The sequence below is a fragment of the Scyliorhinus torazame genome, chromosome 5 (genome assembly GCF_047496885.1).
Source record: "Scyliorhinus torazame isolate Kashiwa2021f chromosome 5, sScyTor2.1, whole genome shotgun sequence".
Taxonomy (NCBI): Eukaryota; Metazoa; Chordata; class Chondrichthyes; order Carcharhiniformes; family Scyliorhinidae; genus Scyliorhinus; species Scyliorhinus torazame.
Window position 1 is genome coordinate 160,959,096 of NC_092711.1, and position 143,489 is coordinate 161,102,584.

At 48.6% G+C, this 143,489-nt stretch overlaps 5 protein-coding genes, 4 long non-coding RNA genes and 1 pseudogene across 10 annotated transcripts; 6 read left to right on the forward strand and 4 right to left on the reverse strand.

The window, feature by feature from the left end:
• The first annotated feature begins 3,645 nt into the window (after positions 1 to 3,645).
• LOC140420322 (uncharacterized) lies at positions 3,646 to 9,408 on the forward strand. The gene is made up of 2 exons (XM_072504346.1): positions 3,646 to 4,018; positions 4,423 to 9,408. Exon 2 carries the CDS (start codon positions 4,779 to 4,781, stop codon positions 5,622 to 5,624), a length of 846 nt encoding a protein of 281 aa, XP_072360447.1. The 5' UTR covers positions 3,646 to 4,018; positions 4,423 to 4,778; the 3' UTR covers positions 5,625 to 9,408.
• Positions 9,409 to 17,541: 8,133 nt separating this feature from the next.
• LOC140418012 (uncharacterized) lies at positions 17,542 to 113,560 on the reverse strand. Its single transcript, XM_072501443.1, has 3 exons — positions 113,550 to 113,560; positions 112,591 to 113,485; positions 17,542 to 18,424 (listed from the first exon to the last, which is right to left on the reverse strand). The coding sequence occupies exons 1-3, from the start codon at positions 113,558 to 113,560 to the stop codon at positions 17,789 to 17,791; spliced, it is 1,542 nt and encodes a 513-aa protein (XP_072357544.1). The 3' UTR covers positions 17,542 to 17,788.
• LOC140422268 (uncharacterized) lies at positions 23,504 to 30,884 on the forward strand. Of its 2 annotated transcripts, none has more exons than XR_011947342.1 (3): positions 23,504 to 23,645; positions 27,239 to 27,625; positions 30,402 to 30,884. It is a non-coding gene; the product is annotated as an uncharacterized lncRNA (long non-coding RNA). The 2 variants fall into 2 exon arrangements; XR_011947341.1 differs by having other exon boundaries at positions 23,508 to 23,645; positions 27,239 to 27,568.
• LOC140422159 (uncharacterized) lies at positions 58,149 to 60,357 on the reverse strand (the record flags this gene model as incomplete). The annotated part of the gene is made up of 1 exon (XM_072507147.1): positions 58,149 to 60,357. A coding segment is annotated over one exon (828 nt), but the record flags the coding sequence as incomplete, so codon positions are not given.
• On the forward strand, positions 64,685 to 74,007 carry LOC140422283 (uncharacterized). The gene is made up of 2 exons (XR_011947357.1): positions 64,685 to 65,055; positions 70,030 to 74,007. It is a non-coding gene; the product is annotated as an uncharacterized lncRNA (long non-coding RNA).
• On the reverse strand, positions 86,224 to 89,422 carry LOC140422233 (putative nuclease HARBI1). Its single transcript, XM_072507238.1, has 2 exons — positions 89,166 to 89,422; positions 86,224 to 87,807 (listed from the first exon to the last, which is right to left on the reverse strand). The coding sequence occupies exon 2, from the start codon at positions 87,799 to 87,801 to the stop codon at positions 86,347 to 86,349; it is 1,455 nt and encodes a 484-aa protein (XP_072363339.1). The 5' UTR covers positions 87,802 to 87,807; positions 89,166 to 89,422; the 3' UTR covers positions 86,224 to 86,346.
• Positions 89,466 to 101,654, forward strand: LOC140422265 (josephin-2 pseudogene; annotated as a pseudogene).
• Positions 113,561 to 114,311: 751 nt separating the features above from the next.
• LOC140422272 (uncharacterized) lies at positions 114,312 to 120,239 on the forward strand. Its single transcript, XR_011947346.1, has 2 exons — positions 114,312 to 115,155; positions 117,391 to 120,239. It is a non-coding gene; the product is annotated as an uncharacterized lncRNA (long non-coding RNA).
• A 1,463-nt stretch (positions 120,240 to 121,702) lies between these two features.
• On the reverse strand, positions 121,703 to 130,132 carry LOC140422235 (uncharacterized). Its single transcript, XM_072507241.1, has 2 exons — positions 130,012 to 130,132; positions 121,703 to 127,790 (listed from the first exon to the last, which is right to left on the reverse strand). Exon 2 carries the CDS (start codon positions 127,429 to 127,431, stop codon positions 126,085 to 126,087), a length of 1,347 nt encoding a protein of 448 aa, XP_072363342.1. The 5' UTR covers positions 127,432 to 127,790; positions 130,012 to 130,132; the 3' UTR covers positions 121,703 to 126,084.
• Positions 130,133 to 130,231: 99 nt separating this feature from the next.
• LOC140422269 (uncharacterized) lies at positions 130,232 to 131,842 on the forward strand. Its single transcript, XR_011947343.1, has 2 exons — positions 130,232 to 130,356; positions 131,476 to 131,842. It is a non-coding gene; the product is annotated as an uncharacterized lncRNA (long non-coding RNA).
• Positions 131,843 to 143,489: the final 11,647 nt, after the last annotated feature.

Consider the following 143,489-nt stretch of genomic DNA (forward strand, 5'->3'; position numbering starts at 1 on the left):
AGTTGTATCTGTGCCTTTTCCATGTAAGGTTTACTGAACAGTAAGGATATCTCCTCAGATCAGTGATGGCAGACTCGGCTAGTGAGTGGATCGCATGAGTGACCCTCATTCATCTCTGTGTCGGCAAGATTGAAATCCACTAACTGTGACCTATCTATCAGATTAAATACATTTAATACATACCAAATATTTCATAATGAGTTATAGAAAATGCTTAGTTCAATTCATTTATATTTTAATTGAACTATCAACTTCAAATGTTAAAAATAAAATATTTACACTTTGGATGCAGAGGGAGTGCACGGCTCACAGTCAATGTTGTGCAATCAGAATGCTCCTCACTTCACTTCCCCTCGCTTCACATGTGTCAAGTCAAGTCGCCATAGTGCCAGTTGACCACAGGCTGCCTTCCCCTTTGACAGGGAGAGCTGAGATATGGTGATTTAACTGGAGGATCACCATACCTCAGGTGAAGGCCAAGGTTGAGAAGGCAAAGCCTTCATGAATAACCTCAGCCAGTACGGGATTTGAACACGTGCTGGTGGCCTCGCTCTGCATCATAAACAAGCTGTCCAGTGGATCACTTCAGTAATACCGGTAGAAAAAAACTATGTGGACGGGAATCGGTGGAATATGGCAACCCTGCCTGTGGGCAACAGTCAGCAAAATGCCTTGTGGGCCGCGCTCAGAACCCAGATGGGCTGCATGTGGCCCCCAGGCCGCTGGTTTCCCACAACTGCTCTGTGTGTGGGAAGGGATTCACTCAGTCATCCCACATGCTGAGACACAAATGAGCTCACAGTGTGGACAAACCGTTCATGTGCTCTGACTGTGGGAAGGGATTCAAACATTCATCCACCCTTCTGACACATTAGAGAGTTCACACAGGGGAGAGACCATTCACCTGCCCGAAGTGTGGGAAGGGATTCAGTGAGTCATTCAATTTTCTGACTCGCCAGCGGGTTCACACCGGGGAGAGGCCTTTCACCTGCACTGTGTGGGGGAAGCGATTCACTCGTTCTTCTAACCTGCGAATACACCAAGTCACTCACACCAATGAGAGTCCCTTTAAATGCTCTGCCTGTGGGAGTGGCTTCAAAAGTTCTCAAGAACTGATGTCCCACCAGCGCACTCACACTGAGGAGAGACCGTTCAGCTGCTCTGACCTTGGGAAGAGGTTTAGGTCATCCAACATGCTGGAACACCAGAGAGTTCACACAAGGAGAGGCCATTCACCTGCTCTGAGTGTGAGAAAGGATTTATCCAGTTATCCAAACTGCAGATGCACCAATGAATCCACATCGGACAGAGGCCATTCACTTGCTCTGATTGTGGGAATGGATTCTGTGATTCATCCACCCTGAAGCCACACCAGTAGAGAGAAGTCGTTCATCTGATCTATTTGTGGAAAAGGATTCACTCTGCTATGCATCCTGTTGAGACAGCAGTGTTCAGAAGTGATGACAGGGATTGGCTTCTGCTGTTATTGCTGCTGTTAATCACATCCAGGACTGAACCATCTTCATTCTGACACTTAGTGAGGTTGGACGGTTAGAGGGTTTCTTTCTGCTGGACTGGCCGGTCTCACGACTTTGCTTCCAGTGGGCTGATGCGCTTCGAGTCTGGGAGAGTACATCTCCTTTGAATTAATCCACAAAAGGTCACTTCCCACAACCGAGTGAATCCCTTCCCGCAGTCAGACAGGTGAACGGTCTCTCCCCGGTGTGAACTCATTGGAGTGTCAGCAGGCTGGATAATTGAGTGAATCCGATCCCACAAATGGAGCAGGTGAATGGCCTCTCCCTGTTATGAACTCGCTGATGAGTCGGAAGGCTATATGAATCACGGAATCCTTTTCAGCAAGTAGAGCAGGTGAACACCACATCCTGGTGAACACTTTCTCCCCAGTGTGAATGCACTGGTCGATCATCTGGCTGAATGACTCAGTGAATCCCTGTCCACATGCAGAGCATTTGAAAGGCCTCTCCAGAGTGTGAATTTACTGCTGTGTCTGCAAGGTGGATAAATTACTGAATCCTTTCCCACATTCAGAGCAGGTGAATGGCTTCTCCCCAGTGTGAGCTCTTTGATGTGGCAGCAGGTGGGATGACTGAGTGAATCCCTTCCCACACACAGAGCAGGTGAGTGGCCTCTCCCCAGTGTGACGACATTGATGAGTTTCCAGCACAGATGGGGATCTGAATCCTTTCCCACAGTGCCCACATTTTCAGGTGCAGGCGTCCTTGAGACTCTCCAGGTTTCATAATCAGTTGAAGCCTCGTCCACAGCAAAAACGTGCAGGATTTCTCTCCGCTCTGAATGGTGCGATGTTTTATCAGGCTGTGTAATTGGTTAACACCAGAGCGGCACGGTGGTGCAGTGGTTAGCACTGCTGCCTAGGGTGCGGAGGACCCGGGTTCGATGCCGGCTCCTTGTCTGTGTGGAGTTGCACATTGCCTCCATGTCTGCGTGGGTCTCATCCCCCCCAACCCAAAGTTGTGCAGGTTAGGTCGATTGGTCGCACTAAATTGCCCCTTAATTGGACAGAATAATTGAGTATTCTAAATTTATAAAACAAAGTAATTGGTTGATGCTTTTTCCAGTCAGTTCCTTGGAACGCATTTACCCAGGTGTCTGTGTGTCTTGGTGCTTTAAAATCTCTTGAGACAGACAAACATTTCTACTTCTAGGTTCAAAGTCCGATGATATTCAGGTCCCAAGGAATCGAGTGACTTTGTCAGACCCAGATGCGAGATTTACTTTCAGATTTCTGTCTGTAAATCCTCACTTTCTAATGTACTGTAAAAGGAGATTATAAATATCATCACTGTCAAATAAAATAGAAATTCAGAAGACAATTCTAGTTTCAATGGAATATTTTTCCTCCCTCGTTCCCCTAAAGCTGTAAATTTCCATCCCACATACTCCCTCCATTCTCACTCTGCTGTATCTAATATTAACCCATGATTAGATATATGGGGTAGTGGGGGGGAAGTTTATTTCGGCAGTGAGTGCTGATGACTTGGAACTCACTACCTAGTGGTGCAAGTTGAGACGATAAGATTATTTGAAACTGAACGTAGAAGGGCACATGAAGGAAATAAACTTGCAGAGGTATGGTGATATCGAGGAGAAATGGGACAGCCTGAATTGTTCTGCAGAGAGTCGGCATGGACTCAAGTGACTGAATGGATTCCTTCTGTGCTGAAATAAAACTGTGAAATTATTCACAGACCTATATCAGAAGACAAGAAATAATAATAAATGGCTTAACCCCTTTAATGTGAACATTATGAAAGAGACCATTCTTTTAGCCAGACAAATAAATATGTCAAGCTGAGGGAGCAAAGGATGTCAATGTCTTTCAGAGAGAGAGACAGAGAGACCTGGGCCAAGCTTTTCAGAGTCTGCACCCTCCCTGGATTCGCTTCCTTTCCCTTCAGTTGCTGCAAGTCACCAATGTCCCCACAGAATGAGAAAGGAAATGGAAAGGGGGAAACACTGAGCTCCCAGATGAGGAGGAAGTTTTAGTCTGAAACTCATTGTCCAACCTCCGAATTGTGACGTCACAATGAAGCCCTGCCTGAATCAACCAATACCAAATCACACAGCTCCACGGTGACGTCTGAGGGTTCCAGTGCGCAGTCCCGTCCCCATTGTTCCCCCTCCCCCGACACCTCCTCCAGACACGGATTCCAGGCAACCGGCTGACGGCTCCCGCCAGAGCGAGAAGCCTCTCGGTGATCTCCGCCCAGGTCCGGGACTGCGCATGTTCAAGGGGCGGGTTGGTACGCATGTGCGGGGAGGCCCCGTCCCTTGACCCTCATGCAGAAATATTGACCAATGGCAAACTGGGAGGACCGGAAGGCCTCTTCACCGCCTGCCAATCAGAGTTCCTTCATTGTCTACCTGCAGACTTTGGAAATTGAGCTTGTTAACCTGCTCATTCCTGCCCAGCAAAGCTGCTGCTCCTCACTCTGAATGAGCTTGAGCTTCACACCTCCCGTCTCCAACATCTGTGAGTAAAACATTTTATTTTCTCCCCCTTTCCATTTCTTTTCTCATTCTCACCTTCAATTGGTGACTTGCAGCAACTGAAGGGAAAGGAAGTGAATCCAGGGAGGGTGCAGACTCTGGAAAGCTTGACCCAGGTCTCTCTCTCTCAAAGACATTGACATCCTTTGCTCTCTCAGCTTGACACATTTATTTGTCTGGCGAAAAGGATGGTATCTTTCCCAATGCTCACAGCTCAGTCACTCCGCCCCTCCGAATCCGCTCCCTGAAGACGACGTATGGGGTAGTTTTTGGCGACTAGGTATTGGGGAATGAGAGAGGAAAAAATGTTCCATAGAAACAAGAGTTGTCGGTTATGAATTTCTATCCTTCACTTTTGTAAACTCATTTTGTAAACTCCTTTTATAGGATATTAGAAGAGGAGGAATTACAGACAGAAATCTCAAACGTAACCTCTCGATGTGACGGAGTCACTCTGTTCCTTGGGACCTGAATATCATCAGCCTTTGAATCTAGAAGGAGAAATGTTTGTCTGTTCTGTCGGCTTCAAAATATTTTAGCCATCAGTGTGACTGGAAAAGCACCGAGACACACACACCCGAGTGAGAGTGTTCCAGAGCACTGACTGTGGAAAGAGCTTTAACCGGTTACACAGCCTGAAAAAAAAATCACACCATTCACAGCGGGGAGAGACCGTACACGTGTTCTGTGCAGGAGGCGTCAACTGATTGTCTGACCTGGAGAGACACGAGGAGACCCAAAACATGGAGAAACCGTGGAAATGTGGGAACTGTGGGAAGGGATTCAGATCCCCATCTGTACTGGAAGCTCATCGACGCATTCACACTGGGGAGAGGCCCTTTACCTGCTCTGTGTGTGGGAAGAGATTTGCTGTGTTATCCAACCTGCGGGCACACCAGCGAATTCACACCGGCGAGAAGCCATTCAGCTGCTCTCAATGTGGGAAGCGATTCAGTGATTCATCCAACCTGCGGAATCATCAGCTAATTCACACTGGGGAGCGACTGTTCACCTGCTCTCAGTGTGGGAAGAGATTCACTCAGTTATCCCAGCTGAAGAGTCACCAACGGGTTCACACTGGCGAGAAGCCATTCACCTGCTCTCTGTGTGGGAAGGGATTCACTGAGTTATCCAGCCTGAAGAAACATCAGCGAGTTCACACTGGGGAGAGGCCATTCACCTGCTCTCAGTGTGGGAAGGGATTCCGTGTTTCATCCGTACTAGTGAAACACCAGCGAGTTCACACTGGAGAGAGGCCATTCACCTGCTCTGCTTGTGGGAAGGGATTTACTGAGCTATCCATATTGAAGAAACACCAGCGAGTTCACACAGGGGAGAGGCCATACACCTGCTCTCAGTGTGGGAAGAGATTCACTCGGTCAGACACCCTGCAGTCACATGAGCGAATACACACTGGGGAGAGGGCATGCAAATGCCCTCAGTGTGGGAAGGCATTCTATGTTTCAACCAGCCTGTGGTCACATCAGCGAGTTCACACTGGGGAGAGGCCGTTCACCTGCTCTCAGTGTGGGAAAGGATTTATTCACTCATCCAGCCTGCGGTCACAACAACGACTTCACACCGGATAAAGGCCACTCGTGCCCACAGCCTGGGAAGGAAATCTGTGATTCATCGCAGCTGCTGATTCGCCAAGTTCACAATTGATTACAGTGGTTGGATTCTGTTATTGTTTCTGCTTCAATTACATCCAGGACTGCATTTTGTTCATTCTGACAGTTGGCCAATGGGGATGGTCAGACGGTTTCTTTCTGCTGGACTGCCGGTCTCACGAGGTTGCCTCCAGTGGGCTGATGCTCTTTGAGACTTGTTGCAATTGCCTGGTTCTAAATTTCACGAGGATCACAGACTGAAAGAGTGTTTGTAAGTTTGAAGATATTTAGTTCCCATTTCTGTTTGGAACCCCCAAAGCTTGCCACCTTGCCATGGAGATGGGCTGTGGTGGTTATATGTTTTTTTCTGTTTAATTTATTTGGGTGTTCTTCACAGAAGAAAACTATGAGGGTATGAAATAAATGAAAGAAAATTGCTTATTGTCACAAGTAGGCTTCAAATGAAGTTACTGTGAAAAGCCCCTAGTCGCCACATTCCGGTGCCTGTTCGGGGAGGCTGGTAGGGGAGTTGAACTGTGCTGCTGGCCTGCCTTGGCCTGCTTTCAAAGCCAGCGATTTAGCCCTGTGCTAAACAGCCCCCTCGGAGGGGCAAGTTGTTTGAGGTGGATTGGGAAACCGGGATTAGCTAAGATTAAAGGAAATATGACATATTTACCAGCTGGTCAGTTAGCTCAGTTGGCTGGTTCATGATGCGGAGCGACGCCAACAGCATGGGTTCAATTCCCCTACAGAGGTTATTGATGAAGGCCCTGCCTTCTCAACATTGCCCCTCACCTGAAGTGTGGTGACCCTCCAGTAAGTAATCACCAGTAAGCTCTCTCTCTCTCAAAGGGGAGAGCAGCCCATGGTCCTTTGGTGACTTTCATTTTACAGAATACAACAAGATTCCTTTAAGGATCACAAATCAAAGTTAAAGATCCCATTAGATCAAAGGAAGCGGCTCTTGAAGTGGCCAAAACAGTAGTAAGCCTGAGGATTGGGAACTTGTTTCGAATTCAGCAAAGGAGGACAAAGAAACTGATAAAGAAAAAATAGAATATGAGAGCAAACTGGGGAGAAACATAAAAACCCACTGGAAAAGCTCCGATAGGAATGTGAAAAGGAAAAGATTAGCAAAGACCAACATGGGTCCATTCCAGGCAGAGACAGGAGAGTTTATAATGGAGAATAAGAAAATGGCAGAGAAACTAAACAATGTGTGTCTGTCTTCATGGAGGAACATACAGAAAATTGTTCAAAAACTCAAGGGAACCAAGGAACTGGTATTCAAGAGGGACTGAAAGAGATTAGTATTAGTGACAAAGTAGTATTGGAGAAATTAATGTGGGTTGAAAGTTAATAAATCCCACAAAGTTGATGCTCTACATCCCAGAGTGCTGAAAGATGTGGCTGTAGAGATAGTGGATACATTGGTGATCATCTTTCAAAGATTCTACAGATTCTGGAATGGTTCCTGCAGGTTGGAAGGTGGTAAATGTAACCCCAATATTTAAGGAGGGAGAGAGTAAACAGGGAACCACAGACGCATTAGCCTGACATCAGTAGGAGGGAAAATGCTGCAATCTATTATAAAGGATGTGATAACAGACAAATTAGGAGCAGGAGTAGGCCACTCGGCCCCTCGAGCCTGCTCCACCATTCAATAAGTTCACGGCTGCTCTGATTGTAACTTCCAATCCACATTCCCGCTACCCTCCCGATAACCTTTCACCCTCTTGCTTACCAAGAATCTATCCAGCTCTGCCTTCAAAATATTCACAGACTCTGCTTCCACCGCCCTTTGAGGAAGAGTGCTCCAAAGACTCACGACCCTCAGAGAGAAAAAAGTTCTCCTCTGCCTTAAATGGGCAAGTTATTACTTTTAAAGTGACTCCAATTTCTAGATTCTTCCACAAGAGGAAACATCCTTTCCACATCCACCCTGTCAAGGCCCCTCAGGATCTTTTACGGTTCAATCAAGTCACCTAAACTCCATCGGACACAAGCCCAGCCCGTCCAATCATTCCTCATAAGACCAGCCTCCAATTCCAGGTACGAGTCCAGTAAACCTTCTCTGAACTGCTTCCAACACATTGACATCATTCCTTAAATGAGAGCAATACTGTAGACAGTGCTCCAGATGTGGTCTCACCAATGTCCTTTGTAACTGAAGCATAACCTCCCTACTTTTGTATTCAATTCCCCTCACAATAAACAATAACATTCTATTAGCTTTCCTAATTACTTGCTGTACCTGTATACTCGCCTTTTGTGATTCATGCTCTTGGACACCCAGATCCCTCTGAATCTCAGAGCTCTGCAATCTCTCACCGTTTAGATTATAAGCTTTTTTTATTCTTTCTACCAAGATGGACAATTTCACATTTTTCCCTCATTATGCTCCATTTGGCAGATTTTTTCCCACTCACTTAACCTACCTATATCACTTTAGTCTCCTTATGTCCCATTCACAATTTACTTTCCTTCCTATCTTTGTTACAATTGGAACATAGGAGCAGGACTTGGCTATTCAGCCCGTCGACCTGCTCCACCATTCAATACGATCATGGCTGATCATCCACTTCAATGCCTTTCCCCCCACACTATCCCCATATCCCTTTGTGTAGGGGCTGGTTTAGCACAGTGGGCTAAAACAGCTGGCTCATAAAGCAGGATAAGGCCAGCAGCGAGGGTTCCATCCCCGTACCAGCCTCCCCGAACAGGCGCCAGAATGTGGCGATTAGGGGCTTTTCACAGTAACTTCATTTGAAGCCTACTTGTGACAATAAGCGATTTTTGTTTCATTTCATGTTATTGGGATTTAGAAATCTGTGTCTCTGCTTTAAACACACTCAATGACTGAGCTTCCACAGCCCTCTGGGGTAGAGAATTCCAAAGATTCACAACCCTCTGAGTAAAGAAATGTCTCCTCTGAGACTGGTCCTAAATGGCTTCCCCCTTATTTTGAAATTCTGTCCCCTGGTTCTAGACTCTCCAAACGGGGGAAACATCTCACCTGCACCTGTTACCAATTATTTTTGGCTATCCTCAACAGACACAGAATACAAAGCAGCTGATAAATGTGAAGAACAGATGATGAATGCTGCAGCATCGATAGCAACCTGTCTGACCATCAAGAGAAGAATTCTGCTGTCAGAGCCAGGCAACTACAGATCACTGAATTGTTGAAGCTTTTCTTGTGTAATCTTGGAGGCCGCCCCGGTCTTTGGAAATCTAGGAATGGGTAAATTTATGCTCGCGACTGTGACATGTGAGACTAAAATGGACTACGCTCGTGTGTATGTTTGCCTGTTGAAAAATGTAAAATGTTATTATAGAGTACAAGTTGCATGTAATCATAAGAAATGTTTAAAATTTTAAAAGTTTTTAGAAAAATAAAGCCATCTGCGTACATCGCTGGTTCATTTTTTTTGAAGGGGGAGGTGTGACGATTGGAAGATTTTTGGAAAATTTGATTATAAATGTATTGGGCAATTTAAGGGTTAAAAGCGTGGGGTTAGAGTGTGATTCACTGCAAAATTATAGAGAGCAGTTTTTGGAGAAAGGTTTGGAGAGAGAAGTTCAATTTTGGGCCCACAATTCTCCCACAGTGAGATAGATTGAGATCTGTATCTTTCTTTTCCTGTTGTTTAATGGGAGATTGAGTAGTAATGTTTAAATGGGTAATTGTAAGCTGTTGTTTTGGGTGTGAAGTTAAAAAGTTTAATATTGTAGCCACAATAAAGTTTTATTTTAAAAATAACCAAGCCCTATTTCTTCATGCGATCATTCCTGGAGTGAATCATTCCTTCCGCACAGTCACACAAATAGACTGAAATATTGGGGTTTTGGTCCAGTATCCTAGCCACTGTTGGGGTCTGGTCTGGGATCGGAATAGTGAACGATGTAACAATTGGTTGGTGGCCCATTTTCCAGTCAGTCCTCCAGCACCTTCCTGTCTCTCTATTACTGCGACGCCCATGGCAGTTTCCCAACTGGGACACAGGCCCCGTTATTCTCAGCGAAATTCATCCCTCAGCTCTGTCGCCCGGCTGTCATTGATATGAGCAACAGAGACAGAAAGGTGCAGAGGAGCAAGTGGGAAGTTAAAACTTGTGGCTCAAAATCAATACTTCAACATTTGTCAGTGAAATCCATGTTATTTATACTGGGTTTTTAATTATTAGATTTAGGCATCGGAGGCAAAGGGTGGAGGGTTTTAAAGTATAACTTTTCCTTTCTAACTAGAGTCCGCCATGGCTCAGGGGGCAGCACTATCACCTCTGGGTCAGAAGGTTAAGACCCAGTTAGGGACCTGTGGACAAAAACCAGTTCCAACATTCCTGGTCCCAGCACTGAGTGAATGCTGCACTGTCAGAACAGCTTTCTTTCAAATAAGATATTAAACTGAGGCCCTGTCTCCCCCCCCCCCCGCCCCGCCCGCCCCCCCCCCCCCCCACCCCCCCACCCCCCACCTCCCACACCCCACCTCCCACGCGCCCCCCCCCCCCACTTTGAAGAAGAGCAGAGGAGTTATCCCCGGTGTCCCGGTCAATATTTATCCCTCAATCAACATCACTAAAACCAGATCATCTGCTCATTATCATTTGGTGTGTGGGATCTTGCTGTGTGGAAATTGGCCGCTGCGCTTCCTACATTACAACAGTGACTACACTTCAAAAGAACTTCATTGGCTGTAAAGCACTTTGGGACGTTCTGTGGTTGTGAAAGGCGCTATAGACATGTAAGTTTTTTAATTGAAGGTTTATGTTATCTGATCTTGTTATCTGGAACTTAATTGATTTGAGCCACACCCAACTTGCGATTTAATAAATTCACTTTGGTTCAGACAAGACTTTAACCAATTAAGACAAAATCAAAATTCTCTGGATAGTAAATTTAAAAATAAGTTTATTAAATGAAAAAATTTTACTGAATAACTTTAACACATTGACTTTTCCAACTTCATGTGGGTGATCAGTCTGTAGAAGCGTAACCCTCTCTGGCTCCTTTGACAGTAATTCTTGTAGAATTCAGCCTCGGGAGTCTGGCTCCTTCTTTGACAGTAATTTCTTTGGAACTCAACCTCGGGAGTCTTCAGTACTTGGCCAGCAAGGAAGATCTTCCGAACCTCTACTTTTATCCCCAAAGTGACCATTATCTCACGTCAGAGTTGGGTCTGTTGTAACATGATAATTGGTCAATTTGGTCACTCGATTAATTTAATTGGATCCCCAATTACTGACACCTTCTCATTATCTCAGACAGGAATACAATAGAACTGTTTCATACTATCCCTTTATCTGATTCTCTACAATCCCTTATTCATACAGTTTCAAATGTTGAGGCTAATCAGAGCTTGAAGGTCTCTCTTGTCAGTACATTTGTCCTTATTGCACTTTCTTTATACACAGCAATTAACCTTTGACATTTTTACAGCAAATGAGAATCAGGGCACGACCTAATGGCCACGATGCGCAAGGCGCGAATCCAAGTGTGCCAGTTAGATCACAGGAGAGTCTGAAATTGGGCACCAAGAGGCAAACGGTTTCCGATCTAACCGGCCTATTCCCACTGGCAGGATTAAGGCCAATCTCCATCCCGTTAACGGGAAGGACCCCCTATCTAAAGGCAAAGCTTGATTTAAGCGACTCCATAGCCGGTCACATGGACGCCGATGAGTATTGGCCCCACACAGACATGGGCCAGGCATCACGGTACCGGAGGGGATCCCGGGCCATGGAGGCCCCCGACTGGTCAGGTATAGGGCAGGGTGCCCCCCCCGGCACAGCCCTGGGACGTGTGCATCTTGGCACCGCAAACCTGGACATTTCACACTCTGCCCACTCACTAAGATCATTCATAAAGACTGAGTCTTGATTTTGTGCAACAACCATGTCTTTCTCTCCATTTCAAATCCCCTGTGAAAATCCAAACACAGTGTATCGTGAAATTATTAGATTTAAAAAAGAACGAGTTGTTGGGATTCACTGCCTCACAATGGTGCAGGAAGGAAATTCAACTGTAACTTTCACAAGGGAACTGGACAGATTCTGGAGGAAAAGAAACTTGCCGGGCGATGGGACTAATTAGTTAATTCAAAGAGCTAGCATGGGAACAATGGGCGGGATGGCCTCTTTCTGTGCTCACTGAGACTCGTTTGCATTTGAAGAAAGTGGGAAATACCTGGAAGCCACTTCCTACGATGCGGGTAGAAGCAGAGATAATGGAAAGTCTCCCAAAGGAAATTAGATGGGCTTTTCAGGGAAATAAACTGACGGATACGGGAATAGGACGGGGCAATGGTTTGATCTACAGAGATCTACAAGTTGTGAATGTTTGGAATTCTCTACCCCAGAGGGCTGTGGGAACTCAGTCATTGAGTGTGTTTAAAGCAGAGACTGACAGATTTCTAAATACCAATAACACAAAGAGATATGGGGATAGTGTGGGGGAAAAGGCATTGAAGTGGATGATCAGCCATGATCGTATTGAACGGTGGAGCAGGCTCGACGGGCTGAATGGCCAATTCCTGCTCCTATGTTTCAATGATACAAAAGTAAGCAGGAAAGTAAATTATGAAGAGGACATAAGGAGGTTAAAAAGGTAGATGTTAAATGAGTGAAACAAGATCTGCCAAATGGAGAATAATGTAGGAAAATGTGTAATTGTCCATGTTGGGCAGAAGAATAAAAAAGTTTATTATCTAAATGGTGAGAGATTGCAGATATCCGAGACTCAGAGGGATCTGGATGTCCACGAGCATGAATCACAAAAGGCGAGTATACAGGTGCAGCAAGTAATTAGGAAAGCTATTAGAATGTTATTGTTCATTGTGAGGGGAATTGAAGACAAGAGTAGGGAGGTTATGCTTCAGTTGTACACAGTAGCACAAGTGGATACCACTGTGGCTTCACAGCTCCAGGGTCCGAGAATCGATTGCCCACTGGATCACTGTCTGTGGAGTCTGCACGTTCTCCCCGTGTCTGCGTGGGTTTCCTCCAGGTGCTCCGGGTTCCTCTCAGTCCAAAGGTGTGCAGGTCAGGTGGTTGGCCACGATAAATTGACCTTAGTGATCAAAAAGTTTAGGAGGGCTTATTGGGTTACGGGGATAGCGCTTAAGTGGGTCGGTGCAGACTCGATGGGCTGAATGGCCCCCTTCTGCACTGTATGTTGTATGTACTATATTGGTGAGACCATATCTGGAGCACTGTGTACAGTATTACTCTAATTTAAGGAATGATGTAAATGTGTTGGAAGCAGTTCAGAGAAGGTTTACTGGACTCATACCCGGAATTGGAGGCTGGTCTTGTGAGGAATGATTGGACAGGCTGGGCTTGTGTCCGATGGAGGTTTGGTGACTTGATTGAACCGTATAAGATGCTGAGGGACCTTGACAGGGTGGCTGTGGAAAGGATGTTTCCTCTTGTGGGAGAATCTAGAAATTGGAGTCACTTCAAAAGTAATAACTTGTCCATTTAAGGCAGAGGAGAACTTTATCTCTCAGAGGGTTGGGAGACTTTGGAACTCTCTTCCTCAAAGGGCAGTGGAAGCAGAGTCTTTGAATATTTTTGAGGCAAAGATGGATAGATTCTTGAAAATCAAGGGGGTGAAAGTTTATCAGGGGTAGGTGGGAATAAGACCACACTAAAACCATAAGGAATAGGAGTAGGCCATTCGGCCCTTCCAGCCTGCACCACATTTCAACAGGATCATGGCTGAAACCAACATTCCTCACATTCACTTTCCGGCCCTTTCCCCATAATCCTCGGTTCCCTGACTGAGCAAGAATCTAGCTCAGCCGGGCAGCACGGTGGCACAGTGGTTAGCACTGCTGCCTCACGGCGTCAAGGTTCCAGGTTCGATCCCGGCTCTGGGTCACGGTCCATGTGGTGTTTGCACATTCTCCCAGTGTTTGCATGGGTTTCGCCCCCACAACCCAAGGATGTGCAGGGTAGACGGATTGGCCATGCTAAATTGTCCCTTAATTGGAAAAAAATGAATTGGGCACTCTAAATTTACATTTAAAAAAACAAATTGAGATAAAAAATCTATCTCAGCCTTAAATATACACAAGGACTCTGTCCCCACAACTCTCTCAGTTCCAAAGTCTCTCAGAAGAAATTCCTCCTCATCTCAGTCTTCAATTGACATCTCTTTATTCTGAGACTATGCCCTCTGGTCAACTCTCCCATGAGGGAAACATCCTCTCAGCATTTACCCTGTCAAACCCCTTAAGAATCCTGGATGTTTCAATGAGATCACCTCTCATTCTTCTAAATTCCAATGAGTAGAGTCCAAACCTGTTAAACCTTTGCCCCGAAGACAATCCCCCCATAATGGGGATCATCCTAGTGAACCTTCTCTAAACAGCCTCCAATGAAATAATATCTTTCCTTAAATAAGGGGACCAAAACTGCTCTCAGTTCTCCAGATGTGGTGTCACCAGCACCTTGTACAGCTGCAGCAAGACTTCCCGACTCTTATACTCCAACCCCCTTGGAATCAGGGCCAACATTCCATTAGCCTTCCTGATTACCTGCTGCACCTGTCTGCTAGCTTTCTGTGTTTCGTGCACAAGTTCCCCCAAGTCCCTTTGTGCTGCAGCTTTCTGTAGTTTTTCGCCATTTAAATAATACTGTTCTTTTGTTCTCCCTTCCAAAATGAACTTCACATTTTCCCACATTATGCTCCATGTGGCAACCTTTTGTCCACTTGCTTAACCTCTCAATATCTCTTTGCAAACTGATTGTATCCCCCTCACAACTTGCCTTTCCATCTATTTTTGTGTTGTCTGTAAATTTGGGCACAGTACGTTCGCTTCCTTCCTCCAAGTCATTAATATAAATTGTACACAGTTGCGGTCCCAGCACTGATCCCTGTGGAACCCCACTGGTTACAGGTCACCAACCTTAAAAAGAACCCCTTATCCCCAATCGCTGTTTCCTGCTCATTAGCCAATTCTCTATCCACGCCAACCCCATGTGTTCTTATCTCATGACTTAATGTTTTGTGAGGTACCTTGTCAAAGGCCTTCTGGAAGGTTAAATACAACACATCTACTGGTCCCCCTCTATCCACTCTGGTTGAAACTTCCTCGAAACACTCTGATAAATTAGTCAGACACAGTTTCCCTTTCACAAAGCTATGCTGACTCTGCTTGATTAGATTATGATTTTCTCAATGTGCTGCTATTACTTCCTAATAATTGATTCCAACATTTTTTTCAACAATAAATGTTAGGCTGATCGTCGTATAGTGTCTCGTTTTTGCCTCCCTCCCATTCTGAATCGGCGGGTTGTCACATTGGCAGTTTTCCAATCCTCTGGTACTTCTCCAGAATCCAAGGATGTTTGGAACATTACAATCAATGCATCCACTATCTCTGTAGACATTTCTTTTAGGATCCGAGGATGCAGCCATCCAGGGGACATATCTTATCCCCATCGGTTTGTCCAATACAACTTCTCCAGTGATGGCATTTAATTGCTCCCTCCGTATTCTTTCGTATTAATGGAATATTCGATTTATCTTCCACCATAAAGGCTCATGCAAAATATCTGTTTAACTCCTCTGCCATTTCCTTGTTCCCCATAACTGACACAGTGGCGTGGAGGCACAGTGGTTAGTACTGTTGCTTCACAGCTCCAGGGACCCGGGTTCAATTCTCGGTTTGGGTCACTGTCTGTGCGGAGTCTGCACGTTCTCCCCAAAACTGCGTGGGTTTCCTCCGGGTGCTCCGGTTTCCTCCCACAAGTCCCAAAAGACGTGCTTGTTAGGTGAATTGGACATTCTGAATTCTCCCTCTGTGTACCTGAACAGGTGCCGGAGTGTGGCGACTAGGGGCTTTTCACAGTAACTTCATTGCAGTGTTAATGTAAGCCTACTTGTGAAAATAATAAAGATTATTTTTATAATAAAAAATATTATTAGGCTCTCCCAAGATTTATTTTCAAAGGAGCCTCTGTGGAGTTGAGGTTTCAATTAGATCAGCCGTGAACTTATTGAATTGTGGAGCAGGCTCGAGGGGCCGAGTGGCCTGCTCCTGCTCCTAATTTGTCTGTTATCACATCCTTTATAATAGATTGTAGCATTTTCTCTCCTCCTGATGTCAGGCTAATGGGTCTGTGGTTCCCGTTTTCTCTCTCTCCTTAAATAGTGGGGTTACATTTACCACCTTCCAACTTGCAGGAACCATTCCAGGATCTATAGAATTTTGAAAGATGATCACTAATGTATCCACTATTTCTACAGCCACCTCTTTCAACACTCTGGGATGGAGAGGTCAGCTTTTGGGGATTTATTAACTTTCAATACCATTAATTTCTCCAGTGCTACTTTTTCACTAATACTAATCTCTTTCAGTTCGTCGTGCTCACTGGTCCCTTGGTTCTCTCGTGTTTTGGGGATGATTTCTGTCTCTTCCTCTGTGAAGACAGACACACATTGTTTAGTTTCTCTGTCATTTTCTTATTCCCCATTATAAACTCTCCTGTCTGTCTGGAATGGACCCACATTGGTCTTTGCTAATCTTTTTCTTTTCACATTCCTACAGAAGCTTTTCCAGTCGTTTTTTATGTTTTCCCCAGTTTGCTCTCATATTCTATTTTCTCTTTATCAGTTTCTTGGTCCTTTGCTGAATTCTAAAACAAATTCCCAATCCTCAGGCTCACTACTATTTGGGCCACTTTATGAGTCTCCTCCATTGATCTAATGGAATCTTTAACTTTTCTTGGTAGCCACGATAGCTTCATTTTGCTGTTTAATTTTTGCTTCTTAAAGGAATCAATATTTTATGTAAATAAAATGCGAGTGGTTGCCTGTCTATTGTCTATCGTCATACAAAGAACAAAGGACAGTACAGCACATGAACAGGCCCTTCGGCCCACCAAGCCTGCCCGGATCATGATGTCTGTCTAAACTAAAACCTTCTGTGCTTCCAGGGTCTGTATCCGTCTATTCCTATCCTATTCATGTATTCGTCAAGATGCCTCTTAAACGTCACTATCGTACCTGCTTCCACGACCTCCTCCGGCAGCGAGTTCCAGGCACTCACCACCCTCGGTGTAAAAAACGTCCCTCGCACATCTCGGCTAAACTTTGCCCATATGTCACCTGGTAATTGACTTTTGCCCCTTGCACCTTAAACCTCTGTCATCTGGGAAAAAGCTTCTATCAACTCTGTCCATGCCACTCATCATTTTGTAAACTTTTATCAGGTCGTCCCTCAACCTCGTCGCTCTAGTTAAAACAATCCGAGTTTATCCAACCTCTCCTGACAGCTAATCCCCTCCAGGCCATGCAACATCCTGGTAAACCTCCTCTGTACTCTCTCCAAAGCCTCCACATCCTTTTGGTAATGTGGTGACCAGAATTGTTGGCAATATTCCACGTGTGGCCTAACTAAGGTTCTGTTCAGCTGCAGCATGATTTGCCAATTTCTATACTCAATGCCCCGACCAATGAAGACAAGCATGCCGTCTGTCTTCTTAGCTCCTTATCCACCTGCATTGCCACTTTCAGTGATATGTTTATTGTCATTTCCCAATCTACCACAGACAACTTGCCCCTCATACCATGACAGTCTCCTTCTGCGACAACCACCCAGATAAATTAGACAAATGAAGTATGTAACCACCATAGCCCATCTTCATGGCAACATGGTTGCTTTGGGAACTAAATATCTTCCAACGTGCAAACACCTTTTCATTCTGTGCTCCTCGTCACACATGGAACCAGGTAATCGCAACGAGGCTCAAAAATGGTCAGCCCACCGGAGGCAGAGGTGTTAGACCGGCCAGTCCAGCAGAAAGAAACCCTCCAATCATCACCATTCACCAGATGTCAGAATGAACAAAATGCAGTCCTGGATGTCAGTGAGAGCAGAACCAATAACAACGGAGCCAACATCTGTAATTTATTGTGAACTTGTTGGAGTCACAACAGATGTGATGAATCAGAAAACCCCTCCCCACATTGAGAGCAGATGAATGGTCTCTCCCCAGAATTAACTCGCTAGTGTCTCCATCGTTGGGACGGATCATTGAATGTCTCCCCTGCTCAGAGCAGGGGAATGGCCTCTTCCAGGTGTGAACTCTCTAGTGTTCCCGCAGGGTGTATGGATATCTGAATCCCTTCTCTCACTAAGAACAGGTTAACGCCTTCTCCCCTGTATGAACTCGCTGGTGGCTCTGCAGGTTGGATAACTGAGTGAATCCCTTCCCACACTGAGAGCAGATGAACGGCCTCTCCCCAGTGTGAACTCGCTGGTGTCTCTGCAGGTCGGATGAGTGAGGGAATCCCTTCTCACACTGAGAGCAGGTGAATGGCCTCTCCCCAGTATGAACTCGCTGGTGTCTCTGCAGGTCGGATGATTGAGTGAATCGCTTCTCACACTGAGAGCAAATGAACGGCCTCTCCCCAGTGTGAACTCGCTGGTGTGTCCGCAGGCCGGATAACTGAGTGAAACATTTCTCACATTGAGAGCAGGTGATCGGTCTCTCCCCAGTGTGAACTCGCTGGTGTCTCCGCAGGCTCAATGAAGTAGTGAATCCCTTCTCACACTGAGAGCAGGTGAACGGCCTCTCCCCAGTGTGAACTCGCTGGTGTGTCTGCAGGACGGATAACTGAGTGAAACACTTCTCACATTGAGAGCAGGTGAACGGCCTCTCCCCAGTGTGAACTCGCTGGTGTCTCCGCAGGCTCGATGAAGTAGTGAATCCCTTCTCACACTGAGAGCATGTGAACGGCCTCTCCCCAGTGTGAACTCGCTGGTGTGTCTGCAGGACGGATAACTGAGTGAAACACTTCTCACACTGAGAGCAGGTGAACGGCCTCTCCCCAGTGTGAACTCGCTGGTGTAATTGCAGGGTGGATAACTGAATGAATCCCTTCCCACACACAGAGCAGATGAACGGCCTCTCCCCAGTGTGAATGCGCCGATGAGCTTCCAGTGCAGATGGAACCCAGAATCCCTTCCCACAGTCCCCACATTTCCATTGTTTCTCCAGGGTGGGGGTGTCCTCGTGTCTCTCCAGGTTTGTCGATCAGTTGAAGCCTCGTCCACACACAGAACACGTGTAACGTCTCTCCCACTGTGAATGGTGTGATGTTTTTTCAGGCTGCGTAACTGGTTAAAGCTCTTTCCACAGTCAGTGCTCTGGAACTCTCTCACTCGGGTGTGTGTGTGTCTCGGGGCTTTTCCAGCCACACTGATGTTTTGAAGCGGACAGAAAAGACAAACATTTCTCCTTCTCAATTCAAAGTCCGGTGATATTCAGTTCCAAGGAATTGAGAGACTCAGTCAGATTGAGACGTGACGTTTGCGATTTCTGTCTGTAATTCCTCCTCCTCTAATATTCTGTAAAAACAATTTACAAAAGTTACTTTTCCTCTCCTCATTTTGGAGAAGGTATCCTGAGGGTAACGGCAGTCTGGCCGTGGGATTAATCCTCCGGGTCCTCAGTCTTATTGAGGAATGTCCCCTCGGATCTATTGTGGTGGTGATTCTTTTGTATTTTTGTTATTATGGGAGGGTTTATGTGTTGTTGACTTTATCCTACTCTGGTACAGACGGGGCTTTTATCTGTGAAAGGAGCAGTTTGGGGAGACTTTGGTGCCTCTGGTGTAAAGTGAGTTGGAGGAGGGGGTAATGGCGCACGCCCGATTGTGGTGTGAAAATCTGTTCCTGTTCTCTCTGTCGCCTAACTAATTGCGGCAGTTAATCTGCAAATTTTCTCAGGGAATGTACGGGGCATCCATCACCCTATCAGAAGGAAAAAGATCCTCTCTTTTCGAAAGGAGAACGTCGACATCGCTTTATTACAGGAAACGCATCTGGATTATGAGGAACACTTTAAATTGAGGCGGGATTGGATTGAGCAGTTTTTTTCACCTCTTTTTCATCGAGTCGCAGACTTGTGACAATGCTTATTATACACTATCCAAGCAGTCAGGGTAACTGTGCCGATTACAATGTGCATGTCAATTTCCTTTGTGTCGGTCCCTCCATCTCCTGTCCCTCCCCTCCGCCCCCTTCACTCGTCGTTTCTGGGTTCTTTCCTGGGCCCTTCACTGTACAATGGGAGTTATCTGTTATTTACAAGTGGACGGTGCCCTCCCTCCACCCCCCCCCCCCCCCATTGATGGGCCTCCCCCCTTCCACCCCGCGCACTCCCTGTCCTGTTTTTCACCTTCCCTTGGGGGTTCCTCTTCTTGTTTTTTGTTCTGGGCTCTCTGGTCTCTGTGTCAGTTGGTTTCTGTTTCTTCCTCCTTGTCCCAGTAGCCCCCTTCCCCCCGTCCCGTTTTCCTGCCTGTTCCCTGTGATCCCGTTGGCTCCCGTACGCCCACCTCCCTCCCCAGTGTTCCATTGGCCGCTGGCTTCAAACAGGTCCTGGAACAAGTTGGTGAATAGCCTCCACACTTTGTGGGAACCATCCTCTGACCCTCGGACGGTGAACTTGATCTTCTCCAGGTGGAGAAATCCAGATAGGTCTGCCAGCTCGTCTGAGCTGTGGGTGGTGCTGCTAATCGCCAGCCGAGCAGGATTCTCCAGCGGCCGATTAGAGAAGCAAAGGCAAGGGCGTCCACCCTTTTCCCCATGAATAGTTCTGGCTGGTCTGATACCCCGAAGACTGCCATTTGTGGGCACGGCTCCACCCTCATAACCATGGACATTGTCTCTAAATAGGCTGTCCAGAATTCAACTGTAAATATGCTGTCCAGAATTTGACAATTCTGGGACATACCCAGAACAGGTGGGCATGGTTTGCCGGGCCCCCCTGGCACCATTCACATTTGTCCTCCATCTCCGGGAAGAACCTGCTCATTTGGGTTCTTGTCGGGTGTGCTCTGTGCACAACATTCAGCTGCATGAAGCTTCGCCTTGCGTAGGAGAAGGTGGAGTTGGTCCCGTTCAGTGCTTCGCTCCAGAGTCCCCACCCTATTTCCGTCCCTCGCTCTTCCTCCCATTTTTCCTGGGTTTCGTCAAGTAAGGAGCGCATCCTTATTAAGAGTTGTCAGTACAGGTCCCCACAGTTTCCCTTCCCCAGACTGTCTGCGTCCAGTAACTCCTCTTGCATTGTGCTTCTCAGGGTTTCTGGGTATGCTGGTGTCTCCTTGCGGAGAAAGTTTTTGACCTGGAGCTCATCCCTGTTTGGTAGGTCCAGTCTATCCGTCAGCTCCTCTAAGGTCGCTAGTCTATTTCCCGTGTAAAAGTCCCTAACCATCAGTGTTCCCCCTTCTTGTCTCTACCTCTTGAAGGTGATGTTGAGAATGGCTGGTGCAAACCTATGGTTGCCGCAGATGGGGGCCATAAGGGACACATCGGTCATACTGAAATGCTGCCACATCTGGTTCCAGGTTCTCAGGGTAGCTGCCACCACTGGACTGGTGCTGACGGGGATGGGAGTGTTGCCGTAGCGAGGGCCGGGAGGGTCATTCCTGTACACGAGGACTCGGCCATCATCAACCATTCCATGTCTGGGTCCTTTACCCATCTCCTCACTCTTTCGGCCGTGGCTGCCCAGTGATAGTATTGCAAGTTCGGGAGGGCCAGGCCTCCCATGTTTCTTCTCCATTGTAGTACTGTTTTAGGGATTTTTGAATTCTTGCCCCTCCGCACAAACGATGTTAGGTTAGGTGGGTTGACCATGATCAATGGACCGGATTATGGGACTAGGATGGGGAGTCTGCCTCTGTGAGTGCTTTTTCTGAGGGTCAGTGCAGACTTGAAGAAGCAAATGGCCTCCTTCTGCACTATAGAGATTCTACGTCATCTATGTTATTTTAATTCGACTCTGCTGTTAGTGTGTTTTGTAATATTTTGGGGTATGCGCCCTGCATTGTTATTCTTCTGTTTTTATATAATTTTACCCTCTTTCCCCGCTCACTATGTTAACCTGTTAACTGATCTGGCATTTCATCTAGAGGCTCTGGTCGCTCAAATATCCTGCTCTGAATTAATTCTGCAATGTATTGCTTGTATTTATGCGGAAGTATCAGTTGTTCTACACTGTACCCATTTTCCAGCAATATTTCTGTTATTCTGTTGCATTCATTATTTTAAAAATGGTAAAAAAACATGACAAAGGAAATATTAAAAATCTGTCCAACTCATCCTTGAATATATTCAGTGACCCAAAGACTCCACTGATCCCTGTGGAAGAGAATGCCATAGACTAATAGCCTTTTGAGGGAAGAGATGACTGGAAATATATAAAGCCGATCATAGAATTTACAGTGCAGAAGGAGGCCATTCGGCCCATCGAGTCTGTACCGGCTCTTGGGAAGAGCACCCCACCCAAGGTCAACACCTCCACCCTATCCCCATAACCCATTAACCCCACCCAACACTAAGGGCAATTTTGGACACAAAGGGCATTTATCATGGCCAATCCACCTAACCTGCACATCTTTGGACTGTGGGAGGAAACCGGAGCACCCGGAGGAAACCCACGCACACACGGGGAGGATGTGCAGACTCCGCAGAGACAGTGACCCAAGCCGGAATCGAACCTGGGACCCTGGAGCTGTGAAGCAATTGTGCTATCCACAATGCTACCGTGCTGCCCACTTTTTTTTAAGAAATAAGAATAGCGACAGTACAATATTATACAACCAGAAATAATAGTAAATGTACTTTATTACAGACCATAAATAATATATCTAATTTAAAACTACTAGACATATCTCTAACTGATATTAATTTACTGTCCCATTAAATAGCAGCCATCTCCTGGAGAAACCAGCCCTTTAATCGTGATAAAAGAAAATTACTGTGGGTGCTGGCATCTGAAACGAAAGAGAAAATGCTGGAAAATCTCAGCAGGTCTGGCAGCATCTGTAGGGTGAGAAAAGAGCTGACGTTTCGAGTTCGATGACTCTTTGTCCAAAGCTTTGTCAAAGAGTCATCGGACTCGAAACGTCAGCTTTTTTCTCCCTACAGATGCTGCCAGACCTGCTGAGATTTTCCAGCATTTTCTCTTCCTTTAATTGTGAACATCAGGAAAGAGACCATCCTTTTATTTATTAATTATTTTTTTTTTAAAATGCATTTTATTCAAACTTGTATCAAAGTAGGTTACAGCAAATAAACACCCCGGGAAACATTCTTCCCAACAATCAACTATACGGTTTGTACAGATTTTTCTCCTTTTTCATTCCTCCCACACGACGAACGGCTCCTCAAACATGGTCACAAACATCCCCCACCTTTTCTCAAACTCCCCTGCTGCAACCTTAACTCAGACTTTCTCTTCTCTAACCGCAGGAAGTCGTGCAGGTCACCCAACCGCGCTGCTACCCCCGGTGGCGAGAGACCACCCTTTTAGCCAGACAAATAAATGTGTCAAGCTGAGGGAGCAAAGGATGTCAATGTCTTTAAGAGAGAGAGAGACCTGGGCCAAGCTTTCCAGAGTCTGCACCCTCCCTGGATTCACTTCCTTTCCCTTCAGTTGCTGCAAGTGATCAATTGAAGGTAAGAATGAGAAAAGAAATGGAAAGGGGGAGAAAAGAAAGTGTTTCACTCACAGATGTTGGAGAAAGGAGTTTTTTTCCTTCACTTCCGCTGTGACATCACAATGGGGCACTGCCCGAATCAGCCAATAGGAATTACTCTTCCGCGCTGTCGTCACCGGGTTCCAGTGCGCAGGCGCGGCGCTCCCCGCCCCCACCCGTTGTTTCGTCCGCCCCTTGAATAAGGGGGGAAATAAACCGGCAACAGAACCTCCTCGAGACAAGGTTTCCAGGCAACCGGCTGACGGCCAGAGCGAGAAGCCAATCGGTGATCTCCCCCTGCCCACGACTGCGCATGTCCAAGGGAGAGGGGAGGCTGTGCATGTGCAACGGGTAGCCCGCCTTCTGACCTTTTACCTGAGGTATTAACCAATGGCAAGAGTTGGAGGACCAGAAGGATGGTCCTCCTGCTAATCAGCTCGGGCTTTGTGTGACTGCTCGATTGAACTTCACAAGGATGCAAACCTCCTCCCGTCTCCAACAACTGTGAGTAAAACATTTTCTTTTCTCCCCCTTTCCATTTCGTTTCTCATTCTGACCTTCAATTGGTCACTTGCAGCAACTGAAGGGAAAGGAAGTGAATCCAGGGAGGGTGCAGACTCTGCAAAGCTTGGCCCAGGTCTCTCTCTCTTAAAGACATTGACATCCTTTGCTCCCTCAGCTTGACACATTTATTTGTCGAGATCTTCTCAGAAGCCCAAATACGACATTCATGAACCCTGCCGCTGCCCAGCTTGTAATGTAATTAGGAGCCAATTTAGCTCAGCTGGTTAGTGATGCAGAGCGAGGTCAGACTGGTCCTCCCTCATGATTGTCAGAAGGAGGGCAGCACGGTAGTGCAGTGATTAGCACTGCTGCCTCACGGCGCCGAGGTCCCAGGTTTCATCGTGGCTCTGGGTCACTGTCCGTGTGGAGTTTGCACATTCTCCCCATGTTTGTGTGGGTTTCACCCCCACAACCCAAAGATATGCAGGGGAGGTGGATTGTCCAAGCTAAATTGTCCCTAAATTAGAAAAAATGAAATAGGTACTCAAAACTTAAAAAAGAAATTGATTGTTGGAAGGATGCCCTCCAGCTTTCTCACCAAAACTTTAGACAGCAGTTTCAAGTCAACAGATTGACTGATAAGAGACACGCTCCCTCGATCCTTGTCCGCTTCAGAATCAAACAGACATAAGCCTCAGAAAGAGTCAATGGCAGCATACTTGAGTCAAAGTGATAATACATACCCACAAATAGTTCCAACAGTAAACCTCAAATCCCATGTAAACCCCACACCCACAGCCATGTGGTCCCAGCGCTTTACCTGGCTGAAGCTCCTTCATGGTCTTTGACATCGCTTCCCTAGAAAGAGTAGCATTAAGAGCCTCACACTGGTTTTCTGAGGCCTCCGGAAGATTCAAGGAAAATAAATAATGCTCCACACTGCCAATACATCACCAGACTGCTCAGACTTGTATAATCCTGCATAGAATTCCCGAAATTCCTGTTTATTTCCTCCGTCTTCGTGACCCTTTTCCCTTTGCCAAGCCGCACAGAGAAATCCGCTCCAAAGTTGGCCTTTGTATTCGCTCGGGTTACTCCCAAACTCGTACAACTTATGCCTCGCAAACTTTCAACTGTTCTCAACCTGCTGAGTAAATAGGGAGTCTTGCTGCGTTAACCTCCTTCAGCAATAGCTTACTCGGGCCTCCTTATAATTCTCCTCGGCCTTCACCAAACAAACCTCCAGACGGCGCTGGTTCTCCAACACCTGCACCTCTTATTTGCAGTGTAAGAAGTATTCATCCCCCCCCCCCCCCCCGGCGATGAGTGAAAACATCGCTCAGTGTCTTATTAACCCATGTCCACAAAATCCTCAGTTCGGCACCAGCCCTTCTCTCTTGGCGAAGTCCATCGCATCCTCGGGCTCCTCAAAGCAATGGTGCCGTCCCTCGTGTGTGATCCACAGGCGAGCCGGATACAGCAGCCGAAACTTCACCTGCTTCTTAAACAGAATCTCTTTGACTTGCCTGTAGCCTGCCCTTCTTCTGGCCACCTCCACGCTCAGGTCCTGGTAGATGCGCATGACACTGTTATTCCAATGGCAGCTCCGCGTGCGCTTAGCCCACTGTAGCACCCGCTCCTTGTCCAGGAACCTGTGAAACCGGGCCACCATCACTCGGGGGAGGGGGGGGCACCTCTCGCGGCTGCCTCGCCAGCGCCCTGTCCACCTCCACCGGGCGCGGGAAGACATCATCTCCCAACAGCTTCTGGAACATGCCCGCCACCGTCTCCCTCAGCCCCCTCCGGGAGACCAACGATTCTCAAACTCTGCTGATGGGACCTATTTTCCAGGACCTCTACCTTCTCCAGAAGCCTTTTTTGTTGGTCCTTCAGCCTCTCCATCTCCGCTTCCACCACCGTTTTGGTTATCCGCCTGCTCCTCCAGCGCCTTTTCCAACTTCTGGATCGTACGATCCTGGGCATCCAGCCTATGCTCAAGCCCTCGATGTCCTTCTGAATCAGGTCTAAACTGTTGCGCTGCAAAACAGTAAAGCCCTCTTGAATGACCTTCAACAAATGCTCCGTTGTTGGCTGGGCTGTCTGCACCGCGGTCCGGACGTCGGCCATATTGTCCTCAGCAGCAGCTTCTACACTGCCCTTGTTTGCCCACTTCTTCAACTGTTTGCGATTCTTTCTGCTTCTTAATTCCATACACCTGTGTCTGGAGTCAGTGCCTGAGTGCCTATGCCTTCCAAACTAGCACTCAAAAGTACAAAAAAGTCAGGGAAAAAGTCCGACTGGATTGAGAGCCACCAAGTGTGCGACTTACTCCTCCTTAGCCGCCACCGGAACCTCCACCTAACCTTTTTGAACACTAAGGGCAATTTATCATGGTCAATCCACCTAACCTGCACATCTTTGCACTGTGGGAGGAAACCGGAGCACCCGTACGAAACCTACGGTGACGCGGGGAGAACATGCAGATTTCCACAGACAGTGACCGAAGCCGGAATCGAACCTGGGACCCTGGAGATGTGAAACAACGGTGCTAACCACTGGGCTACCAGGCTGCCCATCTAGAATGCCTGAAAGACGTGCGTTTGGTGAATTGAACATTCTGAATTCTCCTTCTGTGTACCCTAACAGGCGCCGGATGTGGTGACTAGGGGAGTTTCACAGTAACTTCATTGCAGTGGTTTTTTAAAAATATAGATTACCCAATTCATCTTTTAAAATTAAGGGGCAATATAGCGTGTTCAATCCACCTACCCTGCACAACTGTGGGTTGTGTGGACAAAACCCAGGCAAACCAGAGAGAATGTGCAAACTCCACACAGACAGTGACCCAGATCCGGGATCTAACCTGGGACCTCGGCGCCGTGAGGCGGCAGAGCTAACCACTGCATCACCGTACCGCCCCATTGCAGTGTTAATGTAAGCCGACTTGTGACAATAATAAAGATTATTTTAAAATTTTAGGGTACCCAATTCATTTTTTTCCCCAATTAAGGGGCAATTTTGCGTGGCCAATCCACCTAGTTTGCACATCTTTTTGGTTGTGGGGACAAAACCATCACAAACACGGGGAGAATGTGCAAACTCCACACAGTGTCCCAGAGCCGGAATCGAACCTGGGACCTCGGTGCTGTGAGGCCGCAGTGCTAACCCACTGCGCCACTGTGCTGCCCCCGATTATTATTAAGAGGGAGTAGCCTCTCCAACTCTACTTTACCTTTCCATTTCTTTTCTCATTCTGAGGGGACTTTGGTGACTTGCAGCAACTGAAGCGAAAGGAAGTTTGTATGTTGCACACATTTGGAGTTTGGTATTATAGACATATTCCTGTCTGGCAGCCTGCATGGAGATTTTCAGGCCTCTGTCCAGGACAGGAAGCAGTGAGCATGGATCTGTGAATCAGCCTGAAGCAGCACCTTTCGAGATTTGGGAGGATTAGAGAAGATAAATATTACATACTGTCGAGTGAGAATGGAGGGAGAGTGTGTTGGGTGGAAATTTACAGCTTTTGGAGAATGAGAAAGGAAAGAATGTTTTATTGAAACTAGAATTGTCTGTTCTCAACTTGCATCTTACAGGATAATAGATGAAGATTTGCAGAAAAAAACAAACATCACTTCAGGATTTGGAAGAGTCACTTGGTTTATCGGGACCTGAATACGGTACACGTGACAATAAACAAATCCAATCCAATCCGGAGAACCATCACAGCAAGACACCTCTGGGGTTAAGGGTTGCCAGTCAGGCAAAGGAACACAATGGCAGTAAACACAGGAATGAAGAATCACATTGGGCTGGTTCCAGGAGAATTGAGTGACAATTTCTGCAACGTAACCATGGAGTGTGATTATTGGTCGTGTTAAAGTAAAAGTAAGAAGTCTCACAACACCACGTTAAAAGTCCAACAGGTTTGTTTCGAATCACTAACTTTCAGAGCACAGCTCCTTCCTCAGGTGAATGAAGAGGTGGGTTCCAGAAACATATAGATAGATAAAGTCAATGATGCAAGACGATACTGTTGAATGAGAGTCTTTGCAGGTAATTAAGTCTTTACAGGTCCAGACAGAGCAACTGGAGAGAGGGATAATCACAGGTTAAAGAGGTGTGAATTGTCTCAAGCCAGGAGAGTCGATAGGATTTTGCAACCCAACAATGCAGAATCGCCAAGCAGAAACTTATAGCTAGGTTCCGCACACATGAGTACAGCCTCAACCAAGACCTTGGATTCATGTCGCATTACATTCACCCCCCACCATCTGGCCTGGGCTTGCGAAATCCTACCAACTGTCCTGGCTTGAGACAATTCACACCTCTTTAACCTGCTCCATCTGGACCTGTAAAGTACATTTATTATTATTTCTAGTCTTTTAATATTGTACTGCAACCATGTTATATATTTTCAGTAATCTCTTATCTCAGAGGGTTGTTAATCTCTGGAATTTGTTTCCCCCAGGGTCCAGTGGAGTCTGGGAGTCATTGAATATATTCAAGAATAAGCTAGACAGAATTAATTGTTTTATTATACGTGCCCAGTCTTTTTTTCAATTAAGGGTCCCTCTCCCTTGGACATGTGCAGTTCCAGACCACCCACCCATCTGGGATAAAGCAGTTTCTCCAGCATGGGAGGATTGTGGGAGCTGCGTCCGCCATTACTTGTCCGGAGCAGTCTCCAACCTCCTGAGACTCGGATGAAAAGTGAGGGGGTGGACATTGACACCAACCTGACACAAAGTATATGTGGGTAGTCACTGGATTTGATTGTGACACCCCCCCCCCTCCCTCCCTCGCCAAAACATAATTTTTTCATTTAAGGTACCCAATTCATGTTTTTTCCAATTAAGGGCCAATTTAGAATGGCCAATCCACCAACCCTGCACATCTTTGGGTTGTGGGGATGAGACCCACACAGACACGGAGAGACTGTGCAAACTCCAAACGCAGTGTCCTGGGGCCGGGATTGAACCTGGGTCCTTGGCGCCGTGAAGTTAGACAGAATTCTGATTGACGAGGGAGTTGAGGGGCACGGGGAACAGGTAGGAAAATGGACTGAAAGTTAAGATGAGGAGCGAATTCTTCACTCCAGGATGTGGTGAAGCTTTGGAATTCTCTGCTCCAGAGGACTGTGGAGCCTCAAGTCATCAAGTATTTTCCAGATCGAGTTGATAGGTTTCGAGATGTTGAAGTCACTAAGGGAAATGGTGCTGAGCTAGATCGGCCATTGAGCTTATTACAGGGTTGAGCAAATTCAATGGGCCAAATGGTCAACTGCAGTGCCTATTTGTACTGGAAGCTCATTGGCGCATTCACACTTGGCTGAGACCATTCAGCTGCTCTCTTTGTGGGAAAGGATTCAGTCAGTCATTCACCCTGCAGACACACCAGTGAGTTCACACTGGGGAGAGACCGTTCACCTGCTTTCGGTGTGGGAATGGATTCACTCAATTATCCAGCCTGCAGAGGCACCAGTGGGTTCACACTGGGGAGAGGCCATTCATCTGCTCTCACTGTGGGAAGGGATTCTGTGAATCATCCACACTGCGGAGGCACCAGCGAGTTCACGCTGGGGAGAAGCCGTTCACCTGCTCTCAGTGTGAGAAGGGATTCTGTGCTTCCTCGAACTTGCTGAGACACCAACATGGTCACAATTGATTACAGGGGTTGGATTCTGTTGTTATTGTTTCTGCTCTCAATTACATCCAGGACTGCATTGTGTTCATTCTGTCAGTTGGTCAATGGGGAGGGTCGGAGGGTTTCTTTCTGCTGGACTGGCCTTCTCATGACTGATGCTCTTGAGCCTTGTGGCAAATTTCATAAGGATCACAGAGTGAAAGGGTGTTTGGAAGGTAGATGACAGATAGTTCCTGTTTCTGTTTGAAACCCCTAAAGAATGCAGGTATAGGCTTTGGTGGTTACATGGTTCTGTCTCAGAAGGAAACTGTCAAGCTATGAGGGGCAAGTTGATTGGGAACTTCCAATAAAATGTGTAATGATACACAGGCAGTCGCATTTAAGGAATTATCACATATTTACATAAAATATAGATTCCTTTAAGAAACAAAAATCCAACAGGAAAAGTGACGCAACCGTGACGATCAAGAAACATTAAAGATTCCATTAGGTCAAAGGAAGAGGCTCATTGATAGATTACAGATTTATTGCTTCACTGATTTATTGGTACCTTGAAGAATCAATGCAGTATAATTCTTAAATTCAGTATACATACAGGCAGAAATTGTTTCAGATAAAAATATGAGAATTGCTGTACAGCAACTTAATATGTGTCAGAATCTAACACAGTTTCAAGAAAAGTTGCATAAAAGCCCTCGTAATGAATAAAACATTGTTCTACAAATACATCTAGCAATGAAAACGTATCGCAGCCTCAGCAACAGAAACATTTACAAAATGTAGCAAAGCCTTAGCAACAAGCAAGGTTAATGCAGAACCCTTATCTTCAGAGGATTGGTACACATGGCGGGAGCATGTAGACATTTAATTAACTTGATAGACATTAATGAATATTAAGTAAAGACCAATGCCTGGATAACAAATCATGCTCCAAGTGACAGAGTTTTCTGATTAAATCAGGAAGCCTCAGCTGAGAATTTGAAACCAATAAGGGGTTAGACCATTGATAAGAATTTCTTTAAGAATAGTTTCATGACTAAAGTTTGTTCTATATTCATGCTTTAAGAAATTCTGAACCATCTATTGATTTCCTAATATTTTCTTATTTCATAGAATTTCATTTCATAGAATTTACAGTGCAGAAGGAGTCCATTCGGCCCATCGAGTCTGCACCGGCTCTTGGAAAGAGCACCCTACCCAAGGTCAACACCTTCACCCTATCCCCATAATCCAGTAACCCCACCCAACACTAAGGGCAATTTTGGACACTAAGGGCAATTTATCCTGGCCAATCCACCTAACCTGCACATCTTTGGACTGTAGGAGGAAACCGGAGCACCCGAAGGAAACCCACGCAGACACGGGGAGGATGTGCAGACTCCGCACAGACAGTGACCCAAGCCGGAATCGAACCTGGGACCCTGGAGCGGTGAAGCAATTGTGCTATCCACAATGCTACCGTGTTTCCCCAATGTTTTTGTTTAACTCTCTTTGTTATGTTTTGATGTATTATTTGATCTGAATTTGGAATTATTTTTATGTAAGAGAATTGAGGTGGATAATTAGCAATAAAGTTGTATTTTTGGACACCTCCAATCAACCAGATTTTGGGCTCATTTTTGAAGATAAAATAAGAGATCAGGGGCGAAATTCTCCGTTATCGGCGGAAACTCCGCCGATCGGCGCAAAAAACGGCGCAAATCCCACTTGCGTCACGTCATAAAAATGGGCCGATAGTCTGCGGCCCGAAATGGGCTAGCAGCGACGTAACGGGATCCGCGCTTGCGCAGTGGTTCACGCCGTGCAGCGTCATACGCGCTGCACGGCGTGACGGCTCATAAGGCCGCGCAGCTCCCCCCCCACCCGACCGGAACAGCCGACCGCAACACCCGACTTGATGGCTGGCCGTCGCTCAGCCCCGAGGTTCGAGTCACGCGATGTGGAGGCGCTCCTGGATGCGGTGGAGCAGAGGAGGGACGCCCTGTATCCCGGGCACGGCCGCAGAGTTGCCCCACGCCACAGCCGGCGTCTGTGGAGGGAGGTGGCAGAGGCCGTCACCGCTGTGGCCCTAACACCACGGACAGGCACCCAGTGCCACAAGAAGGTGAACGACCTCGTCAGAGCAGGCAGGGTGAGCGTCCCCCATATCCCCTCTCCCCCAAATCCCCCCCTCCCCCATATCCCCCCCTCCCCCATATCCCCCCTCCCCCATATTCCCCCCTCCCCCATATTCCCCCCTCCCCCATATTCCCCCCTCCCCCATATTCCCCCCTCCCCCATATTCCCCCCTCCCCCATATTCCCCCCTCCCCCATATTCCCCCCTCCCCCATATCCCCCTTCCCACATATCCCCCTCCCCATATCCCCCCTCCCCCATATTCCCCCCTCCCCCATATTCCCCCCTCCCCCATATTCCCCCCTCCCCATATCCCCCCCTCCCCATATCCCCCCTCCCCATATCCCCCCTCCCCCATATCCCCCCTCCCCCATATCCCCCCTCCACCATATCCCCCATATTCCCCCCTCCCTCATATCCCCCCTCCCCCATATCCCCCCCTCCCCCATATCCCCAAGTGAATCCAGCCCTAACCTTAACCTCTGCAATGCACGCGCAACCGATGGCGTGCATTCATATACCTGCCTAACACTGTTGCCTTTTACCCCAGCCACCCCCCCCCCCCCCCCCAGGAGAAGCGCGCACACAACAATAGGGAGCATGTGAGGACTGGAGGAGGGCCCGCTGATGAGAGGCCACTGACCGTACACGAGGAAAGGGCCCTGGAACTGGCTGGCGGACCTGAGGACCGGGAGGTTGCTGATGCAGAGGTCGGGGCCCCACGAGCAAGTGAGCCACCAACAGCCCGTCCCCATATCCCCCTCTCCCGTATCACCTGATCACTGCCTGATGTCTAACCATGCATGCTTCATTGTGTATCGCAGGACCAAACGTCCAGGCATCCATCCCCGCAGATGCAGACCGCCCGCAGGATGCCCCTCGGAGACCACGGGAGACGGAGAGACCCGAACCCTCCAGCATGCGACGCCCGCAGGATGCCCCTCGGAGACCACGGGAGACGGAGAGACCCGAACCCTCCAGCATGCGACGCCCGCAGGATGCCCCTCGGAGACCACGGGAGACGGAGAGACCCGAACCCTCCAGCATGCGACGCCCGCAGGATGCCCCTCGGAGACCACGGGAGACGGAGAGACCCGAACCCTCCAGCATGCGACGCCCGCAGGATGCCCCTCGGAGACCACGGGAGACGGAGAGACCTGGAGCAACAGGGAGACGACACCCCCGTCACGTGCGGGAGCGACCACCCAGCGATGAGGGGGGCAGCCACAGGCCCCCGTCACATCCGAGCCAGGACACCACTACCCAGGACACCACTATCCAGGACACCCCTACCCGGGACACCACTACCCAGGACACCCCTACCCGGGACACCACTACCCGGGACAGCACTACCCGGGACAGCACTACCCGGGACAGCACTACCCGGGACAGCACTACCCGGGACGGCACTACCCAGGACACCCCTACCCGGGAAGACGAAATACCGGAGTGACTCAGAGTGGATGGGTGGAGACGAACCCCCACCCCAAAGTGCCATGGACTCAGAGTGGGACGAAGAGCACGACACAACGCCACTGCTGTCACCAACACCCTCCACCATCGCAGAAACACTCACCACGGTTGGGCACTTTAGTGATGAGGCGTCTGGTACACTCACTGGTGCGCACAACACAGCCGTCCCGGTACAGCAGGTGGAGGTAGGAGCAGCAGAGGGACCGGGCGGTCGGAGGGCAGCCCAGGCCAAGTGAACATCTGCCGCCCAGATGGATCCCGGGTTCCTGCAGTTACCACACCCACACATAGATCCGATGCAACCACCGACACGGAGACGAGCGAATAGGGTGACGGGTGGCTTGCGGCGGCTGCGGTCGCAGGTGGAGGAGTCCACCCGCGTCCAGGAGCTGGGAGTGGTCCCGGTCATGCGTGCCACCCAGGCTGACACCGCACGGGTGGCGTCCGCGGTGGAGGCAATGGGTGCGACGGTGTCAGACATGGGGAACGGTTTGCGAGGCCTGGGGCCTTCCGTGCAGGCGGCGTCTGTGGCCCAGGAAATGGCTGCCCTCTCACAGGAGGCCATGAGCCAGTGCCAGCGCCAGATGGCAGAGGCGCTCAATGCCATAGCCCAGTCTCAGCAGGCCATGGCCCAGTCTCAGCAGGCCATAGCCCAGTCTCTGCAGGCCATGGCCCAGTCTCTGCAGGCCATGGCCCAGTCTCAGCAGGCCATCGCTGAGGGCATCGGCGCCAGTGGCCATGTGCGAGCTGGCGTCGCACTGTCGCAGACAGGGTTCGACAACCCCCTGGGCTCCATGGCTGCAAACCTGCAGACCCCTGTCGATACCAGCACGGGCCTCCAGGACTGGCAGCGCCAGATGTCGGGGGCGCGTCGGATGGCCAGTCCGTTCGCATCCCCCACCCATGTAGAGGCCTGGGGGCCATCGGGCACCCCGAGGGAGGAGGAGGTGGTGTGGTCCGTCCCGGCTCCCTCTGTAGGGGAGGTCCCGGTACACCGCGACACCTCGGACTCCCCCCCTTCCGTCCCAGGTGCATCGGGTGGGCAACGGGCAGGACAGGCTGGCAGCTCGCCATCCCAGTCGCCCGGGCCGCAGCCTGGCCCATCTAGGCCAGGACGCCCCAGGAAACGGCCGCCAAAGGGATCCAGTGTCAGAGGGCAGGAATCACAGGAGTCCACCTCCAGTTCTGCTGTACCGTCTGGGGAACCACGTAGACGTAGTCAAAGGGCCCGTAAGGCCAAACAATTAGACACTGAGTAAGTTGGCACGGGTGCAGGGCACAGATGAGTTTTAGGCGCTAGGGCACGTGCATGAACTCCTTTGGTTATTAAAGTCAATGTTACACCTACCGAAGCTGCCTTTGTGCTCTGTCCAAAGTGTGCGGGGGTGTCATGTACGTTGAGCGCAAGTGTGTGTGTGAGGGGTGGTCTTACCTCAGTCCCAGGTGAGTCTGCCCCCTTCCCCCTGGGCCGCCATCAACATCCCCCGGGCAGAGGACGGGACCGTGCGCTGCAGTGTCACAGCCGCATGCAGGGATGGTCCGGGTGGATGGTGGTACTGTGGCCATGGGTCAGACATAGTCCAACGATGTAGAGCCAGGAGCTCATCGGAGGCGGGTTGTCATCATTCTCCATGGCCTGCGATAGACACGCGTCCACCCGCAACTGGGTGAGCCCGGCCCGTTGTGCCGCCGGTGAATCGGCAATTGGGAGTGGGGGGGTGGTGTGCATGCGGGTGGGGTGTGTGGGGTTGGGGAGGGGGGTGAGGGTGCTGGGTGTGTGGATGGGTGGGGGGTGTGGGTGGTCGGCTGTTGTCATGGTGTGCGGTCTGTGGCCATACTACCCGATTCCCACGCCCATCTAGTCAGTGAAGCGGGCGTCTATCAGTCTGTCCCGTGCCCGCTGGGCCAGCCGGTAACGGTGGACAGCCACCCGTCTGTGTCTACCCCGTCTGCCCTGACCATTGCCCCTATCCCCCTCATCTGGGGAGGACTGGGCCTCTTCCTGCTGCTCCTCCACTCCGCCCTCCTCTGCCTGCGGCACATCGCCCCTCTGCTGGGCTATGTTGTGCAGGACGCAGCACACCACAATGATGCGGCCGACCCTATCTGACCGATACTGGAGGGCGCCCCCAGAGAGGTCCAGGCACCTGAAACGCATCTTCAGCACGCCAAAGCACCTCTCGATTACTCCCCTTGTCGCTACATGGGCATCATTGTAGCGGTTCTCCGCCTCATTGCGTAGCCTCCGTATAGGCGTCATCAGCCACGATCGCAATGGGTAGCCCCTGTCGCCCAGCAACCAGCCCCTCAGCCGGGGATGGCGTCCCTCGTACATGCCGGGGATGGATGACCGCGACAACACGAATGAGTCGTGTACACTGCCTGGGTGACGGGCGCAGACGTGCAGGATCATCATGCGGTGGTCGCAGACCACCTGTACGTTCATCGAATAGGTCCCCTTCCTATTAGTGAACACGGCCCTGTTATCTGCAGGTGGCCGCACGGCGACGTGCATCCCATCGATCGCGCCCTGGACCATGGGGAACCCGGCAACGGCAGAGAAGCCCACGGCCCGGGCATCTTGGCTGGCCCGGTCCACGGGGAAGCGGATGTAGCGGTGCGCCATGGCATAAAGGGCATCTGTCACTGCCCGGATGCACCGATGTCTGCGATATGCCGGACAGGTCCCCACTCGGTGCCTGGAATGACCCCGTTGCATAAATGTTCAGGGCCACCGTAACCTTGACGGACACGGGGAGAGGGTGTCCCCCGCCAGTGCCACGCGGTGACAGGTGTGCCAGCAGGTGGCAGATGTGTGCCACGGTTTCCCGGCTCATCCGGAGTCTCCTCCTGCATTCCCGGTCCGTGAGGTCCTGGTATGACTGCCGGGGCCGGTACACACGGGGCGCCCTCGGGTGCCTCCGTTGCCGTGGGGCCGCGACGTCCTCCTCCCCCTCCTCGTCCTGTCGGTCAGGTGTCCCTCCAGCCTGGGCGGCTGCCGCCTGCCCCTCTGCGGCAGCCTGCGCCGCCTCTCTGGCACGCTCCTCCTCCTCCTCCTCCTCCTCATCCAGGGCAACATAGACATGAGCGGCTGCCACCACGGCGGCCAACATCGCTGGATGGTCTGAAAACATGACGGCCTGGTGGGGGGGAGGGGAACGACGACATGTCATCATTGCCCATATCCCCTCCTCCCCCCAGCCAGGTGGCATGGACCGCATGGGTCCAACTGTTGGAGGCTGGCACCTGGCCAGGTGGACCAACTCATTTGCCCTCCCATCACCCACCCCGGCACGGACCCCCCCCCCCCCCCCCCCAACCTCCACCCCGGCACGGACCCCCTCCCCAACACCCACCCCAGCATGGACCCCCCCCCAACCTCCACCCCGGCACGGACCCCCTCCCCAACCCCCAACCTCCACCCCGGCACGGACCCCCCCCCAACCTCCACCCCGGCACGGACCCCCTCCCCAACCCCCAACCTCCACCCCGGCACGGACCCCCCCCCAACCTCCACCCCAGCACGGACCCCCCCCCCAACCTCCACCCCGGCACGGACCCCCTCCCCAACCCCCAACCTCCACCCCGGCACGGACCCCCTCCCCAACACCCACCCCAGCACGGACCCCCCCCCAACCTCCACCCCGGCACGGACCCCCTCCCCAACCCCCAACCTCCACCCCGGCACGGACCCCCTCCCAACCCCCAACCTCCACCCCGGCACGGATCCCCTCCCCAACCCCCAACCTCCACCCCAGCACGGACCCCCCCCCAACCTCCACCCCGGCACGGCCCCCTCCACAACCCCCAACCTCCACCCCAGCACGGACCCCCCCCCCAACCTCCACCCCGGCACGGACCCCCTCCACAACCCCCAACCTCCACCCCAGCACGGACCCCCCCCCCAACCTCCACCCCGGCACGGACCCCCCCCAACCCCCAACCTCCACCCCGGCACGGACCCCCCCCCCCAACCTCCACCCCAGCACGGACCCCCCCCCAACCTCCACCCCGGCACGGACCCCCTCCCCAACCCCCAACCTCCACCCCGGCACGGACCCCCTCCCCAACCCCCAACCTCCACCCCAGCACGGACCCCCCCCAACCTCCACCCCGGCACGGACCCCCTCCCCAACCCCCAACCTCCACCCCGGCACGGACCCCCTCCCCAACCCCCAACCTCCACCCCAGCACGGACCCCCCCCAACCTCCACCCCGGCACGGACCCCCTCCACAACCCCCAACCTCCACCCCGGCACGGACCCCCTCCCGGCACTCCCCCGGAGCCCAGCCTACTCTAACCACCCCCCCCCCCCCCCCCGCCGCACACACACACAAGCCGAGACACACCTCTCCTCAGGCAATCAGTCTGCGGCCACGCCATTTCCTGCCCAGAGCCAACCCCCCAGGCCGTCACTCACCTCCTCGCTGGTCGGCGTGAGCCTGGAGCACCGGGTCACGCCGATGAAAAGGAGGTTTGATTCACGTCGACGTGAACGGTCATCACGTCGACGGGACTTCGGCCCATCCGGAAGGGAGAATATCGGCAGGCCGAAAATCGGCTGCCTTGCGCAGACCCGTGACATTCTCCGCGGCAGCGGCGCCATTAACGCCCCGCCGACTTTTCTCCCTTCGGAGACTTCGGCGGGGGCGGGATTCACGGCGGCCAACGGCCATTCTCCGACCCGGCGGGGGGTCGGAGAATGACGCCCCTTATCACTCATATAGTTGCCAAAATAAGTGTAACCCTGAGGATTGGAAACTTGTTTTAGTATTTACAAAGGAGGATCAAGAAACTCAAAGAGAAAATAGAATACGAGAGCAAACTGGCTAGAAACATAAAAAAACGATTGAAAAAGTTCCTATAAAATGTGAAAAGGAAAAGATTCGCAAAGACCAATGTGGGTCCATTCCAGGCAGAGACAGAAGAGTTTATGATGGGGAATAAGGAAATTACAGCAAAACTAAACAATGTGTGTCTGTCTTCACAGAGGAAGATACAGAAATTGTCCTAAAACACGAGAGAACCAAGGGACCAGTGAGCACGAGGAACTGAAAGAGATTAGTATTAGTGAGAAAGTAATACTGGAGAAATTAATGTGGTTGAAAGTTAATAAATGCCCAAAAGCTGCTGCTCTCCATCCCAGAGTGTTGAAAGAGGCGGCTGGAGAGATAGTGGATACATTGGTGATCATCTTTCAAAATTCTATAGATTCTGGAATGGTTCCTGCAGATTGGAAGGTAGTAAATGTAACCACACTATTTAAGGAGTGAGAGAGAAAACGGGGAACCACAGACCCATTAGCTTGACATCAGTAGGGGGGAAAATGCTACAATCTATTATAAAGGATGTGATAACATACGAATTAGGAGCTGGAGTAGGCCACTCGGCCCCTCGAGCCTGCTCCACCATTTAATAAGTTGATCTGATTGTAACCTCAATTCCACATTCCCCCCGATAACCATTCGCCCCCTTGCTTATCAAGAATCTATTCAACTCAGTCTTCAAAATATTCAAAGACTCTGCTTCCACTGCCCTTTGAGGAAGAGAGTTCCAAAGACTCCCAACTCTGAGAGAAAAAAGTTCTCCTCTGCCTTAAATAGGCAAGTTGTTACTTTTAAAGTGACTCCAATTTCTAGATTCTCCCACAAGAAGAAACATCCTTTCCACATCCACCCTGTCAAGGCCCCTCAGGATCTGATACGGTTCAATCAAGTCACCTAAACTCCATCGGACACAAGCCCAGCCCGTCCAATCATTCCTCATAAGACCAGCCTCCAATTCCAGGTACGAGTCCAGTAAACCTTCTCTGAACTGCTTCCAACACATTTACATCCTTCCTTAAATGATAGCAAGACTATACACAGTGCTCCAGATGTGGACTCATCAATGTCCTGTATAACTGAAGCACAACCTCCCTACTTTTGTATTCAATTCCCTTTTTGTGATTCATGCTCTTGGACACCCAGATCCCTCGGAGTCTCAGAGCTCTACAATCTCTCACTATTCAGATCAGAAACTGTTTTATTCTTCTGGCAACATGGACAATTTCTCATTTTCTCACATTATTCTCCATTTGGCAGATCTTTTCCCACTCACATAACCTACCTCTATCCTTTGTAGTCTCCTTATGTCCTCTTCACAGTTTACTTTCCTACCGATCTTTATACCATTGGAGCATCAGAGCAGGAGTTGGCCATTCAGCCCATCGATCCTGCGCCGCCATTCAATGCGATCATGGCTGATCATCCATTTCATGGTAGCACACTGGTTAGCACAGTTGCTTCACAGCTCCCGGGTCCCAGGTCCGATTCCCGGCTTGGGTTACAATCTGTGCGGAGTTTGCACTTTCTCCAGGTGTCTGAGTGGGTTTCCTCCCACAGTCTAAAGATGTGCAGGTTAGGTGAATTGGCCATGCTAAAATGCCCTTAATGTCCAAAAAGGTTGGGTGGGGTTACTGGGTTACGGCGATAGGGTGGGGGTGTGGACTTTGGTCGGGTGCTCTTTCCAAGGGCCGGTGCAGACTCAATGGGCCAAATGGCCTCCTTCTGCCCTGTAAATACTATGATCCTATGATTCAATGTCTTTTTCCCCACACTATCTCCATATCCATATGGGTTATTGATATTTAGAAATCTGTCAGTTGCGTGGCACGGTTGCCCAGTGGTTAGCACTGTTGCCTCACGGCACCAAGAACCTGAGTTCTATCCTGGCCCCGGGTCACTGTCCATGTGGAGTTTGCACATTCTCCTAGTGACTTGTGGGTCTCAGATCCACAACCGAACTTGTTGTGCAGCATTGGTGAATTGGCCTCGCTCCACTGCCCCTTAATTCGAAAAAAATAATTTATTAAACAAAGAAAAAGAAATCTGTCAGTCTCTGCTTTAAACACACTCAGTGACTGAGCTCCCACAGCCCTCTGGGGTAGAGAATTCCAAAGATTCACAACCCGAGGAGTAAAGAAATGTCTCCTCCGAGACCGGTCCTAAGTGGCTTCCCCCTTAGTTTGAAATTGTGTCCCCTGGTTCTAGACTCTCCAATCAGGGGGAACATCTCACCTGCACCCACCCTGTCTATTCCTTTATGGATTTTGTAAGTTTCAATGAAATCCCCTCTCATTCCTTGGAACTCTAGAGAAAAGAGGCCTAGTTTCCCCAATCTGCTTTCATAGGACAGTCCTGCCATACCCGGGACAAGTCTGGTCAAACTTTGTTGCTGTTCCTCTGTGGCAATACCTTACCTAAGTAAAACTGCACACATTACTCCAGCTGTGGTCTAAGCATTTCATAATGATCGATGTCATCGAGGCACGTTGCCTGGTTCTTCTTTGGCACCGGTATGATGGTGGTCTTCTTGAAGCAGGTGGGAACCTCAGAACGGAGGAGGGAGAGGTTGAGGATGTCCGCACATGATCTGGGTGCATGGCAGGGACTCCCGTCAGGACTTGTCGCTTTCCGAGGGTTCACTTTCAAGAAGGACAATCTGACTTTGTACGCTGTGACGGTGGGCATGGGCGTGTCCAAGGCTGCTGGGGCAGATGACAAAGGTTTGTTGGTTTCCTGCTCGAAATAAGCATAGAATGCATTGCGTTTGTTGGGAAGGAGTGCGCTGTTGCTAAAGGTTCTACTTGGCTTTGCTTTTTAGCGCATTATGTTGTTTAAGCCTTGCCACAATCGATGAGAGTCCATGATTCTAGCTCAGTCTGGACAACTCTTCTGTTGTCTCTTGGCATCCCTGTTGGCTTTGCAGAGGTTGTACCTAGATTTTTTTGTACAGGTCAGGGTTGCCTGACTTGAACGCCTCAGATGTGGCCTTCAGTCGGGAGTGAATCGCCCGATTAAACCATGGTTTCTGGTTGGGTAACGTACGTACTACCTTCTTTGACACACAATCTTCTACACACTTGCTGATGAAGTCTGTGATGGTGCTGGCATACTCGTTTCGGTTAACTGCCGAGTTCTTGAAAATGGACCAATCACGTAGGAGCTCTTTTGCCTCAGACCAGCATTTGCACAACCTTCTTAACCGGATTCTCCCGCTCAAGTTTCTGCTTGTATGCCGGGAGAAGGAGCGCCATCTTGTGGTCCGATTTTCCGAAGTGCGGTCAGGGGATGGATCATCTGGGCCCTTGATGTTTGTGTGGCAGTGATCAAGGATGTTGGGGCCCCTGTCGGGACAGGAGATGTCTTGGTGGAATTTTGGCAGTACACACTTGAGGTTGGCCTGGTTAAAGTCCACGGCCACGATGAACAAGGCTGCCAGGTATTCTGTTTCATTGTTATTTATAGCGGTTACAATTCATCAAGCGCCTTCTTCACTTCCGCCTGGGGTGGGATGTAGACCGCCGTGATGATGGCAGAAGTGAACTCCGTGGAAGGCAGTATGGACGGTACTTCACAGTCGGGTATTCCAGGTCCGGGGAGCAGTCGTTCCCCAGGGTCGCCACATCCGAGCACCAGGTGTTGACGAGGTGACAAATCCCTCCACCCACTCCAGGTTCAGTCCTGGATGTGATTAACAGCAGGAATAACAGCAAAATCTAACCCATCATCACTTGTGAACCCTTTGGTATCTCAGCGTGTTGGACGACTGAGTGAATCCCTCCCCACAGTGAGAGCAGGTGAATGGCTTCTTTCCAGTGTGAACTCGCTGGTGTCTCTGCAATGTGGATGATGTTTGAAACCTCTTTGTGCAGTGAGTGCAGCTGAACGGTCTCTCCTCAGTGTGAATGCGCTGGTGGGGCATCAGTACCCAAGAGCTTTGAAACCCACTCCCACAGTCGGAGCATTTAAAGGGTCTCTCATTGGTGTGAGTGACATTGTGGCTCAGCAAGTGATGACCGAGTGAATCTTTTCCCAGTCGGAGAGGTGAACGGGCTCTCCCCGGTGTGACCTCGCTCGTGTTTCATCAGGTTGGATGAGGTTCTAAAGCTCTTTGTGCAGTGAGAGCAGCTGAACGGTCTCTCCTCAGAGTGAATGCGCTGGTGGGACATCAGTAGCTGAGAGCTTTTGAAACCCCTCTTGCAGTCAGAGCATTTAAAGGGCCTGCTCTTGGTGTGAGTGACATTGTGTTTCAGCAGGCTGGATAATTGAGCAAATCCCTTATCACACACAGGGCAGATGAACGGCTTCTCCCCGGTGTGAACTCGCTGGTGTCTCTGCAGGTTGGACAACTGAAAGAATCCCTTCCCACAGTCAGAGCAGGTGAAAGGCCTCTCCCCGGTGTGAACTCGTTCGTGTTTCTGCAGGCTGCTAATGTCAGTGAATCCCTTTTCACACAGAGCAGGTGAAAGGCCTCTCTCCAGTGTGAACTCGTTCGTGTCTCGGCAGGCTGCTAATGTTAGTGAATCCCTTTTCACACTGAGAGCAGGTGAAAGGCCTCTCTCCAGTGTGAACTCGTTCGTGTCTCCGCAGGTTGCTAATGTCAGTGAATCCCTTTTCACACTGAGAGCAGGTGAAAGGCCTCTCGCCAGTGTGACTGCGTTGATGCCTTTCCAGCTTGTGTGGGGCTCTGAATCCCTTCCCACAATCCTCACATTTCCATGGTTTCTCCATGGTCCGGGTGATCTTGCGTCTCACCACATTGGATGATCAGTTGAAGACTCGGCCACACACACAACACATGTACAGTCTCTCCCTGATGTGAATGGTGTAGTATTTTTTCAGGCTGTGTCACTGGTTAAAGTTCTTTCCACAGTCAGTGCTCTGTAACAGTCTCACACGGGTGTGTGTGTGTGTCTCAGTGCTTTTCCAGACACACTGATGTTTAAAATCTCTTGAAGCAGACAGAATAGACAAACATTTCTCCTTCTAGATTCAAAGGCCGATGATCCCAAGAATTGAGTGACTCAGTCAGTTCTTGACGTGATATTTAGTTTGAGATCTCGGCCTCAAACTCCTCTTGTTCGAACTTCCTGCAAACAGATTTTACAATAGTAATCATTGTCAGTACAGGATAGAAACTCAGAACATACAATTCTAGTTTCTATCAAACATTCTTTCCTCTCTCTTTCCCTGAAATGCTCTAAATCTCAATCCCACACACTCTCCCTCCATTCTCACTCTGCTGTATCTAATATTCCCCCTCCCAATTCTCCTGAAGGTGCTGATTCAGGCTGATTGACAAATCCAAGCTCACTGCTTCCTGCCCTGGACAGAGAGACCTATATTCACTTACTTTCCCTCCCAATTTTCCTGAAGGTGTTGATCAACAAATCTAAACTCACTAAAACCTGTACAAGAGTAGAGAATCTCCATACAAGTACATTTACTGATTAGAGATAGGGAAATTCTGAGGAAGAACTTTATTTAGTCATGGAGTGGTCATGACAGGGAACTCACTGCCCACAAGCGTTGTGGAAGTCGAGATGATCAATAATTCAAAATAATATATGAAGAAAATAAGCTTTCAGGGGAACAGGGATATCGAGGGGGAATGGGACTGACTGGATTACTGTACAGAGAGTCAGCATTGACTTGAGTTCCCAAATGGATTCCATAAGTGCTGCAATGACTGTATGACTGGAAATATATAACGTAGGTAGAACTAATAATACATGTATTTCATTACAGAACCATCAATAATATATCTAATACATTCTATATAACACTAGATATATCTCTGTGCAATATAACATTTTTAAAAATTCATTTACGGGATGTGGGAGTCGCTGGTTCAGCCAGCATTTATTGCCCATCCCTAGTTGCCCTTCAGAAGGTGGTGATGAGTTGCCTTCTTGAACCGCTGCAGTCCTTGAGTTGTAGGTACATCACCTGTGCTGTCAGGGAAGGAGTTCCAGGATGTCGCCCCAGCAACAATGAAGGAAGGGCGATATATTTCCAAGTCTGTCTGGTGAGTGACTTGGAGGTGAACCTCCAGGTAGTGGGGGTCTCAACTATCTGCTGCTCTTGTCCTCCTAGATAGTAGTGGTTGTGGGTTTGGAAGGTGCTGTCGGAGGAAGCTTGGTGAGTTACTGCAGTGTATCTTGTAGATGGTATACACGGCTGCCACTGTTCGTCGGTGGTGGAGTGTTTGAATATTCATGGAATGGGGAGCAGTCAAGTGGGCTGCTTTGTTCTGGATGGTGTAGAGCAGCATGTTGGAGCTGCACTCAACCAGGCAAGTAGTGATTATTCTGTTACATGCCTGACTTGTGCCTTGTAGATGGTGGAGAGGCTTTGGGGGTCAGGAGGTGCGTTAGCCGCTGTAGCCTTTGGCCTGCCCTGGTGGCCACCATATGAATATGGCTAGTCCAGTTCAGTTTCTGATCAATGATAACCCTCAGGATGTTGGTTGTGGAGGATTCACTAATGCTAATGTCAAGGGGCGGTGGTTAGATCCTCCTTCGTAGGAGATGGTCGTTGCCTGGCACTTGTGTAGCACAAATGTGATTTGCCACTTATCAGCCAACATCTGGATACTGTGCAGGACATGCTGCATTTGGACATGGACTGCTTCATTATCTGAGGAGTTACGAATGGTGCTAAGGATTGTGCAGTCATCCACTTACATCCCCACTTCTGGCCTTATGATGAAAGGTAGGTCATTGATGAAGCAGCTAAAGATGGTTGGGCCTAGGAGTGTGCCCTGAGGAACTCCTGCAGCTGAGATGATTGACCTCCAACCACTACAACCATCTTTCTTTGTGCCAGGTATGACTCCAACCAACGGAGAGTTTCCCCCGATTCCCACTGACTCCAGTTTAGCTGGGGCTCCTTGATGCCATAGTCAGTCAAATGCTGCCTTGATACCAAGGGCAGTCACTCTCACCTCTGGCATTCAGCTCTTTTGTCCATGATTGAACCAAGGCTGTAATGAGGACAGGAGCTGAGTGACCCTGGTGGAACCCAAACTGAGCACCGTGAGGAGGTTTTGCTGAGTAAGTACCACTTGATAGCGCTGTTAATGACTCCTTCCATCACTTTGCTGATGGTGGAGAGTATTCCGACAGGAAAGTAATTGGTTTGGTTTGTCCTGTTTACTTTCCCTTTAATGTCAGCCATCTCCTGGGGAAACCAGCCCTTTAAATGTGAACATTGGGAAAGAGACCATCATTTTAGCCAGACAAATAAATGTGTCAAGCTGAGGGAGCAAAGGATGTCAATGTCTTTCAGAGAGAGAGAGAGAGACCTGGGCCAAGCTTTTTAGAGTCCGCACCCTCCCTGGATTCACTTCCTTTCTGTTCAGTTGCTGCAAGTCACCAATTGAAGGTCAGAATGAGACAAGAAATGGAAAGAGGGAGAAAATAAAGTGTTTTACTCAGATGTTGAACAACAATTTTGCTCGGCAGAAACCTCCATGTCCAGCTTCCGCATGAGACAATGGGGGAGCTCTGATTGGTGGAAGAGCAGAATCCTTCCGGTCCTCCAATCTTCCTATTGGTCAACACCTCAGCAGGAAGGTCAGCGGTAGTGAGCTCCCCCGCATAAGCGCAGCTGCCCCTTCCCTTAGACATGCGCAGTCCTGGGTCAGGCGAGGGGTAGAATTCTGACGGCCGGAACTGTCAGCTGGTTGCTTGGAAACCTCGTCTGGAGGATATGTGGGTGAAGGGGAACAATGGATGAGGGCGGGGCTCCCGCGTCTGCGCGCGGGGCAGTAACGTCACGCAGAGCGGACTTATTCCTATTGGTTGATTTAGAGGACGAGCTCCTTTGTGATGTCACAATGTGGAGGTTGGGCAATGAGTATCAGACTAAAACTTCCTCCTCTGAGCAACATCTGGGAGCAAATCAATGTCTCACCCGTTCATAAAGTCATAAAATATAGGAGCAGAATGAGGCCATTTGGCCCATCGAGTATAACCCTTAAACCCGATTAAAAATCTGTCTAACTCCTCCCTAAATGTACTCACTGTCCCAGCTCCACCGCACTCTGGGGTAGTGAATTCCACAGATTCACAGCCCTTGGGAGAAGCAGTTTCTCCTCAACTCTTTAGAATTTGCTACCTCTTTTTTTCAATAATCTTTATTGTCACAAGTAGGCTTACATTAACACTGCAATAAAGTTACTCTGAAAAGCCCCTACACTCCACATTTTGGCGCCTGTTCGGGCACACAGAGGGAGAATTCAGAATGTCCAAATTATCTAACAGCACGTCCTTCGGGGCTTGTGGGAGGAAACCGAAGCACCCGGTGGAATTATAGAATTTACAGTGCAGAAGGAGGGCATTCAGCCCATCGAGTCATCATAGATTATCATAGATTATCATAGAATTTACAGTGCAGAAGGAGGCCATTCGGCCCATCGGGTCTGCACCGGCTCTTGGAAAGAGCACCCTACCCAAGGTCAACACCGCCACCCTATCCCTGTAACCCAGTAACCCCACCCAACACTAAGGGCAATTTTGGACACTAAGGGCAATTTATCATGGCCAATCCACCTAACCCGCACATCTTTGGACTGTGGGAGGAAACCGGAGCACCCGGAGGAAACCCACGCACACACGGGGAGGATGTGCAGACTCCGCACAGACAGTGACCCAAGCTGGAATCGAACCTGGGACCCTGGAGCTGTGAAGCAATTGTGCTATCCACAAGGCTACCGTGCTGCCCCTGCACCAGCCCCTGGAAAGAGCACCCCACGCCTCCACCCCATCACCGTAACCCACCTAACCTTTTTGGACACGAAGGGCAATTTATCATGGCTAAAGAGGTCAGAGGTAGGTTCTTTACGCAAAGAGTAGTGAGGCCGTGGAATGCCCTACCCGCTACAGTAGTGAACTCGCCAACATTGAGGGCATTTAAAAGTTTATTGGATAAACATATGGATGATAATGGCATAGTGTAGGTTAGATGGCTTTTGTTTCGGTGCAACATCGTGGGCCGAAGGGCCTGTACTGCGCTGTATTGTTCTATGTTCTATGTTCTATAATCCACCTAACCTGCACATCTTTGGACTGTGGGAGGAAACCGGAGCACCCGTACAAAACCTACGCGGACATGGGGAGAACGTGCAGACTCCACACAGCCAGTGACCCAAGCCGGAATCGAACCTGGAGATTTGCAGCAACGGTGCTAACCACTGTGCTGCCATGCTGCCCATCTTATCCTAAGACTATTACCTCTCGCTCTAGAAAGCCTGAAAGACGTGCTGTTAGGTGAATTGAACATTCTGAATTCTCCTTCTGTGTACCCTAACAGGCGACAGAATGTGGTGACTTGGGGAGTTTCACAGTAACTTCATTGCCGTGTTTTTTTTAAATTTAAAGTACCCAATTCAGTTTTTCCAATTCAGGGGCAATTTTGCGTGGCCAATCCACCTGGGCTGCACATCTTTGTGTTGAGGGGGCGAAACCCGCGCAAACACGGAGAGATTGTGTAACCTCCGCATGGACAGTGACCCAGATCCGGGATCGAACCTGGGACCTCGGCACCATGTGTTAACCACTGTGCCACGGTGCTGTCCCATTGTAGTGTTAATGTGAGCCTACTTGTGACAAAAATAAACATTATTATTATTAAGAGGGAGTAGCGCCTCCAAGGCAGCCTTCAGGACGCACGACAATGCAGAATCGGCAAGCAGAAACTTATAGCCAAGTTCCGCACACATGAGTACGGCCTCAACCAGGACCTTGGAATCATGTTGCATTACATTCACCAGCCCCCCCCCCACCATGTGGCCTGGGCTTGCAAAATCCTACCAAGTGTCCTGGCTTGAGACAATTCACAACTCTTTAACCTGTGATTATCCCTCTCTCCAGTCACTCTGTCTGGACCTGTAAAGACTTAATTACCTGCAAGGTCTCACATTCAAAAGTATCGTCTTGCATCATTGACTTTATCAATGTATATGTTCCTGGAACCCACCTCTTCATTCACCTGAGGAAGGAGCTGTGCTTTGAAAGCTAGTGATTCAAAACAAACCTGTTGGACTTTATCCTGGTGTTGTAAGACTTCTTACTGTGCTCACCGCAGTCCAACGCCGGCATTACCACATTAAAGTAAAAGAGCAAAGTGGCAGCACGGTGACGCAGTGGTTAGTGCTGCTGCCTCACGGCGCCGAGGTCCCAGGTTCGATCCCGGCTCTGGGTCACTGTCCGTATGGAGTTGCACATTCTCCCCATGTTTGCGTGGGTTTCACCCCCACAACCCAAAGATGTGCAAGGTATGTGAATTGGTAATGCTAAATTGCCCCTTAATTGGAAAAAATAAATTGGGTTCTCGAAAAAAATTTAAAAGTAAAAGGGCAAAATCTATTGAGAGTTTAAGAGATACATTCCGAATAAAAATAGTGTTTAGGCATTGTTGTTTCTAGTTTTTTGCAGTAGAATTCATAAAACTTGAAGTCTTTGCCTTATGACTCTTTCATTTGTTCACTGGGTTTAGAATTTATCTTTTAAAGTTACTGATCGTTTCAGAAATCTTACACAGTTGATTTAGAGCTACAAGTTTCAACTTCCCAATAAGCCCCAGGCAACTTCTGTCTCTCCATTGCTCGTGTCAATGACAGCCCAGCAACAGAGCTGAGTGCTGGAGATGCCATCACTCCTTGTAGGAGCTGGAATCAGTATAAAGAAGAATCATAGTTTCTGGTTGAGCTGTGTGTTAGCTGCCCGACCATGGTGACCATATATAAATAGCTAACCAGGTAATCTGTTGTGATGAGGGTTTAGAAACAGACCCTGGGGAGACGAGTTCACTGAAGCTGTGAGCTTCGTCAGCTGCACGGTGAAACCAGGCATCCAACAGCCACAGAGACCTCTAATATTGGACACTGGGTTTAACCCTGTTCTGTATTAAACAGACCTATTTGATACTGGGGGTGATATAGTTAATCTGACCCTTCATTCATTCAATTCCAAAAGTGAACAACATTGATTCAAGTACAGTGATTACTCTGTTAATCTGTCAACAAAGTGGTGTCAGTTCATGCAGATTGTGTCTGAAGTCAATTTAATTACTTATTTTTGTTACTTACTAGGGTCTCTTTCTCTCTTTCCTCTCCTCTCTCCTACCTCTCTCAGTCTCTGGTGTTCCCCCCTCTCTCTGGTACCTCTCTCTCCCTCTGTCACTCTCAGCTGCCTCTCACTCTCTGTTATCAGTGCTTAGGAAGGCAGGTGGGATAGTTTCCTTTGGTAGCCGAGGGCCAAGAATATAAGAACAGGGCGACTGTGCTGGAACTGAATCAATCACCAGTTAGACCACAGCCGGAGCACTATGGACAGTTCTGATCACCACATTACAGGAAGGATGTGATCACACGAGAGAGGCTGCAGAGGGGATTTATGATGATGTTACCCAGGATGGAGAATTTTAACGATGAGGAAAGATTGGAGAGACTGGGGTTGTTCTCATTGGAACAGAGGAGGCTGAGGGGAGATTGAATTGAATTGTGTATAATTCTGAGGGGCTCAGATGGAGTGAATATTCCCCTCAGCAGAGCCCAACCCCTGCAGTCAAACATGAAGTCGCTGGTGTGTCAGGAAGTGGGATGAGTGAGTGACTCTCTATCCGCACAGAGAACATGGAAACAGCAGCTCCCCAGTTTGAACTCGCTGGTGTGTCAACAGGCTGGAGGATTGGCTGAATTCCATCCCACTCCTGGAACATTTTTCAATGTCCTCTCCCCAGTGCCAGCAGGCTGCCTGACTGAGAGAAGCTCTGTCCACAGACAGAGCAGATGAATGGCCTGTCGTTAATATGGAGATGCTGGTGTCATATTGATATTGTTCATTCCGGGGACTTCCGGTGACAACATGTCGGTGGATGTCGCACGTTAGGTGGCTCCTGCGAGAGGCTTGGATTTTGGACTTTTATGCCTGGTTTCGGGGTAGTTTTTAGATGAGTTGTTGAGGGAAGTCATAAGGAGGCCGACGAAGTCCGAGAGGAAAGGTGCTGGAAAGAAGGGGGCGAGCGAAGGTCCGCCGGCGAGTGCTGCTGTGAGTCCTGCAGGAAGGAAGGTGGCGGGGGCTGGGTCGTCGGGTGGGGCCGCTCCCCTCACCGGGGATACTCTGGCCGAGGTGATGTCAGAGCTTCAGACATAAGTAGATATTACCCCTTTGAACTGAATTGGCCACATTCCTCTCGGAGGTCTGTTCTATTCTCTGAGCCATCACCCATTTGTCCCGGTTGATCCTCGGTCGTCGCTGAAACGGAATCTTCGATGCTTGGTTCTTATTCTCCTTCTGACCCGTGTCCCAGACAGGTCAAATTTACTCTACTTCAAACTGTCAAATGACATCTTTCTTCTGACCACAGATCCATTCTTCAGACATTGTGGTTCAGGGTGTCAACTCAGGTTCTGCTCAGCATTTCATTGGTGGTTTGGGAGGCTCTGAAAGTGGTCGTGAGGAGGGAGCTGATCCTGTTTAAGGCCAAGGTGGATAGGAAGGAGAGGGAGGAACGCCAACAACTGATAGAAGAGATTTGGGAGATGGATGGGAGGTAGGTGGAGGACCCGGACTAGGGGCTCCTGGCAAAGAGGACGGAGTTGCAGGCAAGGTTTGACCTATTGTCCACAGGGAAAATGGTGCATACGCTGAGAAGGGCGAGTGGGGCTGTCTGAGTCTGGGGGGGGAAGGCAGAGTGTAGGTCAGCTCCGTAGGGAGGCTGCAGCAAGGGAGATAGTTTGGGTGCGGCACAGGATGGAGGAGTTGGTGTGGCTCCGGAACAGATTAATAAGGTGTTTGAGGAGTTCTATCGGGACTTGTATAAGGCGGAGCCACCAGAAGAGGAGTGGGAGATGATGGAGTTTCTGGGTGGGTTAGAGTGCCCGAGGTTGAGGGGGTGGAGAGGGCAGGTTTGGAGGAGCCGATGGGGGTGGAGGAGGTGAAGGTGGTGATTGGCAGGATACAGGCAGGGAAGGCAGCGGGGCCAGATGGGTTCCCAGTTGAATTTTATAAAAGATTCAAGGATAGGCTGGCGCCTTTGATGGTTAATGTTCACGGATGCAATGGACAGTGGTGCCTTGCCGCAAACGATGGGGCAGGCGTCCATCTTCTTGTTGCTTCAGAAGGACAAAGATGACTTCCGGTGGCAGTCATGGAGTGAGAGGTTGCTTATTTGGTAGCTCCCGCTCGTGGTGGACCTTTTCCCTGGACTTATTAGGGATTTGATCGGTAAAATTGGAGACTGGTGAGGTAGAGGAGAAGCATCCCCCACCAGTTTATGGAGACGTGAGTCAGAAGTGGTCTGAAAAGGAGAGATTGTTGGGCAAAGAAGGGAGTGAAGACTGCACAGGAAAACATGGCGGAGGCTCAGGGACTGGGATTGCCGGCCCAGTGGTCAGCAGAGCAGCTGGTGAAATTCCTTCAGCAGAGCTTCGCCAAGCAAAGACAAGAGTACCTGGACCCGATTAAGACGGGGATTGACCGGGTGGGGCAAAGATTGGAAGCCCAGGGACAGGCGATCCAGAAGGTGGAAGAGGCGATGGCTGAGCACGAGGACCAGCTAACCGCGATGGCAGTGGAGCTGATAAGGGACCATCAGAATAGGCTGCAAGAGAAGTTGGAGGATCTGGAGACAGGTCACACAGGTAGAACCTGAGGATCGTTGACCTCTCGGAGGGTATTGAGGGTTCGGACGCAGGGGCATATGTGGCGCGTATGTTCGAGAATCTGCTGGGGGAAGGTTTATTTGACCCTTGGAGGTGGACAGGACGCACAGAGCACTTGCAAGGAAGCCACGGATGAATGAGGCGCCAAGGGCGATGGTGGTACGAATGGTGGTACGAATGCCCCGGTTCCTGGATAAGGAACAGATCTTGAGGTGGGCCAGGCAGACGAGCTGCGGTAATTGGGAAAATAACGAGCTGCACATTTACCAGGACTTGGGTGCGGAACTGGCCAAAAGGTCGAGCTTCAACAAAGTTAAAACAGCCCTCTTTCAGAAAGGGGTGAAGTTCGGCACGTTGTAACCAGCTCGTTTGTGGGTTACTTACGAGGGCAAGAAATTTATTTGGGATACCCAGATGAGGCGAAGAACTTTGTTAAGGACAGGGGACTGGCAGGTGATGGAGGACATTGAATTTGGGGGCGAGTAATCCTGCACCTATGCTGGTAACTTTCTTTTCTTTATGGGCTGTGTATGTTGTGTTTTTGTATCAATTTTTGGGCCACTGTTCAGTTTTGTATGCGGGTTAACTTTGTTCTTGTGTGGGGGGGGGGGGGGGGGGGGGGGATGGTGGGTGGAATTTTCTTCTTTGAGTTTGTTGGGAATTGTTATGTTTTGCATATGTATGTTGAAGCGGGGGGGGGGGGGGGGGGGGTGGAAGAGAGGGAGATCAATGGGGGCCGAGCAGATGACTAGTTTGGTATGGGGGGTTGGGATTGCTGTTTTGTTAGTGTGTGTGTGTGTGTCGGGGGGGGGGGGGGGGAATTGTTCTGCTGACAGGGGAGGGACTGGCGCTGGGAGACCAATTGGAGGCCGATGATAGTGGGCGCTCGAGGGCAGACCTGAGGAGGCGCGGGACGCGAGCTGGAGGCTTTTGATTTGATTTATTATTGTCACATGTATTAGTATACAGTGAAAAGTATTGTTTCTTGCATGCTGTGCAAACAATGCATACTGTACATAGGGAAGGAAGGAGAGCCTGCAGAATATAATGTTACAGTTATAGCAAGGTGTAGAGAAAAGATCATCTTAATACGAGGTAGGTCCATTCAAAAGTCTGATGGCAGTAGGGAAGAAGCCGTTTTTGAGTCGGTTGGTCCGTGACCTCAAATTTTGGAATATTTTCCCTGACGGAAGAAGGTGGAAGGGAGTATGTCCGGGGTGCGTGGGGTCCTTAATCATGCTGGCTGCCTTTCTGAGGCAGCGGAAATTGTAGAGTCAATGGATGGGAAGCTGGTTTGTGTGATGGACTGGGCTACATTCACGACCTTGTGTAGTTTGCTGCGGTCTTGGGCAGAGCAGGCTCCATACCAAGCTGTGATACAACCAGAAAGAATGCTTTCTATGGTGCATCTGTAGAGGTTGGTGTGAGTCGTAGCTGACGTGCCAAATTTCCTTAGTCTTCTGAGAAAGTAGAGCGTTGGTGGGCTGGCCTAAGAAGGGTGATGGTTGATCGGCGGTGGGGGGTGGGTGCTCCCCGACCAGGCTGATCACATGGAATGCGAGAGGGCTGAATGGGCCGGTCAAGAGGGCTCGTGTGTTCGCGCATTTGAAGAGGTTGAAGGCGGACGTGGCAATGTTACAGAGACACACCGGAGGGGAGTGGATCAGACTAGGCTGAGGAACGGGTGGGTCGGGCAGATATTTCATTCGGGGCTAGACTCTAAAACTAGGGGGGGTTGCAATCTTTTTTAAATATAAATTTAGAGTAACCAATTTCATTTTTCTCCAATTAAGGGGCAGTTTCGTGTGGCCAATCCACCTAACCTGCACATCTTTGGGTTGTGGGGGTGAAACCCACGCAGACATGGGGAGAAAGTGCAAACCCCACACGGACAGTGACCCAGGGCCGGGATTCGAACCCGGGTCCTCAGCGCCGCAGTCCCAGTGCTAACCACTGCGCCACATGCTGCCCCTCAGGGGGTTGCGATCTTGATTAATAAGCGGGTGTCATTTGAGGTCGGGAATATAGTGGCGGACTCAGGGAGTAGGTATATCAAGGTGAGTGGGAAGCTGGAGGGTTGCCGGTGGTATGAGTGAATATTCACGCACCTAATCGGGACGACGCGGAGTTTATGAGGCGCGGGTTGGGGAAGATTCCAGACCTGGATTCGCATAAGCTGATCATGGGGTGGTGGACTTCAATACGGTTATAGATCAGAGGTTGGATCGGTCGAGTTCAAGGACAGGGAGGGTGCGAGCCGCGGCAAAGGAGTTCAAGGGGTTTATGGAACAGATGAGGGGGGGATGACCCCTGGAGGTTTGGACGGCCAAGAACGGACGAGTTTTCTTTTTTTCCCTACGTGCACAAAGTGTATTCCCGGATGATTTTGTTCATTTTGAACAAGGCTTTGCTGGCGGGGACGGTGGATACAGAGTATTTGGCGATTGTTGTATCGGATCATGCCCCACACTAGGTGCATCTACGGGTGAGCAAGGAGTAGGGTCAGCGACCGCACTGGAGATTGGATGTAGGATTGTTGGCAGACGAGGGAGTGTGCGGGTGGGTGAGGGAGGTCATCCAGAATTATTTGGAGATAAATGACACGGGAGGTTTCGGCAGCAATGGTGTGGGAAGTGCTGAAGGCGGTGGTTAGGGGGAGCTAATTTTGATACGGGCTCATAGGGAGAAGGTGTAGTGGGTAGAGATGGATAGGCTGGTTAGGGAAATACTCCAGGTGGACAGAAGGTATTCTGAAGCCCCGGAGGCAGGGTTCTTGAAGGAGCGGCAGAAGCTGCAGATGGAGTTTGGTCTGTTATCCACAGGGAAGGTGGTGGGGCAGCTGAGGAAGGCGAGAGGGGCGGTTTCTGAGTATGGGGAGAAGGCCAGTAGGATGCTAGCACACCAGCTAAAGAAGAGGGAGGTGGCCAGGGAGATAGGAAGAGTGAAGGACAGAGGGGGGAACACGATCTTGGACCCAGCGGGGGTGAATGGGGTGTTTAAGGAGTTTTATAGTCGGCTGTATGAGTCAGAACCCCCAGCTGGGGTGGAGGGGATGAGGCAGTTTTTGGAAGGGTTGGAGTTTCCGAAGGTGGAGGAAGGGTTAGTTGAGGGGTTGGGAGCCCCGATCGGGATTGTAGAAGTAATAGAGGGAATGGAGGCCATGCAGTGGAACACAGGGTCATTATATGCAGGCGACCTCCTCCTATACATTTCTGACCCGTCAGGGGAGATGGGGGAGATTTTGCGGGTCTTCGGGGAATTTGGCCGGTTCTCGGGGTACAAATTGAAGATGGGTAAGAGCGAGGTTTTTGTGATCCAGGCGAGCGGGCAGGAGAGGAGACTGGGGGAACTGCCGTTTAAAATGGTGGGAGTTTCTGTTACTTGGGAATTTAGGTGGCACGGGGATGGGAGCAGTGACACCAATTAAATTTGACCCCGTTAGTTGAACAAAGAAGGACTTTCGGAGGTGGGACATGCTCCTGTTGTCACTGGCGGGGAGGGTACAGACCGTAAAAATGACGGTCCCCCCCAGATTTCTGTTTGTTTTCCAGTGCCTCCCTATTTTTATACCAAAGGCCTTTTTTAAGCGGGTGAACAGGGTGATTTCTGGTTTTGTGTGGGCGGGTAAAACCCCGCGAGTAAAGAAGGTGCTGTTAGAACGGAGCCGGGGGGGGGGGGGGGGGGGCACTGCCGAACTTTAGAGAGTTTGGAGGCAGTGGCTGAAGCATACAGGAGTGGAGGGAGCGTCGGTGTGGGCTCCAATTTGTGGCAACCACTGGTTTGTCCCGAGGAGGCTGGATGAGGGGCTTCGGCGGTGGCAGAGAGCAGGGATTACATAGAACAGGACAGCACAGAACAGGCCCTTCGGCTCTCGATGTTGTGCCGAGCATTGTCCAAAACCAAGATCAAGCTATCCCACTCCTGTCATTCTGGTGTGCTCCATGTGCCTATCCAATAACCGCTTGAAAGTTCCTAAAGTGTCCGACTCCACTATCACAGCAGGCAGTCCATTCCACACCCTAACCACTCTCTGAGTAAAGGACCTACCTCGGACGTCCCTCCTATATCTCCCACCCTGAATCTTATAGTTATCCCCCTTGTAACAGCTACATCCACCCGAGGAAATAGTCTCTGATCGTCCACTCTATCTATCCCCCTCATTATCTTATAAACCTCTATTAAGTCGCCTCTCATCCTCCTCCGCTCCAAAGATAAAAGCCCTAGCTCCCTCAACCTTTCCTCATAAGACCTATCCTGCAAACCAGGCAGCATCCTGGTAAATCTCCTTTGCACCCTTTCCAATGCTTCCACATCCTTCCTATGAGGTGACCAGAACTGCACACAATACCCCAAATGTGGTCTCACCAGGGTCATGTATAGTTGCAGCATAATTACACGGCTCTGAAACTCAAGCCCCCTGTTAATAAACGCTAACACACTATAAGTCTTCTTCACGGCTCTATCCACTTGAGTGGCAACCTTCAGAGATCTGTGGACATGAACCTTAAGATCTCTCTGTTCCTCCACATTCCTCAGAACCCTGCCGTTGACCCTGTAATCCGCATTCAAATTTTTTCTACCAAAATGAATCACCTCACACTTATCAGGGTTAAACTCCATCTGCCATTTTTCGTCCCAGCTCTGCATACTATCAATGTCTCTTTGCAGCATACAACAGCCCTCCACCTCATCCACTAGTCCACCAATCTTGGTGTCATCAGCAAATTTACTGACCCACCCTTCAGCCCCCTCCTCCAAGCCATTGATCAAAATCACAAATAGCAGAGGACCCAGCCCTGATCCCTGAGAAAACATGTTGCTTGACCGACAGATAACATCATCAACGGGCTCGACCGGGATTTGAAACCGCTATCTTCGAGACCGAAACACCCAAAGCGGGAATCATACCCCTAGACCAACGAGCCCCTCATTTGAGAGGATTGAGAGTCTAGGGGATCTATTTATTGATGGGAGCTTTCCACGTTTAGAGGATTTGGAGGAGGAGTTTGAATTGCCGCGAAGGAATGGGTTTAGATATCTGCAGATAAGGGATTTTGCGCAAAGGCAGGTTTCGACCTTTCCGCTTCTACCGCCACAGGGGATACAGGACAAGGTAGTTTCTGGAACGGGGGTGGGGGAGGGGGAGGTTTCGGAAATTTACAAAGAACTTATGGAGTGGGAGGAAACCCAGTTAGGTGAGCTAAAGCGTAAATGGGAAGATGAGTTGGGAGGGGAGGTAGAGGCGGGTCTGTGGGAGGATGCTCTGAACAGAGTCAACACGTCCTCATCATGTGCCAGGCTCAGCCTGGTACAATTCAAGGTGGTTCATCGGACACACATGACGGTGTCCCGGATGAGCAAGTTATTTGGGATAGAGGACAGGTGTGTGAAGTGTGCGGGAGGGATCGCAAACCATGTCCACATGTTTTGGGCATGCCCGAAGCTTAGGGGACACTGGCAGGGATTTGCGGATGTCATGTCCATTGTGCTAAAAACAAGGGTGGCGCCGAGTCCAGAGGTGGCGATCTTTGGAGTTTCGGAAGAGCCGGGAGTTCAGGGGGCGAGAGAGGCTGACGTCTTGGCCTTTGTCGCCTTGGTAGCCCGGAGACAGATATTGTTAGCATGGAGGGACTCGAAGCCCCCGAAATCTGGGGTTTGGGTCAGCAACATGGCTGGGTTTCTTAGACTTGAGAAAATTAAGTTCACCCTGAGAGGATCAACGTTAGGGTTCGTTCGGAGGTGGCAGCCGTTTATCGACTCCTTCAGAGGAAACTAAACTGTCAGCAGAGGCAATAAAGGGTGGGGGGGGGGTGATGGGAGAGGGGGAAGTTCGGGAGAGGGGGAAGTTCGGCTATGTTGTGTCTAGAGTAGGCGGGAGCAGTGGGAGATGGAGGGATGTTTACCCACTGAACTATGTTTACTACATTTGTATCGCTTATTGTTATAAAAGCATAAATGCCTTAATAAAATGTTGAAAAAAAAACTTTGCCCCTCGCACCTTAAACCTCTGTCACCTGGTAATTGACTTTTCCAACCTGGGAAAAAGCTTCTGATTATCCACGCTGTCCATGCCACTCATAATTTTGTAAACTTTTATCAGGTCGTCCGTCAACCTCCGTCGCTCGAGTGAAAACAATCCGAATTTATCCAACCTCTCCTGACAGCTAATACTCTCCAGGCCAGGCAACATCCTGGTAAACCTCCTCTGTACTCTCTCCAAAGCCTCCACATCCTTTTGGTAATGTGGTGACCAGAATTGTCAGCAATATTCCACGTGTGGCCTAACTAAGGTTCTGTACAGCTGCAGCATGACTTGCCAATTTTTATACTCAATGCCCCGACCAATGAAGACAAGCATGCCGCCTGCCTTCTTAGCTCCTTATCCACCTGCGTTGCCACTTTCAGTGATATGTTTATTGTAATTTCCGAATCTACCACAGACAACTTGCCCCTCATACCCTGACAGTTTCCTTCTGCGGGAAACACCCAGATAAATTAGGCAAAAGAACCCTGTAACCACCATAGCCCATCTTCATGGCAACATGGCTGCTTTGGGAACTAAATATCTTCCAACGTGCAAACACCTTTTCATTCTGTGCTCCTCGTCAAACTTGGAACCAAGTGATCGCAACGAGGCTCAAAAATGGTCAGCCCACCGGAGGCAGCGGTGTTAGACCGGCCAGTCCAGCAGAAAGAAACCCTCCAATCATCACCATTCACCAGATGTCAGAATGAACAAAATGCAGTCCTGGATGTCAGTGAGAGCAGAAACAATAACAACGGAACCAACATCTGTAATTTATTGTGAACTTGTTGGAGTCACAACAGGTGTGATGAATCACAAAACCCCTTCCCACATTGAGAGCAGATGAATGGTCTCTCCCCAGAATTAACTCGCTAGTGTCTCCGTAGTTGGGATGGATCATTGAATGTTGTAGCCACCTGGGTTGGCCACTTCCCGACTTAAAATGGAGAATCGCAAAGGCTGAAGGGAAATTCAGCCAACACAGGCAAAGACTAGCAAGCGCAGAAATCATGTATATTGAAACCTGCAAAACAACCAGACAGCACTGAAACCAGCAGCCATCTGCATAGTAATGCAGCAGCCATCTACATAGTAATGTGCGATTCCAAGGCACAATGGCAACAGTTAAGGTAAATAAAGCCAAACCAGACTCCTCGGTGCCAGCAGGAGCCAAGACAAAGGAAGGCCAATGAACATTTAGGGACCGCCCAACGATCGGGGAACAACTCCAGTATTGGAGAAATCGATCACAGTGATCGGAAAGCAGTCCAATCACTTGGAACCAGGTACGGGGTCCGCCCCGAAAGGCGGGAAGCCCCTGGGGACTATGAAGTAAAGCCCCCAAGTTCAAATCGTCCTTCTTTGGCAGGGTCACTCAGCAACTTGAATCAACCCGTGAGAGTGACCTGTCTCAGCTGCCACTCCACCCAAGTAAGTCTCAAGTCAACGCTCGCTACGAGATAGGCGCTCCTAGCTACAAGTCCATACCAGCTTTTGAATCCTGCAGACTCAGGACCTGAACGAAAGGCCATTTGTTCCCCATACCTGGTGGGCCAATTCCGAAGCTAAATATAGGCCTTTTAGTGATAGGAATAGACCAGAAAGTAGAGTTGATGCATGAGTAGTGATTTACTGTGTATAATAAATGATTTTTGATTTGAATCTTGCCAATTGGTGTGTTGAGTTATTGATCAGTCCTTGAACTTGAACCTCGTGGCGGCATCATAAAAATACCCAGCAACTCTAGAGCGAAGGTTATAAAACAGCCAATTGAACCAACCAAAAGTTAGCAACAATGTCTCCCCTGCACAGAGCAGGTGAATGGCTTCTTCCAGGTGTGAACTCGCTAGTGTTCCTGCAGGGTGTATGGATATCTGAGTCCCTTCTCTCACTAAGAGCAGGTTAACGCCTTCTCCCCTGTGTGAACTCGCTGGTGTCTCCGCAGGTGGGATAACCAAGTGAATCCCTTCTCACACTGAGAGCAGGTGAACAGCCTCTCCCCAGTGTGAATTCGCTGGTGTGTCAGCAGCCTGGATAAGTGAGTGAATCCATCCTCACACTGAGAGCAGGTGAACGGCCTCTCCCCAGTGTGAACTCGCTGGTGTGTCAGCAGCCTGGATAAGTGAGTGAATCCCTACCCACACTGAGAGCAGGTGAACGGCCTCTCCTCAGTGTGAACTCGCTGATGTCTCCGCAGGCCGGATGATTGAGTGAAACCCTTCTCACACTGAGAGCAGGTGAACGGCCTCTCCCCAGTGTGAACTCGCTGATGCCTCCGCAGGTCGGATGATTGAGTGAATCCCTTCTCACACTGAGAGCAGGTGAACGGCCTCTCCCCAGTGTGAACTCGCTGATGCCTCCACAGGTCGGATGATTGAGTGAATCCCTTCTCACACTGAGAGCAGGTGAACGACCTCTCCCCAGTGTGAACTCGCTGATGCCTCCGCAGGTCGGATGATTGAGTGAATCCCTTCTCACACTGAGAGCAGGTGAACGACCTCTCCCCAGTGTGAACCCGCTGATGTCTCAGCAGGTCGGATGATTGAGTGAATCCCTTCTCACACTGAGAGCAGGTGAACGGCCTCTCCCCAATGTGAACTTGCTTGTGTGCCAGCAGGCTCGATGAAGTAGTGAATCCCTTATCACACTGAGAGCAGGTGAACGGCCTCTCCCCAGTGTGAACTCGCTGGTGTGTCAGCAGGCTGGATAACCGAGTGAATCCCTTCTCACACTGAGAGCAGGGGAACGGCCTCTCCCCAGTGTGAACTCGCTGGTGTCTCTGCAGGTGGGATAACTGAGTGAATCCCTTCTCACATTGAGAGCAAGTGAACGGCCTCTCCCCAGAGTGACTGCGCCGATGAGCTTCCAGCTGAGATGGGGCCCTGAATCCCTTCCCACAGTCCCGACATTTCCACTGTTTCTCCAGGGTGTGGGTCTCCTCGTGTCTCTCCAGGTTTGTCGATCAGTTGAAGCCTCGTCCACACACAGAACACGTGTACGGTCTCTCCCCGCTGTGAATGGTGTGATGTTTTTTCAGGCTGTGTAACTGGTTAAAGCTCTTTCCACAGTCAGTGCTCTGGAACACTCTCACTCGGGTGTGTGTGTCTCGGGGCTTTTCCAGTCACACTGATGTTTTGAAGCCGACAGAAAAGACAGACATTTCTCCTTCTCGATTCAAAGTCCGGTGATACTCAGTTCCAAGGAATTGAGAGACTCAGTCAGATTGAGACGTGACGTTTGAGATTTCAGTCTGTAATTCCTCCTCTTCTAATATCCTGTAAAAACAATTTATAAAAAGTTACTTTACTCCTCCTCATTTTGGAGAAGGTATCCTGAGGGTAACGACAGTCTGGCCGTGGGGTTAATCCTCCGGGTCCTCAGTCTTATTGAGGAATGTCCCCTTGGATCTATTGTGGTGGTGATTCTTTTGTATTTTTGTTCTTTTGAGACGGTTTATGTGTTGTTGACTTTATTCCACTCTGGTACAGACGGGGCTTTTATCTGTGAAAGGAGCAGTTTGTGGAGACTTTGGTGCCTCTGCTGTAAAGTGGGTTGGAGGAGGGGGTAATGGCGCACGTCCGATGGTGGTGTGAAAATCTGTTCCTGTTCTCTCTGTCGCCTAACTAATGGCAGCAGTTAATCTGCAAATTTTCTCAGGGAATGTACGGGGCATCCATCACCCTATCAGAAGGAAAAAGATCCTCTCCCTTTCTTAAGGAGAAAGTCGACATAGTTTTATTACAGGAAACTCATCTGGATTATGAGGAACACTTTAAATTGAGGCGGGATTGGATGGGGCAGTTTTTGTCACCTCTTTTTGATCCAGTAACAGACTTGTGGCAATGCTTATTATACACTATCCAAGCAGTCAGGGTACCTCTGCCGATTACAATGTGCATGTCAATTTCCTTTGTGCCGATCCCTCCATCTCCCGTCCCTCCCCTCCGCCCCCTTCACTCGTCGTTTCTGGGTCCTTTCCTGGGCCCTTCACTGTACAATGGGAGTTATCTGTTATTTACAAGTGGACGGTGCCCTCCCTCCACCCCCCCCCCGCGCACTCCCTGTCCTGTTTTAAACCTTCCCTTGGGGGTTCCTCTTCTTGTGTTTTTGTTCTGGGCTCCCTGGTCTCTGTGTCAGTTGGTTTCTGGTTCTCCCTCCTTGTCCCAGTAGGCCCCCCCCTCCCCTTTTCCTGCCTGCTCCCTGTGATCCCGTTGGCTCCCATACGTTCATCTCCCTCCCAGTGTTCCATTGGCCGCTGGCTTCAAACAGGTCCTGGAACAAGTTGGTGAATGGCCTCCACACTTTGTAGGAACCATCCTCTGACCCTCGGACGGTGAACTTGATCTTCTCCAGGTGGAGAAATCCCGATTGGTCTGCCAGCCAGTCTGAGCTGTGGGTGGTGCTGCTAATCGCCAGCCGAGCAGGATTCTCCAGCGGCCGATTAGAGAACCAAAGGCAAGGGCGTCCGCCCTCTTCCCCATGAATAGTTCTGGCTGGACCGATACCCCGACGACTGCCATTTGTGGGCACGGCTCCACCCTCATAGCCATGGACATTGCCTCTAAATAGGAATTTGACAAGTGTGGGGCATACCCAGAACATGTGGGCATGGTTTGCCGGGCCCCGCTGGCACCATTCACGTTTGTCCTCCATCTCCGGGAAGAACCTGCTCATTCGGGTTCTTGTCAGGTGTGCTCTGTGCACAACATTCAGCTGCATGAAGCTTAGCCTTGCGTAGGAGAAGGTGGAGTTGGTTCCGTTCAGTGCTTCGCTCCAGAGTCCCCACCCTATTTCCGTCCCTCGCTCTTCCTCCCATTTTTCCTGGGTTTGGTCAAGTATGAAAATGAAAATCGCTTACTGTCACAAGTCAGCCTCAAATGAAGTTACTGTGAAAAGCCCCTAGTCGCCACATTCCGGCGCCTGTTCGGGGAGGCTGTTACGGGAATCGAACCGTGCTGCTGGCCTGCCTTGGTCTGCTTTCAAAGCCAGCGATTTAGCCCAGTGTGCTAGGAGCGTATCCTTATTAAGAGTTGTCCGTACAGGTCCCCACAGTTTCCCTTCTCCAGACTGTCTGCATCCAGTAACTCCTCTTGCATTGTGCTTCTCAGGGTTCCTGGGTGTGCTGGTGTCTCCTTGCAGAGAAAGTTTTTGACCTGGAGCTCATCCCTGTTTGGTAGGTCCAGCCTCTCCGTCAGCACCTCTAAGGTCGCTAGTCTATTTCCCGTGTAAAAGTCCCGAACCATCAGTGTTCCCCCGTCCTGTCTCTACCTCTTGAAGGTGGTGTCGAGAATGGCTGGTGCAAACCTATGGTTGCCGCAGATGGGGGCCATGAAGGACACATCGGTCAGACTGAAATGCTGCCACATCTGGTTCCAGGTTCTCAGGGTAGCTACCACCACTGGACTTGAGTGTTTTGCTGGCGGGGATGGGAGTGTTGCCGTGGCGAGGGCCCGGAGGGTCATTCCTGTACATGAGGACTCGGCCATCATCAACCATTCCATGTCTGGGTCCTTTACCTATTTCTCCACTCTTTCGGCTGTGGCTGCCCAGTGATAGTATTGCAAGTTAAGGAGGGCCAAGCCTCCCATGTTTCTTCTCCATTGTAGTACCGTTTTAGGGATTTTTGAATTCTTGCCCCTCCGCACACAAACGATGTTAGGTTAGGTGGGTTGACCATGATCAATGCACCAGATTATGGGAATAGGATGGGGAGTCTGCCTCTGTGAGTGCTTTTCTGAGGGTCAGTGCAGACTTGAAGAAGCGAATGGCCTCCTTCTGCACTATAGAGATTCTACGTCATCTATGCTATTTTAATTTGACTATGTTGTTAGTCTGTTTTGTAATTTTTGGGGTATGCGCCCTGCATTGTTATGCTTCTGTTTTTATATCATCTTACCATCTTTCCCCACTCACTATGTTAACCTGTTAACTGATCTGGCATTTCATCTTGGGGCTCTGGTCGCTCAAATATCCAGCTATGAATTAATTCTGCAATATGTTGCTTGCATTTATGCGGCAGTATCAGTTGTTCTACACTGTACCCATTTTCCATCAATATTTCTGTTATTTTGTTGCATTCATTGTTTTAAAAATGCTGAAGAAAACATAAAAGAAATATTAAAAATCTGTCCAACTCATCCTTGATTATATTCAGTGACCCACAGACTCCACTGATCCCTGTGGAAGCGAATTCCATAGACTAATAGCCTTTTGAGGGAAGAGATGACTGGAAATATATAAGTGGCGACAGTACAATATTACACAACCAGAAATAATAGTAAATGTAGTTTATTGCAGACCATAAATAATTTATCTAATTTAAAACTACTAGACATATCTCTAACCGATATTAATTTACTGTCCCATTAAATAGCAGCCATCTCCTGGAGAAACCAGCCCTTTAATTGTGATAAAAGGAAATTACTGCAGGTGCTGGAATCTGAAACGAAAGAGAAAATGCTGGAAAATCTCAGCAGGTCTGGCAGCATCTGAAGGGAGAGAAAAGAGCTGACGTTTCGAGACCGATGACTCTTTGTCAAAGTCTTGTCAAAGAGTCATCGGACTTGAAACAACAGCTTTTTTCTCTCACTACAGATGCTACCAGACCTGCTGAGATTTTCCAGTATTTTCTCTTCCTTTAATTGAACATCAGGAAAGAGACCATCCTTTTATTTATTTTTATTTTTAATGCATTTTATTCAAACTTGTATCAAAGTAGGTTACAGCAAATAAACACCCCCCCCCCCGGGAAACATTCTTGCCAACAATCAACGATACGGTCTGTACAGATTTTTCTCCTTTTTCACCCCCCCCTCCCCCTCCCCCCCTGCGACGAACAGCTCCTCAAACATGGTCACAAACATCCCCCACCTTTTCACAAACTCCCCTGCTGCAACCTTCTCAGACTTTATCTTCTCCAACCGCAGTAAGTCGTGCAGGTCACCCAACCGCGCTGCTACCCCCGGTGGCGAGAGACCATCCTTTTAGCCAGACAAATAAGTGTGTCAAGCTGAGGGAGCAAAGGATGTCAATGTCTTTGAGAGAGAGAAACCTGGGCCAAGCTTTGCAGAGTCTGCACCCTCCCTGGATTCACTTCCTTTCCCTTCAGTTGCTGCAAGTGACCAGTTGAAGGTCAGAATGAGACAATAAATGGAAAGGGGGGAGAAAGGAAAGTGTTTTACTCACAGATGTTGGAGACAGGAGTTTTTTTCCTTCACTTCCGCTGTGACATCACAATGGGGCCCTGCTTGAATCAGCCAATAGGAAGTACTCTATTCCGCGCAGTCGTCACCGGGTTCCAGTGCGCAGGCCCGGCGCTCCCCGCCCCCACCCGTTGTTTCGCCCGCCCCCTGAACAAGGGGGAAAAAAAACGACAACAGAACCTCCTCGAGACAAGGTTTCCAGGCAACCGGCTGATGGCCAGAGCGAGAAGCCAATCGGTGATCTCCTCCTGCCCACGACTGCGCATGTCCAAGGGAGAGGGGCGGCTGCGCATGTGCAAAGGGTAGCCCGCCTTCTGACCTTTTACCTGAGGTATTGACCAATGGCCAGAGTTGGAGGACCAGAAGGACTCTGGTCCTCCAGCTAATCAGCGCGGGCTTTGTGTGACTGCTCGACTGAACTTCACAAGGACGCAAACTTCCTCCTGTCTCCAACATTTGTGAGTAAAACACTTTCTTTTCTCCCCCTTTCCATTTCTTTTCTCATTCTGACCTTCAATTGGTGACTTGCAGCAACTGAAGGGAAAGGAAGTGAATCCAGGGAGGGTGCAGAGTCTGGGAAGGTTAGCCCAGGTCTCTCTCTCTCTCTCTCTTAAAGACATTGACATCCTTTGCTTCCTCAGCTTGATACATTTATTTGTCAAGATCTTCTCAGAAGCCCAAATATGACATTCATGAACCCTGCCGCTGCCCAGCTTGTAATATAATTAGGAGCCAATTTAGCTCAGCTGGTTAGTGATGCAGAGCGAGGCCAGACTGGTCCTCCCACATGATTGCCGGAAGGAGGACAGCACGGTGGTGCAGTGGTTAGCACTGCTGCCTCACGGCGCCGAGGTCCCAGGTTTGATCCAGGCTCTGGGTCACTGTCCGTGTGGAGTTTGCACATTCTCCCCGTGTTTGCGTGGGTTTCACCCCCACAACCCAAAGATGTGCAGGGGAGGTGGATTGGCCCAAGCTAAATTGTCCCTAAATTAGAAAAAATGAATTGGGTACTCTAAATTAAAATTAAGAAATGATTGTTGGAAGGATGCCCTCCAGCTTTCTCGCCAGAACTTTAGATAGCAGTTTCAAGTCAACATTCAAAAGAGAGATTGGCTGATAAGAGACACACTCCTGTGATCCTTGTCCGCTTTAGAATCAAACAGACATAAACCTCACAAAGAGTCGATGGCAGCATACTTGAGTCAAAGTGATAATACATACCCACAAATAGATCCAACAGTAAATCCTCAAATCCCCTGTAAAACCCACACCCACAGCCATATGGTCCCAGCGCTTTACCTTCATGGTCTTTGACATCGCTTCCCTAGAAAGAGTAGCCTTAAGAGCCTCATGCTGTCTTTCTGAGGCCTCCGGGAGATTCAAGGAAGAGAAATAATGCTCCACACCGCCAACACATCACCAGACTGCTCAGACTTGTATAATCCTGCATAGAATTCCCGAAATTTCGGTTTATTTACTCCGTCTTCATGGCTCTTTTCCCTCCGCCAAGCCACACAGAGAAAATCGCTCTGAAGTCGGCATTTGTATTTGCTCGGGTTACTCCCAAACTCGTACAACTTCTGCCTCGCAATCTTTCAACTTTTCTCAACCTGCTGAGTAAATAGGGAGTCTTGCTGCATTAACCTCCTTCAGCAATAGCTTACTCGGGCCTCCTTAAAATTCTCCTCGGCCTTCGCCAAACAAACCTCCAGACGCCGCTGGTTCTCCAGCACCTGAATCTTTTATTAGCAGGGTAAGAAATGATTACCCCCCCCAGCACCACCCGGCATAAACTTCACACGTCTGGAGGGGGAAATACCAGGGGCCGAGTTAAAGAAAAGGAAGAACTCGCTACACATTTTAAGGAAGAGTTTAAGTGAGGTACCTCTTAGCAGGAAGGCATCAAACCTCCACGTTCTTGACCTGGGGGTAAGCCCTCGAGCAGAAGCTCCTGAAAAATGGGGGGGAGGTGGGGGGGCTGGTGAGGTGGATTGGTCCAAAATTATAATGTTTCCTGTGGTGCAGGAGGACACCAGGTGTCGGATCGTCTTCGGCACAAAAAAGTCGTTGATTCTAGTATTACATTGATGTGGGGCTGGAAAGAACGTAAAATCTCCGCCCCTCAGATGCAAAGTTCTCCAAACATCCATGTAACGTACCTTGGTAACCGGGAGCTTATTTACCAGAGGATATAAGTGGCAGTTGAAGTCGCCAACCACAAAAATGTTAGTTGAAGCTAACTTTGCGAAATCCACAAAAGCATTCGTAATTAACTCCGGGAGTAATTCGGGGATCCATAAACATTCATTATTGAAACAACATCTCCATGCACCAAACCTCTAATGATCACATATCTATCTGCTTTGTCCTTTGTGCAGGTTTCAACTTTAAAAGGGATATTTTTATTAATAAAGTTTGCCATACCCCTGCTACTTGATGAAAAAGAGGCGAAAAATACCTGCCTCACCCAATCCCGCCTCAATTAAATGTATTCCTCATATCAGAATCTTGACAGTGCAGAAGGAGGCCATTCGGCCCATCATGTCTGCACCTGCTTTTGGAAGAGCACTCTCCTTAAGCCCATGCCTCCAGCCTATCCGAGTCATCCAGTAACCCAACCCAACTTTTTTGAACATAAGGGGCAATGTAGCATGGCCAATCCACCTAATCTGCACATCTTTGGACTGTGGGAGGAAACCAGCGATCCCGGAGGAAACCCACAAAGACACTGGGAGAATGTGCAAACTCCACACAGCCAGTCACCCGAGGCCGGAATTGAACCTGAGACCCTAGAGCTGTGATGCACCCGTGCTAACCACCGTGCCACCGTGTCGACCCCAATTGAGTTTAATCTAGATGTGTTTCCTGGAATAAAGCTGTGTCAACTTTCTCCTTAAGAAAGGAGACAATCATTTTCCTTCTGATAGAGCGATAAATGCCCCATACATTCCCTGAGAAAATTTGATGATTAACTGTCGCCATTAGTTAGGCGACAGAGAGAACAGGAACAGATTTTTACACCACAATCGTGCGTGCATCATTACCCCCTCCTCCAACTCACTTTACACCAGAGGCACCAAAGTTTCCCCAAACTGCTCCTTTCAGGGATAAAAGCCCCGTCTGTACCAGAGTAGGATAAAATCAACAACACATAAACCCTCCCATAATAACAAAAATACAAAGGAATCACCACCACAATAGATCCAAGGGGACATTCCGCAATAAGACTGAGGACCCGGAGGATTAACCCCACGACCAGACTGTCGTTACCCTCAGGATACCTTCTCCAAAATGAGAAGAAGAAAAGAAGGGCCAACAAGGGAATAGAGATCGAATGACCCTCCTGCATTTTGGACCCACCCGTGAAGACCTGCATCTATCAATACCCACCCTTCAGCAATGGCACCATTCGGTTCTGCCATGATTAACGCTCAGATAATAGAAGAAAGACGATGAATTAATAAGCACACAGCACATCTACCATAACTGAGATAAGATAATACGAGTCCCTAGAACACTCGAGGGAGAAGAAGACATTCAATCGGCCCTCACAGAATAACAACTCCCTTCAATGGGATAAAAGATAACAAATTCAGACAACAAAACAGTGATAAGGAAAGAGTCCGGATTAGAGCCTGAGTTAGTCCGAGCTGCAAACCATCCCTCCAAATCCTTGCCCTTCATGGATTTAATGAAGACCAAGGCAGTAGTCAGATTATCAAAAGACTTGACGGAGTTGTCAGATATTTTCCGGGTCACAGGATAAAGCGACGTAATTCACTCCCGCAGCCTTGAGTTCCCTTCAAACTTCATCGAAATCTCGATGTTTCATTTTCTTTGTTGCCGAAAAGTCCTGGAAGAAGGAAATCCTCACTCCCTCATGGAGCCAGGTCCCACCTCACCTTACCCGTCTCCAGGACCTTCTGGTGATCTTTCAAGTTGTGGAAGTGAATGATTCCAGGCCTGGGATGAAAACTATTCCTCGGCCTCAAAGACAGGATCCGATGCCCTTTCTCATTGGAATCGCCCAGGCTTCACATCCAACTTGGGAAAACGTGGCAGCCGGTCCTCGAAGAACCTAACACCTTCTGGCAGGCCGACGACTCGGATGTTCTTTCTCTGACCCTCGGTTCTCCAAGTCCTCCTGGACTTCTGCCACTGGCCAGTTTTCCAGGGATTGAATTCTTGCCTCCTTCGAGGAGGCATCTTGCCTCCTTCGAGGAGGCATCTTGCTCAACGTTCAGGATTCTCTCCTCAGGATCATCGAGTCTCTTCATGATGTTTTGCAGCTCGGCCTCATGAGCTCACAGATATTGAGTCAGTACACTCAGCCTCTGGTCAGTAACACGGATGATAGTAATAATAATAATCTTTATTGTCACAAGTAGGCTTACATTAACACTGTAATGAAGTTACTGTGAAAATCCCCTAGTCGTCACACTCTGGCACCTGTTCGGGTACACAAAACGAGAATTCAGAATGTCCAATTCACCTAACAGTACGTCTTTTACATAGGATTTACAGTGCAGAAGGAGGCCATTTGGCCCATCGAGTCTGCACCGGCTCTTGGAAAGAGTACCCGACCCAAGGTCCACACCTCCATCCTATCCCCATAACCCAGTAACCCCACCCAACACTAAGGGCAATTTTGGATACTAAGGGCAATTTATCATGGCCAATCCACCGAACCTGCACATCTTTGGACTGTAGGAGGAAACCGGAGAACCCGGAGGAAACCCACGCACATACGGGGAGAATGTGCAGACTCCGCACAGACAGTGACCCAAGCTGGGAATCGAACTCGGATCCCCGGCGCTGTGAAGCAACAGTGCTAACCACTGTGCGACATTGCCTCAGTTATCAAGTATTTTCAGGACCAACATTGATACATTTCTAGATATTGAAGATATCGAGGGATATGGGGATTAGTTTTGGAATGGTGCTGAGGTAGATCGGCCAATGAGATTGAATGGTTGAGCAGGCTTGATGGGCTGAATGGTTGACTGCAGCTCCTATTTGTTATGATCTCTGTGCCCAGGACAGAAAGCACTGAGCATGGATCTGTCAATTAGCCTGAATTGGCATCTTCAAGAGAATTGGGAGGGTAAATATTGGATACAGCAGAGTGAGAATGGAGGGAGAGTGTGTGGGATGGAGATTTACAGCGTTTGGGGAATGAGAGAGGAAAGAATGTTCTCTGGGAACTAGAATTGTCTGTTCTGAATTTCTATCCTGTGCTGACAGTGACACATAAACCGTCTCAAAAGAACAAAAATACAAAAGAATCACCACCACAATAGATCCAAGGGGACATTCCTCAATAAGACTGAGGACCCGGAGGATTAACCCCACGGCCAGACTGTCGTTACCCTCAGGATACCTTCTCCAAAATGAGGAGGAGTAAAGTAACTTTTTGTAAATTGTTTTTACAGGATATTAGAAGAGGAGGAATTACAGACAGAAGTTTCAATGATCACATCCCAATCTCACAGAGTCACTCGATTCATCGGGGCTGAATATCATCGGCCTTTGAGTTTACAAGGAGAGATGTTTCCCTGATCTGCCTATTTTAAAAGATGTTAAACATCAGTGTGACTGGAAAAGCACCGAGACATACACACCCGAGTGAGTGTTCCAGAGCAGTGACTGTGGAAAGAACTTTAACCAGTTACACAACCTGAAAAAACATTGCAGCATTCACAACGGGAGAGACCGTACACGTGTTCTGTGTGTGGACAAGGCTTCAACTGATTGTCCAACCTGGAGAGACACGAGGACACCCAAAACATGGAGAAACAATGGAAATGTGGGGACTGTGGGAAGGGATACAAAGCCCCATCTAAGCTGGAAGTTCATTGACGCAGTCACACTGGGGAGAGACCGTTCACCTGCCCTCAGTGTGAGAAGGGATTCACTCAATTATCCGACCTGCAGAAACACCAGCGAGTTCACACTGGGGAGAGGACGTTCATCTGCTCTCAATGTGGGAAGGGATTCATTCAGGTATTCAACCTGAAGAGACACCAGCGCCTTCACAATGGAGAGAGGCCGTTCGCCTGCTCTCGATGTGGGAAGGGATTCACTCAGTTATTCCACTTGAAGAGACACCAGCGCCTTCACACTGGGGAGAGGCCATTCACCTGCTCTCAGTGTGGGAAGGGATTCACTCAGTTATCCGACCTGCAGAAACACCAGCGGGTTCACACTGGAGAGAGGCCGTTCACCTGCTCTCAATGTGGGAAGGGATTCACTCAGTTATTCCACCTACAGAGACACCAGCGCCTTCACACTGGGGAGAGGCCATTCACCTGCTCTCAGTGTGGGAAGGGATTCACTCAGTTATCAAACCTGCGGACACACAAGCACATTCACACTCAATAGAGACCATTCACCTGCTCTCCGTGTGGGAAGGAATTCAGTAAATTGTTCCAGCTGCAGAAACATCAGCGAGTTCACACTGGGGAGAGACCATTCACCTGCTCTCAGTGTGGGAAGGGATTTGCTCAGTTATCCCACCTGCGGAGACATCAACAAGTTCACAAGTGATTACAGGGATTGGATTCTGCTGTTATTGCTGCTGTTAATCACATCCAGGACTGAACCATGTTCATTTTCACACTTGGTGAAGTGGGAGGATTTGAGGGTTTTTCTCTGCAGGACTGGCTGGTATCACGACTTTGTTTCCAGTAGGCTGATGCTCTTTGTACCTGGGAGAGCACATTTCCACTGAAATGTACCACAAAAGCTGGTGAAGGACATTTATTTTATCCTGGATGGCAAATGGTGGTTTTACTGCTACTACAGGTAGATCGAAAGTAAAAACAGAAAGAACTAGAAAAAGGTATATTTCTTGATGGAAATATAAAAGAAATAAATCCAGAGCTGCCTGGATGGTGAGGGAGATAGAGGTGAAGATCAGAAAAATGAATTGCGCAGATGAACGATCTCAGGTAGAAATACAATGGAGAATCAGGCTGGGTATTGAAGGACCAAAGGAGAACTTGCAGGTGGAGGCAAGAGAAATAGTGAAGGTTTTAAATGAGTACTTTGCATCTGTCTTTAAAAAGGAAGAAGATTCTACCCAGACCGAGGTAAGAGAGGAGGTAACTGGTGCACTTGAAGAATTAATAATTGAGAAAGAGGAGGCTTAGCTGTAGGAGACCGAGGGTGATGACAGGCGGCTGCTTTGGTAACAGGAAGCCAGTGTCCAGTGGTGTACCACAGGGATCAGTCCCGGGTCCCCTATTGTTCATCATTTATATAAATGGCAGATGACTATGTGGGGGGCAGGAACAGTAAGTTTGCGGATGACACAAAGAATGGACGGATGGTTAACAGTTAGGTTGAGAGTCTTGGGTTACAGGAAGATATAGTCGGGATGGTTAAATGGGTGGAAAAGTGGCAGATGGAATTTAACCCTGAAAAGTGTGAGATGATTGGAAGGAGTAATTTGACAAAGGAGTATTCAATGAATGGCACCACACTGGGACGTTCCAATGATTCACCAGGATGATGCCTGGGATGGAACATTTAAGTTATGAAGAGAGATTGGACAGGCTTGGTTTGTTTTCGCTGGAGCAGCGAAGACTGAGAAGCGACCCGATAGATGTATGTAGGTTATGAGGGGCATGGACAGGGTGGATAGGCAGCAGATGTTCCCTTTAGTTGAAGGGTCAGTTATGAGAGGACACAAGTTCAAGGTGAGGGAAAGGGTATTTGAAGAAAAACCTTTTTACCCAGAGGTTGGTGACCGTCTGGAATGCACTGTCTGGGAGGGTGGTAGAGGTCGGCTGCATCACATCCTTTAAAAAGTACCTGGATTGGCACGTGGCATGCCTTAACATTCAAGGCTATAGACCAAGTGCTGGCAAATGGGATTAGGTCGGCAGGTCAGGTGTTTTTCATGTGTTGGTGCAGACACGATGGGCTGAAGGGCCTCGTCTGCTCTATTAATCTGTAATTCTGAGGTGGTAAAAACACCATCTTTACTGACAGTAGATGAGGCTCCAGCACCAGATGCATCCTGAGATACTGAGGGAAGTGAGTGGAAATTGCAGAGACACTAGTGATAATTTTCCAGTCTTCCTTAGACACAGGGATGGTGCCAGAGGACTGGAGAATTATGAATGTTACACCCTTGTTCAAAAAGGGATGCGAGGATAAAGCCGGCAACTACAGACTAGTCAGTCTGACTTCAGTGGTAGGGAAACTCCTGGAAAATAAAGTTTGGGGCTGAATCAATGGTCACTTAGACAAGTGCAGGAAAATTAAGGAAAACCAGCCTGGATTCATTAGGAGAAAATTATGTTTAAATAACTTGCTGGAGTATTTTGAGGAGGGCGCAGAGAAGGTTGATAAGTGCAGCACTGTTGATGTGGTGTATACGGATTCTCAAAAGACATTTGACACAGAATCACACAACAGACTTGTGAGGAAAAATCTAATTCATGGAATAATAGGGAAAGTCGGCACTTGGATAAGAAATTGTTGAGTGACAGGAACAGAGAGTAGTGATAAATGGTTGTTTTTCAGACTGGAGGAAGGTTTGCAGTGGAATTTCCCCAGGGGTCAGTGTTGGGACCCTTGCTCTTCCTGATATATATTCATGACCCAGACTGGCGCTCAGGGGTTGATTGGAAACATTGTCAACTGTGATGAGGATAGTCTCGAACATCAAAGGGATATTGACAGGTTGGTGGATTGGGCAGACAAGTGGCAGATGAAGTTCAGTTCACAGAAGTGTGAGAGGTGATTTATTACGGCAGGAAGACTATGGAGAGACAATATAAAATAAAGGGAAAAACTCTAAAGGAGGTTCAGGAACAGAGGAACCTTGGTGTATATGTACATAAGTCATTAAAGGTGGTAGGGCATGTTGAGAGAGCAGTTAATAAAGCAGATAGTATCTTTGACTTTATTAATTGGAGAGGCGGTGACAAAGTGGTATTGTCACTGGACGAGTAATCCAGAGACCCAGGGTGATGATCTGGGGATCCGGGTTCGAATTCCACTATGACAGGTGCTGGATTTAAACTCAATAAAATATCTGGAATTAAAAGTCTAATGATGACGATGATACCATTGCAGATTGTCATTAAAAGCCATCTGGTTCACTAAGGTTAGCACTGTTGCTTCAGAGCACTAGAGTACCTCCAGGTTCGATTCCCAGCTTGGGTCACTGTCTGTGCGGAGTCTGCACGTTCTCCCTGTGTCTGCGTGGGTTTCCGTCAGGTGCTTCAGTTTTCTCCCACAAGTCACGAAAGACGTGCTGTTCGGTAAATTGGACATTTTGAATTCTCCCTCTGTGTACCCGAACAGGCGCCAGAATGTTGTGACGAGGGACTTTTCACAGTTACTTCATTGTAGTGCTAATGTTAGCCTACTTGTGACAATAAAGATTATTATTATAAGATTGATTTCTCCCTTCATACGTCGGAATAAAGCTTTGAAACCTGATCCTGAGTCTCTCCTGGTGGGGACTGGGTTGTCCCACAACAGTCACCATCATCATTCTCAGCCTCAGAAGATTATGTTTGATGGGTTATTTGAAAAACACTATTCTTTCGTTGGGAACAATTCATTACATAATGATACTGAGAATCAATGTTGAAAACACCGATTAATCACCCCTGTGTATTTCCCGGGTTCAACCGCCTACAGTTACCATCCAAGACCCATATTATCATTTTCACATCACTTGTCAGCAGACATACCTTTGTTCTGGTATCTGCCACTAATATTTTGTCTATTTGAAACTCGGACACAATGACTCCTTTGCCTCACTGTGAGTTGTCTATTTGATACGAAAGTACCTGAAATGAGTGTTTTCCGCAATATTGAAATCATCTTCGACCGAGTCTGAAAATACTCATAACCTTGCATTTTGCTGTTCGTGATAAAGCCATACCTAGCTTCTTTCAGGGGAAGGAAGTAACCCGTGTCCACATCAGCTTCACTGTTCTATTTCTGATATTGTTCTCCCTATGAGAAAATTGATGGAGAATCAAAGCCTGTGATTTTGCAATGTTCTCTGCCATTCTGTACCTAAAATTGTCAGCAGCAATGTGCATCTTCTCAGAGAGAGAGAGAATAAAACTTCTTACACAAGGAACCAAAGTTTAGTGCTGATTCTCTGCTACCATGTTAATTCTAAATTATGTCTGCAGAGGAAGCATTGGTCTCAAGCTGAACAGTACCTTGAACACGTTTATTTCCAAATACAGCAAAGGAAACGCAGTCTCCCAGTTTCTTGCCCTACCCCTGACCCCATCCCACCCCTCAACGCCCAATTCTCCTTCCCTGAAGGTGTTGCTCTCGGGTTCAGTTTCACTCTCACCTATTGCCCTCCCCAATATGTCACCCAGGTGTCTAAATCTTTATACCTGAAGTTAACAAACTGTTTTGCTAAGGGGGGGGGTCACAATCCAGTGACTACACACATGTACTTTGTGTCAGGCTGACGTCACCCCCCCTGACGTCACCCCCCCCCCCCCCCTGTCACCACTTTCCATCCCAGTGCCAGGATTTTGGAGACTGGGCTCCGGATGGGTAATGGCGGCCGCAGTTCCCACAATGCCGTGCGCGCAAGAGAAACCGCTCTATCCGCTGCGCGGGTACGTGGCCGCGGACTGCGCATGTCCGAGGGACAAGGCGTCTGCGCATGTGCCAGATAGAGCCCGCCCCGACCTTCCGAATGCAGTATGAACCAATGGGGAGGTTGGAGGACCGGAAGGTGTCCACCAACCAATCAGAGTGGGGGTTTGTGCGAATGAAGACTTAAGCTTCCTCCAGCCTCCACCATCTGTGAGTAAAACACTTTCTTTTCTCATTCTCTCTTGTGTTATATGGTACAGATTTGATATATTATTGGTGGTTCGGTAATAAATACATTTTTATTATTTCTAGTCTTGTAATATAGTACCGTAGCTACATTATATATTTCCAGTTATAGAGCCTTTATGGCACAAAAGGAGTCCATTTGATCACTCGAATCCATGCCGACTCTGTAAAACAATCCATCAGCCTCGTCTTTCATTCTCACTCCACAGTATAAATATTCCCCACTTCTCTGTCCGTTAGCTTTGACAAAGAGTCATTGGACTCGAAACATGAGCTCTTTTCTCTCCCTGCAGATGCTGCCAGACCTGCTGAGATTTTCCAGCATTTTCTCTTTAGTCTCATTCCCCCTCTATATTAGATACAGCAGAGTGAGAATGGAGGGAGAGAGTGTGGGATGGAGATTTCCAGGCTTTGGGGAAGGAGAGAAAAATAATGTCCGTAGGAAATTAGAATTGCGTGTTCTGAATTTTTATTCTGTACTGACAGTTGAGTTTTGTTAACTCCTTTTACAGGATTTAGAAGAGGAGAATTTACAGACAGGAATCTCAAACCAAACCTCACGTCAAGATCTGACAGAGTCACTTCATTCATCATGACCTGAATATTGTTGGTCTTTGAAGCTAGAATAAGAACTGCTCGTCTGCTTTAAAAAAAATTTTTTTTAGAGTACCCAATTATAGTTTTCCAATTAAGGGGCAATTTAGTGTGGCCAACCCACCTAACCTGCGCATCTTTGGGTTGTGGGGTGAAACCCATACAGACATCGGGAGAATCTCCAAATTCCACAGACAGTGACCCGGGGCTGGGATCGAACCCGGGTCCTCAGTGTCTTGGGCCGCACTGCTAACCTGTGCCACCATGCAGCCCACTTTAAAAATTAGTATCACTGGAAAAGCTTCAACACCTACACACCCAAGTGAGAGTGTCCCAGTACAGTGACTGTCGAAGGACTTTATCCAGCTACACTTCCAAAAGGTGTCACATCATTCATAGCAAGGAGAAACCGTACACGTGTTCTTCAACTGATTGTGAAATCTGGAGAGACACAGGGCAACATGGAGAAACCATGGAAATGTGGGGACTGTGGGAAGGGATTCAGACGCCCATCTCAGCTGGAAATTCATCGACACAGTCACACTGGGGATAGGCCGTTCATCTGCTCGGAGTGTGAGAAGGGATTCAGGAATTCATCCAACTTAGCATCACACAAGTTAGTTCACTCCGGAGAGAAACCATTCAGCTGCTCTGGGTGTGAGAAGGGATTCAGATCCTCATCGAAACTGGCGATTCACCAACGTATTCACACTGGGGAGAAGCCGTTCACCTGCGCTGAATGCAAGAAGAGATTCACTCAGTTATCAAACCTGCAGACACACCAGCGAGTTCACACCGGGGCGAGGCCATTCAACTGCTCTGTGTGTGGAAAGGGGTTTCGTGAGTCATCTGCTCTGCGGAAACACCAGCGAGTTCACACCGGGGAGAGGCCATTCACCTGCTCGACGTGTGGGAAGAGATTCAGTGATTCATCTGCCCTGTTGACACACCAGCGAGTTCACACCGGGAAGAGACCGTTCACCTGCTCTGTGTGTGGGAAGGGATTCACACAGTCATCTAACCTGCTGAGACACCAACGAGTTCATAAGTGATGAAAGGGGTTGGATTCTGTTGTTATTGCTGCTGTTAATAACATCCAGGACTGAATCATGTTCATTCTGACACTTGATGACGTGGGAGGGTCGGAGGGTTTCTTTCTGCTGGACTGGCTGTTCTCACGACTTTGCTTCCAGTGGGCTTATGCTCTTTGAACCTGAGCGAGCACATTTCCACTGAAATGATCCACAAAAGCTGACGAAGGACATTTCTTTGATCCTGGATAGTAAAGTGTATTTCCCCCCACTACAGGTAGATCTAAAATAAATACATTTGTCTCTGTTCCATTGAGTCTACAGCACAGGGCCAGGCCAGTCGGCTCAATTGGTCTCTGTCAGTATTGATGCTCCACATGAGCTTCCACCCACCCCTCTTCATCTCCCCCATCAACATATCCTTCTATTCCTTTCTCCCTCATGTATGTCTCTCGCTTCCCCTTCAATGTATTCATGTTGTTCACCTCAACCGCTCGCTGTGGTAGTGAGTTCCACATCCTCACCACTTGCTGGCTAAAGCAGTTTTTCGTCATATCTCTATTGGATTATTAAACCCCTTCATAATCTTAAAGACTTCCATCAGGCCACCCTTAATTCTAGGGCGGCACAGTAGTATAGTGATTTGCACTGCTGCCTCACGGCGCTGAGGACCCGGGTTCGATTCCGGCTCCGGGTCACTGTCCGTGTGCTGTTTGCACATTCTTCCCATGTCTGCGTGGGTCTCACAGCCCACAACCCAAAATGATGTGCAGGGTAGGTGAATTCGCCACGCTAAATTGGCCTTTAATTGGAAAAAAAATTGGATACTCTAAACTTAAGAAAAAATTATATTTTAAAAATAAATTTTAAAAACAGGTCACCCTACAGTCTTCTCTTTTCTAGAGAAAAGCAGCCCCAGCCTTTCCTGAAGGTGAAATGCTCTCAGTTCTGGTATTATTCTTGTGAATCTTTGTTGTACCTTCTCCAGTGCCTCTATTTCCTTTTCCTAAATGGAGATCACAAATGTTGACAGTGCTCCCAGTGTAGTCTAACCCTGGTTCTAAACAAGTTGAACATAACCTCCCCGCTTTTCAATTCTATCCCTCTAGAATGGAACCCGAGATATGGACCCCACACTTTAGGAAAGATGTGAAGTTCTCAGAGAGGGTGCAGAGGAGATTTACGAGAATGGCACCAGGGATGAGGGAGTCGTGAGTTGGGGAGACTGGAGCAGCTGATCATAGTCGTTACGGCAGGCAAGGAGGCCAATCAGCTCATTGAATCAATGAGTAAAACTTTTAATATGTTCCCCCTTTCATTCGTGTACCATCAGCTAATGGCAACAGCTTTTCTTTAACCATCATATCTAAACCTGTCATACTCACATCCACCTCTATCAAACCTCCCCTCAACCTCCTTTGCTCCAATGTGAACAACCCCAGCTTCTCCAGCCAAACCTAATGGTTAAAATCCCTCATCCCTGGAACCATTCTAGTAAATCTGCTCTCCACCCTCTCGAGGAGCCTCACATCCTTCCTAAAGTGTGGTTACCCACAACTGGACTCAATATTCTAGTTGTGGCCGAACCAGAGCTTTAGAAAGGTTCAACATAACTGCCCTGCTTTTGTTCTCAATCCTCTATTTCTGAAGTCCAAGATCCCATTTTCTCCAAACAGGAATATCAGAACCTTTTCTGCTTGCACATAAAAAGCATTTGAATGACATTCTTAAAGTGGCTGAAGAAGATTTTGACCAATGAAGGAAGGAGTTGTTGACACAAAACAAGCCATTTTGAACTTGCTGTCTCCAAAAGAGAATCCAAAATGTTGGAGTCTGGGAAATGAACTGAAAAATGAAGCTCCGCCTACAACTGAGCCAGAAGAAGAGAGTTTAAATGTGGGATTGACCAGGACATTCACTTTGGATTGAAACAATGGGGAAACTACACACATGGAAGAAAATAAAGTTCAAAAGGTGAACTCTGAACAGACTGTTTTCAAAACTGAACTTGAAAACTCACATCTGAGCAGCAACGAGGACTCTCCTCTCGCAGAAGGAACTTTGGACGATAATTATTGGAAGAAAACTTTCAGAAAACACAGCAAGATGTAATGTTTCCATCTTCAGTGGACTGTGGTTCCTGGACATGGAATTCAGCAGTGTGCTGATAGCAAGATAGACTGGTGAATGTGATGGGGACAATGGAGGGATTATTCTGTCTATTGCAGGTTATCAGATATTTAAACACGGAAATTTGCAGTGTTTAAATTAGCAGGAGTCGGCCATTTGGCCCTTTGAGCCGGCTCCACCATTCAATAAGAGCATGGCTGTTGTGAATATATACAGCACGTTGTAAGGTGGAATATTCAAAATAGGATATTACGAACGTGATACATTTTCATTGTTGCTGGGGAAATGTTGCGAATACCTCGTTTCATAATTCATGTTTCAGAAATATAACTTTTAGCTTGGGAATTAGATTTTTTTTTAAAGGAAGATAAATGGAAAATCTGGGTTGAGAATCTTGCAGAAACACTCTCGGGGAATTCACAATCACAAAGTGTGGCCGATGTTGACTTGAAGTCAAAGCTGGAAGGGTAAGATCTGTAAAAGGGCAACTGGGCTCTTTTAGCTGGAGACATCAGGTCTGACAATTACTGTCCTGCCTTGGTTCCAGAGGTGAATTCTTCATGCAGACCTCAGGGTCAGAAGGTTTAGTTTTGAAGCTGGATGTCCATTAATTTCAGCATCTGTTGGACATAGAATCATAGAATTTAGAGTGCAGAAGGAGGTCATTCGGCCCATCGAGTCTGCACCGGCTCTTGGAAAGAGCACCCTACCCAAGCCCACACCTCCACCCTATCCCAGTAACCCCACTAAGGGAAATTTTGGACACTAAGGGCAATTTATCATGGCCAATCCACCTAACCTGCACATCCTTGGACTGTGGGAGGAAACCGGAGCACCCGGAGGAAACCCACGCACACATGGGGAGAACGTGCAGACTCCACACAGACAGTGACCCAAGCCGGGAATCAAACCTGGGACCCTGGAGCTGTGAAGCAATTGTGCTAACCACTATGCTACTGTGCTGTGTTACCATGGGGATAAGTGATTCAGGGTGGGGCCTTGGTTGGAATTCTGGGCGTTTCTCACAGATTCTGCAGTTAACTTGGAAGCAGGCAGCTGTGGGAGCAGGAGCTGTGAACCAGCTGTGGGAGCAGGAGCTGTGAACCAGCTGTGGGACGAGAAGCCGAGAGGGTAATGAGGAACCAGGGGTGTTTCTAATGTTTAAATCCCTCAGCAAGAAGGCAGTGAAGCTCACGCTTGGACTGAGAAGTCCACAGTTTTGAGGTCTTGACGGAAAGTTGGAGGGTTGTTCAACCGAAAGCTAATGGAAGGATCCCCATCAAATCTTGGAGCTTGGGGAATAGCTGGAATACTGAGGAGAATTTAAGGGAATCCTGTGAAACTGAGGTTACAGCAGGAGTCTTTATAAACTACAGTGTGAAGTTCACAGTGCTGGTTTTTAATTTTTTTTGTTTTATGTATGCTTTGAAGTTTATTTTTGTTTAAAAATATGAAATCCCGCGATGTAATTCTATCACTGGGAATTTGAAATTCTTGGAGATGTTACTGATTTTTACAGAGATCTTAACAGATGTTTGGGACACAAGTTTTGGCTTCCTATTTCAGCCTTGTTTTTCTGGCTCTCTGTTGCTTGTGTCAGTGACAGCCAGGCGACGGAGCTGGGGGCCTGTGCCCCAGTTGGGAAACTGCCATGTGCATCCCACTAGAGACAGGAAGGTGCTGGAGGAGTGAATGGGAAATGAGCCGCCAACCAATCGGGGCCCAGGAGGGGAGACACCGGCGCTGATGGTGACATGACCCCCGGGGCTCTGTTTCCCTGTGTCCAAAGCGGGGAGGCACGGGAGCAGGGTGCAGAGGAGCAGCAGAGAAACCATTTGTGTCCAGAATATTGTGAACATCCTTTTACTCTGGTTGTCTTTGATTATCAAGTTATTTTCTGTTTTTTTTAAACCATGTTGTTTCATCAATAAAATGTTCTCAGTAAAATTATTAGATTTTTCTGGACTTTTCAAGACTGATTAAAATTATTATTATTTTTTATTTTTTTTTAAAGAGTACCCAATTCTTTTTCCAATGAAGGGGCAATTTAGCGTGGCCAATTCACCTACTCTGTACATCTTTGGGTTGTGGGGGCGAGATCCATGCAGACATGGGGAGAATGTGCAAACTCCACACGGACGGTGACCCAGGGCCGTGACTGAACCCGGGCCCTCAGTGCCGTAGTCCCAGTGCTAACCACTGTGCGCCCTTTTCATGTTACATTGATGTACTTTAGGGAAAGTGGGGGAGGGGAGTTGACAGGCTCTTTAACAGAAACTGAGTCCCTCTAAAGTAATTGGCAAAGGAGCCAGAGGGGAGATGAGATTTTATTTTATTTGGCACAGCGAATTGTTCTGATCGGCCTGAAAGTAGATTCAATCGTATCTTTCCAAAGGAGAAATACTTAAATGGGAAGAATTTGCAGAGTTCTTGGGAAAGGGCAGAGCAGTTGGATGAATGGAAGAGTCCTCTCAAAGAGATAGCAGGGACACAATGGGCCAAATGATCTCCTCCTGCAACCTGTGAATCTGAGTCTCCTGTTTTTGTGCAGGTTAAAAGGGACAGATTTCATTCAGCCTCTTCCCTGTATATGTATTTAAAGAGATGGTTTCTCTTTAGCTCTGAGTGACCGATATAACAATCGGTCGGAGGCCCATTTCCCAGTCAGTCCTCCAGCACCTTCCTGTCTCTCTATTAGTGCGACGCCCATCTGGTGCACAGGTCCCGTTATTCTCAGCTATATTCAGCCTCAGCTCCGTCGCCTGGCTGTCATTGACACGAGCAATAGAGACAGTAAGGTGCCGAGGCTCGGATGTAAAGTCAAAACGTTTGGCTCTAAACCAACACTTTAACATTTGGAAGTCAAATCCATGTTATTTATACTGGGAGATTCTATTATTAGATTTAGGCACTGGAGGTTTAAAGGGTAACTTTCCTTTTCTAACTGTAGGATCTCTGTATCTATTTGTATAACTGTAATGCCGTTCCATATACCAAATACCAGAAATTCAAGATTGGGCTTCTTGGGTTAAAAGCAATTTGCAACTTTTATTTTTGTCGGCTAGTAGTGTCTACTGTCAAGCTTCAATTTTCACACAAGTACTAATTTAGGAAGGTCCGACTAGCCCTGCAGTAAGCTAGTCAGATGTATCGATTGTTTGTACTTAGCAAATACAGATAAGTTGAATTGAATTTAAAATACAAAAATGACTGGGTGATTTAAAACAAGAGAAAATGGTGGTTTGCAAAGCTAGCAAATAGAATAGAAAATAGTTTGAAGTGATTCGAGAATAGAAAAAGGTGAGAGGTCTCATCACGAAAACTGAACTCGTAAGGAAATTACTATCTTTAAAGTTCTGTCCCCTTTACAGGTTTAAATAATTTATAATTCATCTAATTCGACCAAGGTGTCTGTCTATCAATTAAGAGATAACGGTGACTGTATTTTACCAGTCGAAGAAAACCTTTCCCAATGTGCTGACTGATCGTTACCATCGAAACAAAACTAGGATTTCATCCAAGTTCTTTGTGAGACAAAGGGTATTTTTGCAGCATGACCTTCGCAGTCTCTAAACAGCTTGCAAACATTTGCTTATCAGATCAATTCACAAACACACAGCATTTCTTAGTCTCACGATTAATATATTGGTTTTAAATTTTAGTTAATTACGATTAATGATCTTTGATATAAGCCTTTATCTATTCTCTATAGCTAACTGAAAAAGTAGATTTCTATCACTAACTTTGTATTGTCGAAAGTGTCAGCCGTGGCTCAGTTGGCAGCTCTCTCACCTCTGAGACAATGTGGGACCAAATCCCAGTCCAAGGACCTGAGGACAAAAATCACATCCAACATTCCTCGTCCCAGCACTGAGGGAGTCTGCACTGTCAGAACAGCCTTCTTTCAAATAAGATGTTAAACTGAGGCGAAGTCTGCCCCTCTCAGGTGGATGTAAAAGTTCGCACAGCCACTATTTTGAAGAGCAGGGGAGTTATCCCCGGTGTCCTGGTCAATATTTATCACAGTCAACATCATTAAAAACACATCATCTGCTCATTATCACATTGCTGTGTGTGGGATCTTGCTGTGTGTAAATTGGCTGCTGTTTTTCGTACATTACAACAGGGTCTATACTTCAAAAGTACTTAATTGGCTGTAAAGCACTTTGGGACATCCTGTGGTTGTGAAAGGTGCTATAGAAATGCAAGTTTTAAAATTGAAGATTTCGGTTTTCTGATCTTGTTATCTGGAACTTTATTGATTTCAGCCACCCCCAACTTACCATTTCATATATTCACTTTGGTTCAGACAAGGCAATTAAGACAGAATTCTTTTGTTATTAAATTTACAAAGTTTATTCAAAGAAACTTTAAGACATTAACTTTTACAACTTCATGTGGGTGATCAGTCTGTAGAAGTGTAACCCACTCTGGCTCCTTCTTTGACAGTAATTCTTGTGGAATTCAGCCTCGGGAGTCTGGCTCCCTCTTTGACAGTAATTTCCTTGGAACCCGGCCTCTGGAATCTTCAGTACTTGGCCAGCAAGGAAGACCTTCAGAACCTCTACTTTTATCCCCAAAGTGACCATTACCTCATGTTAGAGTTGGGCCTGTTGTAATATGACAATTGGTCAATTTGGTCACTGGATTAATTTAATTGGATCCCCAATTACTGACTCCACCTTCTCTCATTATCTTAGACAGGAATACAAAAGAACTGTTTCACACTATCCCTTTATCTGATTCTATACAATCCCTTATTCATACAGTTTCAAATGTTGAGGCTAATCAGAGCTTGAAGGTCTCCCTTACCAGAACATGGCTCCTCATTGCACATATTTTACATACAGCAATTAAGCTTTTACATTTTTACAGCAAATAAAACTCTTACTATAACTTACTGATTCATTATTGATTATTTAATTGTCACTCAATTAAGGCTCATTACTGAATCAGTCATCTGTTACTGACTGGCAGCTAATTAATACAGTAATCTTTAATTAATACAATGGTTGAAAAAGACTGTTTTATGGAAGACAATCACTTTCTTTCTTACTAACTTTGATTGGATTGAACAATGAGTCTTAGACTTGAGCCAGACTTTGGCAGGATATGATCTTCTGTAGCTTCACAAAATTCTGGAACAATTTGTCACTTTAAACAATTTTGCCTCATTCAGCAGTTTCTAGAAACAGTTTGGTTTATCCAGAACAAATTTTCAAAATAAAGATCCAGTCAGGATTCAGAGTTTAACATGGCTTCCTTGACCTTGTTACTTATAACAGTCAAGATGGACGAGTGATTGATTTTTAAAACTAAATATTATTAATGAGGCATACCCAGAACTTCTGACATTACAACAGTGACTACACTTCAAAAGTACTTCAAAGGCTGTAAAAAGCTTTAGGAGATCGTGTGTTCACGAAAGGGGTTATAGAAATAGATACAGAATCCCTTGAGTGCAGAAGGAGGCCATTTAGCAAATAGAGTTGGCACCGCCTCTTCCACAGAGCACTCCACCCTTTTCCACTCACCCGTAACCGCATAACCTAACCTGCACATCCCTGGACACTGGAGGGCAATTTATCAGGGCTAATCCACCTAACCCATACATCTTAGGACTGTGGGAAGAAACCAGAGCACTCGGACAAAACCCACACAGACACAGGAGGTCGTACAAACTCCACACAGACAGTGACCATGGGCAGAATCGAACATGGGCCCCTGGTGCTGTGAGGCAACAGGGCCAACTACTGTGCCACTCAAATAAATGTAATTTATTTTTAGAACTAGTCCCCCAACCTTGGATATATCACGCTCGGTCCACTCACAAAGATCATCAAAAAAGACTGAGTCTTGATTTTGTGCAACAACTATGTCTTTCTTTCCATTGCAAATCCCCTGTGAAAATCCAAACACAGTGGGCGCGATTCTCCGCTCCCGCGACTAAGTGCCCACGCCGTCGTGAACGCCGTCGAGGTTCACGAAGGCACGAAACGGCCCCGATCCCGACCGATTCAGGGCCTAAAAATGGGCTAGGATCGGGGCCGCGAGAAACTCGGGGGGCATGTCGCGAAAGCCGCGTCACCGCGCGACGCCCAAATGACGCGGCGCTGCGTCATAAATGGCACGATCCGCGCACGGAGGACCTGGAGGAGAAGAAATGGCTGAGCCCCGACGAGCCGCACCGAGGTTCCGGGCACGGACCTGGACACCCTGCTGGATGACGTCGAGCAGAGAAGGGACACCCTCTGCCCAAGACGTGGGCATCGCCAGCCATCCAGCGCGGTGAGGCGCGGTTGGCGTGAGGTTGGCACCGCTGTGGGGCAGACCCCCCGGACGGGGGAGCAGTGTCGGAAGAAACTGCACAACCTCACTCGGGCTGCGAGGGTAAGTGCCATGAGGGTGCCCCCAGGCCGCCCCCCCCCCCCTTCCTGGCACGAGGGTGGGGGGAAGTGGGGTGGTGGGTGATCAGGGGGGGGTTGGAGCATCAGGTGCAGTGGTGGGGGGGGTCGGGGGGATTGGGGCATCGGGGGGGGTTTGGGCGGGGTCAAGGTGCCCAACGCTTTACTCGACCCACATGAGCCCCGGGACCCCCCCCCGAGCGATGCCATGGCGTGCGGTCTCCTAAACCAGCAAAAATGTAGTTTATATCTGCATGCCCTGATGATACCCGCCTAATTGTGATGCTTTATCCAACCCCCAACCCCAGGACAAGACAGCTCACAACCAGCGTGAGCGTTTGAGAACCGGAGGGGGGTCCCCTGTGCTGCACCCCCTAAACGTTCACGAGCAGAGGGCCCTGGACCTCGCTGGGGGATCCGCCACCCGGGAGGTCGCGACACCCAGCTCGGAGGTGCAGAAGTGAGACAACCCTGCATGTCCTCACCCACCCCCCCCGCCCCGCCCCCCCCAACCCGTCATCGTCTCCCTCACACATTGCCCACTGCAGCCTCGATCCCCTCCCCCCACACACTCATGCCACTGCACCCTCGCTCCCCTCCCCCCCCTCACACTGTGCACCCACAACCACCATACACCCCCACCGTGTCTAACGAACCCCAAATCTTTATGTTTCCCAGGGCCAGGGCGGGGGTGCGGGGGGGTGTGCTGTGTGGTGCCTGTGTGCAGGAGTGACGGTGCACGTGGCAGTGTTCAGCGAATCCCACCCCCACAGTGCGTGAACCGTGTGGCCACCAACACGTCGCGTGCCCGCTGTCCGCGGCGGTGCCGTCGTGCAGCCTCCTGGACGTAACCAGCACGCGAACAGTGTCTGTGTCCTGCGCCCCTCCCCTCATCCTGATGCGCGCCATCATCATCCTCCTCCACATCCTCCTCTTCCCCACCCCCCTCGTTTGCGTTACCTCCGGTGCCGTCGGGTCCTCCCTCCGACTCCTCCACCAGGTCATCTCCCCTCTGCATGGCAATGTTGTGCAGCGCACAGCAGACCACAACCATGCGACCGACTCTGTCGGGCCGGTACTGCAGGGCCCCTCCGAAGCGGTCCAGGCATCTGAATCGCATCTTCAGCAGGCCGAAGCACCGCTCCACCACACCCCAGGTTGCTGCATGTGCCTCATTGTATCGGCTCTCCGCGTTGGTCTGAGGCCTCCGTATTGGCGTCATCAGCCATGACCTCAACGGATAGCGCTTGTCGCCGAGCAACCAGCCCCTCAGCCGGGGGGGACATCCATCGAACATTGCGGGGATGAATGACTGTGCCAGAATGTAGGCGTCATGCACACTCCCGGGGTACTTTGCACACACGTGCATGATCTTCATGTGGGGGTCGCACACCACCTGAATGTTCATGGAGTACGCGCCCTTTCTGTTCATGAACACTTCCCTGTTGTCTGCAGGTGGGTGCATGGGGACGTGCACACCATCGATGACACCCTGGACCATCGGTATCCCGGCCACCTTGGCGAATCCACGTGCCCGTGCTTCCTGCTGTGCTCGGTCCTCGGGGAATTTTATGTACTTGTCCGCGATGGAGTACAAAGCGTCGGTGACGGCCCTGATGCACCTGTGGACCGATGTCTGTGATATTCCGGAGAGGTGCCCGCTCGGCGCCTGGAAGGAACCGGTCGCATAAAAGCTTAGGGCCACCGTCACCTTGACGGAGACTGGTAACGCATGTCCTCCACCAGTTCCAAGTGGTGCGAGGTGCGCCAAGAGGTGGCATATATGTGCGACCGTCTCCCTGCTGAACCGTAGTCTCCTCCTGCATGTGATGTCTGGTAGGGCCTCGAACGACATTCTGACACGGTACACCCTCGGCCTTGCTGGACGCCTGTGGCGCCCTGGCACCACCATCAGTGGATCCTCCTGTTCCTCCTCCTCCTCCTCCTCCTCCACAAGCACTTCCTCTGCATTCCTCGCCGTCAGGGGGTCAATGTTCCCCTCGGCATCCCCCTGTACATTCGGGTCGTGAGCGCCTGCGGCCTGCGCGGCGACGATGGGCCACTCCACGGCCATCCCCTCTGCTGCAGCAGCAACCGCTGCATCTGTAGCCACTGTGGGCCGTTTGACTCTACGCTGCCGGATGGCAAACTCCAGAACTGCGGCTCCAACCACGGCAGTGAACATCGCTGTCTGGTTGGCATACATGGTGACCTGCAGGAGGGTGGAGGGGGCAGAGAAACAACATGTTACATGGAGGTTCTTCCACACCTCGCCAGCCGGGTTGCATGGGATACCTGTGTGCCCCGGTGGGATGGTCGCGCTGCAGATACGCACCCAGCCTAACATCTGGTCACTGTCTGCGTCCAACGGTCAGTTCACACCATACTCCTCACCAGTGTGCCAGTCGCCTGTGCCCATCAGCCACACGGCAACCTGCGGCCGTGTCCCCGTCACCGTCCTGTCATATCAGGGCGGCTGACATGTGACATCCGCGGATGGACGATACCATCCACACTCTCCCTCATCCCCCCCTCCCACTTGCACACGCTCCCTCATCCCCCCTCCCACCTGCACACTCTCCCTCATCCCCCCCTCCCACCTGCACACTCTCCCTCATCCCCCCTCCCACCTGCACACTCTCCCTCATCCCCCCTCCCACCTGCACACTCTCCCTCATCCCCCCTCCCACCTGCACACTCTCCCTCATCCCCCCTGCACACTCTCCCTCATCCCCCCTCCCACCTGCACACTCTCCCTCATCCCCCCTCCCACCTGCACACTCTCCCTCATCCCCCTTCCCAACTGCACACACTCCCTCATCCCCCCCTCCCACCTGCACACTCTCCCTCATCCCCCCTCCCACCTGCACACTCTTCCTCATCCCCCCGTTGGCCGCAGCCTTCTCGGGGAAGCCGACCCGATCTCCAGGAGCTGCGGAACAGTCCGCTCACCTCCTCACTGGTCGGCGTCAGCCAGCACGACTGGCTGACGACTTTAAATAGCAGGTGTGAACGGCGATGGCGTGAACTGGGGTCACGCCATTGGCCCATCCGGCCTGAGAATAGCGGGGGTGGCGGAGAATCGCCATTTTGGGTGTCTCGGGCGATTCTCCGGCCTGCGCCGTGCGGAACTCGATGGGGACGTTCTTGCCACTTGGGTGAATCGCGGGAGGGTGTCGGACCGGCGTCGCGGGGAAATCTGGCGACCCAAACAACCGGCGCGGGAGCAGAGAATCGCGCCCAAGGTATATAGTCAACATTTCCCCCTAAGGAAGAGGAGGGAACTAGAGGGCATAGGTTTAAGGTGAGACGAGAGAGATACAAAAGAGACCAGAGGAGAAGTTCACACAGAGGGTGGTGAACATCTGGAACGGCTGCCAGAGGCAGTGGTAGAGACGGGTACAAATTTGTCCTTTAAAAAGCAGTTAGACAGTTACATGGGCAGGGTGGATATAGAGGGATATGGGCCAAATGCTGGCAAGTGGGACTAGCTTAGTGATAGAAACGGGGATTGAAGGTGAAAATGAGAAAATAAATGGAAAGGGGCAGAAAAGAAAGTGTTTTACTCACAGATGTTGGAGACAGGAAGAAGTTTTCAGTCTGTGTGAGGCCCCAGGTTTCCTCTTTGTCCAGCTTCCACGTTCGAACAACGGGGGAGCTGATTGGATGGTGGAAGAGAGTCCTTCCGGTTCACCAACTCTACCCATTGGTCAACAACCTTCCTCCGCCTCACTCATTGTCCCCCCTCCTCGAGACAAGGTTTCCAGGCAACCGACTGACAGCTTCTGCCAGAACAAGAAGCCTCTCGGTGATTTCCCCGGCCCGGGACTGAGCATGTCCGATGGAGAAGAAAGACTGCGCATGTGCGAGGGAAAGCTCACCGCTGACTTTTCTGCTGAGGCGTTGACCAATGGGAAGGGTTGGATGACCGGAAGTACTCTGGTCCTCCAGGCAATCAGCGCGGGCTTTGTGTGAATGGAGCTTGAACATCACACAGACTGAAACGTCCTCCTGTCCGCAACATCTGTGAGTAAAACACTTTCTTTTTTTCCCCTTTTCCATTTCTTTTCTCATTCTGACCTTCAATTGGTCACTTGCAGCAACTGAAGGGAAAGGAAGTGAATCCAGGGAGGGTGCAGACTCTGCAAAGCTTGGCCCAGTTCTCTCTCTCTCTTAAATACATTGACATCCTTTGCTCCCTCAGCTTCACACATTTATTTGTCGAGACTCTCTGAAGCTCAAATACGACAACTATAAACCATCCATGAGCCCTGCCCCTGACCAGCCTGTAATATAACAGGGGCCGGTTTAGCTCAAGTTGTTTGGACAGCTGGTTCGTGATGCAGAGGGAGGCTTCAATTCCCGGCTGAGGTTATTCATGAAGGCACCAGCTTCTCAACCTTGTATCGTGCCTGAGGTGTGTTGATCCTCAGGTTAAATCACCACCAGTCAGATATACCTCTCAATGGGGAAAGCAGCCTATGGTCATCTGGGACCTTGGCGACTTTACCTTTAATCTAACAATTGAATCCACGTGACATAATCCTCACCCCAATCCGAAGCCTCGAACTGTACGCACCAGATAATTCGACTCGAGCAAAAGCTTTCTCTGCATCGAAGGAGATCACCAGCCCATCCACTGTGTATTTCTGAAAAGCCTGAATCACATTCAGCAACCTTCCAACATTGTTACTGGAATGTCTTCCCCCATATAAACCCAGACTGGTCCCCCCGACCCGCACGATTGTTTGAAGGATGTCCTCCAGCCTTCTCGCCAAACTTTAGATCGTAATTTGAAGTCAAGGTTCAAAAGAGATATTGGCCAATAAGAGGCACCATCCTCTGGGTCCTTCAGAATCAAAGAGATAGTAGCCTCCCGAACAGTCGATGGCAGCATCCCTGAGTCAAAAGAGTGACAATACATACCCATCAAAGGGTCCAACAACAAATCCTCAAGCTCCCGATAAAACTCACACCCACAGCCATTCCGGTCCCGGTGCTTTACCCGGCTGCAGCTCCTTCATGGCCTTTGAAACCTCTTCCCCTGAAAGGGGAGCATTAAGAGGCTCACACTGGCTTTCTGAGGCCTCAGGGAAGAGAATAAATGCTCCATATCCAGCAACACTTCACCAGACTTCAGAGACTTTATAATCTTGCATAGAATTCCCCAAATCCCTGTTTATCTCCTCGCTCCTCACAACCCTTTTCCCTCCCCCAAGCCACACAGAGGGAATTGTTCCAATGTCGGCCTTTTTCTTTGTCAAACAGGTCATGTATTTGCTCGGTTTATTCCCAAAGTCGTACATCTGCCTCGCAAACCTTTCTCGACCTGCTGCATCAATAGGGAATCCAAAGCCACTCTTGTCTCATTAACCTCCTTCAGCAATAGCTTATTCGAGATCTCTTTTTTTTTTTTTTTTTTTTATTTTTTTTTTATTTCTTTTTTTTTTAAATAATATTTTATTGAAAATTTTTGGTCAACCAACACAGTACATTGTGCATCCTTTACACAACATTGTAACAATACAGATAATAATGACCTTTTTAAATTTAAACAAAAACAACAACAAATAAATAAATATTAAATAACAAAAAATAAAAACTAGCCCTAATTGGCAACTGCCTTGTCTCAGGCCACACCCCCCCCCCCATCCCTCCCCCCCCCCCCCCAAGTCCTGGGCCGCTGCTGCTGCCTTCTTTGTTCTCCCCTATCTATCTTTCCGCAAGATATTCGACGAACGGTTGCCACCGCCTAGTAAACCCTTGAGCCGACCCCCTTAGGACGAACTTAATCCGCTCTAACTTTATGAACCCCGCCATATCATTTATCCAGGTCTCCACCCCCGGGGGCTTGGCTTCTTTCCACATTAGCAATATTCTGCGCCGGGCTACTAGGGACGCAAAGGCCAAAACATCGGCCTCTTTCGCCTCCTGCACTCCCGGCTCTTGTGCAACCCCAAATATAGCCAACCCCCAGCTTGGTTCGACCCGGACTCCTACTACTTTTGAAAGCACCTTTGTCACCCCCATCCAAAACCCCTGTAGTGCCGGGCATGACCAAAACATATGGGTATGATTCGCTGGGCTTCTCGAGCACCTCGCACACCTATCCTCCACCCCAAAAAATTTACTGAGCCGTGTTCCAGTCATATGTGCCCTGTGTAATACCTTAAACTGAATCAGGCTTAGCCTGGCGCACGAGGACGACGAGTTTACCCTGTTTAGGGCATCTGCCCACATGCCCTCCTCAATCTCCTCCCCTAGCTCTTCTTCCCATTTCCCTTTTAGTTCGTCCATCATAGTCTCCCCTTCGTCTCTCATTTCCCTATATATATCCGACACCTTACCGTCCCCCACCCATTTCTTTGAGATGACTCTGTCCTGCACCTCTTGTGTCGGGAGCTGCGGGAATTCCCTCACCTGTTGCCTCGCAAAAGCCCTCAATTGCATGTACCTGAATGCATTCCCTTGGGGCAACCCATATTTCTCGGTCAGCGCTCCCAGACTCGCAAACTTCCCATCCACAAATAGATCTTTCAATTGCGTTATACCTGCTCTTTGCCACATTCCATATCCCCATCCATTCCCCCCGGGGCAAACCTATGGTTGTTTCTTATCGGGGACCCCCCCCAGTGCTCTGGTCTTTCCCCTATGTCGTCTCCACTGTCCCCAAATCTTCAGTGTAGCTACCACCACCGGACTCGTGGTATAGTTCCTTGGTGAGAACGGCAATGGGGCTGTCACCATAGTCTGCAGGCTGGTCCCCCTACAGGACGCCCTCTCTAATCTCTTCCACGCCGCTCCTTCCTCCTCTCCCATCCACTTACTCACCATTGAAATATTAGCGGCCCAATAATACTCACTTAGGCTCGGTAGTGCCAGCCCCCCCCTATCCCTACTACGCTGTAAGAATCCCTTCCTCACTCTCGGAGTCTTCCCGGCCCAAACAAAACCCATGATACTCTTTTCTATCCTTTTGAAAAAAGCCTTCGTGATCACCACCGGGAGACACTGAAACACAAAAAGGAATCTCGGGAGGACCACCATCTTAACTGCCTGCACCCTCCCTGCCATTGACAATGCTACCATATCCCATCTCTTGAAATCTTCCTCCATCTGTTCCACCAACCGCGTCAAATTTAGCCTGTGCAATGTGCCCCAATTCTTAGCCATCTGGATCCCCAGGTAACGAAAGTCTCTTGTTACCTTCCTCAACGGTAGGTCTTCTATTTCTCTACTCTGCTCCCCTGGATGCACCACAAACAGCTCACTCTTCCCCATGTTCAATTTATACCCTGAAAAATCCCCAAACTCCCCAAGTATCCGCATTATTTCTGGCATCCCCTCCGCTGGATCCGCCACATATAGTAGCAGATCATCCGCATATAAAGATACCCGGTGTTCTTCTCCTCCCCTAAGTATTCCCCTCCATCCCTTGGAACCTCTCAGCGCTATCGCCAGGGGCTCAATCGCCAGTGCAAACAGTAATGGGGACAGAGGACATCCCTGCCTTGTCCCTCTATGGAGCCGAAAATATGCCGATCCCCGTCCATTCGTGACCACACTCGCCACTGGGGCCCTATACAACAGCTGCACCCATCTAACATACCCCTCTCCGAACCCAAATCTCCTCAACACCTCCCACAGATAATCCCACTCCACTCTATCAAATGCTTTCTCGGCATCCATCGCCACTACTATCTCCGTTTCACCCTCTGGTGGGGCCATCATCATTACCCCTAACAACCTCCGTATGTTCGTGTTCAGCTGTCTCCCCTTCACAAACCCAGTTTGGTCCTCATGAACCACCCCCGGGACACATTCCTCTATTCTCATTGCCATTACCTTGGCCAAGACCTTGGCATCTACATTGAGGAGGGAGATTGGTCTGTAGGACCCGCATTGTAGCGGATCCTTTTCCTTCTTTAAAAGAAGCGATATCGTTGCTTCTGACATAGTCGGGGGCAGTTGTCCCCTTTCCTTTGCCTCGTTAAAGGTCCTCGTCAGTAGCGGGGCGAGCAAGTCCAAATATTTTCTGTAAAATTCAACTGGGAATCCGTCCGGTCCCGGGGCCTTTCCCGTCTGCATGTTCCTAATTCCTTTCACCACTTCTTCTACCGTGATCTGTGCTCCCAATCCCATCCTTTCCTGCTCTTCCACCTTGGGAATTTCCAGCCGATCCAAAAACTCCATCATTCTCTCCCTCCCATCCGGGGGTTGAGCTTCATACAATTTTTTATAAAATGTCTTAAACACTTCATTCACTCTCTCCGCTCCCCGCTCCGTCTCTCCATCTTCGTCTCTCACCCCCCCTATTTCCCTCGCTGCTCCCCTTTTCCTCAATTGTTGTGCCAGCAATCTGCTCGCCTTCTCTCCATATTCATACAGGGTCACCCTGCGCCTTCCTCCATTGTGCCTCTGCAGTGCCTGTGGTCAGCAAGTCAAATTCCACATGCAGCCTTTGCCTTTCCCTATACAGTCCCTCCTCCGGTGCTTCCGCATACTGTCTGTCCACCCTCAAAAGTTCTTGCAACAACCGCTCCCGTTCCTTACTCTCCTGCTTCCCTTTATGTGTCCTTATTGATATCAGCTCCCCCCTAACCACCGCCTTCAACGCCTCCCAGACCACTCCCACCTGAACCTCCCCATTGTCATTGAGTTCCAAGTACTTTTCAATGCATCCCCTCACCCTTAAGCACACCCCCTCATCCGCCATTAGTCCCATGTCCATTCTCCAGGGTGGGCGCCCTCTTGTTTCCTCCCCTATCTCCAAGTCTACCCAGTGTGGGGCATGATCCGAAATGGCTATAGCCGTATATTCCGTTCCCCTCACCCTCGGGATCAATGCCCTACCCAACACAAAAAAGTCTATGCGTGAATAGACTTTATGGACATAGGAGAAAAACGAGAACTCCTTACTCCTAGGTCTACTGAATCTCCACGGGTCCACCCCTCCCATCTGCTCCATAAAATCCTTAAGCACCTTGGCTGCTGCCGGCCTCCTACCAGTCCTGGACTTCGACCTATCCAGCCTTGGTTCCAACACCGTGTTAAAGTCTCCCCCCATTATCAGCTTTCCGGTCTCTAGGTCTGGGATGCGTCCTAGCATTCGCCTCATAAAATTGGCATCGTCCCAATTCGGGGCATACACGTTTACCAACACCACCATCTCTCCCTGTAATTTGCCACTCACCATCACGTATCTGCCCCCGTTATCCGCCACTATAGTCTTTGCCTCGAACATTACCCGCTTCCCCACTAATATAGCCACCCCCCTGTTTTTCGCATCCAGCCCCGAATGGAACACCTGCCCTACCCATCCTTTGCGCAACCTAACCTGATCTATCAGTTTCAGGTGCGTTTCCTGTAACATGGCCACATCTGCTTTAAGTTTCTTAAGGTGTGCGAGTACTCGTGCCCTCTTTATCGGCCCGTTAAGCCCCCTCACGTTCCACGTGATCAGCCGAGTTGGGGGGCTTCCCACCCCCCCCCCCCCCCCCCCCCCCCCCTTTGCCGGTTAGCCATCATCTTTTTCCAGCTTCTCGCCCAGTTCCCACGCAGCTGTATTTCTCCCAGACGGTGCCCCCCCGCCCATCCTTTCCCGTACCCACTCCCCCCTTTCCCCAGCAGCAGCAACCCAGTAATTCCCCCCTCCACCCCCCCCCCCCGCTAGACCCCCCGCTAGCGTAATTACTCCCCCCATGTTGCTCCCAGAAGTCAGCAAACTCTGGCTGACCTCGGCTTCCCCCCGTGATCACGGCTCGCCCCGTGCGGCGCCCCCTCCTTCCTGCTTCTCTATTCCCGCCATAATTATCATAGCGCGGGAACCAAGCCCGCGCCTCTCCCTCGGCCCCGCCTCCCATGGCCAACGCCCCATCTCCTCTCCCTCCCCACCTCCCCCCATCACCACCTGTGGGAGAAAGAAAAGTTACCATACCGCAGGATTAATCATACAATCCCTCTTCGCCCCCCCCCCCCACTCGTCCCACCACTTTGTCCAAACGTTCATTTTCGTAGTCCAATCATTCCAATTTTTCTTCTACAATAAAAGTCCACGCTTCATCCGCCGTCTCAAAGTAGTGGTGCCTCCCTTGATATGTGACCCACAGTCTTGCCGGTTGCAGCATTCCAAACTTTATCTTTTTTTTGTGAAGTACCGCTTTGGCCCGATTAAAGCTCGCCCTCCTTCTCGCCACCTCCGCACTCCAATCTTGATAGACGCGGATCACCGCGTTCTCCCATTTACTACACCGAGTTTTCTTCGCCCATCTAAGGACCATTTCTCTATCCTTAAAACGGAGAAATCTCACCACTATGGCTCTGGGAGCTTCTCCTGCTCTTGATCCTCGCACCATAACTCGGTATGCTCCCTCCACCTCCAACGGACCCGTCGGGGCCTCCACTCCCATTAACGAGTGCAGCATCGTGCTCACATATGCCCCGACGTCCGCCCCCTCCACACCTTCAGGAAGGCCAAGAATCCTCAAGTTGTTCCTCCTTGCGTTATTTTCCAGTGCCTCCAACCTCTCCACAGATCGTTTCTGGTGTGCCTCCTGTATCTCCGACTTCACCACCAGGCCCTGTATATCGTTTTCATTCTCTGCTGCTTTCGCCTTCACGACCCGAAGCTCCTGCTCCTGGGTCTTTTGTTCCTCTTTCAGCCCTTCAATCGCCTGTAATATCGGGGCCAACAACTCTTTCTTCATTTCCTTTTTTATCTCCTCCACGCAGCGTTTCAAAAACTCTTGTTGTTCAGGGCCCCATATGAAACTGCCACCTTCCGACGCCATCTTGGTTTCTGCTTGCCTTCCTTGCCGTTGTTCCAAAGGATCCGCTGCAATCTGGCCACTTTCCTCTCCTTTTTCCATCCGTGTCCAGGGGGAACACCCTTCTGGTTTACCGCACGGTGTTTTCAGCCGTTAAAATTGCCGTTGGGGCTCCTATCAAGAGCCCAAAAGTCCGTTTCACAGGGAGCTGCCGAAACGTGCGACTCAGCTGGTCATCGCCGCACCCGGAAGTCGAGATCTCTTTATAATTCTGCTCGGCCTTCGTGAAACAAACCCCCAGACATTGCTGGTTCTTCAGCATTCGAGCATAAACTTTACATGTTTCCCATAAAATGGAGGGGGGAATACCAGGGGTCGGGTTAACCCAAAGGAAGAACTCAAACTCGTTCTTAAAATGCATAGTAAATGAAGTATCTCTTATCAGAGAGGCAGCAAACCTCCACATTCTCGACCTGTGGTGAACTCTCGAGTAGAATTCCAGAGAAACAGGGGGATGGTCCACAATCGATGGTCACTACGGTGCAAGAGGACACTAGGTGTAGGATCGTCCTTGACATAAAAATGTTGTTGATTCTAGTATGACATTGATTAGGGCTATAAGAAGGTAAAATCTCCACCCCTCAGGTGCAACGTTCTCCAAACATCCACAGAACCCACCTTCTCACAAGTAAAGGCCGATGCCCTAGCTTGCAGGGTTGGGCGGGGGGGGGGGGGGGGGGAGGGGGGGGGGGGCTGTTCCTGGTAACCGGGAGTTTATCTTCCAGAGGATTTAAGTGGCAGTTGAAGTCGCCAACCATAAAAGACTTAGTTGAAGCTAACTCTGCAAAATGCACAAAGGCCTTAGTAATGAACTCCGGGGAGTAATTCAGGGATCCATAAACATTCATTATTGAAGCAACATCACCATGCACTGAACCTCTAATGATCACATATCTATCTCCTTTGTCCTTGGTGCAGGTTTCAACCTTAAAAGGGATATTTTTATTAATAAGGATTGCCACATCCCTGCTACTGGATGAAAAGGAGTTGAAAAAACCTGCCCCGCCCAATCCCGCCTCAATTTAAAGTGTTCCTCATCATCCAGATGAGTTTCCTGCAAAAAAGCTATGTCGACTTTCTCCTTAAGAAAGGAGAGGACAACCATAGATTTGAGCCAGGGAAGTGGGATTGGAAATTTTCGGAGATGGGATTGGAAAGGAATGAGGACACGAAAAGATTTATTTCTTGGGGGTCGTTTTGCGGGATTGAAGGAGCTGGGAGCGAAGTATGGGCTGGAGCAAGGGGAAATATTTAGATATATGCAGATTCGAGACTGCCAGAAAGTAGATACAGAGTTTCCCAGTAGAACCAGCTTCCACATTGCTGGAGGAGGTGCTGACGGCAGGGAGACTGGGGAAGGGATAGTATTGGTGGTTTACGGGGATATTTTGGAGGAGGAGAAGGCGCCTTGTGTATTGATGTTTGCCCTATGTATTGTTCTCATGGATGGAATGATCTATCTGAACTGTACACAGAACAATACTTTTCACTGTATCTCGGTACACGTGACAATAAACAAATCCAATCCTCACCATTGAGGTGATAGTATTTCTAATCAGTAAGGCTACTCCACCCCCTCTGCCATATTCTCCGTCCCTCCTGTAAACTTTATAACCGGTATATTTGTCCAGTCCAGACCATCCTGCTACTTGTTTTTGGAACTGTATTGAGTTCCCCTGAGGCCGTCCCCTCCCCCTCCATTTATTAGTTTAAAGTCCTTCTGACCTCTCTATTTATCCTTTTCACGAGGACACTGGTCCCAGATCGGTTCAGGTGGCGACTGTCCCAACGGTACAGATCCCTCCTGTCCCAATACTGATGCCAGTGCCCCATGAAATGGAACCCCTCGTTCCCGCACCACTCCTTTAGCCAAGTGTTTACTTCTGTAATTTTCTCATCCCTGTGCCAAATTTGTACGTGACTCGAGTAATAATCCAGAGATTATAACCCTTGAGAACCTGTTCTTTAATTTTGTGCCTCATTCCTGATATTCCCAAACAGGTCCTCTTTCCTAGTCTTGCCGATGTTGTTTGTCCCAATGTGGACCACAGCAACTGGATCCTCCCCTTCCCTCTCCAATATCCTTTCAAGCCAGTTAGAGATGCCCCTCACCCTGGCACCGGGCAGGCAACATACCATGTGGGACTCTCGGTCCTGCTTCCAAAGGATGTTATCAGTTCCCCTAATTATAGAATCCCCGACAACTACCACTTCCTCCCCCCCCTTGAATGGCCTCCTGTACCAGGGTGCAGTGGTCAGCTAGCTCATCCTTCCTACAGTCACTGCTCCGATACCCTGCCCCTCCGAGTCCGCTCCCTGGAGACTCGGCTGTGAATCCCCGAGATAAGGTTTTTGTCCTCACAGCTCCGACACTCCGTCCCTCCGAGTCCACTCCCTGGAGACTAGGTATGGGGAATAGGTATTGTAGTCGAGGTATTGGGGAATGAGAGGAAGGAATGTTCCATAGAAACAAGAATTCTCTGTTCTGAATTTCTGTCCTGTACTGAGTGTTGACTTTTGTAAACTCCTTTTACAGATATTACAAGAGGAGGAATTACAGACACAAATCTCAATTATCACGTCTCGGTCTTACAGAGTCACTCAATACCTTGGGATCTGAGTATCATCGGACTTTGAACCTCGAAGGAGAAACGTTTGCCCGATCTGTCGGCATCAAAAGATTTTAAACATCAGTGTGACTGGAAAAGCACCGAGACACACACACCCGAGTGAGAGTGTTCCAGGGGACTGACTGTGGAAAGAGTCCAAGTCTCTGTCCTCGAGGAGCTCCCGCTGTTGGCCACTGTCTATGCCGATTTTGGGGGTTTCCCCGTTTTTTTGCTCCCCCCCCCCCACCTCCGATTTCTGGCAGCCTTTGGGGCTGTCCCAGGCGTCCAGCCGGGCCGGTTTCAGAACCGGCGATGAACCCCACACGAGTGTCTGGCGGCCGGAGCTGAGGTGTCGGGCCCGGACGCACGCATTTGGAGCAACAGGGGCGGAGCCAAACTGAGGATGAGGCAGCAGGCCCGAAGCCAGGGCGCAATGTAGTGGAGATGTTCCACACCGGGTGGCTCCCGCCTAGAGTGTGTTTTTTTAAGAAGTCGGAAATCCGGTCCCAGGGGACGTTTTGAGGAATATTTTTAATAAATATTTTTGAAGACATTTTTTTTTTAGATTGAAGGAAGAAAAAGAAAAACAATAAGTCGTTAAAAGATAAAAAAGGGCTCTCCGTCCGGGCCTGGGTGGGAATGGCGCATCCTCGGGGTTGGCGGTGACTCACCCGGCGGCCTGTCCTCACTCTCCGGGTGTGGGGATGTCGGAGCCCCCCCCGGGTGTGGGGATGTCGGAGCCCCCCCCTCCGCTGTACCACGAGCGGCAGCGTCTGGAGCTCTGCGCCCTCCACACCCTCAACAACCTCCTGCAGCAGCCGCTCTTCACCCAGCAGCAGCTGGACGGGCTGAGCGGCCAGCTGGCTCCCGACTCTCTGGTGAATCCACATCGCAGTTTGTTAGGAACTGGGAACTATGATGTCAACGTCCTCATGGCCTTGCTAACTCAAGGTCTCGCTGCGATTTGGTGGGATAAACGCAAGTCGCTCAGCAGCTTGGTGCTGAGCCGGGTCCATGGCTTCATCCTCAACATTCCCTCCAACATGACACTGGGCTTTGTCTCGCTCCCCATCCAGCGCAAGCACTGGGTGGCAGTCAGGCAAATCAACGGGACCTACTACAACCTGGACTCCAAACTAAAGGCCCCGGTTCCAATCGGGAATGAGGAGGAACTGAGGAAGTTCCTGCAGGACCAGATCGCCCAGGATCCCTGTGAGCTGCTGCTGGTGGTGCCGAGGGAGGTGGAGGAGGACGGAAGCTGGCTGCTCGCTCCCTGAACGCGAGACGCGGGAGATCGGGCAGCGGGAGTGGGGAGGGGGGAAGGTCTCGCCGCCGATGGCGGGCTGACTCAGACCTCCAGCTGTGACGGATGAAGCCAGCGCACTGGGGAGGTGGAAAAAATAATTGGAAACTCTAAATTTATTTAAAAAAAGAATTTGAAATGTTTAAAGAGACAATATCAGCAGGACTGTTATTGAATCATTGCCTCTATCATTTCCTATATTGCTCCATCGTCACATAGTTTAAGTTCATTGACCTGACTGAAACAAACAGGAATGGGGTTTTAATACATAATATTATGCAATGTTGCTTGATGGTACAGTTAGAACTCAGCTCAATTCCTCGAGGTCACTCTCTCATTGGGAATATCATATCATTAAATAAAAGAATGACACCAATCACTGGGGGGAAAAAAAGATGCAAAAAGCAGCGGCGAAGAAGGGAGGAAACGTGGGTTCGCCGTCGACTGAGAGGACCAACAAAAGCACTGACAAGATGGCAGATGCCGGACCGCAAGGTGGGGCCGCATTGCTTACGGTGGAACAGATGACCGAGGTGATGGCTGTGGAGCTGGAGAAGCAGTTTGCGAGGCACATGGAGGCTTTGAGGAAGGAGATGGCGGTCGCACTGAGATCATTGGTGGAGGAGGCAATTGCCCCGGTGAGGGTAGCTGTGGCAAAAAGACATCGGCCGAGGTGAGCGAGCAGGGCAAGAAGATGAAGGAAGTGGAGGAGGCCGTGTCGCAGCACAGCGACCAGCTCACCTCGATGTGGGACGAGATGCGGAGGGTGGTGGAGGCTAACAGAGGACTCCGAGCAAATCTGAGAATTGTGGGCTTGCCCGAAGGGACAGAGGGCTCAAGGCCAACAGAGTACTTTGCTAAGGTGCTGGCGGAGTTGATGGGAGAGAGTGAGAACCCTCCCGGTTTGAGCTGGACCGAGCTCATCGGTCGTTAAGGCCAAAGCCCAAAGTAAATGAACCGCCAGGAGCAGTAATTATCTGCTTCCATGAATACCACATGAAGGAGAAGGTGTTAAGCTGGGCGAAGCAGAAGCCCGAGGTGCAGTGGGATGGTGTGGAGTTTGGGTTTACCAGGACTTGACGGTGGAGTTGGCAAAGAGACGAGCACCATTCGGCCGAGTAAAGGCAACATTTACAACAAGGGGGTGCGACTTGGTGTGGTATACCCGGCAAAGCTGAGGGTGACGTATAACAGTGGAGGCGGTTGAGGCGTTCGTGCAGGCAGAAGGCTTGGGACAGACGTGAGGAGCGGAGCTGGAAGAGAGACTGTGGACTGTGGACGGGGAGCTGGAAAATGTATAAATGCTATAACTTTCTTTTCATTGTCGTGTATTGTAATTTTCTTTACTTCACATTGTTACAGAGTTTTTATTGTTTGGGTTCATTGGCATTCTGTGTTGCGATGGTTATATGTTATTTCAATGAATTGTATGGGATGGATTGTTGTTTTTCTCTGGGGCTGGGTGGGAGGTGACAGTATACCTTGGGGGGAGGAACCTGTGCAAGCTAACTAAAGTTGGCTAGTGAACGGAGGTGAGGTGAGAGGAGGGCTGCGGACATTGGAGCCTGGTTGGCAGGTTTTGATGGGCCTACGAGCCGAGCAAGGGGGGGATCGATACAGGGAGACTTTTTTTTGAGAGGAAGTGCAGGGGGGGAATTCTGGGAGGAGTGGGAAGGGGTTCGATGTTAACAATGCTTAGGGGTGGGTAAGGCTCATGGGGCAGGGCCCGGTGGTATGATGATGGAGGTTAAGAAGGGTGGGGGGGGGAGTGAGAGACCCTCAGTTAGGATAGTTATGTGGAACGTGAGGGGGTTGGGAGGTCCAGTCAAGAGGTCAAGGGTGCTTGCGCATCTTAAAGGTTTGAAAGCTGATGTAGCAATGCTGCAGAAGATTCACTTGAGGGTGAAGGACCAGGTGAGACTTAAAAAGGGGTTGGTTAGTCAGATGTTTCATTCTGGATTTGACGGAAGGGCTCGAGGGATAGCGGTAATGGTCAGCAAAAGAGTACGCTTCCAGATGGAGAAGGTGGTGGCAGATCAGGGAGGTAGGTATGTGATTGTGACAGGGGCACTGGAGGGGAGGTTAGTGGCGCTCGTAAGTGTATACGGTCCCAATTGGGACGATGTGGCATTCGCAAAGAAGGTGTTTGGGGCTGTCCCTGACTTGGACACACACAAACTGAGTGGGGTTGGAACTTGGTGTAGGAGCCAAGGTTAGACAGGTCACGGCTGCGCTCTCTGGTCCCATCGGGGGGGGTGAAGGCGTTGGCTGGGCTAATGGTGGAAATGGGAGGGGTGGCCCCGTGGAGGTTTCTGTGAGAATTTACGTTCCTTTTGCCCTCAGTCTGGTCTCAGTAATAGTAAAGTACAACTGGAACAGTCGGTCATATAAGGGCCTGCCCAGGGCTGGGGCTTGTAATAAGGCCTGTTTTAAGAGACGGAAGGCTTTGAGGGCCTCGGTGGCGAGAGTAAAAGTCCCTTCCTTGCTGGCGTAAGGCGTCAGCAGCTTAGTATAGACAGCGATGTTTGGTATCCACTGCCTACAATAATTTACCATGCCCAGCCAGTGACAGACCTCCTTGGCTGTGGTAGGGGCGGGGAGTTGGCACATAGGTTCAATTCAACTGGTTTCGAGACTTCTTTCTGTGGCTGTGAGTAGGACTCCCAGGAACTTGACTTTTGTCTGGGCCACCAGTACCTGGGATTGTGAAACAACATAGCCCAGTGAGGATAGGTGATTTAATAATTGTATCACATCTTCCCTGTTACTGGGCTCATCGGGGCTGACTATCAACAGGTCATCTACGTACTGTACGAGAGTGGAACCATGTTTCAAATTCAGAGTCTGGAGTTGAGTCTGCAGACATCTGGAGAAGAGAGTGGGTGAGTTAACAAATCCCTGTGGAAGTCGGGTCCAGGTATACTGCTGTCCATTGTAGGTGAAGGCAAACAAATACCGGCTTTCAAGCGCGAGTGGGAGAGCAAAGAAAGCGTGTTGGAGGTTGACTATGGCGAAGACCCGGGCTCAGGCTGGGATTTGAGCCAGTATGTGGGCGGGATTAGGGACGAGGGCATGTAATGGCTGCGTGATGGCATTAATTGAACGCAAGTCCTGTACTAGCCGGTACTGGTCCGGTTTGCCTGATTTGGACACCGCAAAGTATGGGTGTGTTACATTCAGATTGGCACGGGACCAGGATCCCCTGTTGCAACAGTCCTTGGATTAATCTGGCTACAGATGGGATGGCTTGGAGTTTTAGGGGCTTTGTCGAATGGAGGGCGGAGTCACATGGTCCTTAATGGGTGTAACCTCCGCCTGTCCCACCTGTGACGGGTGATCCGCCCAAACCTGAGGGTTAACATATTCCAAAACGTCGCGCCCCAGATGATGCTGGAGTCGGGTGTTAACCGTCTCGGGCCTCAGAGTACCGTATGGAAGTGCCTTCTGGCAGTACCTGGAGTGCATATTCTGTCAGATCCGATTGGTCCACCGCCCTCCTTACCATAAGCCCCAGATCCTTGGCATGGTATGGGTCGTGGACCTGGCGTTTAATATGGGGGGCCACGGAGGCGGATTGTTGCCATAAATGTGGTGGTATTGTAACAAAGTCGGCTGTACCTTCTTGTCCCGTGACTGTGGCTGTAATCGTGATTGGCCATCTGGTCCCAACTAACGACCGATATTTGTCCTCTAATTCCCGGCTCTGTCCGGTTCTGTCATAAGCCAGGGTAACGTGGGACAGCGAATGTTCTATGTCCAACGTCCACCACTGGGGTGTAGTAGAGACATAACACTGTTGTCTCGGCCTCCATGATTGAACCATTACCCCCTTGTCCCCGCATTCCAGCCGCAGCTGGAAGATACACAGTAGATCTCGGGCCAGCAAATTGCAGTCCAATCCGGTGGTGACCACAAATTGATGATCTGTCGACTGACTCATTCTCATAAGTTGCCTTCACCGGTTCCGAAATGGGATACTGACGCACCTGGCCTTGGAACCCCGACAAATGCTGGGTGTGGTCTGATAGTGGTAGCTGGAGTTCCGATTGCACCGAAGACATGGCTGCTCCGGTGTCGATCATAGATGGGTAATGTTGATCTCCTATCTGCAGAGAAATGATGGGTTCTCTGTCCGAATGGAGAGTCCGTATGACTAAATTGGCTCGCCAGAGTCTTGTGATGGGAAGGGGTTTGTTTGGGAGAAGTCGGTGTACCTCGTCTGCCCTCCCCTTGGTGGGTACCCCCTCCTTTGCGTCGGGTATCCTCCTCCTGCCACCTGTCTTCTAAATGGACATTCCTGATGCCAGTGATCTGCGTGGCCACAGTTGAAACATGAATTATTCCCTCTATATCCCGGCCTTCTTCCGGTGGACCAATGGCCCCGCAGAGGGAGTGGCAGTTGCAAGATTGCTGGTGCATACGGCGGGCCATGGAGAGGGGCTGAAGATCCATTTGGGTGGGTTTGATATCCTCCCCCGTGTTGATCCACCCGCCCGAGGTCACAATATTGGGGTTCCAGCTGGTAAGCCACCGTACCTCGGTTCGGGTCTCGGATCATCCTTTTTCATTACATACTCTCTTTTTTTGTAACTGGGCCCCCTTCTTGTACTCCGCCCTCCTTCCAGTAAAATCTAACTGCCTGGGCTATCTGGGAAGGGTCGTTCTCTGTCCAATTCATGTTATTCCATTTCACAGCGGTGGCCACGGAAGGTGGTAGGCAATGCATTAACGTGGCGCAATATTGAGGGGAATTCTGACCATTTTGATACGGTAAGTTGCCTGATTGCCCACGGTAGATTTCATTAAAGCGTTCCAGAAATTCCTCTGGCTCCTCAGTCTTTGTGGGTTTGATATCTAGGATGGCAGAGATGTTTATGGGCTTTTGAAACGTGGCACTTAGTGCATTCAGGATTTGTGCCGGTCTATCATCGTCCAGGGCATGGGCCTGTTGAAGTGCCGCGTGGTCGGCATAATCCAAATGGTTGAGATGACTGCGGCTGGGGTTAAGACCTGTTGGACTAGGGCCCAGAGGTCCCTAGAGTCTGCTTGGTAAACTGAGATGGTGGTTCTCAGATAGTCCACAAAAGCATCATGGAATTTCTTCCTGTCTGTGATTGCAGGTAGAATAGCCATCATCTCACTGGGTCTCCACGGAAAGTAAACATCGATCGTGGGCTGAGCTGCCGCTGTAGCGACATCAGGGTTGGGCATTTTCCTAATCGGTAACTGTCTCGGAGTCTCGCTAGGGGGTGTCAAAGATGGTGTAGGTAGGGGAGATTCCTCTTCAGAAGCATCTGAGTCCTCCCCTTCCGATATGGGGGGCTCCGGTTCTTCAGAACCGTCCCGGTCCTCGTCACGTGGTAACAGAATTTTCTGTCCTGTCATCTTGGCCTTAAAGGATCTAGGTCGTAGGCGTAATTGTTTCCGGATGGTCTCAAGATGCCTTTTTCATAGTCCGAGATCGGGTCCTCCACCCAACTGGGCTTGTATAACGGGGTTTCCCTTTTCTAACGGGTGTCGGGGGTGAGGAAGTAGGACCTGAGCTATCAATTGAAGGAGCTGGCAGCGGTGCCTCCGGAGCTACTAGACGATCGGCCAGAGGGGGAGGGATAATCGTCTGGGCCTGTGAGACTGAGTCTAAAGGGACTGGAGTGGCCAACATGAATTGAATCTGGGGAACAGCGACTGGATATAAATTCTGATACCCTGGTGGCGCTGGAGGTGGTGAAGGCAATGCCTCTAGTGCCGTCGGGACCCTACCGGACATGGTCCAATTCTCTAGGTCGTCATCTACCTCTGTCAATGCAAGGCCAGCCATTGAACTACGTAGTCCACTCTTCTCACTCGAGTCTGCCCTTTTAGGTATCTCCCTTTCCTTCTGTGATGGGGCTGGTTTAGCACACTGGGCTAAATCGCTGGCTTTTAAAACAGACCAAGGCAGGTCAGCAGCACGGTTCAATTCCCATACCAGCCTCCCCGAACAGGCACCAGAATGTGGCGACTATGGGCCTTTCACAATAACTTCATTTGAAGCCTACTTGTGACAATAAGCGATTTTCATTTCATTTTCTGTGCGCGTTTTTTGAATGCATACTCCTTTTTCAGGATTTCCAGAGTCTTCTGGTTCCCCCTTCACTAATTGATATTGCCATTTTAGGGGCATTTTCTTGCCAATTTGATAACAGGGTTTTATCTTTCTCCTCTTGGCAATATTGCCTCCATAATCCATTTAACTCTTTGGCCTTCATTCCCTATTCATTTTCCAGATTTTCTCCTGAATTTTCTTAACGATTTCCAAATCTTTGGTTCCCCCTAGTGGCCATTCATCTCCCAATTTCTTATTTAGAGCTGCGGAAAACTGCCTAAAGTCCCTTCCTTGGTCTGGGTATTTACCACATGATGCTTGTAACGGACTACCTGGGTGTTATCTAAACAATTCCCCCTAATCTCGAACTATTCCTCAGACTGCGTTGTTCGCCACTACAGTCCAAGAATGCAATTTAACTTAATCAATTCTAGTTTTCAACACATACGGAATTGAATTATCCTTGATATTCCCTCAGTTCTCTAATCGGCTTTTAACTGAACTATCACTAGGATATTCCCTCAGTTTCTAACTGAATTATCGCTAGGATATTCCCTCAGTTCTCATCGACCCTCAGTCGTACCTACATCGACTGAAATTTAATTTTTCTAATCCGCCAGACTGACCTTTGATCTCATCGAGACAATCTTAACTGACCATGGGCGAGTGATCAAACTTTTATCAGACTACGAGACAGAGGAAAACCGACATGGTCATTTTCCAACCACTCACATCGTGGGCCCATTTCCTCTCCGTCCAAGACTAGTTTAGTTCTGATTTCGCAGATGACCGGTGATCATCTGTTGAGATCCCACTTCTGACACCAAATGAGAATTTTTGCCCTCAGTCTGGTCTCAGTAAATAGACGAGTCGGATTGTAGGCAAAACAATTTACTTTATTTGTGCAGCTTGCAAGCTGACTCACTCTGCCAGAGTCTTGTCGAATCCCCAGAGTGAGTGAGGTATAGAACAAAGACTTTGTCTCATATACATTGGTATAAAAAAATGAGGTTACACACACGACCAAATAAGGTAACTTGGCAATTGTAGGGTTTCCCATAGGTTCTCTAACATTCCTTAACCTAGCCATATAAGGTAATCTTAGCAATTACTGGTCCCAATAGGCTACCTTCACATTCCTTTTGCCTGAGGCCCCTGTGATCACCCATCCCCCTCACCATAATACTCCTGACTTGGCCTAGCTACCCACCATGCTTCAGTGCCATCCCCTTTTGTTCATTTCCTCATTTGTTCTTTGTTTGGTGCATACATAATGGGCCGAATGGCCTCCTTCTGCGCTGTATGGTTCTAACTCAGTAATTCAATTAACAGGGACTCCACGTTGCTGCCTGTGCCACTGATGAAAGGCCTGGCTCAGCAGCTCATTGTCTGTGTCTCTGATTAATGTGCTCAAGTCAGCAAAACCCATCATGCCCCTTACTTTAGTTTGTGATGCTCCATCTAGTTAACATAATACATATTTTCACACACAATATCCATATATTGTAGGTATCTCTGCATTAACACACTCTAACAGATCAGAGACAAATGTATTTATTTTAGATCTACCTGTCGTGGGGGAAGAACACTATTTACTATCAAGGATAAAATAAATGTCCTTCATCGGCTTTTGTGAATCATTTCAGTGGAAATGTGCTCTCCCAGGGTCAATGAGCATCAGCCCACTGGAAGCAAAGTCGTGAGACCGGCCAGAAAAGACCCACTGTACAGAACCTTGGTTAGACCACAGTTGGAGTACTGTGTGCAGTTTTACTCCCCTTACCTTCGTAAAGATATTATTTCCACAGAGCGAGGGCAATGAAGGTTCACCAGACTTGTTCCAGGGATGGCAGGACTGTCCTATGAAGAGAGTTTGGGGAAACTGGGCCTGTATTTTCTACAGTTTCGTAGAATGAGAGGTGACCATAAGACATAGGAGCAGAATTAGGCCACTCAGCCCATCGAATCTGCTCCGCCATTCAATCATGGCTGAGGTGATCTCATAGAAACTTATAAAATACTGAAAGGAATAGACAGGGTGGGTGCAGGTGAGATGCTTCCCCTGGTTGGGGAGTCTGGAACCAGGGGACACAATTTCAAAATAAGGGGGAAGCCACTTAGGACCGGTCTCGGAGGAGACATTTCTTTACTCAGAGGGTTGTGAATCTTTGGAATCCTCTACCCCAGAGGGCTGTGGGAGCTCAGTCACTGTGTGTGTTTAAAGCAGAGACTGACAGATTTCTAAATACCAATAACACAAAGGGATATGGGGACAGTGTGGGGGAAAAGGCATTGAAGTGGATGATCAGCCATGAACACCCTGAAGGGTGTCATGAAGCATGCTAATGTTATCTGTTGGGTATCCCAACTTGGAACACCGGTTCATGGCGGTGTATAGATTTATTTTGTTTTGGTGTGAGGAGACAAACGAGACCCCAGTGAGAATAAATAGCCCAGTCATCGTGTAACAATTATTAAAGACTATTTATTAAAGTAAAGAAAGACAAATACACACAGACAGGATGACGTCACTCTCACACAATTCAGATGTGCGAATTACTAAACACCGCAATTTGTAGAGAACGTACTCCTGGTTACACAATATATCTACAATCCTGAACTCTGTAAGGGCAGCACGGTGGCACAGTGGGTTAGCCCTGTTGCCTCACGCCGCCGAGGTCCCAGGTTCGATCCTGGCTCTGGGTCACTGTCCGTGTGGAGTTTGCACATTCTCCCCGTGTTTGCGTGGGTTTCGCCCCACAACCCAAAGATGTGCAGGGTAGGTGGATTGGCCACGCTAAATTGCCCCTTAATTGGGCAAACGTCTTTCTCTGGTCCAGGGAAGATATTACAGAGGACTGTGGGAGCTCAGTCATTGAGTGTGTTTAAAGCAGAGACTGACAGATTTCTAAATTCCAATAACACAAAGGGATATGGGGATAGTGTGGGGAAAGGCATTGAAGTGGATGATCAGCCATGATCGTATTGAATGGTGGAGCAGGCTCGACGGGCTGAATGGCCAACTCCTGCTCCAATGTTGCAATGATACAAAGATAGGGAGGAAAGTAAACTGTGAAGAGGTCATAAGGAGGTTACAAAGGGATATGGATAGGTTACGTGAGTGGGAAACGATCTGCCAAATGGAGTATTATGTGGGAAAACGTGATATTATCCATTTTGGCAGGAAGAATAAAAAAGCTTATTATCTAAATGGTGAGAGATTGCAGAGCTCTGAGATTCAGAGGGATCTGGGTGTCCAAGAGCATGAATCACAAAAGGCGAGTATTCAGGTACAGCAAGTAATTAGGAAAGCTAATAGAATGTTATTGTTTATTGTGGGGGAATTGAATACAAAAGTAGGGAGGTTATGCTTCAGTTATATAGAATATTGCTGCATCCTTTGAAAAAAATCAAGAGGTTTGTCCTTAAACCCGCTGTGGTTAGTATTCAAATGCCTTTGTTGTTTTGAGGGTTTTAAACTTTCATTTGCCAGTATTTCACTTTGCATCCTGAATTGCATTGGCACAATTAACCACAGCCGGTTTGAGACCCTCTGGGTGAAAACTTTCTTCCTCATTTCCATGTCCTCTTGTTATTGACACTTCAACTAATGAGAGCAGCTGCTTTCTATCCACCGTCACTGAGCCTCAATTTTATACACGTTGATCAGGTCCCTCTCAGCCTTCTGTGCTCTAGAAAACAACCCGAGCTTATCCAGACTCTCTGCATAGGTAAAATATTCCATCCCAGGCAACAGCCTTTAATAATCTTTATTAGTGTCACAAGTAGGTTTACATTATCACTGCAAATAAGTAACTGTGAAAATCCCCCAGTCACACACTCCGGTGCCTGTTCGGGTACACTGAGGGAGAATTCAGAATGGCCAATTCACCCAACACCACGTCTTTCAGGACTTGTGGGGGGAAACCGGAGCACCCGGAGGAAACCCACGCAGATACAGGGAGAACGTGCAGACTCCGCACAGACAAAGACCCAAGCCAGGAATCGAACTCGGGTTCCTGGAGCTGTGAAGCAACAGTGCTAACCACTGTGCTGCCTGGTGAATTTCCACTGCACCTCTCCAGTGCAATTACATCCTTCCTATTGTGCGGTGACCAGAACTGCACACAGTATTCCAGCTATTACTTAACCAAAGTCCGGTACATCGCCAACATAATCTCCCTGCTCATATAACCTATGCCACGTCTGATAAAGGCAAGTGGGCCGTATGTCTTCTGAACTACCCCATTAACCTATCCTGCTGCCTTCAGGGATTTGTGGACATGCACCCCAAGATCCCTCTGTTCCTCCGAGCTTCCTCGTCTCCTGCTATTCATTGACAGCTCCCTTGTTGTGTTACTCCCTCCAAAGTGCATCACCTCGCACTTGTCAGGGTTAAATTCCATCTGCCATTGATCTGCCCAATGTGTCTTTATCCTCCTGCAACTTGACCTCCTTCTTCATCGTCAACCACGCGACCAATCTTCATGACATCTACAAACTTATTTGTCATCACCGCACATTTTCTTCTGTATTGTATATAGAGCACAAACAATAAGGGTCCCAGCACTGATCGCTGTGGTACGCCACTAGACACAGGCCTCCAGTCACACAGCCTTCTATCTCCACTGTCTGTCTCCTATCACAAAGACAATTTTGGATTCAATTTGCCACATTACCCTGTATCCCATGTGCTTTTACTGTCTTTATCAGCCTACCATGCGGGACCTTGTCAAAGCTTTGCTGGAATTCATATGAACTACATCAACTACACTTCCCTCATCTGCACACCTGGTCACCTCCTCAGAAAATTCAATCAAATTTGTTATCCATGACCTCCCTGTGACAAAGCCATGCTGACTATCCTGATCAAACTTTGCCTCTCCAAGTGGAGATAGATTCCGTTCTTCAGAATTTTACCCAATAGTTTCCCTACTTCACTGGTCTGTAATACTGGAAGTCTGCAGAGGGATTTGGAAAGGTTAAGTGAATGGGCCAGGGCCTGGCAGATGGAATACGATCGTGCTAGAGGCCAGATGATGCCATCGTAAAATTCACCGGCGTTTACGACGGCGTCAACACTTAGCCTCATTATCGGAGAATCCCGCCCCCCCATGTCAAACTGCTCAAGAACCTCACACTCCCTCTGACTGAATTCTTCACCCACATCTTCCTTCTCCAAAGGGATGACAGATCTGAAGTACTCACTTTACAACCTACCATTGTCATCCGGCTCGATGCACAGATTACACCCTCGGTCCCCAATAGGTCCTGTCCCCTCCCTGGTTATCCGCTTCCCCTTGATATAATTATGGAATATTTTGTAAAATGTGAAATGAAAGTTGCCAAAGTCTCGGAGGACCATATTCTGGGAGCGAGCTGACTGGTGGTGATTTAATTTGAGGGTCACCACACCTCAGATGAGGGGCAATGTTGAGAAGGCGGGGCCTTCCTGAATAACCTCAGCCGGTACAGGAGTTGAAGCCGTGCTGCTGGCGTCGCTCTGCATCATGAACCAGCCATCTAGCCAACTGAGCTAACTGACCCCTGGTATAGATTTAATAATTCCTGAAATATTAGCTATTCCCTGTCTCCCATGTAGTTTCCCAGTCCACCTCAGACAACTTGCCCCTCATACCCTGTTAGTTTTCTTCTTGATAAAGAAAAGAAAAGAACCATGTAACCACCATGGCCCACCTGCATAGCAACGTGGCTGCTTTGGAGGGGGAAGGTTCCAAACAGAAATGCAAACTAAATATTTTCTTACTTTAAATGCACTTTCACTCTGTGATCTTTGTGAAATTTGAAACCAGGTAATCGCAACAAGGCTCAAAGAACATCAGCCCACTGGAAGCAAAGTTGTGAGACCGGCCAGTATAGCAGAAAGAAACATTCCGACCCTCCCCATTGACCACTGTCAGAATGAACAAAATGCAGCCCCGAATGTAACCGAGAACAGAAACAATAACAGAATCCAACCCCTGTGATCAATTGTGAACTTGGTGTCTCAGCACAATGAATTACAAAATCCCTTTCGACTTTGAGCTCTTGTGAATGGCCTCTGCCCAGTATGAACGCGCTGGTGTCCCTGCAGCTGGGATGGATCACCTAATGCCGTCCCCTATTCAGAGCAAGAGAATGGCTTCTCCCCGGTGCGGGCTCGCTGGTGCACCCGTAGGTTGGACAAGCGACTGAATCCCTTCCCACACTGAGAGCAGCTGAATGGCCTCTCCCCAGTGTGAACTCGCTGGTGTGTCTGTAGGTTGGATAACTGAGTGAATCCCTTCCCACACTGAGAGCAGATGAATGGCCTCTCCCCAGTGTGAACTCGCCGGTGTGTCCGCAGGGTAGATGGATCACTGAATCCCTTCCCACACTGAACGCAGGTAAATGGCCTCTCCCCAGTTTGAACTCGCTTATGTACCTGCAGGTTGGATAAGTTAATGAATCCCTTCCCACACTGAGAGCAGGTGAATGGCCTCTCCCCAGTGTGAACTCGCTGGTGTGTCTGTAGGCTGCTTGACTGAGCAAATCCCATCCCACACTGAGAGCAAGTAAATGGCTTCTCCCCAGTGTGAACCCTCTGATGTCTCTGCAGGCTTGATAATTGAGTGAATCCCTTCCTACACTGAGAGCAGGTGAATGGCTTCTCCCCAGAGTGAACTCGCTGGTGTGTTTGCAGGGTGGATAACTGAGTAAAGTCCTTCCCACACTGAGAGCAGGCGAATGGTCTCTCCCCAGTGTGAACTCGCTGATGTCTCTGTAGGCTGAATGGCTGAATAAATCCCTTCCCACATTGAGAGCAGGCGAATGGCCTCTCCCCAGTGTGAACTCGCTGATGTGTCTGCAGGGTGGTTGAATCACTGAATCCTTTACCACACTGAGAGCAGGTGAACCGCCTTTCCCCTGTATGAACGCGCATGTGTGACTGCAAGTGGGACAAGCAAGTGAACCCCTTCTCACAGCGAGAGCAAGTGAATGGTCTATCCCCAGTGTGACTGCGTCGATGAGCTTCCAGCACAGATGGGGCTCTGTATCCCTTCCCACAGTCCACATTTCCATGGTTTCTTCATGGTGACAATGTCCCATCGAGCCTGCTCAACCATTCAATGAGCTCATTTACCGATCTACCTCAGCACCATTTTCCCACACTATCCCCCATATCCCTCGATATCTTCAATATCGAGAAACGGATCAATCTTGATCTTGATCTTGAAAATACTTGATGACTGAGGCTCCACAGTCCTCTGAGGTAGAGAATTCCATCCTCAAGTGAAGAACTCCCTCCTCATCGCAGCTTTCTCTCTATTTTCCTGCCGGTTCCCCATAACCCTCGACTCCCTGGTCAATCAGAAATCGGTCCAACTCAGCGGTGAATATATTCAGTGACCCCCAGACTCTACTGGTCCCTGTGGAAGAGAAATCCAAAGACTAACAAACCTCTGAGGGAAGAGATGACTGGAAATATATAACACATCTACAGCACAATATTACACAACTACAAATAATAATAAATGTACTTTGTTACAGAACCATCAATAATATATCTAATCTGTACCAAATAACAGCACTGGACATTTCTCTGATATTAATTGACTGTCCCCTTAAATGTCAGCCATCTCCTGGGGAAAGCAGCCCTTTAATTGTGAACATTTGGAAAGAGGCCATCCTTTTCGCCAGACAAATAAATGTGTCAAACTGAGGTAGCAAAGGATGTCAATGTTTTTAAGGGAGAGAGAGACCTGAGCCGACCTTTCCAGAGTCTGCAGCCTCCCTGCATTCACTTCCTTTCCCTTCAGTTGCTGCGCATGTGCGGGGCAGAGAGACTGCGTATGTGAGCCGGAAGAGACGTGGTACGCATGTGCTGATTTTCGTCTGAGGAGTGCGCATGTGCGGGAGTGAGGCGGGGACCGGAACAAAGCGGCGCACTGATCATTGTGTGTCCGGGTCTTCCAGCCTTTCCCATTGGACACCAGCTCAGCGCGGCTGGAGGGAAAAGTCTCTCCCACCCCCACGTGGTGTTCCGCCCCTCATCGTCTGTCAGAAGGGATTGACCAATGGGAAACCGGGGCGACCGGAAGGACTCTTCTCCAGCCAATTTGTGAGTGAAGATTGAGGTTCACACAGACGGAAACTTCCTCCTGTCTCCAACATCTATGAGTAAAACACTTTATTTTCTCCCCCTTTCCATTTCTTTACCCATTCTGGTCTTGAATTGGTGACTTGCAACAACTGAAGGGAAAGGAAATGAATCCAGGAAGAGAGGGTGGAGACTCTGGAAATGTTGGCCCAGGATTTTTCTCCTGAATTTCTATCCGTACAGACAGTGATGAATTTTGCAAACTCCTTTTACAAGATATTAGGTGAGGAGGATTCACAGCCAGAAATCTGAAACCTGATGTCACGAGAAGATCTGACAGATGGCCGCCTGAAAATCATTGAACAGCAGGACTGTACCATTTGGAGGAGGCTTCAATAGATTATCCAACCTGGAGAAACATGAGGATACCCGCATCATAGAAAATACGTGGAAATGTGGGGACTGTGGGAAGGGGTTCAAAGGTTCATCTCAGCTGGAAATACATCAATGTGGTCACACTGGGGAGAGACCATTCACCTGCTCCGTGCGCAGAAGGGATTCACAGTCAGTGTTTTTCAAACTTTTTTGCCCGGTACCCATTTTTACCAACCGACCATCCTTCACGACCCAGCTTTTCGCTTACCTCTAATGTGACAGGTGTGCCTGCTTGGTCCTCTGCTTTTCACACGCATACTTTCCCATACATGTGTTGGACACCCTTCACCTATGTGGGGCGACTGCTCGGGGGAGGGGGGGGGCGGGAGTGCACTGGCTTGAATGCTCCAGGTTTTGTTTTTTTATTGGTTATTCATTCGTTTCTGTTTTGGATTGAATATTCATTTGTTTCTGTTTTGGATTGATTATTAATTAGTTTCTGTTTTGCATTGATTATTCATTAGTTTCTGCTTTGGATTGATTATTTATTAGTTTCTGCTTTGGGTTGATTATTCATTCGTTTCTGTTTTGGATTGATTATTCATTTGTTTCTGTTTTGGATTGATTATTGATTAGTTTCTATTTTGCAATGATTATTCATTGGTTTCTGTTTTGGATTGATTATTCATTAGTTTCTGTTTTGGATTGATTGTTCATTAGTTTCTGTTTTGGATTGATTATTCATTAGTTTCTGTTTTGGATTGATTATTCATTAGTTTCTGTTTTGGATTGATTATTCATTTGTTTCTGTTTTGGATTGATTATTCATTGGTTTCTGTTTTGGATTGATTATTCATTCATTTCTGTTTTGGATTGATTATTCATTCGTTTCTGTTTTGCGTGTATTCTGGGTGTATTTTTAGTGTATTGCTGATTGTTCTGCATTCAGCTTTGTCCTTTTGCATTGTGGAATTGTTCAGAAAAAAAAGATGTAAAACTTTATCCTCTGTGCAACATCTGGGAGGAAATCAATGATTCCCCCTTTCCATTTGTTTTCTCATTCTGGCTTTGAGTTGGTGACTTGCAGCAACTGAAATGAAAGGAAGTGAATTCAGGGAGGGTGCAGACTCTGGAAAGGTTGGCCCAGGTCTCTCTCTCTCTCTCTTTTAGGGGCAGCATGGTAGCACAGTGGTTAGCACAGTTGCTTCACAGCTCCAGGGTCCCAGGTTCCATTCCAGCTTGGGTCACTGTCTGTGTGGAGTGTGCACGTTCTCCCTGTGTCTGCGTGGGTTTCCTCCGGGTGCTCAGGTTTCCTCCCACAGTTCAAAGATGTGCAGGTAAGGTGGATTGGCCATGCTCAATTACCCTTAATGTCCAAAAAAAAAAAAGGTTAGGTGGGGTTGCTGAGATAGGGTGGAGGTGTGGGCTTAGATAGTGTTCTCTTTCCAAGGGCCGGTGCAGATTTGATGGTCCGAATGGCCTCCTTCTGCACTGTAAATTCTATGATTCTGAAAGACATTGACATCCTTTGCTCCCTCAGCTTGACACATTTATTTGTCTGGCTAAAAGGATGGTCTCTTTCCTAATGTTCACAATTAAAGGGCTGGTTTCCCCAGGAGATGGCTGACATTTAAGGGGACAGTCAATTAATATCAGACCAGAGAAATATCCAGTATTGTTATATTATGCAGATTAGATATATTATTTATGGTTCAGTAATAAAGTACATTTATTATTTCCAGTTGTGTAATATTGAGCTGTAGCTACGTTATATATTTCGAGTCATCCCTTCTCTGAGGGTTGTTAGTCTCTGGATTTCTCTTCCACAGGGACCAGTGGAGTCTGGGGGGGTCATTGAATATATTCATGGGTGAGTTGGACAGATTTATATTTGACGAGGGAGTCAAGGGTTATGGGGAATAGATCATAAAATTAAGGGAAAGGCAAGATGAAGAGGGATTTCTTCACTCTAGGATGTGGTGAAGCTTTGGAATTCTCTACCCCAGAGGCCGTGGAGCCTCAGTCATCAAGTATTTTCAAGACAGAGATTGATACACCTCCACCTATCTCAGTAACACCACCTAACCTTTTGTTTTAGACACTAAGGGTAATTTAGCAAGGTAATTTAGGATTCTCGATATTAAAGATATTGAGGGATATGGGGAATGGTGTGAGAAAATGATGTTGAGGTAGATCGGCCAATGGTCTAACCGAATGGTTGAGCAGGTTCAATGGGCCGAATGGCCAACTGCAGCTCCCATTTGTTATGGTCTCTGTGTCCAGGACAGGAAGCAGTGAGCAGGGATCTGTCAATCAGCCTGAATCAGCACCTTCAGGAGAATTGGGAGGGTGAATATTAGATACAACAGAGAGAGAATGGTGGGAGAGTGTGTGGGACGGAGATTTACACCTTTTGGGAAATGAGAGAGGAAAGAATGTTCCAGAGAAACTAAATTTGTCTGATCTGAATTCCAATCCCGTACTGACAGTGATGTTGTTTCTAAATTGTTTTTACAGGATATTAGAAGAAGAGGAATTATAGACAGCAACCTCAAACGTCACATCCCGACCTGACTGAGCAACTAGGTTCATCAGGCCCCGACTATCATCAGCGTTTAAATCTAGGGGGCAAAATGTTTGCCCGCTCTGTCTATTTAAGAAGATTTGAAACATCAGTGTGACTGGAAAAGCACCGAGACACACGCACCCGAGTGAGAGTGTTCCAGAGCACTGACTGTGGAAAGAGCTTTAACCAGTGACACAGCCTGAAAAAACATCACACCATTCACAGCGGGGAGAGACCGTACACGTGTTCTGTGTGTGGACGAGGCTTCAACTGATTATCCAACCGAGAGACACATGAGGAGACCCAGAACATGGAAAAAACGTGGAAATGTAGTGACTGTGGGAAGGGATTCAGAGCCCCATCTCAGCTGGAAGCTCGACAAATTCACACTGGAGAGAGGCCGTTCACCTGCTCTCAGCGTGGAAAGCGATTCAGTCGTTCAACCACCCTGCGGAAACATCAGCGACTTCACACTGGGAAAAGGCCGTTCACCTGCTCTCAGTGTGAGAAGCGATTCACTGAGTTATGCAGCCTGAAGTCATACCAGCGAGTTCACTCTCGGGAGAAGCCATTCACCTGCTCTCAGTGTGGGAAGGGATTCAGACATACATCCACGCTACAGAGACACCAGCGGGTTCACACTGAGGAGAAACCATTCATCTGCTCTCAGTGTGAGAAGCGATTCACTGAGTTTTCCAGCCTGAAGTCACACCAGCGGGTTCACTCTCGGGAGAAGCTATTCATCTGCTCTCAGTGTGGGAAGGGATTCACTTGGCTATCCGACTTGCAGAGACACCAGTGAGTTCACACTGGGGAGAGGCCGTTCACCTGCTCTCAGTGTGGGAAGGGATTCAGTCGGTTATCCAGCCTGAAGTCACACCAGGAAGTTCACACTGGGGAACAGCCATTCACCTGCTCTTGGTGTGGGAAGGAATTCAGACATTCATCCAGCCTGCAAAAACATCAACATGTTCACACTGGGGAGAGGCCATTCCTCTGCTCTGAATGTGGGAAGGGATTTTGTAATTCATCGCACTTACTGAGACACCAAGAAGTTCAGAATTAATAACGTGGGTTGGATACTGTTATTGTTTCTGCTCTCAATTTCATCCAGGACTGCATTCCCGTAACAGCCTCCCCGAACAGGTGCCGGAATGTGGCGACTAGGGGCTTTTCACAGTAACTTCATTTGAAGCCTACTTGTGACAATAAGCGATTTTCATTTCATTTCAAATTTGCCATCCTTACCCGGTCTGGCCCACATGTGACTCCAGACCCACACAGATGTGGTTGACTCTTAACTGTCCCCCACTGTAATGACCTATCAAGCCACTCAGTTCAAGGGCAATTATGAATGGGTAACAAATGCTGACCCAGCCAGTGATGCCTCCATCCCAAGAAAACGTTTTATCATACTACTACAGGTAGATCTAAAATAAGTACATTTGTCTTGGTTCCATTGAGTCTACAGCACAGGGCCCGGCCAGTCGGCTCCATTGGTCTCTTTCAGTATTTATATTCCACATGAGCCTCCACCCACCCCTCTTCATCTCCCCCCATCAGCATCTCCTTCTATTCCTTTCTCTCAAGATACAGCTGTTCATGCTGTATTCATGCCGTTCACCTCAACCACTCACTGTGGTAGCGAGTTCCACGTTCTCACCACTCGCTGGATAAAGAGGTTTCACTTGAAATCCCTATTGGATTATTGAACCCCTGAAAATGGATTGAAAATGCACGCAGCATTTGACAGAGATTGGATGAATTGTCAGCGCAGATGGGGCAGCACGGTGGCGCAGTGGTTAGCAGTGCTGCCTCACGGCGCCGAGGTCCCAGGTTCGATCCTGGCTCTGGGTCACTGTCATGTGGAGTTTGCACATTCTCCCCGTGTTTGCGTGGGTTTCACCCCCACAATTGAAAGATGTGCAGGCTAGGTGGATTGGCCACGCTAAATTGCCCCTTAATTGGAAAAAATGAATTGGGTACTCTAAATTTAAAAAAAAAGAATTGTCAGCACGGATAGAGATAAATGTGTGTCCTGATAGACATTACAGAGACTTGTTTGAAAGGTGACCAAGGCTGGAATCTAAATGTTGAAGGGTATTTGACATGTTGGAATGCATGAAGCTCGGAAAAGATGATGGGATTGCTCCTGTTCATTAAGGATTACATTAGTTCAGTACTGAGAGATCAACTTAGCCTGAAAGTTCAGGGTGTGGAATCAGCTTTGCTCGAGATAAGAAATAATAAGTTACAAGGTCTCTTGTGTGAGTAGTTAATGGGCCTCCTAACAGTAGTTACATTGTAGGTAGAGTATACAGGAAGTATTAAATAAGGCTTGTAATTAATGTACCACAATAATCATGGGTGACTTTAGGCATCAGTTAGGACGATGAGCCTGACTAATATTAATCATGAGGAAGTGACACCACATGAGAAACTGACATCACACATCAGCAAGGTGACCGATATCCTTCAGAGACCAATCAGACATTGATCGTGCCCCATTTAACCAATCAGGGACTGATCATGGGCTGCTTGGGCCAATCAGAACCACAGGAAACTACCAGCCATGCGTAGAAGTAGGTACTAGAAAGGGTTAATGAGCTACAATTCTCTGGAGCTCGGTGCACAACATGAAGAAAGAGGATAGACTTCAGTCAACAGAACAAGAGACAGCTCCACAGTCACCTGGAAGCTGAGAGCTGGTGATCCAGAGTGAACGGACTGATCCACTGCCTTTGTTAATTATTGTGATTTTGTACTTATTACAATTAACTTAATAAATTCTGTGACAGTATTCTTGTACCTGGAATGGTCTGTAACTAGTCAGGAGCTGCAGGTAACTTTCACAACATAGTCTGACATGTAATTGATTTGAGTGTTACAATTCAGATTGGAGCCAAACCCGGACCTTACAATAGGATCGAATTTCACATTCCATTTGGGTATCCTGCACTAACAGTGATGGCTTTTGTAAATTCCTTTTCCAGGATATTAGAAGGGGAGGAGTTACAGACAGAAATTTCACACCAAAGATCACATCAAGATGTGACAGAGTCACTCGATTCATGGGAGCTGAATATCATCGACCTTTGAATTTAAAATGAGAAATGTTTGTCTGTTCTTCTGCTGAAAGAGATTTTTAAACATCACTCAGTGTACAGACACTGAGTCAGGCTCATCCGAGTGAGGCATCACTAATAAAATCCATTTTATATTTTGCAGCTCACCCAAAGATGGAAATTTCAGCACACATTTCTCCATCTTGTATTTTTTAATGTTTTGTTTGCCCGTTAAATATCCTTGCCCTCTGGATGTTTCATTACAGAACTCAGCTCGAAGACATCAAAACCTGTATCCGGCCTTGCCTGTGTGCCCCATTCATCAATTCAACTTTGCAGCAGCTCAGTCCCAGCTTTGGAAACACCTTCATCTTTCTGTGAGGCCCCGGCCCCATTGACTGTGACAGGGTTCATACTGTCTCCGTGAGATTGTTGATGTAAAGTCACATCAGACGCACACTGCCCGATTTCCATCCAATTTATTTAAAGGTCCCAGAAGCCTGACTCCAACCTCAAATGTTGTTCTGATCCTGTCAGTAACATTGTTTTGGAACTCGCTAGTATCACCACATAGGCAGCCATCAACATGCATCATAAAGATGCCCAAGAGTTTCCTGCCTTGGAACCAATAAAGCACGGCAGCTTCTGCCTTCAGGTACAGACAACCCGACTTGGACAAAACTGATCTAACTGAGAAGTGCCATACACTTGAAACATTGTTCAAAACATAGACAAACTTATTGAATTTCCAAAGTCTTCCATCTACATCTGGCACCGTAGGTTGTAGAAACACTGCCCTCTGGAGGTGATCCCCAGCGCAAATGCAGCTTTTATGTTTCTTGACTGAAAGTTCTGAGAAAATGTCACGAAAAGGGCAAAAGAAATTTCAAAATTACCTTTCCCGCTGTGGGCGAGTCCACTCTGACCTCTTTCTCTCCTAAGACTTCTTCAAATTCCCACGTCACTAACCTCACCTTGGCCCTATAAGTTCCATCTGGTTGGACCTTTTCTGTGCAGATCCATCGATGTGATGATGCTGGCTGACCCCTATCTGGGACCTCTGAACACACGCCAAACTCTGTCCAACTGCCTAACTCTTTCTGTTTCACCTCCCATACGGCTTTATCCCCAGAGTCGTCAGTGGATCCTGTTCCTGATGCCAGGCTGTTTTGGGACAAATGTCACTCGGAGTCTAGAGTTGGGTAAAGTTTAGGAATCTTTATTACAAACATGCAGGGAATGCTTCAGCGAACCGAAGCATCTCTGGGAGTAGTTACAATAACACACGTTTATACACAGTACAGTTGCAGCTGTTTTGTCTGTAAGTTAGTGGGAAAGTACAGGACGTCAAGGAAACAACTCGAAAACAGCTCACTTATTGGCTATAGTGACTTCATCTCTCACAAAACACATCTCGGAAAACAATAGCCAGACCAGGAACCCAGAGACCCAGGATAATGCAGATGGTGAAATTTAAATTAATTAAAAATCTGGAATTAAAAGTCATCGCTGACCATGAAAGCATTGTCGATAGTTGTAAAAACCCATCTGGTTTCTTTTAGATCCACCTGTAGTGGAGGAATAACACTATTTACTATCCAGGATAAAATTAATGTACTTCAGCCTTTGTGGATCATTCCAGTGGAAATGTGCTCTCCCCCAGGCTCAAAGAGCATCGGTCCACTGGAAGCAAAGTCGTGAGACCGGCCAATCCAGCAGAAAGAAACCCTCCGACCCTCCCACTTCATCAAGTGTCAGAATGAACAAAGTTTGATCTGATTAAATTTATTTACGTGCACCGAGGTACAGTGAAACGTATTGTTCTGTGTACAATACAGACAGATCATTTTATACATGAAAAAACATAGGACATATGATAAATACACAATTTAAATATGTAGACATCGGGTGAAGCACACGGAGTGTAGTGCTACTCAGTAGAGAAGATTTGTGGAGAGATCAGTTCAGTCCATAAGAGGGTCATTCAGCAGTCTGGTAACAGCGGGTAAGAAGCTGTTTAGAATCTGTTATTGCGAGATCTCAAACTTTTGTATCACCTGCCCAATGGAAGAGATTGGAAAAGGGAATAACCTTGGTGGGAGGGTGTTTGATTTTGCTGCCGGCTTTCCCAAAGCAGCGGGAGGTGTGGACAGAGTCAATGGATGGGAGGCGGGTTCGTGTGAGGGACTGGGCTGTGTTCACAACTCTGTAGTTTCTTAGTCTTGGGCTGAGTATAACCCTGAATACATTCCCTTTAAGAAATGTTTTGTCTTATCACATGGCTTCAGTGATGTCATTGTGTGGGTGGAGCTGGGCTGTGGCTGTGGGAGTTGGTTTTACTTCTGCTTTGGTTTGGGGCTGTTTTGTGGCTCTGAGTTTTTTGCTTTCGTTCTCACATTTTTGGCTGCTGTACTCAGAAAGAGAAGTATTTTGGCCTGTCTCTCGATCTTCATTTTAAAAGCTGTTTCCAGACTGCTTGATAACTTGAAAAGAAATAATTGCTTTCTGGAAGGAATTCAAACCTGCTGTTTTGGAAAGGAAACAAGCGCATCCAAACCAGGTCTTGAGTGCTGTGTGCTGGGCCACACCTTTGAAAAGGAGGTACTGGTTTATGGGATCTTGTTATTAAATTGGAACAGTTAAAGGGGGGAATGTATTCAGGGTTATACATAGATTACTGTAGCTGTGTGGGGTATTTATGTTTGTAATTTATAAAAATGCTTACTGCGTGTGTTTATAAAAATGTTAACTAAATTCGTAGAATAAAGCTTGTTTTGATTAAAAGTGGTGAAGGCCTCTGTTGAATAACACCTGAAAGGCAGCCCTTGTGCTCATCGGAACCAAAATCAATAAACAATTGTAGGTCAGGTGAACTCCATGATATACTTTGGAGTTTTCTGAACCCTGGCCCATAACACAAGCGGTGATGCAGCCAGATGTTTTCTATGGTGCTCCTGTAAAAGTTGGTGCACCTGTAATAATTGGTAAAAGTCAATGATAATCTTCATAATTGTCACAAGTAGGCTTACATTAAAACTGCAATGAAGTTACTGTGAAAATCCCCTAGTTGCCACACTCTGGCGCCTGTTTGGGTTCACTGAGCGAAAATTCAGAATGTCCAATTCACCTAACAAGCATGTCTTTTGGGACTTGTGGGAGGAAACCGGAGCACCCAGAGGAAACCCACGCAGACACGGGGAGAACATGCATACTCCACACAGACAATGACCCAAGCGGGAATCAAACCTGGGACGCTGGCGCTGTGAAGCAACAATGCTAACCACTGTGTTACGTGCCTCCCATGTGGCAATCAGTGTGGGCATGCTGAATTTCCTTAGTTTCCTAAGTATATGTTTCTTGGTCGTAGCGTCGATGTGGGTGGACCAGAACAGAATGCTGGTGATGTGCACACCTCGGAATTTGAAGCTGCTAACCATCTCCACCTCGGCCCCATTAATGCAGACAGGGATGTGTACGATACTTCGCTTCCTGAAGTCAATGACCAGCTCCTTAGTTTTGCTGACATTGAGTGAGAGATTGTTGTCATTACACCATGCCACTAGGTTCTCTATCTCCCTCCTGGACTCTGACTCATCGTTGTTTGATATCCGACCCATTACGTCGTGTCATCAGCAAACTTGTAGATGGAGCGGGAGCAGAATTTGCCACACAGTCGTGTGTATAACGAGCGTAGTAGGGGGCTAAGTACGCAGCCTTGTGGGGCCCCGGTATTGAGGACTATCGTGGAGATGTTCGTGATCCGAACCACTATAGTCGTGTCATCAGCAAACATGCGGATCGATTTGGAGCCAAATTTTGCCATGCAGTTGTGTGTGTATAGGCAGTGCAGCCTTGCGGCGCTCCTGAATTGAGAACTATCATGGAGGAGGTGTTGTTGTTTATCTTTACTGATTGTGGTCTGTGGGTCAGAAAGTCGAGGATCCAGTTGCAGAGGGAGGAGCCTAGTCCGAAGTTTTGGAGTTTTGATATGAGCTTGGCTGGGATTATGGTGTTGAAGGCGGAGCTGTAGTCAATGAATAGGAGTGTAACATAGGAGTCCTTGTTGTCGAGATGCTTCGGGGGCGAGTATAGGGCCAGGGAGATGGCATCTGCTGTGGACCGGTTGTGGCGGTATGCAAATTGCAGTGGATCACGGAATGCTGCGAGTATGGAGTTGATGTGTCCAACATCTCGAAGCAATTCATAATGATCGATGTCAAGGCCACCGGATGATAGTCATTGAGGCACGTTGCCTGGTTCTTCTTTGGCATTGGTATGATGTGGTCTTCTTGAAGCCGATGGGAACCTTGGAACGGAGGAGGGAGAGTTTGAGGATGTCCGGAAACACACCTGCCAGTGGGTCAGCGCAGGATCTGGGTGCGTGACCTGGCACAACCAATGAGAGTCCCTGTCGTTAGTCTGCGACTCGAGATTAGTTTGGTATCGTCACTTGGGAGTCCCTGTTGGCTTTGCGGAGGTCATATATAGATTTCGTGTATAGGTCAGGGTTGCCTGCCTTTTACACCTTGAGTCGGGAGTGAACCTCCAAATTAAACCATGGATTCTGGTTGGGTAACGTACAGGCTACCTTCTTGTGCACGCAATCTTCTACACATTTACTGATGAAGTCTGTGACGGTGCTGGCATACTCGTCTAGGTTGGCTGCGGAGTTAACATAGAACATACAGTGCAGAAGGAGGCCATTTGGCCCATCGAGTCTACATCGACCCACTTTAGCCCTCACTTCCACCCTATCCCTGTAACCCAATAACCCCTCCTAACCTTTTTTGGTCACTAAGGCAATTTATCATGGCCAATCCACCTAACCTGCAAGTCTTTGGACTGTGGGAGGAAACCAGAGCACCCAGAGGAACCCCACGCAGAAACAGGGAGAACGTGCAGACTCCGCACAGACAGTGACCCAGCAGGGAATCGAACCTGGGACCCTGGCGCTGTGAAGTCATAGTGCTATCCACTTGTGCTACCGTGCTGCCCTTGTTCTTGAATATGGGCCAGTCCACTGACTCCAAGCAGTCGCATAGGAGCTCTTCTGTTGCATCGACCTTCTTGACCGGATTTTCCCGTTAAGTTTCTGCTTGTATGCCGGGAGAAGGAGCACCGTCTTGTGGTCCGATTTTCCGAAGTGCAGTCAGGGGATGGATCATCAGGCACCCTTGATGTTTGTGTAGCAGTGGTCAAGGATGTTGGGGTCCCAGTCGGGACAGGAGATGTGTTGGTGGAATTTTGGCAGTACACTCGAGGTTGGCCTGGTTGACGTTCTTGGCCACGATGTACAAGGCCTCCGGGTATTCTGCTTCATTGTTATTTATTGCTGTGCACAATTCATCAAGCACGTTCTTCACTTCCGCCTGGGGTGGGATGTAGACCGCCGTGATGATGGCAGAAGAGAATTCCCATGGAAGGTAGTTTGGACGGCACTTCACAGTCGGATATTCCAGTTCGCCAGGGTCACCACGTCCGAGCACCAGGAGTTGGCGAGGAGACAAACACTTTCACCCACTTCAGGTTCAGTCCTGGATGTGATTAACAGCAGGAATAACAGCAGAGTCTAACCCAACATCACTTGTGAACCCTTTGGTGCCTCAGCATGTTGGACGACTGAGTGAATCCCTCCCCACAGTGAGAGCAGGTGAATGGCTTCTTTCCAGTGTGAACTCGCTGGTGTCTCCGCAATGTGGATGATGTTTGAAACCTCTTTGTGCAGTGAGAGCAGCTGAACGGTCTCTCCTCAGTGTGACTGCGCTGGTGTGACATCAGTAGCCAAGAGCTTTTGAAACCCTTCCTGCAGACAGAGCATTTAAAGGGCCTGCTCTTGGTGTGAGTGACATTGTGGCTACGCAGGCCGGATACTTGAGTGAATCCCATATCACACACAGTGCAGATGAATGGTTTCTCCCCGGTGTGAAAGCTCTGGTGTCTCTGCAGGTTGGATAACTGAGTGAATCCCTTATCACACACAGTGCAGATGAATGGCTTCTCCCCGGTGTGAAAGCTCTGGTGTGTCTGCAGGTGGGGTAACCGAGTGAATCCCTTATCACACACAGTGCAGATGAACGGCTTCTCCCCGGTGTGAACTCGCTGGTGTGTCTGCAGGTGGTGTAACTGAGTGAATCCCTTATCACACACACTGCAGATGAACGGCCTCTCCCCGGTGTGAACTCGTTCGTGTCTCCGCAGGTTGCCAATGTCAGTGAATCCCTTTTCACAGTGAGAGCAGGTGAAAGGCCTCTCTCCAGTGTGAACTCGTTCGTGTTTCCGCAGGTTGCCAAGGTCAGTGAATCCCTTTTCACACACAGAGCAGGTGAAAGGCCTCTCCCCAGTGTGAACTCGCTGGTGTGTCTGCAGGTGGGATAACTGAGAGAATCCCTTCCCACAGTCAGAGCAGATAAATGGTCTCTCACCGGCGTGAACTCGTTCGTGTCTCCGCAGGCTGTAAATGTCAGTGAATCCCTTTTCACACTGAGAGCAGGCGAAAGGCCTCTCTCCAGTGTGAACTCGTTCGTGTCTCCGCAGGTTGCCAATGTCAGTGAATCCCTTTTCACACTGAGAGCAGGTGAAAGGCCTCTCTCCAGTGTGAACTCGTTCGTGTTTCCGCAGATTGCCAATGTCAATGAATCCCTTCCCACACACAGAGCAGGTGAAAGGCCTCTCCCCAGTGTGAACTCGCTGGTGTGTCTGCAGGTGGGATAACCGAGTGAATCCCTTCTCACAGTCAGAGCAGGTGAACGGTCTCTCCCCAGTGTGAACTCGTTCGTGTCTCCGCAGGTTGCCAACGACAGTGAATCCCTTTAAACACTGAGAGCAGGTGAACGGCCTCTCTCCAGTGTGACTGAGTTGATGCCTTGCCAGCTCGTGTGTGGCTGTGAATCCCTTCCCACAATCCTCACATTTCCATGGTTTCTCCATGGTCCGGGTGATCTTGCGTCTCACTGCGTTGGACAATCAGTTGAAGCCTCGTCCACACACAGAACACCTATACAGTCTCTCCCTGCTGTGAATGGTGTAGTACTTTTTCAGACTGTGTCACTGGTTAAAGCTCTTTCCACAGTCAGTGCTCTGTAACAGTCTCACACGGGTGTGTGTGTGTGTCTCAGTGCTTTTCCAGACACACTGATGTTTAAAATCTCGTGAAGCAGACAGAATAGACAAACATTTCTCCTTCTAGGTTCAAAGGCCGATGATCCCAAGAATTGAGTGACTCAGTCAGTTCTTGATGTGATATTTAGTTTGAGATATCGGCCTCAAACTCCTCTCGTTCGAACTTCCTGCAAACAGATTTTACAATAGTAATCATTGTCAGTACAGGATAGAAATTCAGAACAGACAATTCTAGTTTCTATCGAACATTCTTTCCTCTCTCTTTCCCTGAAATGCTCTAAATCTCAATCCCACACACTCTCCCTCCATTCTCACTCTGCTGTATCTAATATTCACCCTCCCAATTCTCCTGAAGGTGCTGATTCAGGCTGATTGACAGATCCAAGCTCACTGCTTCCTGTCCTGGACACAGAGACCTGAAATGTAGGTCTGCCAGACAGATATATATCGATATTACTGGATGAAAAATGTGTGTAATAAACAGACTGTATTCACTTACTTTCCCTCCCAGTTTTCGTGAAGATGCTGATCAACAAATCGAAACTCACTAAAACCTGTACAAGAGTAGAGAATCTCCATACAAGTACACTTACTGATTAGAGATAGGGAAATTCTGAGGAAGAATTTTATTTAGTCATGGAGTGGTCATGACAGGGAACTCACTGCCCACAAGGGTTGTGGAAGTCCAGATGATCAATAATTTAAAATAAAATAGGATAGTTACTTGAAGAAAAAAAACTTGCGGGTGAACAGGGATATCGAGGGGGAATGGGACTGACTGGATTGCTGTACAGAGAGTCAGCATTGACTTGAGTTCCCAAATGGATTCTGTCAGTGCTGCAATGACTGTATGACTGGAAATATATAATGTAGGTACAGTACTATTTACAAAAGTAGAAATACTACCTGTATTGTATTACAGAACCATCAATAATAGCTACAATACATACCATATAACAACACTCGACATATCTCTGTCCAATATTAATTTTTTTTAAATTAATTTACGGGATGTGGACAATGATGGTCAGGCCAGCATTTATTGCCCATCCCCAGTTGACCTTCCGAAGTAGTGGTGAGCTGCCTTCTTGAACTGCTGCAGTCCTTGAGGTGTAGGTACATCCCCTGTGCTGTTTTTTTTTCCATTTGTTTTTTTATAAATTTAGACTACCCAATTAATTTTTTACAATTAAGGGGCAATTTAGCGTGGCGAATCTACCTACCCTGCACATCTTTGGGTTGTGGGGGCGAAACGCAAGCAAACACGGGGTGAGTGTGCAAACTCCACACGGACAGTGACCTAGAGCCGAGATTAAGCCTGGGACCTCGGAGCCGTGAAGCAGCAGCGCTAACCACTGCTCCACCATGCTGCCCTACATCCCCTGTGCTGTTAGGGAGGGAATTCCAGGATGTTGCCCCAGAGGCAGTGAAGGAATGGCAATATATTTCCAAGTCAAGGTGGTGAGTAACTTGTAGGCGAACTTCCAGGTGGTGGGCTTCCCAGGTTTCTGCTGCTCTTGTCCTTCTAGATGGTAGTGGTTGTGTGTTTGGAAGGTGCTGTCTGAGGAATCTTTATGAGTTACTGCAGTGTATCCTGTAAATGGTATACACGACTGCTAATGTTTGTCGGTGGTGGGAGGTTTGAATGTTTGTGGAAGGCGATGCAATCAATCGGGCTGCTTTATCTGGATAGAGTCCGGCTTCTTGCGTGTTGTTGGAGCTGCACTCATCCAGCAAAGTGGAGTGTATTCCATTACACTCCAGACTTGTGCTTGTAGATGTCTGGTAGACAGGCTTTGGGGCATCAGGAGGCATGTTACTCGCCGTAGGATTCCCAGCCCTTGATCTGCCTTGGTAGCTACAGTATTAATATGGCTAGTCCAGTCCAGTTTCTGATCAATGGTAACCCCCAGGATGTTGGTTGAACTAAGGTTGTAATGAGGTCAGGAGCTGAGAGACCCTGGCAGAACCCAAACTGAGCGTCCTGGAGCAGGTTATTGCAGAATAAGTGCCACTTAATAGGACCTTTGATGACTCCTTCCATTACTTTGCTGATGATGGAGAGTGTTCCGACAGGGAAGTAATTGGCTGAGTTGGATTTGGCCTGTTTACTGACCCCTTAAATGTCAGCCCTCTCCTGGGGAAACCAGCCCTTTAATTGTGAACATTGGGAAAGAGATCGTCCTTTTAGCCAGACAAATAAATGTGTCAAGCTGAGGGAGCAAAGGATGTCAATGTCTTTGTGAGAGAGAGACCTGGGCCAAGCTTTGCAGAGTCTGCACTCTCCCTGGATTCACTTCCTTTCCCTTCAGTTGCTGCAAGTGACCAATTGAAGGTCAGAATGAGAAAAGAAATGGAAAGGGGGAGAAAAGAAAGTGTTTTACTCACAGATGTTGGAGACAGGAGTCTATGAGCAGCTCAAGCTCATTCAGGATTCGGGGAACAACAGCTTTGCTCGGCAGAAACCTCCATGTGCAGCTTTCGCATCAAGACAATGGGGGAGCTTTGATTGGCGGAGGGGCAGAGTCTTTCCGGTCCTCCAACTCTTCCCATTGGTCAACACCTGAGAGGTAAGGTCAGCGGAAGTGAGCTCACCTACGCATGCGCAGCAGTCCCTCTCCCTGAGACATGCGCAGTCCCGGATCAGGGAAGTGGGAGATCTCCGAAGGCCGGAACTGTCAGCCGGTTGCTGGAAACCGTCTCGAGGATGTGTTGGGGGAGACGGAACAGAGGGTGGGGGCGGTGCTCGCGTGTCCTCGCGCCGGCGTGCGCGCTGTAATGCAGTGACGTCACCACGGAGCGAGTGGATTCCTATTGGCTGATTTAGAGGATGAATTCCTTTATGATGTCACAATGTGGAGGTTAAACAATGGGTTTCAGACTAAAACTTCCTCCTCTGGGCAACATCTGGGAGCAAATCAATGTCTCCCCCTTTCAGAAGTTCATACGATATAAGAACAGAATTAGGCCATTTGGCCCATCGAGTCTGCTCCGCCATTCGATCATCGCTGATCTCATCCTGGCCTTATCTCCACCGTCCTGAGAGTTCTTCAAAACCATTCAACCCGATTAAAAATCTGTCCAACTCTAAATTTACTCACTGTCCCAGCTCCACCGCACTCTGGGGTAGTGAATTCCACAGATTCACAGCCCTTGGGAGAAGCAGCTTCTCCTCAACACTGTTTTGAATAGGGCAGCACTGTGGCCCAGTGGTTAGCACTGTGGCCCAGTGGTTAGCACTGCTGCCTACAGCGCTGAGGATCTGGGTTTGATCCCGGCCCTGGGTCAATGTCTGTGTGGAATTTGCACTTACTCCCTGTGTCTGCGTAGGTTTCACCCCCACAATCCAAAGATGTGCAGAGTAGGTGGATTGGTCACACTAAATTGCCCCTTAATTGAAAAAAAAATAATTGGGTACGCTTAAAAAACATTTTTTTTTAAATTAAAACTTTTGAATTTGCTACCGCTTACCGTAAGACTATTACCTCTCGTTCTGGAATGCCCCACAAGAGGCAGCAGCTGCTCCAAGTCTACTTTATCTTTCCATTTCTTTCCTCATTCTGAGGGGACAGTGGTGACTTGCAGCAGCTGAAGAGAAAGGAAGTGAATCCAGTCTGTATGTTCCATACATTTTGAGTTCAGTAACATAGACATATTTCTGTCTGGCAGTCTGCATGGAGATTTTCAGGCCTCTCCAAGACGGGGAGCAGGGATCTGTCAGTCAGCCTGAATCAGCACCTTTAGAGAATTAGGAGGATGAATATTACAGCAGAGTGAGAATGGAGGGAGAGTGTGTTGGATGGAAACTAGAATTGCCTGTTCTCAATTTCCATTTGTAAATTCCTTTTACAGGATATTAGATGAAGATTTGCAGAAAAAAACCTAACGCCACTTCAGGATTTGGAGGAGTCACTTGGTTTATCGGGACCTGAATATCATCAAGAGAACCATCACTGCAAAATACACTTCTGGGGTTAAGGATTGCCAGTCAGGCGAAGGAACAGAATGGAAGTAAACACAGGCATGAAGAATCACATTGGGCTGGTTCCAGGAGAATTGAGTTACAACTTCAGCGACGTAACCATGGAGTGTGATTTTTGATTGTCTTAAAAGTAAAAGGGCTACATTCTATTTGTAGTTTAAGGGATACGTTCCCTATAAAAATAGTGTTTAGGCATTGTTGCTTCTAGTTTGTTGCAGTAAAGTCATAAAACCTGAAGTTTTTGTCTTATGACTCATTAATTTGTTCACTGGGTTTAGAATTTATCTTTTAAAATTCCTGATCTTTTCAGAGATCTTACACAGTTGGTTTTGAGTCACAAGTTTCAACTTCCCATTTAAGCCTCAGGCAACTTGCTGCCTCTCTCTTTAGTAATGGGAGATGAGGAAATGGCTGAGGAACTGAACAGGTTTTTTGGGTTGGCCTTCACAGTGGAAGACACAAATAACATGCCAGTGACTGATGGAAATGACGCTATGACAGGTGAGGACCTTGAGAGGATTGTTATCACCAAGGAGGTAGTGATGGGCAAGCTAATGGGGCTAAAGGTAGACAAGTCTCCTGGACCTGATGGAATGCATCCCAGAGTGCTAAAAGAGATGGCTAGGGAAATTGCAAATGCACGAGTGATAATTTACCAAAATTCACTAGACTCTGGGGTGGTCCCGGCAGATTGGAAATTAGCAAACGTGACACCACTGTTTAAAAAAGGAGGTAGGCAGAAAGCGGGTAATTATAGGCCAGTGAGCTTAACTTCGGTAGTAGGGAAGATGCTGGAATCTATCATCAAGGAAGAAATAGCGAGGCATCTGGATGGAAATTGTCCCATTGGACAGACGCAGCATGGGTTCATAAAGGGCAGGTCGTGCCTAACTAATTTAGTGGAATTTCTTGAGGACATTAACAGTGCGGTAGATAACGCGGAGCCAATGGATGTGGTATATCTGGATTTCCAGAAAGCCTTTGACAAGGTGCCACACAAAAGGTTGTTGCATAAGATAAAGATGCATGGCATTAAGGGGAAAGTAGTAGCATGGATAGCGGATTGGTTAATTAATAGAAAGCAAAGAATGGGGATTAATGGGTGTTTCTCTGGTTGGCAATCAGTAGCTAGTGGTGTCTCTCAGGGATCAGTGTTGGGCCCACAACTGTTCACAATTTACATAGATGATTTGGAGTTGGGGACCAAGGGCAATATGTCCAAGTTTGCAGACGACACTAAGATAAGTGGTAAAGCAAAAAGTGCAGAGGATACTGGAAGTCTGCAGAGGGAATTGGATAGGCTAAGTGAATGGGCTAGGGTCTGGCAGATGGAATACAATGTTGACAAATGTGAGGTTATCCATTTTGGTAGGAATAACAGCAAAAGGGATTATTATTTAAATGATAAAATATAACATGCTGCTGTGCAGAGAGACCTGGGTGTGCTAGTGCATGAGTTGCAAAAAGTTGGTTTTCAGGTGCAACAGGTGATTAAGAAGGCAAATGGAATTTTGTCCTTCATTGCTAGAGGGATGGAGTTTAAGACTAGGGAGGTTCTGCTGCAATTGTATAAGGTGTTAGTGAGGCCACACCTGGAGTATTGTGTTCAGTTTTGGTCTCCTTACTTGAGAAAGGACGTACTGGCACTGGAGGGTGTGCAGAGGAGATTCACTAGGTTAATCGCAAAGCTGAAGGGGTTGGATTACGAGGAGAGGTTGAGTAGACTGGGACTGTACTCGTTGGAATTTAGAAGGATGAGGGGGGATCTTATAGAAACATATAAGATTATGAAGGGAATAGATAGGATAGATGCGGGCAGGTTGTTTCCACTGGCGGGTGAAAGCAGAACTAGGGGGCATAGCCTCAAAATAAGGGGAAGTAGATTTAGGACTGAGTTTAGGAGGAACTTCTTCACCCAAAGGGTTGTGAATCTATGGAATTCCTTGCCCAGTGAAGCAGTAGAGGTTCCTTCATTAAATGTTTTTAAGATAAAGATAGATAGTTTTTTGAAGAATAAAGGGATTAAGGGTTATGGTGTTCGGGCCGGAAAGTGGAGCTGAGTCCACAAAAGATCAGCCATGATCTCATTGAATGGTGGAGCAGGCTCGAGGGGCCAGATGGCGTACTCCTGCTCCTAGTTCTTATTATGTTCTTGCTCATGTCAATAACAGCCCAAAAAAGAGCTGAAGGCTGGAGATGCTGTGACCGCTTGTCGGAGCTAGAATCAGTTGAAAGAAGAACCATAGTTTCTGGTTGAGCTTTGTGTTAGCTGTCCAAGCAGGCTGACCATATATAAATAGCTAACCAGGTATTATGTTGTGATGAGGGTTTAGAAACAGACCCTGGATAGACGAGTTCACTGAAGCTGTGGGCTTGTCAGCTGTACAATGAAACCAGGTATCAAACAGCCACAGACACCTGTAATATTGGACACTGGGTTTAATCCTGTTCTGTATTAAACAGACCTATTTGAATCTGGGTGATTGTGATATCGTTAATCTGACCCTTTGTTCATTCAATTCCAAAAGTGAATAACATTGATTCAAGTACAGTGACTACCTTGTCAATCTGTCAATAAAGTGGTGTCGGGTCATGCAGATCCGTGTCTGAACTCAATTCCATTACTTATTTTTGTTACTGACTAGACTGTCTCTCTCTTCTCTCCCCTCTCTCTCCTGCCTCTCCCAGTCTCTGGTGTTCCTCTCTCTCTCTGGTGCCTCTCACCCCCTCTGCTTCCTCTCTCTCCCTCTGTCTCTCTCAGCTGCCTCTCACTCTCTCTCTTCAGTAAGAGGCTGGTTTAGCACACTGGGCTAAATCGCTGGCTTTTAAAGCAGACCAAGGCAGGCCAGCAGCACGAGTTTGATTAATGTACCAGCCTCCCCGAACAGGCACTGGAATGTGGCTTTTCACAGTAACTTCATTGAAGCCTACTCGTGACAATAAGCGATTTTCATTTCATTTTCATTTCATTTCAGTGCTTAGGAAGGCAGGTGGGATAGTTTCCTTTGGTAGCCGAGGGTTGAGATTATAAGAACAGGGAGCTTGTGCTGGAACTGCATCAAACACCAGTTAGACCACAGCCATATTGCCGGAAGGATGTGATCATCCGAGAGAGACTGCAGAGGAGATTATTTATTTATTTAAATTTAGTGTGCCCAATTAATTTTTTCCAATTAAGGGGTAATTTATTGTGGCCAATCGACCTACCCTGCACATCTTTGTGTTGTGGGGGCGAAACCCACGCAAACACAGGGAGAATGTGCAAACTCCACACGGACAGTGACCCGGGGCCGGGATTCGAACCTGGGACCTCATGCTGCCCGTTGCAGAGAAGATTTATGATGATGTTACCAGGAATGGAGAATTTTAACTATGAGGAAAGTTTGGACCCAGTGTGAATTCGCCGGTCTACAGTGAGTTGCTGAATCTAGTCCCACAGTGAGAGCACCTGAACGGTCTCTCATCAGTGTGAACAAGCTGATGGGACATCAGTTCCCCGGACGTTTTATCGAATTTCCCACAGTTTAAACATTTGAAAGGTCTGTCTTTAATAATAATCATCTCTATTGTCACAAGTAAGCTGACATTAACATTGCAATGAAGTGAAAAGCCCCGAGTCGCCACATTCTGCCGTCTGTTCGGGTACACGGTGGGAGAATTCAGAATGTCCAAATTACCCAACAGCACATTAGATAAACTCGGTCAGTTCTCACTGGAACAACAGAGGTTGAGAGGCGAACTGATAGAGGTTTACAAGATTATGAGTGGTATGGACTGAGTGGATAGTCAGATGCTCTTTCCTAGGGTAGGAGAGTCAAGTACTAGGGGACAGAGGTTTAAAGTGCGCGGGGAAAAGTTCAGAACAGATGTGCAAAGCAGGTTTTTTATACAGGATGGGAAATATATGGAACGTGCTGCCTGGGGAGGTGGTGGGAGCAGGTACGGTAGCGGCATTTAAGGGACAACTAGATAAATATATGAATAGGGTGGGAATGGAAGGATATGGACTCCATAAGTGCAGACAGTTTTAGTTGAGGCAGGTACCACATCGACGTAGGCTTGGAGGGCCGAAGGGCCTGTTCCTGTGCTGTATTGTTCTGTTTTTTTTAAATTTAGAGTACCCAATTCACCTTTTCCAATTAAGGGACAATTTAGCATGTTCAATCCACCTACCCTGCACATCTTTTGGGTTGTGGGGGTGACACCCACGCAAACAAGGGGAGAATGTGCAAACTCCACATGGACAGTGACCCAGAGCTGGGATTGAACCTGGGACCTCGGTGCCGTGAGACTGCAGTGCTACCACTGCGCCATCGTGCTGCTCTTGTATTATTCTATGTTCACCTCTTTCGGGACTCGTGGGAGGAAACCGGAGCACCCGGAGGAAACCCACGCAGACACGGGGAGAACGTGCAGACTCCGCACAGACACCCAAGCCGCAAATCGAACCTGGGACCCTGGCGCTATGAAGCAACAGTGCTAACCACTGTGCTACTGTATCACCCCAATATGATCCCACTAGTATTTCAACAAGATGGATGAATCCCTTCCCACAATCAGATGAATGGCCTCTCCCCAGTGTGAATTCACTGGTGGACAGTGAGTTTAGATGATCGCCTGAACCCAGCCCCGCAGTGAGAGCACCTGAACGGTCTCTCATCAGTGTGAATATATTGGTGGGACATCAGCTCCCAGGAGCCTTCATAACATTTCACATAGTCTGGGCATTTAAAAGGTCTCTCATCAGTGTGAACATGTTGATGGTACATCTGTTTTCCAGAGCTTTTAAAGCACTTCCCACAGTGCAGACATTTAAAAGGTATTTTGTCAGTGTGAACTCGCTGGTGTCTCAGTAGGGTGGATATATGAGTGAATCCCTTCCCACACTCAGTGCAGGCAGATGGTCTCTCCCCGGTGTGAACTCGCTACTGTTTCAGTCACTTGGATGAATCAGTCAATCTTTTTCCACACACACAGCAGGTGAACAACTTCTCTCCAGTGTGAACCCGCTGTTGTGTCAGCAAGTTTGATGACCAAGTAGATCCCTTCCCACACACGGAGCAGATGAATGGTCTCTCCCCAGTGTGAGTGCGTCGATGAGTTTCCAGCTCAGACGGGAAACCAAATGCCACCTTACAATCCCCACATTTCCACGGTTTCGAGCCAGTGTGAATGCGCTTGTGTCTTGACAGGCCAGAAGATTGGCTGAAACCTCGTCCACACACACAACACATGTATGGTTTCTCTCCACTGTGAACAGTGTTTTTTCCTTCCATGTGAATCGATGGAATTCCCTGCCCAATGAAGCAGTTGAGGCTCCTTCATTAAATGTTTTCAAGATAAAGATAGATAGTTTTTTTAGGAATAAAGGGTTATGGTGTTCTGGCGGGAAAGTGGAGCTGAGTCGACAATAGATCAGCCATGATCTCATTGAATGGCAGAGCAGGCTCAAAGGTCCAGATGGCCTACTCCTGCTCCTAGTTCTTATGTTCTTATATTATGTTCAAAACCTGCTAATATTCAGTAACGATAACTTAAGCGACTCCGTCAGATCCTGATGTGATGTTTCCCGAATGCAAACCTTCCCCTTCCAATATCCTGTGAAATCAGTTTAGACAGAAAGACCAGAAATCCAGAAAAACACAAAGGTGGGTTGTGAAATTGAGTTGAAATCTGGTCATTTGTGAGGCCGGCACTAGGAAAAGGTGACCCTGAAAACTGTCAGATGTTCACAAAAGAACAACTGATTCACTGATGTCATTCAGGGAAGGGAACCTTCCACAGGTCTGGGCCAGAAAAGTTTCAGGCCTCTGTGGGGGGAGGAGAGTGAGAAAAGATTGAGAACAGAAGCGGAGAAGGAGAGGGAATTTATATTTCCAAAATCTGAGATTCAGGCTACTAGACTAGAAGGGCTTGAGGTTCATAAGGAGGAGGTGTTAACAATTCTGGAAAGGGTGAAAATAGATAAGTCCCCTGGGCCAGATGGGATTTATCCAAGGATTCTTAGGGAAGCTAGGGAGGAGATTGCTGAGCCTTTGGCTTTGATCTTTAAGTCACCTTTGTCAGCAGGAATAGTGCCAGAAGACTGGAGGAGAGCAAATGTTGTCCCCTTGTTCAAGAAGAGGAGTAGAGACAACCCCGGTAACTATAGACCAGTGAGCCTTACTTCTGTTGTGGGCAAAATCTTGGAAAGGTTTATTTTATTTTATTTTTTAATTTTTTTAATTCTCCTCCATTTTCACATTTTCTCCCACATTTACATCCATCAACAATAAACAATAATCAGCAAGATATGTCAGTCCCCATAATAACAACGATCCCATCTACCCACCAACCCCCAAACCTCAACCCGCATGTTTACATAAACAAATGACAAAAAGGAATCAGGGATTACCCGTAGTCACCCTTAATCTTACACAGCTCCCACCCCCCCCCCCCCCCCCCCACCCCCCAACCCCCCACCCCCACCCCAGGTCTCCAGCTCCTCCCGTCCACTGCCTCTTGTAAAACTCCTCCCCCCAACATCGGTTCCTTACCCCCCAACTTTCCACCCCGGCTAGACCACTCGGACCCTGTTCTGCCAGGCTCTGATGGCCGCAGCCCCTCCCCCCACCTCACTCCCGTTCACTGGCCAGCACATACCGGCCAGCATGGAGGCCCCCGCCCGGGTCCCTTTCCCACTTGCCTGGCCCCAGGAAATCCCAAAGATCCCCTTTTAGCATACAAACCCCGCATATCCACCTACACCCCAAAGAACTCTCATTTCGAGTGAAAGTCCCGTCCCTTCCCTTGTCCAACTATATACCACATTGGCTCCTTTAATCTCTACACCCGCGCGCAGTGATACAAAAAAGAAGAAAATACAGTCATGAGGTTACATCGGCACATGGCCATTCCTCAATTTGTCAGTTCTGCCACAGTCCTTCTGCTTTCGCAAACTCCTCCGCTGCTTCAGCCGTTCCAAAATCAAAGTCCCTGAGCTTGTAAGTCACCCTCAGCTTCGCTGGATATACAATGCCGCACCGCACCTTGCTAATGTACAGTGCCCTCTTCACCCGGTTGAAGGCAGCCCGCCTCCTTGCCAGCTCCACCGTAAAGTCCTGGTATACATGTACACCAGCTCCAGCCCACTGCACCACCCGCTTCTGCTTGGCCCAGCTCAGGACCTTCTCCTTCACCCTGTACCTACGGAAGCACAGAGTCACTGCCCTTGGTGGCTCACTTGCCTTTGGTACAGGCCTCCACGACCGATGAGCCCGATCCAGTCCATATCGGGAGGGATCCTCCCCCTCCCCCAATAGGTTTGCCAGCATCGCGGCAAAATACTCAGTCGGCTTCGGTCCTTCAACTCCTTCGGGTAGCCCCACAATCCTCAAGTTCTGTCGCCTGGATCTATTTTCCAGGTCTTCCATTTTTCCTCGCAGATCCTTGTTAGTATCCATCACCTTCCGCATCTCTTTCCCCATCGAGGCAAGTTGATCACCATGCTGCAATAATGTCTCCTCCACTTCCTTCAGCGCCTCCCGTTGCTCTCGCACCTCCGCCACTGCGCTCGCCACCTCCGTCCTCACCGGGGAAACCGCCTCCTCCACCAGCACACTCAAAACCTCCCTCATCTCCTTCCTCACCGTCTCCATGCATTTCGCAATCTGCGCCAACTGCTTTTCAAATTCCGCAGCCATCACCTTGGTTATTTCTTCAGCCGTAAGCAGTGCGGCCTTCCTTGGTGCTCCAGCCTCCATTTTTCCTGGTGACCCCGCGGTGACCTTTCCACTCCCCGACGGACCTCCAGCTGGTTTTTTTCCGGCCGTTTTTTTGCTCACCCTCGACATTTTTCTTTGGGTTTTTTTCCCTCCTGTGTCTTCACTGTGCCTCCTCCGTGCCTTCTCCCTGCTTCTGCCGCCTCCATGGACCCTGGGACCGGGCTTAAAACCCCGAAAAAGCCGTTCCCGAGCGGGAGCTCTCCATTGTGCAGCCGCCTCCCGCCCACCGTCACCGGAAGTCCCTTGGAAAGGTTTATAAGTGATAGCGTGTGTAATCATCTGGAAAGGAATAATTTGATTAGACATAGTCAACACGGTTTCGTGAAGGGTAGGTCGTGCCTCACAAACCTTATTGAGTTCTTTGAGAAGGTGACCAAACAGGTGGATAAGGGTAAAGCAGTTGATGTGGTGTTTCTGGATTTCAGTAAAGCGTTTGATAAGGTTTCCCACGGTAGGCTACTGCAGAAAATACAGAAGCATGGGATTCAGGGAGATTTAGCAGTTTGGATCAGAAATTGGCTAGCTGGAAGAAGACAAAGGGTGGTGGTTGATGGGAAATGTTCAGACTGGAGTCCAGTTACTAGTGGTGTACCACAAGGATCTGTTTTGGGGCCACTGCTGTTTGTCATTTTTATAAATGACCTGGAGGAGGGTGTAGAAGGATAGGTGAGTAAATTTGCAGATGACACTAAAGTCGGTGGAGTTGTGGACAGTGCGGAAGGATGTTACAAGTTACAGAGGGACATAGATAAGCTGCAGCGCTGGACTGAGAGGTGGCAAATGGAGTTTAATGCAGAAAAGTATGAGGTGATTCATTTTGGAAGGAATAACAGGAAGACAGAGTACTGGGCTAATGGTAAGATTCTTGGCAGTGTGGATGAGCAGAGAGATCTCGGTGTCCATGTACATAGATCCCTGAAAGTTGCCACTCAGGTTGAGAGGGTTTTTAAGAAGGCGTACGGTGTGTTAGCTTTTATTGGTAGAGGGATTGAGCTTCGGAGCCATGAGGTCATGTTGCAGCTGTACAAAACTCTGGTGCGGCCGCATTTGGAGTATTGCGTGCAATTCTGGTCACTGCATTATAGGAAGGATGTGGAAGCATTGGAAAGGGTGCAGAGGAGATTTACCAGAACGTTGCTTGGTATGGAGGGAAGATCTTATGAGAAAAGGCTGAGGGACTTGAGGCTGTTTTCGTTAGAGAGAAGAAGGTTAAGAGGTGACTTAATTGAGGCATACAAGATGATCAGAGGATTGGATAAGGTGGACAGTGAGAGCTTTTTTCCTCGGATGGTGATGTCTAGCACGAGGGGACATAGCTTTAAATTGAGGGGAGATAGATATAAGACAGACGTCAGAGGTAGGTTCTTTACTCAGAGAGTAGTAAGGGTGTGGAATGCCCTGCCTGCAACAGTAGTGGACTCACCAACACAAAGGGTATTCAAATCGTCATTGGATAGACATATGGACGATAAGGGAATAGTGTAAATGGGCTTTAGAGTGGTTTCACAGGTCGGCGCAACATCGAGGCCCGAAGGACCTGTACTGCGCTGTCATGTTCTATGTTCTATGTTCTAACCAGAACATTGACAGAATCTCCCAAACTCTCAACCTCTGCCTCCTTGAAGGACCAGGGTATCGGGTCTGTGAACACCATCACATCCAGGTTCCCCTCCAAGGCACACACAGTTCTGACAGTAAGTAATGGGTGAGCAGAAACTTTCTCCACTTCAATATTGGGAAGACATTGCGTTCAGCCCCTGGAACAAACTCCATTTATTAGCCACTGACTCCATCCCTCACCCTGGTCATTGTTTTGAGATTGAGGTTGAAAGAGATTGTCCAAATGGTTGGTGTGATATTTGACCCCGTGACTTGCTCCCAACCACATATTTACATCATCTTGAAGACTGGATTCTACCTCAGTAACATTGCCTGACTCCACCCAAGGCTCAGAGCATCTGTTGCTAAAGCTCTGATCTATTCCTTTGTTACCTTGTGGGCAGCACGGTAGCATTGTGGATAGCACAATTGCTTCACAGCTCCAGGGTCCCAGGTTCGATTCCCCGCTGGGTCACTGTCTGTGCGGAGTCTGCACGTTCTCCCTGTGTGTGCGTGGGTTTCCTTCGGGTGCTCCGATTTCCTCCCACAGTCCAAAGATGTGCAGGTTAGGTGGATTGGCCGTGCTAAATTGCCCATAGTGTCCAAAATTGCCCTTAGTGTTGGGTGGGGTTACTGGGTTATGGGGATAGGGTGGAGGTGTGGTCCTTGGGTAGAGTGCTCTTTCCAAGGGCCGGTGCAGACTCGAAGGGCCGAATGGCCTCCTTCTGCACTGTAAATTCTATGATTCTATGATCTATGCTCCTCGAATTGATACTTCCTGAATATTCCTCATTTTATTTACTCTGTCTTAGGTGGCATCACCTGAAGGTGCCAAGACCACAAGACTTTGTAAGGTGCACCTTGTACACCACCTTCAGCGGTATCAGCCCCAGCCTTGCACACAAAGCCGAGGCGTTTAGCCTCCGCAGCACACACCCTCCTCCAGCGCCACACCCAGCTTTTCCTCCCACTTCGCCTTAACCCCTCCATGGACACCCCATCCTCCTCCAAAACCCTCCTGTAAATCACCGAGACGATCCCTGTCGCTTAGGATGACCACTCGTGTGCCCTACTGAACTTATCTTTACCCCTTGCCATTGTCAGCAGTCCCTTCTTGGTGCAATATGTAGATAGTCCAACGAGGGAAGGGGCAGTACTGGATCTGGTATTGGGGAATGAGCCTGGACAGGTGGTTGAGGTTTCAGTAGGGGAACATTTTGGGAGTAGTGAGCATAATTCCATATATTTTAGGGTACGTTTGCCACAGATATTTGGGAACATAAGGCAGGAAGTCCCTTGAGGTAGTAGGATCCAGAGAGCAGGATTTACATCCTTTTCTTTCCTTCCCTGCTTCCACCCTGCCTCATCATTAAGACACTGGGTCTCAAAGGGTGACCCAGTTTGATGGACAGGTTTTCTCTATTCAAAACAATGGGGGACAAGCTCCACCCAGCTCTAAAAATATTGCCCCCAACGTGATGGCAGCCGCACATGCTCAGTGCTGCACATTGCCCCCAATAAAGATGGTGATCATTAACCGGGACGACTTAAGGGATCTTTGGCCCCGCTCAGTACAAATGGGATTGATGAGTTTTTGAGGGAGTTTGTAGATGACAGAACCTGTATCGAAATCGTCCCGTCCACATGCCGGCTCCATCTTACGCTCCGATCTGTGATTTTTCCGCTTACAAATTACAGAACCGAGAAAAAAAGCATCCACCCCTCGCCATTTCCCGCATTGCGCATGCTTCATTCACTGCCCCTCATTCGCTCCGATTGGTTGGAGGACCAGCTGCTCCCATTCGGTCCTCCAGTCCCGCCCCCTATTACTAGTGGTCCGGAGCCGCTGTCAATCATTCCCCTGGGCATTGTGATCTGGAGCATGTGCAGTGCGGTTGAAGAGGTGAGACAGTAGCGCGCAGCCGCAATGCTGTTGTTCGTCTGGAGGAGAGTCCTTCCCTGGGCATTGTGATCTGGAGCATGTGCAGTGCGGTTGATGAGGTGAGACAGTAGCGCGCAGCCGCAATGCTGTTGTTCGTCTGGAGGAGAGTCCTTTGTCCCGCGGAAGCAAAGTTAGTGTCAGGTGGTGAGAGGCAGAATCCGCAAACCCTTCACAATCATTGTCAGCTCCCTGATTTGCAGCTGCGGGGCTTCTCCCTCCTTGGAACAGGCCCAGGTTAAAGGTCACCATCCTGCTTCAGCGATTGGAGGATGGTTCACATCAGGGGATGGGGGAGGGGAACAATAAATAAGAGCTGACACTTTGCACTCAAATCAATGAGGACTCTGATCTCAGGAAAGGAAGGAAGCCCTGGGAGGTGGGCGGGGAGGATTCACAAACACCCGCTGGAGGCCCCAAACCGCCAAGAAGAACCCACAGATCCTGATTTTGCAGCTCCCGGGGCTTGTTTGCTTCAGCTGCGGCCGTCTTGTTGAAACAACAGAGTGGGCGGAGCATCAGGGTTCCAGTGACCATGAGAGAAAATTACCGATTTATTCTCACTTTACACAGAGGGACTTGA

Bases quoted from the DNA above. Each gene is read 5' to 3' on its own strand.
- LOC140420322 (XM_072504346.1), top strand. From the start codon at position 4,779: ATGGAGAAACCGTGGAAATGTGGGAACTGTGGGAAGGGATTCAGATCC.
- LOC140422233 (XM_072507238.1), bottom strand. From the start codon at position 87,801: ATGTATGCCAACCAGACAGCGATGTTCACTGCCGTGGTTGGAGCCGCA.
- LOC140418012 (XM_072501443.1), bottom strand. The intron at 18,425-112,590 runs GTGCACCAGCGA...TCCGTCCTGCAG, and splicing joins GTCGCTTGTCCAACCTACGG to ACACACCAGCGAGTTCACAC.
- LOC140422235 (XM_072507241.1), bottom strand. From the start codon at position 127,431: ATGGAGAAACCATGGAAATGTGAGGATTGTGGGAAGGGATTCACAGCC.